This window comes from Leptosomus discolor, chromosome 2 (genome assembly GCF_034619465.1).
Source record: "Leptosomus discolor isolate bLepDis1 chromosome 2, bLepDis1.hap2, whole genome shotgun sequence".
Classification (NCBI taxonomy): domain Eukaryota; kingdom Metazoa; phylum Chordata; class Aves; order Leptosomiformes; family Leptosomidae; genus Leptosomus; species Leptosomus discolor.
In genome coordinates, this window is record NC_141392.1 from 105,468,949 (window position 1) to 105,613,127 (window position 144,179).

At 40.0% G+C, this 144,179-nt stretch overlaps 3 protein-coding genes across 4 annotated transcripts; 1 reads left to right on the plus strand and 2 right to left on the minus strand.

Annotated features, from left to right (window-relative positions):
* Positions 1-13,611: 13,611 nt before the first annotated feature.
* SH3YL1 (SH3 and SYLF domain containing 1) lies at positions 13,612-65,799 on the minus strand. The gene is made up of 10 exons (XM_086460472.1): positions 65,205-65,799; positions 51,906-52,016; positions 51,121-51,234; positions 50,555-50,619; positions 47,112-47,224; positions 44,394-44,522; positions 41,113-41,275; positions 40,362-40,434; positions 39,601-39,657; positions 13,612-13,811 (listed from the first exon to the last, which is right to left on the minus strand). The coding sequence occupies exons 1-10, from the start codon at positions 65,797-65,799 to the stop codon at positions 13,612-13,614; spliced, it is 1,620 nt and encodes a 539-aa protein (XP_086316598.1).
* Positions 65,800-65,953: 154 nt separating this feature from the next.
* On the plus strand, positions 65,954-85,115 carry ACP1 (acid phosphatase 1). 2 transcript variants are annotated; one of them, XM_086461536.1, is made up of 6 exons: positions 65,954-66,011; positions 75,156-75,229; positions 75,335-75,448; positions 80,171-80,232; positions 82,343-82,448; positions 83,346-85,115. In XM_086461536.1, the coding sequence occupies exons 1-6, from the start codon at positions 65,969-65,971 to the stop codon at positions 83,421-83,423; spliced, it is 477 nt and encodes a 158-aa protein (XP_086317662.1). In that variant the 5' UTR covers positions 65,954-65,968; the 3' UTR covers positions 83,424-85,115. The 2 variants fall into 2 exon arrangements, with proteins under 2 accessions (XP_086317662.1, XP_086317663.1); XM_086461537.1 differs by lacking the exon at positions 75,335-75,448 and adding an exon at positions 75,504-75,617.
* An 8,503-nt stretch (positions 85,116-93,618) lies between these two features.
* On the minus strand, positions 93,619-99,014 carry ALKAL2 (ALK and LTK ligand 2). Its single transcript, XM_009957271.2, has 4 exons — positions 98,756-99,014; positions 96,229-96,282; positions 96,047-96,127; positions 93,619-93,683 (listed from the first exon to the last, which is right to left on the minus strand). Exons 1-4 carry the CDS (start codon positions 99,012-99,014, stop codon positions 93,619-93,621), a joined length of 459 nt encoding a protein of 152 aa, XP_009955573.1.
* Positions 99,015-144,179: the final 45,165 nt, after the last annotated feature.

A 144,179-nucleotide genomic window follows, 5' to 3' on the forward strand; every position in this document is an offset into this window, starting at 1 on the left:
ATTTATTTTAAATAATTTTTAAAAATGGACAATTCTTGTGAAAGGGAAGATTTTGTGGAGAATTTTGTTCTGTTGAAAAAATGACTTTTGTCAAAACCAAAAAGCACAGCTGTGATTCAAAGAATCAGAGAGGACAACATACTAAGAAAAGCACTTTCCCCTTTCAGGACTCATAAACTGGGACACCGGCCTCCATACACTCCTCAATACTTATGCAAGGACAGTCCCTTGCTGTCACCATTTCAGTTTCGCAGGCCTGCACACAGTATGCAGATAGCTGTATGTCTGGGGTGGAGCTCCAGTAAATGCAGGGAAAAAAATCTGTGGATGGTTAGTGTAAGTGCGTGCTTACGGCATGCTGAATTAATAATTGTACCGCCTCTATTCTGAGGGAGCTGAAATTTACAGGCTGGAAACAAAAATTCCAATAAACATTAATTAACACATTTGCCTTTCCCACATAAATAGTAGAAATTCATCCTAACATATATTGATTTGTTTCACAAAGCATAGATACCATTGCCATCCTTGTGTGTGCAATACTTCACTTTAGGTTATCTTGTTCTAGTCCTAAGTCCTGCAACAGATTCGTCACAATCTTTTTATTTAAGTTTGGCCATCATTCGAGTGGTACTTGGACAGGTTTCATCTCGCTTCAGTACAGGCTAGTTGTTTTGTACCTCATGAAGCATGTATGGGACAAAGGCACTTACAGCACCCTTGCACTCAGCGTATCTGGTGGCCTCATCTGCTGAACTCAAGATCTGTTTAAAATATACTGTCATTTGTATTGAAGTTAATTTTGACGCAAAAAACCCCTATGCAATATACTCGTACTATTTTAGGCATATCTAAGTCATTGATCTTACGGGGAGTTGGCCATCAAATTCCTCTTAGCAGCAGAAAGTAATGGGATACCCACAGTATTATTTTACACAGTTATGAAAATTGAAAGGTTTTGTAGTGAGAAAAAGATAAAGACACTGTAGACAACTTAAGAACGTTAAGTACAAGTACTAGATTTAAAAGGGAAGATGCTGTTTCAGGATGCCAGCCATGTTATACAGCTGTTTTTCCAAGACAGGAACAGATGGGTCAAAGGGACCATATAAAATCCCTTGAAGAAAGAAAGGTGACATAAATACTTGGTGGCTGCCTGAGAGGAAATGAGGAGCACACTGAAAGAGGAAAAAGGGAAAATGTAGCTAGGCACTCTGACAAGCACAAAGGCAACACTACACAGACTTTGCAGAACGTACAAGCAAAGAATAAAGATTTAGGTAAGAGAGAAGAATAAAGATTTCTTGACTTTTTAACCTTTCCTGCATGTATCTCTGAATGAGCAAGAGACTGAAGAAAGCCAATTCCGCACTGCCGGTCACGGGTTCTTAGATGAAGGGACACTTTTTGCGGTGTCCAATACAGCTGAGTTTATCTTGTCATGCCATCTGGAAGCGAGGAAGGGCAATTGTGGGATTCACTTTAAGATTAAAACAACTGTGATGATATTCCTGGCTACAAAAGGATGAGAGTGCAGACCCACCGTGGAGCCCTGACAATTTTCAAAAGCTTTCCACCATTTTTATTTATTACATTAAAATGTACGTTGCTTCCTTAGAGTTTCAGATTTCAGGTGGCACTCCAGAAGACGAATTCCCTTTGCCTTCCTTATTCCAAAAATTACTAAGGGACATAATATATATTTGCGAGTCAAGGCATCAGAAGGGATTAACCACATTGTTAATACTTTCTGTTGACTTTACTTACCTTTCACTGCCCCATGTAAGTAAGTATAAATACAGGTTGCAAAGGATGACTCTATCATGGCAGGCAGACTCTATATTCAGTTCTTCAGGCACAAAGAAAATATCTGCATAGGAAGGAGACATCTTTGTGGTTCTGTAAAGTGTGAAGTTCTCTAGTTTTTAAGCAGCGCACGGGACAATTACAGAAAGGATGTATAGACCCCTGACGACCCATTTGCAGGAAGAAATGTGAAAAAGTTCTTGAGGAGAACCTGAAAATTTTATTTTCTTCTGGGAAATCAGTTGGAAAAGTCTTCCAACAATTTTTGAAATAAACTTTGATGTGTTCCACTGCCCAGAATCATTTCCACTGAAGCCAATGGCAGTGCCCCTGCAGATTTCATTGGCTATAAAATGAAGATGTGACTGGTGATACAGAAGATAGTGCTACATAATTCCTTTTGTGCTTAGAGATGCCACAGTAGATTTGTTAAAATGTTTTCATTGCTCAGCGGCCATTGAACTAAGTAGAGGCAGGCAGTGTAATAATACTCTTCTGTAATATCTGAATCAGATTAGAGGTTCTAAATCTTAAAGCCATGGTATAAATCCCTATGATCAACTAATACTTCAGATCACTTAAAGTGATCATGTTCATATTTTTAGTTCAAGCAGTAGCCTCAAACGTACAATGATTTTTTCATCCAAGGTTATATGTTTATAATCTTTTTTCTTGGTCTAGCTTTTGCTACCTACAGAAAACTTTGAAAAACAAACACAGTGAATCTACGGAAACTATGCATTTATTTAGACATGTTAGAATTTTAAGGTTTATTACTCTGCTAATTCCATTAACCTTTACTTATCTCCTACTCTACATTGTTCAGACACCTATTCTGGTTTTCATGGCAGCTTATAAAATACTGTCATTAAAATCCAGAAAGGAACTCTCCATCTATCATAGAGGTGCACAACTTTCTTTAAAAACAACAGCCTGGGCTTTGCTAGCGAAAAATGACTTTTTATCTTTGTGACAGAAATCCCAGCTGACAGCGCTGTTTACGCTACAGAAAATAATGACTGCTGACAGTCTCAAGGACCACCCGGTGGGTTATTTACATTTGAAACATTTGAAATCAAGTCTGTTTAGATAATGTTTCAGTTTTGCATCTGGCTTGCCTGCACATGTTGCTTGTACGCTGTATTAAAGTTAGTACATCTCATTGGAACTGTAATCAATAACGTCCAAGTTTCATACTGTCAGCCAGGATCTATTAACGTGGAACTGCTGAGTTTCATGTTAAACATTTTGTTCATTTGGATTTTGGAGCCCAGTTGTTAACAGAAAACTCCTCATGTTTAAGAAAACTGGTATTTTTAAAATGTAAGTGAATAACATTTAGACTTTTTATTCTGACATCACCCCCAGGAGAAGAATATAAATATAATTTTTTGATATTATAACACGTAAGATATTCCAGGCAACCTGAGTTCCTTAGGATTGGTATGTACACTGTTGTTAGATATCATCAACAATTAATATTGTTAAATTAAGAGCCCTAGATTAAGATAATCCATTTAGCAACATGATTTGAACAGTTTTAAGAAACAACTTTCCATGAGATCTGTATTTTCTGCAGTTCAGGAAGTTCTGTTTTCAGCTCACTATTTTCCATCTCTTTGTTTCGCCAAGAATATTTCTAAACTGATCAAAAGAAGAATAACTTGAAGGGTGTTCTATTAATCTAAAACACTTCCCTGAATATGAAGCTAGATAGATACATATTTTTATCCAGCATTTGTCTTGCCACCAAAAAAGGCAATGATGAAATTAGCAGATAGCTGAGTGTGTCAAAACTAGCAACTAAGATTAAAATCCCCTATTAATTCCTATTACTGAAGTAAATATGATAGAAGCAATACTTCTATTGCTGATAATTATATCTTTCCCTTTCTCAGATTTTCCGTTCTTCATTCACAGTGGCAATGATCCATAGTTTTTCATATTCCAGTTTGGAAACTTTTGTTAATAGGATTTGAAATTGTGTCTCCTTGCTTAATTTAGTAGGTCATGGAGAAAAAATCATACTTATTTCTGAAATGCAAGAATAAAGTATTTATATACAGAGATCATACTGAAGGATTGCCAACAAAATGACATTAGGATGACAGTTTCAAGGAACAAGTTAATCTCTAAAATAGACTCCAGAAGGCACTCTAGAACGCATTTCATGCAGCCTATCCACCTTGGGAGGACTCCTAAACCTACCTGAAAAGGTACCTGAAAGTAGATGGCACAAATCTAGGTGTATTTTCAAAAATAAAAATGCTCTTTGGATGATGTGTTAGTTGGTGCTGAATATTCTTCCCCTCTGCTTTCATTTTTGGTTTTTTGCTTTTTAATATTTATCATCCGCGCAGCAATGAGTACTGCTCTACAGAAGGGGAGCTCTGTGTGTCAGAAGAAATAGTCTTGAGACAAGAGGAGAATTCTTGACATTCATGAAATACTCCAACCTAAGTTAAGGTAATATTCCAAACCTTGAGAACACAAAACAAGGGTATAGCTATAGGATTTTACTTTTTATATAGCAAATTATTTTTAATGCCATCCAAAGAGCAATTTTGATTAGGAATCTTCAAAAAGAAAGTCTGTTTCCTTTGGCTGCCATATTCACGACTAGACTCCAAAGGATCTATAGGAAAAGATGCTGGCAACCTGCATAGGAATCTGCAAAGGTGGTCAGGGCTGCTTCAGAGCTTCAGTTGTAATTGGCTTCAAACACATGAGCTATATGGGATGGCTTTCTAAATGGCAGAGGTAACTGACCAGAAGATTACATAGATGGTAATACAGGAAAAAAAACACTTAGAATGGACTGATGCAATTCAGTATCCTTTCTGCTAGGACTGTAAGCTACTGGAAAGCTACATTAAGACTATGTATTGCTTGAGAGCGTGATGGCCATGGAGAAAATACTGATTGCATTGATTTCAGAGGCGTATAAATACATCAGTGATCTCTGTCTTACACTGTAATTTAGGCAGCAGCCTGGCTCCTAATAAAATCAGCAGAGTAATGTAGATTTTAAGTAAATGTAGCACCATTTAACATTTAAAGTCTACCTCAAAGCTACCAAAAGAATCCCACTGATGTGAAATCAGCTGGAACAGGCCCAAGTATTTTCAGCATTGCCAGAAGGAAACAAGGGGTTAGACTGAAAAGCATGAAATCAGATATGCAAAAGAAGTGATCCAAAACACATCAAATACAATCTTTGGCTGCAAAATCTTAAAGCAGCTTGTCCCGGTTCACATTTGTAAAAATCTGATGGCTGACAAGAAACCAATTAGAATAAGAGACTGATGTTTTGAATTTCTGGCTTAACTGTGGCCTTATTTTTGACATCAAATATGACAGAAGGAAATTGGGAACATTAAAATACAAGACATACTAAAGGGAATATCAGGCTGAGAGCAAGTAATAGCCTGAGACAGGTTTTAAAAGGTAATGGGGCAGATCTAGTTTCCACAAAAAATGACCACCACAGAATGTGTAACTCAAATTAAAATCAGTATTTTAACAGACATCACCTCTGCTTAATAAAGTTCATTTTGGCCCAAATTTCTGCAGATGACAAAATCTTACAGAATGGCACCTATTTAAGTGACTTGATACTTTAGTAATCAAAAATGTCTCCCAAGCACCTGGAACTGTCAATCTGTGACAATACGTCCGCATCCAGGTGCTTTATTTATTTCCCTCAACAGCATTATCTAAGTTTATTGTGAGGCATAACTCACATTTAATTGTGTGAAAATTAGAGTCTAAAATGATTTACAGCCCTTGGAGGAAAGGATTTTACTAGCATTTGCATTTAGAAAATAAAATTAAAATGTCTGAAAGCATAAAAGGCACTGCAAATATTGTGAAAATAGGATGTTCAGAAACTCAGAATTCTAATAATGTTTGTTGTGAGACTATATAACTGATTTGACAGAACAACAACTTTCATTTACAGGAATGATGTGAGAATTTAGGCTGTCAAAGCCAGTTAACTAGTCTCCTTTTTTTTTTTTCCCTCCAACTAACAATTTGGTACAGTTAGCACTACTCAGATGTTTAGAGGGAGGCCACAGGAAGGTTAGGTTTAACCGCCTTGGACACTGTCAAACATGTTCCTCGAGCATTCAGCAAGTCAGATAGATACTAAAAGACTGGAGAAGGATACACAGGTGGAAAAGGAGGGGAAATTCCTTGCTTCAAAATTTCTTAAACAATGAAATGACTTTAACTATGATTATTGCGTTTGTGAATGGAAGTAATTGTATTCAAGTAGTTTATGGAAACACTTCATTTACTTAAAATGACCTTCGAGGTCATATTATCAGTACAGACAATGTCCTCAGGTTCAACAAGCAAGCGGCTCCTGGTTCTTCAGCTAGGCAGATCTTCCATGTGGTAGACAGCTATGTTTACTTCCCCTAGGCACTGCCCAGCTTGCTTTCTCTGCCTCTCATACAGATTTTGTATAAAACAAATTCTCAAGCTGAAGACTAGAAACATGCTTAAGCATGCTAGGAGTATTTGCCTTTTCCCTAATGTTAAACGGAACATAAACTTTGCCAGGTGAAAGTTTCAAGAACTGTTGAAGAGAATTCCAAAGCTGGTACTACCTATAAGCTTTATAAAGGCAGATGCAAAGACTCATTGTAGCGATGCAGATAGCAGAATTCCTCTGCAGTCTACAATTCCTGGGATTTATATTTCTACTGTTAAAGAAGAGATGTAGGTAAAGAACTACAGGATGGATCACAGATAGATGACCCACTTAGTGGATGAGGGAAAGGCTGTGGATGTTGCCTATTTAGACTTCAGTAGGGCCTTTGACACTGTTTCCCGCAGCATTCTCCCAGAGAAACTGTCAGCTCGTGGATTGGCCAGGCGTGCTCTTCGCTGGGCAAAAAGCGGCTGGACGGCCAAGCTCAAGGAGTTGTGGTGAATGGAACTCAATCCAGTTGGCAGCCACACAAGTGGTGTCCCCCAGGGCTCAGTGTTGGGGCCAGCCTCTGTTTAACATCTTTATCAATGATCTGGATGAGCAGATCAAGTGCACCCTCAGTAAGTTTGCAAACGACACTAAATTGAGCAGGAGTGTTGATCTGCTTAAGGGAAGCAAGGCTCTACTGAGGGATCTGGACAGCCTGGATCGATGGTCCGAGGCCAGCTGTATGAGGTTCAACAAGGTCAAGCACCAGCTCCTGCACTTTTGTCACCACAACCCCATGCAGCGCTACAGGCTTGGGGATGAGTGGCTGGAAAGCTGCCCAGCAGAAAAGGACCTGGGAGTGTTGACTGACAGCCGGCTGAACATGATCCACCAGTGTGCCCAGGTGGCCAGGAAGGCCAACAGCATCCTGGCCTGTATCAGAAATAGTGTGGCCAGCAGGAGTGGGGAGGTGATTAAGTCACCATCCCTGAAGGTATTTCAAAGACATGTAGATGTGGTGCTTAGGGACATGGTTTAGCGGTGGGCTTGGCAGTGCTAGGTTAATGGTTGGACCCTATGATCTTAAAAGTCTTTTCCAACCTAAACAACTTTTTGATTCTACAGAAGAACACACGGATATCCATCTAGCAGTACGGTTAGCTCATCCATTAGCTCATACACTCCTGACATTAAGGAACAATTTGCACTTAATTTTAGGTGAAATTAACTAAAACTTTTTCCAAAGAATGGAGATAGATATTTCTTTTTATTTTTTTTTCTTACATTAGTTATGGCATGGGGAAAGCCCAAAAGGTTTTCTTTGCAGTATTTCTAATTCAATTAAGAGCAAGAATCAATTAAAAACTCACAAATGGTTTCCCATGAACTTCCAGACTGAAGTGTTGGATAAATTTAGATTCTCAATACAATCTAATTTGATTTCAAAATGTTCTGGCCAAGTTTTTTAGAAATAGATGCCTATAGGTAGGATGCTGTGTCTATATTTAGGTAACTCAGAAGGAAGGTCTCACATTTCAAAAGTTCTGTGCATCTAAGTACCCACAATAAATCAACATAAATAGCTGAAGTTCTGCTCCCTTTAGATTAGACAATTCTTTAGAAGATTTACTGCAAAGGCTATGCAAATGACTATTTTTGTCTCCCTTATGATCACATAGGCATAAGTTATGTATAGAATTGGTAGAAACATATGCAATATGGATTTAAAACTGTAGTTTGACACAATTTGTAAAAATCTGGTTTCAAAATTTGTGCAAGCATGATTAGAGCTACTGTAGAAATTTACTGAGCTTTTAAAGGAGAAACTCAGTCTTTTTTCAAGGAGATGCCAGTACTCAATCCTGAGGAATTTCCGCCTGCCATCCTACTCCCAATTTATTAAGGCAACCAGAACAGAACATCACTGAAGAAGACATTCAGTCAGACTGAGCTGGTCCTTATCCAAACATGGAGCCAAAATAACCACCCAGTGTGTTTGTGTGCACGTGTATGCACACATACAGAAAGAGTGAAACCGAGCAGTTAATCAGGAAAGACAAGCCTGAAATGTTTTTGTGGAAGGTTCAATAAACAGGAATGTTTGGCCCGATATGAGAAGGGAGAGTGGGGTTACGTGTTTACCTGTTGGTGAAGAACCAGAGATATTAGCCACGACAGAAATTTACACCTACACCTAACAGAAATATTTTTTGGTCAGGAATGTCATGCAAGGAAAAAAAGAATGGAAGACAATGTCAGATCAAAAGTTTTGCAGTTATACTTATTACCAAAGTTATTTTTAAAATTATGAATTAAATTACTAGTAAATTAGCAGATTTTTGCAAAACAGATATTACAAAGAATAGAATCTGAACACACTCAATTATGGTTTTGGTCATGTACTTAAAAGTATCACAAACAAACATAAATGGACAAAATTAAGTAAGCTGTCAAAGAGATGTTAGGAATAAACTGAATAAGGTTTACAAAGCTTTTTGAAATTTCTGAAAGCATAAATACCATTTCAAATAGTTAATTAAAGTGGATGCAGTAATCAAAATGGATGAAAGATCTGTTGATAAGTTGCACTCTGTTTCTGTCTAACCAACTAGCTGATGAAATGGCTGTAATAAAGAAAAAAACCCTTGTTTTCAGTTTTCCCCCTGCATTTTGGATCTTTGGCTGGTATTAGAATAAAATGAATACTTTGGTTTTTAAGCTAATCTTAATGGTTTAAAGATAATCTTTAAAATGTATCATCCTGTCCTATTACCAAAAGCTGAATACTTTTCTTATTTACATAATTTGTTGACAGATGATTGCTTAAATACTTTGAATATTGAAAATTTTGGAAGCATGGAACTGTCAGTTATTATCATTTCACCATTACAAACATTACGTAAAAGTTGGCATATTTAACAATTATGGGTTTTTTTTTTCCTCAGTTTTTTCAGTGGATTCTCCTTGCAAAACTAACAGACCCTTTAGTCACCTAATGTAATTTCGCTAAATACCGATATAAACCAGATCTGAAGTCTTCTGAAGTTTTATTCTCTGGAAAGGCTGGATTTAAAGAAACTAAACTGTCACACGACTTGAAATCACACAAAACACAGGAAGGAGACTGAGTCTTGATCCAAAAGCTGATTAGGAGATTGTATGCGCTAGGATCTTCCCGCGAGTTAAGTGCTTGCTGGATAGATTTGGTAGATAGTCTTGTTACCTTCAAGATATATTCTCTGGTGAACTTTTGTTGTGGAAAAATAGAATTTACTTGATGACAGTGGAGTGGACAATGATCAGCTTCATGAGGAAATACTTGCATGCGCTGAACAAACTCAGACTGGTGGAGAAGCTACATCATCTTAACATGTCTAAGGCTCCAGAACTGCCTTCCTATAGGTGATAGAGAGAACTTAGGAACTAATTCAAACTCAGGTTTGAAAATATGGGGGGGAGGTTGCACATAGAAATACAGCTTAGGGAGACTATGGAAACTGTTAAAAGAGGAACAAGACTAACTTCTTCCCTTTATCTTTCTCCAGCTGTAAGCAATGAAAGCTATCACAAATGGAAATAGTTGGTAAGGCTTTAATCATCTTGTATTTACCTCAAAAAAAAAATTGTTTAGTCCCCTAAACTGTTACGAGGAATACCTGAGTCTACTAGAAACCAAGCAAGACACAAACTCATGCTCATGGTGCGAAAAAAATAAGTTTTCATTCTTTTTGTCCTTTAACTGTGAAATTTATGCAAGCATCTCAGTTTCTGAAAGGATGAACAGACACATATAGCAGGGAAGATGCATTCAATTGCTTGTACCAGACAAATAATTTGGTATTTTATAAAAGGCCAGAGTTGGTGAAAACTTTCTTGCAAACCTGCCATCAGTATGTGTATCTGTGTTAGTGAATACACACCAGCTAGACATGTCAGAAGGAAGAGTCTTTGTAGCACACCTCACCTTGCAATACTGATCTGCCAGTCCAGTGACCCATTGGTAATCATATCCTGAGAAAAGTGCTTAGAGGTACGAAGGAAAAAGTTATTTCTGGGCACCATGAAATTCAAAATTTGAAGCCTATGACATGGCAAGCCGCAAGATTTCCTGCAAGAAAGAATTCTACTTTGATTATTTAGGATGGTGAAACATTTAAAGTTAAGATGAATTATGATTAAGCTACCTGATCATGTTGAACACTGAGCATACAGTCTGAACTACTACCCTTCAGGAATTACCTTGCTCAAAATAAAGCCTAGAAGACTGACAGGGAATTGGGCTACCATATATAAAATATAGTCCCAAAATAAATATGGAAAGTACCTGTATTATATAGAGAGAAATTAATATTGTCTGATTAACTACACTTCAACAATAAAAATGGTTGTTTTACATGCTGAAGGTAACTGCTTATAAGAGCAAGATGACGAATTGAACCTGCTCAACACTGCAGCAGAAGTACTTTGCCCATAATCTCTGTAGCTTTTATCAAATATCCCCTTGAGGGGATCCCATGGCTCTGTAACTCAATTTTTCTTTTCTAGTAAGGATTCTTACTGATTTGGTCCTACAGATATCTATCCTTCCAATCCCCCACTAAAAACCAGATGCCAGGCACCTCCTAACTGGTCTACAAACACATTTAATACTTTGTGCTAGAGGCACCATCTTCTTCAATATCTCTCTTTCTTCTGGATCTGGGTCAGGCATCCTGTAGCAAAGGAACAGATACACGGACTTTCATGGAAAACCTGTCTTACCAGAACTTAAGTGTCTGTTGAGTGACTCTATATCTCTAGGTTTTTATTCCTAGATCTACTGCAGAGAATGTGCTATATACTACCTGTTCCTTACAGATGTCTTAGTTTACTGGATTGCGCAGACTACCTTTTACTGTAAAAGTACTTTTGGAATTAGCCTAAGCTCACTGACATGGGTTGATCCAGACTGTGTCAACGGCATGTAGAATCAGGCAGTAGAGTTCTGCAGTACTTCAAGAAGGTTTGTTTTTTACAACCAATGGATTTTCTTGCATTAGCACAATCCACTGAATCTTCTCTTTCCTATATTATATCTAGATGAAGAAAGAAACATTCCAGGTATGAGATATGCTTCCCATTTAATATTTCCCCCTCAAAATGCAGCTTGGATTTAGTAACTAATCAGTGCTATCCTGCAGTATACAGACTATCATGAACACATTTTTCCCTGAACTCAGCTAAGGCAATCCAAGAAACTGAATTTACATAAACAATCAGAAGATTTTATTGTGCAAGTTCATAAATTCTGACAGATTCATGGAAGAAGACACTCGATATGAGTTAAGAAACTTTAACAATACTACACAAATGCAAGTGCACTGGCTGCAAAAGCAGCCAGCATTCTAGAAATGACTAATGAAGTACTACAGCAGAATTCTGCTAGTGGATGCTTCAGCTTGTACAGCACTACTAAAGCACAGCAACAGGGTATAATAAATGCAGGAGTGATTCTTTGTGAACATGTGGTATATCTAGCTTCTGAGTCTATGAAATTATTATTAATCCTGTTCACCGAGTCTTGATATTGAATGATTTAGTATTTTCCTGCTTAATAAGCAATAGATGCAGTCTATGAAAGAGAGGTAAACACAGACGCTGCTTTCTCATCTCAAATCGGCAGGTGCTACAGCAGTCCTTCTAAAGGCATATAGTAACACTTCCACTGCAGGTACGTACGGTTGTATAATTCTTTCCAACTCGTTGGAAAATGCTTTCTAAAAAAATACCTGCAAGCCATATGGATCCGTTTGGTGGTGGCATCTGTCTGAAGTCAGATCACATACATCTGTCTTGTCTACGGGGCAAGGAATATGAAAAATTTTCATTGAAAGGCAGTAAATGCATTTGACTATGTTTTCAGTCTCTTCTGTCTCATTTTGAGTTTGTTCATCAAAAAACTGTGGCCCAGTCTGAAAGAAACCCAGAAACTTTTGCCAATGAGTGGAATGGAATGATTTTCCAGTGATGGTAAGTTTTCCTCTATAGTAGGCTTAACCTTGCCATTCAGATGGGGTAACTTAAAGCTAAACAGCACCTGATAGATTAGTAGATCGTAATGGCAACTTGGTTGCTGAAAAGACCACACATACTAATTTTCCATCTGATACTCATGGCATGGCTAGAAGAAACAAGGACTTAACAAAATACACGTTCAAGTGGGAAAAAGCTGAAAAAGCATAAATATCATCTTGTCATTAACTCCCAGTTCAGAATATCCAGCAACAAGAAGGAAACTAAACTGGTTCTCAAAAACTCCAAGTCTCATTCTCACCTCTGCTCTGATTTGTCACATCAAGCCATATCTGCATCTGTAAAATGAAGGTGATTTACAAAAATACAAAAAATTAAGTTGAAATCTGAGAATGACAGTGCTATACATTACTACTACATATATCCTACAGAAATATCTTCCCTACCTTACCATTAATAATTTACTGTTATTTACTCTGTAATTTACTCTATGTTGCTCTTTCCTTAAAGATTAAACATTACAATATTTTAAATGGGAAGAAGCAGGAAGAGTTGTACAAGCTCACTTGCAAACCAGGCAGAAATTTCTCTGTCTTACTTTCCAACTGTGGACAAGTTCCTGCAGGAATCAAGGGACATCATAAGCCTATATATTTTCCTATATTATAGGGAGGGACTATTCATGCATTTTATTAAACAAACTTTCAGAAGTGCTGAAATTCTTCAAAGATGAGGGCATTAGAAGACAAGCTATCAGAGAAGCTGAACTGCTTAACTGTTACAGAGTTGTTTAAAAAAAGGTCTTTGCATGCCTAACAAGGACAAACATGGGGGAGTTGACTTAAAGTAGTTACTAAGAAAAACTGCAATGCCTAAAATGATTTGTAAAATCAAGTATAAAGGTAATTTCTTCTGCCATACCTGTGAAAAAATATCTGTGTTTAGTAAAAGAACTCCAACTCTGAGATGGTTTGAAGCAAATTCGAGACCATTTATTATAGAAAGAGACCATAAATTATAATTTAATAGAAATCAGTATTTTTTCAGCATGTCTAGTTTTAAGTTGTAATTTTTCCCTCATGTAAAAAATAAATCCATATAGCAACACAGAATTGAAACTAGACACAAACTGGAGTAGTTTTTATATGGCAACTTGCTCGAAAATAAAACTTCATCATAAACTGACTAACACCTACTGTTTATTTAAGAAACAAGTTCAGAAGAAAGTTAAGGTCATTTAATGCGTTTCAATTTTGTGTTAGAATAGTCTTGATCAAGAATCTCATTTTAATAAAATCTGAAAAGTTAAAATATATTTTTCAGTGTAAATATATTACTGCTTCAACATTTTCTTCTATACAAATTTAGCTGTTACTTATGGCAACGTAATTGGCTGGAAAGATGCCGGTCTGTCCTCCTATTCTTCCTTCCCACCAATCAAACTGGGAGTCTGTTTTGGTTGTGACTGTGATTTTGTCTCCAGCTTTGAAAGTCAAGTCACCTGGCTGTTGGCCTTCGAATGAATAAAGTGCTGTCACTTCTACTGGATTACTCCAAGAGTTACCTGAAGTGAAAGAAATTAAATAAAAAGGAAATTACCAAACTGCACATACAGTAGGTCCTTAAATACGATATTCTTAAATGACAGTAGAAAACAGTGACAAAGACACCAAAATAACTTATCTGAGCATAGAAACCACTGATGAAAAATCCCCTCCATTTCCACTACATTCCCAGGTAAGTGAAAATTGGATTCCAGCCTATCAGCACAGCCTGCTTAATAAAGTAGTACTCTACACAAAATGGAGATCAGCAATTTTTTCTATATGCTCACAGAGTCAAAAAAAGACAGCGGGAACAAAAGCTCTGTTTTGAAGAAAGTGTGAGTGCTTCCTGAAAGACTGCTGAACAGAAACACTTTTGGGTTTTAGTTTTGGTATATGTTCTCTGTGACGGCTTCTTCATAGAAACCGCAAAACTTAAAGCGGGGATTTGATTTTTTTATCAATATTCAGGATATAGGATGGTAAAATACAAAATATCTACAGCACTTCCCTTCTCTTTCCATAGAGTTTGCAGTATCTAGGATTTTGGTGTATCTCACATGTTAAACAAAAGACACAAAATGTGCCAGTGGAAGGAACTGACTATGGTTCGATGTACTGAAGTGACGTGGCTTGCATAGCGGTATTTTAGACCACGTATACAAATGTCTTTATTCACTTTCCACCAGTCTCTTACATAACTCTTTCAGTCCTTAGCTGGGTTGGAATCACGCCATGAGTCTTCGGATCTAGTTTTAAAATGATCTAAAGTCTTGGATACCATTATCCACCCTTCATTCCTGCTGACACTTTTTTAGCCAATATCTCAATGTTTATTACTATTGAACTTTTAATCTAAGTTAATATCTTCAATATACTAATAATTATATTTGCTCTCAATCCCCTTAACTGTCTGAACTATATGAGGTAGTTTCATTTGTTTAATGTTGCTTTAGAAAACAGTTAAATCTCTTGCATGAATGCATCTAAAAGTGAAAAAAGGAAGGTGTAATGGAAGACTAGTTAAGAGGAAATAATGAAGACGTTTACACAGTCAGGTGGAGAGATTTCAGGATGTATTGCTCATACAGACATGATGGCTGCATAAATGCTCAAGCATGCAAGATTAAAGGCTTTTAGCATTAGCTGCACTTGCTTGCTTCCAAAACTGTATTGCAAACGGGGAAACCCAAGCTCTTGGTCTACACATTGCAAGTACAGAGCTAGAGAGGATGGTGAGAGAAGCACTGGTACAACATTTTTTGTTGGCAGTCTGTCATCAAGAACTGATACCCACAGAACTTTTCTTCTAGTTCCTTTCATCTCTTCAAAAGAAAGAGGTGAAACCCTTTTCCCCCAAGCCTCCCAAATACAAACTGTAGCCAAAACAGGACAGACAGAGAAGAATAATGGACTACAAATGTATGCATAAACAGCACAGATTTTTTCCCCAGCGTCTGTCAATATATACATTCATTCCATAGGCCAGTTCTTTCCCTTCACGATCTGCATTTGTAGCAATCATCAAAGATGAATACAAAATTGTTCGGCCACGTGCTGGGAGAGTGTAAGTTGCAGAGAAGTCAAATGCTGTCTTCCTTGATCGCACAGTCTCTCTCGCTCCTGATACCTATATTCATGATCTAAAGTCACACATCACTGTTTCTTTTGATGTGAAAACAAAGGCAGATGAAAATACCCATGCTTATCAGGTCCTTATCTCCACCAGTTACACCTATGAAAAAAGGCAGCAATACAACTTTTCTATCTATCTTTTTTACTTTCACACTTGCAACCCTGTCAGACTGAGTACTCAGCAATTACATGATTTTCCTCCAAGAATTCAAGCACTTGATGCAATCAGGATGATATGATGTGTTCCCATGCAAAGTGTGCTTTGAAGCGAGATATTTTGATTGAGGAAATCACAGCAAAAACCACAAAAGTAAAAGATGGTTTGACTTTTTACTCCTAGTTTTAACTGAAGAACAGTAAGAAAACGCTGTGGCTCAGGACTCTTTAGGTGCTAAGGCATGAAAACAGTTATGACTCAGTTGCATATAAAAAGGAAGAGCGGGTGTTTTACCTGTGCCACATTCAGGCAGCATGCACGGGTAAAAGCGCATTTTGTAAGTTAAAATGAAGGCTAAAAATTCTTATACTTTGAGTTCATAACCATATGGGTTTCTATCACCTAAATGTTCAAATGGATAATCACTCAAGGAGAATTTGAACTGCTGTATATTTCTAACTGCCCAATATACTCGGAAAAATTACGTAATTGATAGCACAAAAGAAGAGACTGAAAGTGCTCAAAGTGATGGTGAGAACTTCTTTTCATTACATTCAACAGAAGAACTGTCACCACCACTTTAATATGCTGGACTTGTAGCAATGGCAGCAAGTAGTAGTTACCTCCTCCATGGCTGAACTTGCATTAAGTGTTAGACTATGATTCCTCTTACACAAACCATTTTTGAAATTTGCTCAGTAAAAGTAGAAATAAAAATGAAGGGAAACGAGACAAAAATATAGCATGAAAATGCAGAACAAAAGAAATGCGTGTGAGATACTGAAGTGTAGGAGTGCATTCAATGCACCACAATTATGCCTCCAACTATTGTTTGTTCTGTCATGTGAATGAGATTGTTTTACGCATTTCCCCTCCCACTTTTTGCCCATGTGCATGTGTATCTTTCCAAACATACAGAAACCTCAAAGCACTACAGCTGATTACGAACACCGAGTTCTGTGTCCTTGTCCCGTTTGCTACCCGCTATCATTTAAAAGCATTTTCCAGCTTTATTCCTGTCAGTTATCTCATAACAATTCCTACTTAATTTTCCCTAGCAGCTCTTTTCCATACTATAGTTTCATTTTATTTCTCACAGATTCTAATCTCTGTGCTATAATTCTGTATTTTTTTTGGCATAAAACAGATAAAATGATATTTATTGCCTCCAGATTGCAGCATCCCATGCCTCATATTTAGATGGATTTCTATAGATCACTCTAACAAATCGGTATCTTAAACGAATGCACTATTATGAAATCTACCACATATATTATAAGGGGGAGCTATTTCACGTTCTTGTTTCCTGATTTCCATTTCACATAAAAGAGTTTTAAATAAAATTGTTATAGTCAATATGAAAATTGCTGAATAAATACACTGAAACCACATTTGTAGCTCACACAAGATGGTGCTACAGTGCTACATACAGCATATGATTCTGAAATCATTGAGATCTATGAGTATGCACACTGGAATAAAAACAAATTACATTGTGGAAAATCCTTAATTAATGGTATCTGAATACATGCAGCACATCTCTATAAACACAGTGGTGAAAACAGAAATACAGAAATTTTGGCTGAAGATCAATTAGAGCAGCAGCCAGCACACATATTCAATGCTCTAGCATACATGGGTATGGCATATGCTTGATAACAAACTGCTCTGACCACAATATCCTTTAATTTTTATTCATCTTTACACACCATAATGATTGAACTTTTTGCTAAGAACTACTGCTATGGATTTGGGGACTGTCACTATAGAACAGATACAGTGGCTACATTTCTATTAATTGGTTGAAGAGTACCAGAGCCTTTTTTTGACTTTGAGGCCAACCGGCATAGACTGGCCACATACCTACTAGTAAACACTCACCATCCAGCGAGGAGAGCCACGTCCAAACTACCTACTGGTTTCTATACTGGAGTAACTCCTAAATCACATCTATGAATTATCTGGGAAAATGCTAGGTGAGAATAACACCAAGGCACTTTCTACCAACACAACCACATAGGTAACTGAGTTACAGTGCTTAGGCCCATACCTTCACACTGTTTAATTCACTAGTAGATGTAGCTAACAGTTTCACATTCTAATGTGAACCTAAAAAATATTAGTAAACCCACAGACTGATTCTAAGACTGTTTTTTTAAGAACAACAAACATTTTACATCATTTTGAGTTGAGCTTATTATGCTTTCAAAAACTAAATCTGAGTTGGAAGACAAAATAGTACAGTCCAGCTGTAGGTCTCTAATTTTACTGGCTTAGGTAGATACATTCTTCCTTGAAACTGAATAGTCTCTCTTACTCAATTTTTTTGTGAAACCTTTAGAATGCATGGCTATAGTTCTTGTTTTAAAAATCAATCTGAAATGAGGAACATGTTCAACATACTAACTTCTACTTTCTCTGTAAAGAAATAGAGAGAGAAGTGACTGGAACTGCACACAGAATGTTAAAAGTCAGATGAGACTCCAGCATCAGACATGACAGAGGTTGTATAGTGCTGGCATAAAAGCTCCACCAAAAAGTGTCAGCTTACAGAAAAGCTGTAATAGAATTCTCATTGGCTAAATGGAGACCTAGAAACTAAGCAACCACGTGAACCCTGTTTGCGCAGTAGAAGTAAAAGAAAACCAACAAACAGACCTAATGATGGAAAACAACTAATGGATCTAGGTAAATACAAACATCTATGCTTTTAAAAACAAATATATCAAGTATCAAAAAGGTTTACTATCACTAGTACAGTGTTCAGAGGCATTGAAAGCCTTGGGTATTGCTCATAGGTTTAGGATGAGAGCTGTAACTAACAGTGAACAGACAGAAATCTTGGTTCTTTACCCACTATGGGACACTGGGCTTTTGTTTGGAAAGGATTAGTATTGAGTTTATAATTAGAGGTCAGGACAGAATCCTAAGTAGGCTGCAGAACTAGGTTAATTACTGGGTCCTGTAAATGTCTGAGTGAAAAATGATAGTTTGTACCAGCATCAACGAAAAGTTATAAAAAAATTTTAATGGCCACCCTTCGCAAATGGTCTGGACAACACTACCTGCTAAGATACGACTGTGAGTGTAAATACTGTGTGAGTATGCATACATTGATCATACTAAACTGCCTGAAGGATGTTTGCCCCAAACTATCATATTAAAAAGGAAGGCTATTATCAGGCCCCAACTGGACGTTTTAAAGAGGAAGACGACCATTAGTATGATTCAACAGCTCTACATGAGCCATCAACACGCTGTTGCAGCAAAGGTGGCAAACAGTATCCTAAGCTGCATTAGGCAAAGTATTGCCAGTAGGTCAAGGCAGGTGATCCTTCCCCTTTACTCAGCACTGGCGAGGCCACACCTGGAGTGCTACGTCCAGTTCTGAGCTCCGCAGTACAAGAGAGACATAGACATGCTGGAGAGAGTCCAGCACTGGGCCATGGGGATGATGAAGGGACTGGAACATCTCTTCTATGAGAAAAGGATGAGAGAGCTGGGACTATTCAGCCTGGGGAAGAGAAGGCTCATCAATGTCTATAAATACCTGAAGGGATGGCAAAAAGAAGATGGAGCCACGCTCTTTTCAGTGGCGCCCAGTGACAGAAGCAGAGGCAAGGGGCACAAACTGAAGCACAGGAGGTGCTGTCTGAACATCAGGAAACACTTTTTTAATGTGAGGATTACTGACCACTGGCACAGGTTGCCCAGAGAGGGTGGTGGAGTTACCATCCTTGGAAGTATTCAAAAGCCATCTGGACACGGTCTTGGGCCACTGGCTCTCAGTGGCCCTGCCTGAGTATGCAGGTTGTACCAGATGACCTCCAGAGGTTCCTTCCAACCTCAACCATCCTGTGATTCAGTGAAAAACTACAGAAAGACTTTTGAAACAAAGTTATCTTGAAGTATAAAAGCAGCATGAAAATTTGTAATTGGGAGGGAGAGATTTTTGACTGGAACAGCAGCAATCAAACCCCAATTTGATACTAACAGAAGTCATGTTGCCAGCATCATCTCCATCTAGGCCAGACAGAGCAGCCTCTCTGCCAGACACCGTGACTATCCTGTGCCCAGCTAGGGGAGCGCCAGCATAGGGTGCACCTAGTAGGGACTCACATCTCTTTATGCATATGTGACCTTCGTGGTGGGGCTTTCTTGTCAACTTACGGATCAATGGCTTGTAGGGAGCTATATGAGCACACACAGAGCTGCAGTACCCGCATCTCCAACAAGAGGTTTATGTAAGTAGGAGAACGTGCACTGCCAGAATAGGTGGTTTGTGCTCATAACTCATACTACCTGTGAGAGAAGAAGCACATGAATGTAAAGCTTTGTACACATAACACTTGATACGCATGTATGCCTGGATGTGCAATTGAAACTTTGAAGGTTGCATTCAGAAGCCTCAGGTGTTTATTAACTTTTTGAGTTGTCTAATATTGCGATTTATTTGCTGTAATGCTGATATTGATCCTGAATGTATACTTCACAGATACTAGCTAGTTATCTGTCATTAGTGAGTTAATAAAGCACTTTGATCCTGATTTCGGTTTAAGCTACATGAGCTGAGCAGTATTTCCCTATGACAGTTCTTGCAAAAGCATCTTCTCCGACAGCAAAGATTAGGGTTCAGGCTGAATGGCTCATGGCCATTGCCGAGCTCTAACTGATAATTATAATGAAAGAACTTATTTAACTGCTGTTCTAGTAAGGAGGAGAAGTCTGTTTTGTGATGATAAAGCTAGGTCAAGAGCAGGAATTTAAATATGTAGTAAAAAGCTAAGCTCACTAGCAGTCCCACGAGAAGCTATGATGGCTGTTCTTCTTTGCAAAAAACAAATCAGTTTAGCCTAGGACTGACAGAGCAACTGGGCTACTGACTAGGATCAAGAGACTAGGATCAGAGTTCAATAAAGTAAGGAGCTGAAGAAAAAGATTCATCGGTAGACAAGAAATATCAGAAATAAGATGAGGCATCAAATGGCAAAAATAAGTATCTTAGATATCTTAATATCTAAGATATTTCTGGATTTGCTGTGCTCATCAACTGATAAAGCTAGACCTGGAAACTAAAAGATGACATTGGATCCTTGCAGGATGGGTGAAGGCTAGAATAAGAGCAACAAACGTTTTATGTTTCATTCTGAGGTGGATATGAGTTACTGCATTACAGCCAAAGTCAGCTTTAAGGGTGGAATTCGAATTTGAGTATGAAGTAGAGTCAGCAAGAGTTATTCAGCTTCTGCACCCACTGTTAATAGCGGTTTGAATCAGTCCGGTTCTTACAGCGATTACTGCCGGCTCTCCTCCTTCAAATTTTCAGACTTGCGGCTTATCGAGCTGTATTTTGGGTAGCATTTGGGTAGGAACTGCAATCAGCAAAGAGATGAATTTCTGCTGGATCCAGCACACTGCATTAGAATGTGGAAGACGAGGGGCGAGCAAAGGAAACCGCACATAGTAAATTCTGAAGGCATCAGGGTAGCTACTAATGACAGAGATAGCTTCTCAAATAGTGCTAGGGCTTATGATAGTAGGAACGAAAGCCCTAGAATTTTGACTTGAGGAATGAAGCAGAGATGGGCCACAATGATGCCTAAAGGCAGGCAGAGAAATGGCTTAAGTTTAACTTTGAAGTAGGTAGGTGAACCACTAAGTTCAATCTGTAATACTCACAAGAATGGGATGAAAGCTGGATCTGGCAGGGAGCGCTTTTGCTTCTGTTTGAGCACAAAGACATACTTAACCTGAGAGTCAGTGGAGGAATGTAAAGGATGGGCAAAGTGATAGGGCAGGAAATTAAACTTTGAAGCAAGAACTGAATCTAGACGAGAGTAAAGGATTATTGAATTTGCAAAGGTCAGAGAGAAAGACGTTGCAACAATTGAATCATAACAGGACAAAAGCCTAGACAAAAGTGAAGATGGAAAGAAAAGGCTGCATCTTTGAAATGGTATTCAGAGAACAATCTATAGGACTCATTATTCAGCAAGTAAGAACTTCTAAAGAAATTCAACTTGAAGATCACACATGCTCTTCAGTAGTCAGCAACAGGTAGTTTCAGATTCTATTTGAACATTTTTAGCTTGAACTCATAATTAGTTAACAAATGAATACTAGAGTAAGGCAGGAACAGACAGATCTGGAACAAAGGTAGTTAGGAGTTGTCTGCAGAAAATGTTATCTAGCAACATAGGGACGAAGGGTAGCTAGCTGGGAAATCCTACCAGAAAAATGGAAAGCCGAGAAGAATGCCTTCTCAGTGACACACTGGAAATATAGATGTAAAGGCAATTACAGACATAGCCCAGCAATGGAATTCAGGGAGCACAACTATTACTAAAGAAAACAGAGGATGACAATCTATCTACTAGGTTAAGGGAGGATGGAATACAATTTCTAATATGTAGTTATAAAGAGGTCACCAGAGACTCGGAAGCAACAGTAACATTTACATCAGTGAATGGAGCAGTACTCAGGCCAACTGCCAGTCTGGCTCTGTTCACGCTACTAAACTCCGTATCTCCCAATCAGAGTACCTTCATTCATATTGTTTACTGGTGACAGTCTCTGGCACGTGCTAACTTCCAAACTACTAAAGACAGCCCATTACCTTTCCCAGACCAAAATCATACCAGGAACCTGCTAACAATTTAATAAAATAAATGATAAAGTTTCAGTGCCCAAGCACATTCCCTGGCAATGTTCAATTTATCAGCATAGATAAAGCCAATGGCTTGAACTAGGTGCAAAAGAAAGTGCTTTAAAGAGGGTCCAGCGCAGTGCCGAAGAACTCCAAAACAACAAGATAAAAGAAGATAAGGTAACAGCAATATGATCAACTATGAGCTTTATAAGATGAAAGAGGATGAGATGCTAACACTGGGAAGAGATATTGCTGGACGAGATTGAGAGCTTAAGGGTCAAGAAGAAGTGACAACATAGGATGGACACCTGGGTCAAAAAGAGATAGAGGGGACAAAACAACAAGAATCATGTGCATCTGTGAAAGCTATAAAGTTTAGAGAAGGTATGAACTGAGGATGAGTAGAAGCATCATATCTGTATCAGTATCCTCCTGAATAATACCCAGTACGGACTGGTAAGAGGGGACAGACACTGGCTAGGACCTGAAGAACAGTCTAGTAATACAAGACCTCCATACAGGTGAGGCTGGGAGCATGTAACTAAATAAAGCACATTCTCTGAGACAGGTCAGAGTCTGGTGTGCTGCCAGACGTTAAACCACCTTTTTGGCCACTTCTCTTTTTGCGCCCATTAGTCACCTGGGGAGGCTATTTCAGAGACATACTCCCCCAGTTGGTAAGACAGCTTCCTTAATGTCCAGCTTCAAGTAATTCATTACTAGTTTACATGTATCTTTTTGTTTGTCGACATGGGCCTTTGACTGAAACCTTTCTTTCTTGGCATTTACCTTCCTTATGCTTTTATAACAAAACCCCATTTTTTTAAACCTTCAGACTGCTACACCAAAAATAATGGAGCTACCTCTTATCACTGACTCCTTGCTCCACTCATTGTACTTATTCTTTTCCACATCTATTCAATTTAACCTATTTTTTCTTGAAAATGAATAAATAGAGTATTATCATGAGTTAAGAGGCCTGCAGGTAATTGACTTCTCAAACAGCTCTGCACTTAGTGCAAGAGTGTAAGTAGAAGGGTGACAGAACTGAAGGAACAGAGAATTCATTTTATGGAGATCATGGATTTCTTTCTGTATGTGAAAAAAAAAAATATTGTGGATGAATCAGCACAGGAGACTGTCAGAACTGATTTTTTGATGAGGAGATAGCCATGAATGAACAAATCAGCAAAGAAAAAATGGAAGAGGAAGGAGAGCAGAGAACACTGGAGGAACTGGGAGCCACAGAAAGCTGAGGTACAAGAATGGGAGAGTTATTAGTGACATGGCAGAACTGCTCTTTTAGCTGACAGCTGAGCTGAACCAAAGCTGCAAACTAAGTGATAAAGCTAGACAACACACAACTAGGGGTCAAATGTATTTAGAATAATGATAATGAAGTTACAAAAACAAACAATAAAGATTGAGAGAAATTAAAATAAAAGGGATGTGCACATAATTTAAAGAAACTTCATTACAGAGAGATACAGATTTTGAATATGAATGGATGTATTCCAAATCCCAGAACTCTAATCCCAGAGCCATATTAGAATTCCACATAATACAATATTGAACACAGGTGCTACTCATTAATATGATGATCATTAATCCAACAAAAAGTCATCAGCTCTATAAACTGTTTTAATTTTTTTCAGTTTTGAAAGGAGAGAAGTCTCCGTGTGCAATAATGGAACCTGTTCCAAGGTTACCAAAGACGAAGGTCTAGCAAACAGAAGACTAGAGGGATGCAAAGTTAGGAGGGAGAATACAAATGTCTGTGATTAGTGCTTTTATCTGTTCCCTGACCATAAGAAGAAATACCAGCACATGAATTAAATCGTGCAGCTATTTCAAAGAGACTAAGGAAACAGGCCTAAACCTGACCTGTTGCTATCAAGAGATAGATAGAGAACAGTTAAGAACAGCATCAATCAGGCTGAAGTCAAAGCACTAATTGTGTGCTGGACTGCCAATACGGAGAGAGATATTGGATGGCGTGTTGTCTGATGTAATGCTAATTCTTCAGCTCTTTTTTTCTCCAACGAATTATGAAGCTGAAACTACTAGCAGTCTCAGTGATACAGCACCTTTTTCAAGAAGACCTTTTTCAAATTGTCTTGGTTATGTATGATCAGTCATAGTGTGGAGTATCTGCCTTTACTATATCTAAACTTACCCTCTTGGTTTCCATTATATTTTATGTCTATTTCTCAACTATTATGTAAAAAAGCCACTATGAAAATAACATATGAACATAAAGTTATGCCCTATAGAGATTTGATTTCTTTGGTGAACTGTGTCAGGGATAGTCAAAGAAGCATTGGAAAGGAAACTGAGAGGGAGGCTGTAGAAGAAGGATGTAAAGCTTATTGCTGGATTTCTGAGGAAACCACTAATTATTCTTACATGCCAGTTTCTTGCAAGCTGTCAGTCCTTTAGTTGTAAGGATCTCACGCCTTACATCACTATTACATTTTGTAATTGCTTTTAAGTAAGAGTTTTAAAAAAGAATGATACTAGTTTTAAATTCAAGATACATGAATTAACAGTGGTTTTGATCGTAATAATTCTAATGAGTCACACTAACGAGTTAGAACAAAGAAACAACTGAAGACACACTTTGTTGATATTCTAAAAGACAATCTTAGAAATAGTTCAGCTGTCTGAAAGCATGCATGTATGTGACCAAACTTGTCTCCTTAGAAACAAAACAATGGAAACCTTTTAATTTATGTTACGATAACAGTCAAAAACGCACAGAATGCCTCTGAAAACATAGAAGATACTCTAGGATGTAAAGAAATAAAGCTACAAAAGTACGTAATTGTATGTTTATTACTAACTACATGCATACACACAACAAAAAGACCTGTTGTTACAACTAATTTTTCCACTCAGAGTTTAGAAAGCAATCAAAATGGTTAAAACTGCAACAGAAGACAATATTCTGTTATTGAAACAGAAAATATATGGCTGGCAATGGATGTGACTGCCAGTTTGAGTACTTCCTCAAATTTAAAAACCTCTTGCCTCTATTACATAATTCCTTTATTAAAAAGGACTGGCTCATTTACTTGCTAGAATGTAAACAAAAAATATCTCCACAGTGATGTTATAAAATATTGAAACAACATTGCCTCAAAATCTACACTTTATGACTACATGCAATAATAAAAACACGACAGATACAGTATCTTATTCCATGTGACCTTTGGAAAACAACATCTTGGAGATTAAGACCTCATTAGGTATAGTTTACTGGATACCCATACTTTGTAATGTTTTATGGATGTAGAAGTTTAATGCAATTAATAGTCCATGCTTTGATGGTATTTGAATTCTGAGGCTTTACTATTTGTACGTAGTTTCTAAGAAATACCATTTAGGTAACGTGAACTTTGTCTCAAAGCTGGGGCTCAGACCCACAAAGCTGATGTTGAGTTCATGTTCACAGCCAGGTTGCACAGCAGTTAAGTCAGATTACTGAATTTCAATGTGATGAAAAGCCTGTTTGGCTGGAACAGGTTTCCCAGAGAGGTGGTAGAAGCCTCATCCCTGGAACCATTTCAGGTCAGGCTGGACGGGGCTCTGAACAACCTGATCCAGCTAAAGGTGTCCCTGATCACTGCAGGGGGGCTGGACTAGGTGGCCTTTAAAGGTCCCTTCCAGCCCAAACTATTCTATGATTCTGTCCCATAAACAAGATACCCAACAATGCTAAGATTCACTTACTGGGCACTGCGCTGCCTGTTATCATTCACTATTCCTGGCAATAGGCCTAAAGCAGCAGCATCACTGGAAAGGGACAACTGGTCTGTGTTTAAAGACTTAAGATGGAAGTGAAGTAAGGAAAGTCAGAGAAAGGATGAAAGCAAGTGCCATAGGAGTTATTACACAGAGAAAAAGGCAGTAAACTAAAAGATGTCACGAATTTCTTTTCTCAAGACAAGATGAAACATCAGCCAGTGAGGGGTGGGGAAAAAGGAGTAAAGCAGAAGCATATTGTAGTATGTTATACACTGGGACTCTCTGAAGAAATTAACTTTTCAGGTCCTGTATGGCAACAAAATGTGCTAACACCTACTTAGAAAAAAGTCTCCACACAACTCTCATTCAGAAAGAAAAATAGTAGCCCAATTGTATCCTAAAGACTAGAATTCATGAAAATGATTTCAGTTCTTGACTCACACCAGTATACATTCAGTTCTTTTTTCAACCTAATGTCCTTCATTTTCCATATTCTTCGATCACACCTCTCGGCCTTTAACCTAAGAGGAATGGGTTTTATCTCCGCTTCTAGAGGAGAACAGATATATACCCACTTACAAGTTTCATTATAGTTGTTTCTGGACAAATTACAAACCAAGTGTTTCTTCAGTCTTACAAGTGAAATCTCAAATGTCCTATCCACATTAAACTACTAATTTCCTTAATGGCCTTTTTTATTTTGTTTTTTAAATGTAGACTTACCTCAAAAAACCCTCAGCATACACAAAACAACAACCTCAGATCTCAATGAACAGATGTTTGGGAAGGCCTAAACATGCACAGTAGATTTGACATTTTGTATCTACAGGTACTAATCTCCTGTAATCAGATATAAGCACAAATCTTTCTGTACAGATACTTGAAGTATGTCATATGCCACCATTGATCCAATTAATCTCCAATAATGCTCATCTGATCAAAGGTCAGGAGACATGATATTCAGCAAATCATGCTCAGAACAAAAAATCTCCTGCCTTAGCTGTTGTTTTGCCTCTAATTATGGCTTGTTTCGGGTAAGTAAACAAAACTACTTGTCTTTTTCTACTTTCTGAAAAAAAGCTTCTTAATACTCTCAAAGTATTTAAATTCAACACTGAAATCTGAAAACAACTCCTTCTTCTTAACTAAGAAAATGAGGATGTACTTTTTTGGGGTTACTGAGCTTCACTGACACTGCAGTAAAGCCGTACCCTTTAAATGCCCACAGAAATGCCTATCTGTGCTATCAATTACAAACCTGCTCTGAAGAGGAAGGGCAGGGACCAGCTGCTTTGCAATTGCTTATGGGCAAAGAATGTCCTATATCCAGAAGACCTGATGTCTGTTTCGTTAAAGCAGCTGCAGATTTAAGACAGTATCAAAATGTTCAAGGTACCTTGCATAATATTGAGGAAGGCCTGTATAATTCCAGCAACTACACTCCTTAATACCTCTCGGTACTAAACGCACACCCCAGTCCTGGAAAGGAGTGCAAACCCAAATGTTAAGCCCTCTTCCACTTCCATGGGAACTGTCTCAGCAAACCCTATTTTCCGAATCAGTTGCAGAGCTACATGTTATGTATTGCTTCGACTAGGGACTTCGTCCAGGTTTCCAGTGTTACAAAGCCCTCCAGTTGATTTCTGGAATAACTTAACTGCGTTCTCATTAACAAAGAAATGGTGGCTGGAAAAACCTACTCCATGTTTAATACTTGCTGTTAAAGACAGTACAAAGCAAAGTTAGACACAGATGTTCCATACATGGTACGCTACCTTCAATTTTGCTCCAGAGCCTAAACAGATAAGAAATCAATCATCAGCTGCAAATCAGTATGCATGGAATGGAGGTATTATACATACTTTTATAATAAACTCAAAACCCCAGAAAAACGCTCAAGTATTTTTGACTTCTTCCACATCAGCTGGAAATGGACCATTTCAAAGCAGCTTCCATGTCACCAACTTGTGTCACTACCAGACAGTGTCACATCTAGCAAACAAAACCAGTGGTTTCATTGGTGGTTGAAACAGACCTGACTATATTTAAAGTTTAAGTTACTGTGCAAATTAAGCTCATTCAGTATGAAACATATTTCACTGTTTTTTGAGTTTCTGGCCTACCAGGGAACATGCTGGCTCATCATCTTCATCTGCTGATGGAATGCTTTCTATCTTTGTTTCAGCATACTCAGCTTTTGCATTAAAGAAGTGCCTTTTTTGTCAAGCATCTGTGGATGTATTTGATATTTAGGATATAAAAAACCCACCTCCTGCTTGCAGAAGTCAATTCTGTAACAGTACTTTTGCTGATTACTTTTTGGATTTTTCTGCCTTTTCAAAAAAAAAATTTACATTTTCATTCAAACCGAAAAGGTCAAATAAACTTTATCAATGTCAAGGGCTTTATTATGTTCAAGACTACATTAATGCAAATAATGCCTGTGCTGAAATCATACTGCAAAAGCTGAGATGCAATGCTAAGCATAACCTTCATATATTGAATAGTACAGCACATTAATGATAACTGAGCACTGTTTTATTCAGGTCAAACTGAAGATTTAGGAATGATTTGTGGATCTTTTATTATGTTTACAAGCTTCTTATGTTTCTTCTACACATACTGAGTTAACATCTCAACCTGAATTCACTGTCTCTGCATTTTCTTCTCAAATCTCTGTACTGTCAGATTCAAAACTTCTGCTAATGCGTTATTGGCACATGAGCTAGTTCTCTTGATATAAGTCTTGTTTTACCCCAGTCTGGGAAACAACCTATAACCTCAAAAAAAAAAAAAAGAAAAAAAAAAACCTCAAGCTGAAAAAAAAAAAGAAAAGTACTAATCTTAATTCTATACAGTTTCTGCCAGCTTCTTAGGGTCATGTTTTCTGAAACACTGATTGAAAATTTTTTTTCAGCCTTGCATAGAGAAAAACTTCTCTGCACTGGTTAGAAAAAATGGTTAAAAATAATAAAATTACATGAGACAAAGAGGTACCTTATATGGAAACATGCAAAATAATATTATTGTACAAGGCCTCATTTGAAGTGCTGTTGACAAACCTCATCACCAATGTTTAAAACTGGGTGAGGAACAGGATGACCAGGAATAGAAAGCCCGTTGTCAAGCGGAAATGAAGATGAGTTTCACAGAATAAAAGTCAGATGAAAGAGGCTACTACTACCAGACAGAGGAGTAAGACAGAAAAGTATTTTAGCTAAAGAACAGGAAAAGCATGAGACAAAACTGGTTTAATCATGCTGATTAAAGAATAAATTTAGATGAAAAGCAGAAAGAAGTTTTAAACCATTAAAAAAGATTCAGAAACTGCTTTCTGTAAAAAAAAAAAAAAGCTGGTGAGTATCTCCTAACTATGTTAATACCAAGTCTACCACTTTCAGATAACGTGTCTATATTATGTGAACACCTGCAAAATATAGAAAACTCTTGTTAACTTTAGCTGGGCTAAGGGGCTTAGGGGCTGTTGGAATCTATGCTAGGATTTATTCTTGCCACAATTACTTATTCTCATTGCTGTTATGTCACTCTACCACCAGTACAGCCATTATTAACTCTACCTATACCATGGGCTCTATCATCTTATAACTTCAAATAGTATTCAACAGATGTTCCCTTCCTTTGCCAAACGGTGATCCAAACCAACTGTGCTTCCACTTACAGTATCCCAGGGCACAATCCTGTATCATTTGATCACAGTGTAAACTGGTAGGAGAAAGGTAGATCCCCTTACTTCATCACAGGACAACTTCAGTAAGAGCTAGAAACAGCACAGACCCGTGAACTAGAGCCTGAACTAATTGGTGCAAACTCTGCCACTTGCAACATCCACACTGACGAGGATGAAGCATCTTGGACTGCCACCATCACCCAACCTGTGTTCACATTATGTTTCCCAGGCTAGCACAGCCAGCCTTTGCTGAATAATCATTACATCAGCCTGGCCCAAAAGTACACTGTTATGGTAAATTTCACGAAATGAAACAGCAAACTGTTCTGCAATTTGCAGTTAAAGTGTAAGAATGGTATAGACAGTATTCTTCATACTTTTATGAACATGATGCAATGCTACGTATGCGTTTAGGTCAAGTGAAAAACTGGATGTGTAGATGCTCCATCAAAAGAAAAAGCGTATGGTAACTACATTTGTGGAAAAAATATCCCTTAGTTCAAGTATGAGGGAATTCTGGCTTGTAGACGGGATTCAGCCACAAACTCCAATTCGTCCAAATTGCCACAAAGGCAGAGTTTTCCCCCAACTTTCTCTGCTGCCCTATATCCAGCTGTACCACTAATCTTGAATTCTTGCTCATCTTTCTGGAGTAGTTGGCAAACGGCAGAACTGCTGGAAAGAGCAGGGAAGAGACAGTTTGAACCTGATGGCAGGGACCAATATGTGAAATTGTGTACCAGAGCAAGTTTCTCCCTTCTGTCTTTCCTTACAGAAGAGTTTTCTATTTTCTTATCTTTTATCTTCTTTTAACCCCTTCTTGCTAAATAGAAAAGGATCTGCTAAGAGCACACACATGCCCCACTGAGAGGAAAGGGGGAAGAGGTGTGCAAGTCTCACAGTGTATGAACAAATTACTAATACCTCACTTCCTTTCCACAAAAGTAGAGGTCATTTCCAGATGAGCTTCTTAAAGAAACAAACAACTAGAAACAGAGTATTTGAGGGTTGCCTAATACGGCAATAAAATTATTAATGAGAAAGAAACCAAATGAAATATAACCAGGCAAACCTCAATGAAATCCTTGCCAGACCTTCCCACGAACAGATAAGAAGTTTCTTGAAACCACATGTTTTTGTAAAAGTGAAAAGCATTATTACACCATTTCTAGAACAATTATTTGTCACACTGATCTAGTTTATGCTAGTGTTTGCCTTATTGATTTATTTTTGCGAGGCCTCTTCCTATTTCTTTTTCAGGAACTGACAGTTTTTCCACAAAATGTGAATGACCTTTTTGGTTCAGTCAGCAACATCCAGCTGGCTGATCTGTACGATGTAACGCTTAACTGGCACAGCTACAGTAGACGCAGGATCCACGTCCCTCCACAACAGAGAACACATCACTTTTTGGGCAACCATGGCACTTAATTTTTCTGCCCATGAAAAAACGCATTTAAAGTGGTTGTTCCATCAAGGTAAAAACTGATGAATTCCCAAAGAAACGAATTATCAGAGTCTTCCCTTAGCACTGAGTATAAAGTGGATGTTCGGTACCCTTCCAGGAACAGACATGCAGTATTTTCTCCTATCTCCTTTCTGCCTCTCACCAGAGATAAGAGAATGTTGGCGACTATATGGAAGACAGGATGTTCTCAAACATGCAGCTTTCAGATGTTGTGAAGTTTCTTGTCCCTGCTATCAAGATGGATCTGTAAAGCGTCACCTTACCATCACTGCAAAATGATCTCAATTTCTTAATCAGTGTTAGCTTTCATCTCAAGTCAATCAAGCACAGGGCATTTTGCTGCAGTCTGGACAGAAATCCTGTACATCTATCACTTCTATGAGGTATTTAAAAGTTCTGTTTGGCTGCTATTAGTATTAATGAAGCAGAAGCTCCCATACTCCCAAAGGCTTTTCTAGATAAACAGATAGGAAAGCAATTTAAACTTGCCTTTGTCCTACTACTTGAACAGAAAGAAAATACTATCTAATGCAGTGCACAGCTTTGAAACAACTTTTTAAGCATATATTTCATAAATATGCTAAAACATTAAGCTGCATGCTTTACAAGGGCCTCAGATAAAAGACTTTAACCTATACCGTTTAACATTTGTATGTTCACATGAACAATTTCACATTTTAGCTGCTGTGAATCAGTTATCACCTTAATGGTCCTTTACACTTAGAAAAATCTCAGTGCAATCTACATTTATTTTTTACGATTTAGGTCTAATTTCCTGATTTTTATTCCAAGACATTAAAAAACACCAAGAAAAATTACTGTTCCCCATGCCAGTACATCTGGTTCGTGTTTAGCGTAACAGCTCTCTGCCACTGCATGCACACATCAGAAAGACCCCAAATACATCCTAGCACGTCTGACCTCAATCTCTCTGTCTTGTTGTATTTTGAGTTAGCTGATTATATGCAGCAAGTTATTTGTTTCAGTATGAACAGTGAAGTCCTGCATGCTACATATTTTCCTCTCAGCTTGCCACAACATAAGCCATAAGCACCTTGATTATCTTACTTATTACATTCACAATAGTAATAGTATGGTCCTAGTAAAAGTGAATCAGGGATAAAAATAGTCTCAAAAATAATTTCCTGGGATTTCCTGGGTTTGGTTAGTATTAAGAAAGAGCTCATAATAGCAAGAAAATTAATACTGTGGGGGACCACCAGATGGATGTTTTATTTTTCCGGTAACTAAATATAAACATGTCACAAGCCTTGCCACAAAACCCACAAAAATAGACCAAGCTTAGCTAAAACTCTTAAAAACAAACAAACAAAAAGGTACTTTATAGTTACTTTCCAGCGGGTTAACTTCATGTTTACTAAATTAGTAGAAGTCATGAAGGATTATGACAGATACATCATATAGCTCACTTTGTAAAAAAATTTCTAAACCAAATATTTAATTATCTATCAGTCACCCTGAGCTTTATTGCTTTTACGGTTTATAATCTGCTAGAGTTCCTTCTCCAATTATAGTATAGAAGGAACAGATTACTACACAGCTTGATGAGGGTTCCTGCTTACAATGTGAAATAGTTCTACATGATCCTACAGCAAATCTCTGCCTTTCTTGGAAAAGGAGTAATTCATGAACTGAAGAATGAAAATTGGCTTTCTTTCAGTTCCAAATACACTGCACACATCCACAGCACCTAAAGGAATATGCATGTATCTGACTTTATCCGAGTTTGTTATTTTAATTATTTTATCCAGTTTTCAGTTAGTTACTGAAATCAGTATCTTTTATTCACCATAAAAAATGTCTACTCCCCCATGAAGTCACACAATGGAGAACAATTTCACTAATGAGTTAACTTCCTCATCTATAAGGAGTGAGTAACGGCACAGAAATATCACAGGAAAAGATGGGAAATTCAACTGAAAGAATTGCTTCCTTTATCAGCACTCCATCAGATGAAGCAGATTATTCTATTTATCCCCAAGTTCTCACATCCCCATTAATGAACAGACTTTTAAAAGTGTACAGTCTAATGCCTATGAAAATGACTCAAGGATAACATTTCTGAAATATCAGCCAGTCTCGGTGACAGAAATAAATCATGTTTCCATGGATGATTTAATTTCCAGTTCAAAAGCTAAATGCATTTTTCCCCTCATTGTGAACCATGGACTCTTCCTCCATGCTTAAAACCAACAGGTTTTGGATTCCTTCTCCCTTCCAGGTCTATGCAGATAGCATGGTACAAAAACCATTTTATAATCTTAATTAAAAGTTAAAAGCTGTTAATTTTTACTACAATTCAAGTTGGCAAATGAATCTTCAGAATGATGACAACATTTTAAATTATCTTGATCCAGAACAGATAGAATGAAGCAAAAATTGCAATATTGACAATATTCTAGAAAGACTTTAAGCATATACTTCCTGACAACAAAGGAAAAGCAAAAATTCAGGAATTACACCAGGAAAAAGACCACAGAGATACGTGAATTTTATTGGCTCTAAAACTGATGAAATACTTTCAGTTTACTATTGTGGTGTTTAGCCTTAATTACAATAAAAACGTCCAAGTCAAAAGTCGCTCATCAAGAGGAGATTTGGGCACACTTACATTTCTCTTACAGTGTAGCTGTCAGACTTTTTTTTGTCAGTGGGCATTTCTAAATGTGGAACCGCATAGATGATACAAATAGCTGTATGTTAGATGTCCAGTTAAATTAAATTTGAGTTGATCCAAAACGGTACTAGTTTTGTTAAAACTAAGATAAGAGAACCATATCAGAAAAATAAAGCAATTGCTTCAATACGTATTTAGCAAAGCAAGACTATTTTTAAAGCTGCACGCACATACAGCAATGCTCTCTTTCAGCAGCTTTAACTAAAAATTCCATTGTTTCACTACACTGTGTTAAAACAAGCTCAGCAAAACATGTAATTAGAAGTACTAATTAATGCAGAGACAGCTAGAATGGTGTCCACATCCTAGGTCATATTTTGTCTTTTCCCTGAATTTGATCAATATTATCCTACAGGGCAGTAGCTCTAAAAATAACAAGATGGTAAGTCAGACAGAACCAAACTGCAGAATAGGCATGCAAGTAAAATGAGCGAAACGGGAGTTGAAGTCATAAGTAAAAATTATGCTATTTGCTCTCAGACCGCTTCAAAATAGATTATTTTTTTTTTTTAAAGCTTTTTACCTCAGAAGCAGTCTATGAATTCTTAGTCCATAAAATCACGTTGGCTTCGTTAACACATAACTGACCACAGAACCCCCCATAATGTACTAACAAAAAGAAATTCACATACAGACCCTCAAGTTTTCTTGACAAATGACATATCAGGTGGCATGAAAATCTGTCTTGGAATTCTCACTGCAAACAGATTTTCGTAGATCTACTGAACCATCTGGCATTCATAGATTACTGAAAGAAATTTTGCGATCATCTCTGAAATCATAGAGAATTGGGCCACACCTGATTCCTGGAGAACCATAACCATGAAAAGCAACATCTCTGAGATGGTCTTAGTTAAACTGCATTTACCACAACCTCATGGTACCACCTGATCAAAAAGGGTTGATAGTGCCTCAACTGTTTTAACGTAGAGTGGCAATATGTAAGAAGGATAAAATAAATAAATAATAAAGAAAGTAAGGACTGGAGTTTAGTCCAAATTAATTGCGGCTTTTAGAAGTCCAAATCTTACTGATCTCAGTGAGCTCACATCTCAGAATTTGCTATTTGTAGCCCTATTTAAAATTTGAGAGGAAAGAGAAAATTACTTATAACAAAGAGCTCATCAATCTGTTTAGCAACCAAAAGAAAGATCAAGGAAGATCAAAAGGTGATCTGATTACAGCACAAATGTCTCAAAGGGAACAAGAGGGGAACAGAAAAAACCCTCTGGGTAGGAAAGAGCTCTTTAATATAGTGATGAAAGCCACAATAAACATCATTGTCTAAAAGCTGCAGACGAATTCATATGGGAAAGCATGAATTTTTAATAATAAGGTTGATAAATCACTCAAACCATCATTGAAGGAAGGAAGATTTTTTTAGCTTCTTAAAAACGGTGACAAAATTCTCATCTGCCTCCCTGTCTTCATAAATAGGCTTGATACAGCCCTTCTTTCAGTACGTAGAATACAAATACATGCCTAATGGGACAGTAACAACCTGTTAATATTCTCATATTTTCAAAGTGAAAAGTTTCTGCTAAAAAAACTAGTTACAATTAAATTTTTTTTTTTTAAAGTTTTACTGTCAAAGTTTAAGTGTTATGATTTTATGCACAATAGTCTTAAGTGTTGAATGCCTGCAGATAGATCATTTATTCAGTTCAAAAATCAAAAGAGGAGGGCACATATGTTTCCCAAGATAAAATTAAATTTAAAAATATGTAGTTCAAGTACTTGTGGAAGGTAAGAAAGCCAGTGTTTCTCAGAGAAATCTAATAAAAAAAACCTTGAACACTTTGGCTTTACAAGCACAAATTCTCATGAGTTTCTTAAGCAAATTGTATGACTGCTTAAATGACGCAAACAGCATCATTACTTTCTCCAAATTATGACAAAATACTTACGCTGTTATAAAAAGAACTGCTTTTGTGTCTACAATGAGCATTTTGCCATACAGTATTGTAGCCATAGACCCACCCTCTTGTTCATAAATGTTCCTGAAAGGGAACACATTACTGAGCAGAGGCAAAACGAAACACTAAGCAGGTATCCATTTTCGAGGGCAGAGAACTCAAGCCTATGATGATTTTTGATAATTGTGAATGAATAGTCAAAGAACAGTATTTGGAAGGAAAAAGTTTTTTGCATTTTCATCCCCATTCCTGCTTTAAGTCTGTTTCCTGATTGCTTCGGCATCTTGGCGATTTTAAGTGATTCTTTTCCAACCACGTGAACCAATCCTTTTCTAACTAGCTGAGCTGAAGAAAAAGTGAAAAAATACCTGACTTCTAATTCTGAACAAATTGCGTGTTAACGATTCACTTCTCACCAACATTTGCTTTAACCTAGCTCCCTGCTTTTACAAGCAGATCACCACTCTTGCTGCTGCCAGTTCAGCTAGGAAACCACATCACTGAAACATTTTCAGAATTGTACATATTCAGCAAACTGTTAGGATAGACAGGTAAGTCAAGTAACCATTTATCTACATTTTTGGTTACCTGCTGCTCCATGGCAGAAGCCCAAGCAGAAATAACCAGTAATCACAATACTAATGAAAAACTAATCTCCAGGATTAGATATTCCAGTGTGACAAACTATCAACCTAATGTATCTAAAAAAATTGTCCTAATAAAATAAACTTATCCTGAGTCTAAAATGCCCAAGTTGTCCACTACAGAATCACAGATCATTTATGTTACAGATGTGGTACAGAACTCTGCAGAAACCTTCTATTCAGATAAAGTAAAGCTACATCATGGTAATAAAGCTTGGGAAGACCAGTCATCCCTTTTATTAGATTGTACAACACAGAGGGGGCAAGTAGAAAAATGAAGATGCAAAGACCTAATTCTAGTAAGGGAGGAGGCATGAACTTTCATACTAATAAGCAAATCTAATTTCTTTATCTGAACAGTCTCCAGAAAAATCTCTACTACTGTAAAAACTTCATAATTCACTGAATCACAATAACTGTATCAGCCATTAGGGTTTTTTTCCCCAGAATTGTAAAAGGTCTCTACATATTATTACCTTTTTAAAATAAAATCTGTGGTATTTCCAAGTTTCTGGAAACATTTTAAAACATTATTGAACCTTGTTTTACAACTAAATGCATTACCTTAAGTATTATTCAGTTACATGAAAACAATGTACTTGCATCTGAGTTCAAGTATCACATTATCAGTCTAGAAAAACATGTTTTTCATTTAATATTCTTCTTGCATTTGAAATAGGTTATATTACATTACCTATTTAGATAATTCAAGACCACACAAAATAATTAAAAACGTTTCATCCACAAGTTTAGCTCTTCTTCCATTTGATGAGAATTAATGTTTCAACCTTTCTGCTACTTTTTTAACTGTTACAAAACCAAAGCCTCGTAACACAATGCCAACTGCCCCCTCCCCACCCAAAAGCAAGTCCTTCCTACTGACAAGCCAGACAAGTTTGCTGCTCAACATCACAACCTATCCCTGCACCAGCCATTACACCTAACATGTAGCTTCCCAAAGATTAGTTTCATGCACTCTTCTATTAGTTATCTAAAAAAGTTTTATTTTCTTTTTATTTTAAACTAGAAAGACGCAAAAAATGTTGAACATTTTTTTCAGATCACTGTAGAACATCCATTCCAGCAACTAATCCTGCAATAAAGATTGGCTAGCGTGAGCTATAGCTGCTAGGCAGCTCTGTTGAAATCATCTGGACTTTAAAGAGGCAGGAAGAGATTATTGACAGGAGGTACGGCCTTAAGACTCCTTCTATTCCATCAACCAGCATTAATACTCCCTTTATTACTAATGTGAAAGGGACTGCAACTCTTTTCCAGTCTCCCACCAACATGCACATAGGCTAGGGTATTGAGACGCTCAGGGGAACTGACTTTAGCCTTCGTTTTCCCTGTGATTATATTCTTTAGGCTTTAGAAACATATAGTACTTCTGTGGATTCAGACAGCATTTGAACCGTAACCTATGGAAATACAATCTGCAATAGAAAGCAAAATATACCATGCTAAGCCTGTAAGGTAAACAAAAATTTACCATGAGACAACATTTCTTGCAGGAAGTGTCATTTACACAAGATCCTATTGCCTCTTGCACTCCTCAAAGATGAGCTTTGTATTGCTAGAAATCGTTAGGAATCCTCAGTAGCAGAGTGACTGAGTCTACATTTTGATTTCGAAGAATCTTGGAAGCCATCAACAGATGGCTCTGTAAGATTTGGACCTTGTCACTTGTAGCTGAATGGAAGAACACTCCCTTTAACATAGCAAACATATGTGCAAGTTTTTCCTGCTATTTTAGAAACCTCTGTTGGTCAGGGTTTTTTTTAAGACTGGAAAAGTTCAGTTTTAACGGCCAGAAGACCAATTTTTTTTTTCCTTTTTAGAGGACAGCTACTAAGTACAGACCACTAGAGTCACCATTCTTTTCTTGGTAAAAGTCCTTAAAAGTCCTACAGTACAACAGCAAATTTTGATTCTCAAGAAGTCTCTGATTTGCAGAAGTCACATCAACAACTCAGCTTAAGATCCTCCTATGTTGATCTCCTCAACAGACACAGATGTCGACAGCACATATGGAGAGAAGATATGAAGGCGAATGTAAAGACAGTGACATATATAATTTATCTTAATTTGTAGTGAAAATCTCTAATTACAAGAACGAAGAAATTAAAAACACAATCATGATCTTGGCCTTCAGACAATGGAGTTTAAATACCGTGATAAATCACAGTACTCTGCCTGAAATAGACTCTTCGCTGTGATCTATTACCAAGCTTGATTTTAGCACCATTTTAAAAAGTAAAAAAGAGATCTTTTGTTTTGTTTTAAGGTGGTGCATGCAATATGTGAAAACGTGTGTACATATTCACATATATATATATTTATAGACATATACACAGGCATTATGGAACACTTTGGTCTTAGTTTTGATCCTAGCAGAGACCACTAAAACATCTATTTATCAAATGGATGATATATTTCATGGGAGAAATAATTGACTTCACTGACTTTGAAACAGCTAACAGTCTTTTTACCCGTGAAAAATGAGACTCCTGGTGGCAGACAACACTGCAGAAGCCAAATGAACATAAACACTTTTATAATAAAATTTTTTCCTAACAGATCACAAGTTTCCAGATGATGGGTCCCACAGTTCAAGAGTTACATTGCAACTACTACATAGTAAGTAGTTCAGCTCCTATTAGAGCTGAAACTGCTTTAAACTTAAAAGAATCGGAACAGAACAAGGAACAAGTGATATCTTGTAGCATAACACAGAGTTACCTTAACTCAGTACAAAAACTTCAAGGAGTATAACTGCAATGAAAATCTGTGTTTATGCCAGCATAATCAGATATGACCCGTGGAAGCACTGTTTAATTAAAACAGGAGTTATAGTACCTTGCATAAGGATTCGGACAGAAAGTTGTCGGATCAGTTTTCTTTTTCACTTCATTTAGGTGGTAACGTAAAAGAGTTTTACTACTTTCAGTGCATTTTTCAATAATGCAAAAGAACTTTTGCTGTTCAGAAAAAGAACATCTTTCTTGGAATGTAAAGTCGGGGAATAAGATTCACATTTATGAAATATTTTCAGGAGAACATACGTGTCCTGAATCTCATTTGGTTTGCATCAAACACATGGACAATAAAGAAAAATGTGTATGGTCAGATATTGTTAGATGTCTTCCACAGTACTTTTAGGACTTCTCAGATTCCACACTGAGTATGTGTAAGCTTAGTACTTACCCACAGAGGCATAATCATTTGGAAGATCAGGATAAAGTTTGTTTGTATTCTTTTTAGCTGAAAGAGAAAATAAAGTAGCAAGTTATATGATATACTAACATATATTGTTATATTTCATATACTGCTTTTCTAATACTTGTTCAATAGTTATAAAATAATTGCAGTTATCTAAGATGTGGTACAGAAAAAAGTAGTAAGGGCTTCGCCTTACATCCTTGTCCAGAGAAATAAATCAAGTTAACAACAGGAGCTGCACAGTAAAGCCTCACTTTCAGTGAGAGCACTTTGGTAGACAAACTGTTATAGAGCCAAAACTCTGCCTCCTCTGCTCTACTGTAAGACCTCTACCTATTAAAAGATAGTGACAACCAAACTACGTTTTCTAGAAACCAGAAGTTTCTAGAAGTAGGACTACCAGTTTCTAGTACGACTGTTCTTTTTACTAAGAAGTTTCATTGTACCATGGGGCTTCTACAGATCCAATAAACATTAGATGCTTCTGTAACTATACAAACACTATTTCTATAGCAAATCTGTCAGAGAGAAAAAGGTTTGTTAACATAAAACAAACAAACAAAACCTTTACTATTTATTGCTCATGGCACTATCCCAACAGGCTTTCAGTGTTTGCCCAAGGAAGAGTATTAACAAAATATTTTTATAGACACAGCTACTACTACAATAATTGTATAATATTCATTAGCTTTAATGCTCTAATTTTACATAGAGAATAAATTAATCATTATCAAAATGTTCTTAACCTGGTGGTGTTGGTCTGACAGTGGGTTTAGGTGGCTCTGGTCTCAATGATGGTCTAGCAGGAGGATCGTTTACCTAAAATTGCAATTTTTTACAAAATGTTGCATCAAACCTTCAAGTAGATTGTAAATTCAGAGCCTAGAAGTATGTCAAGTTATACTGAAAAAAAATATAAATCACTCCCTTCTCCACTGAAATTGCATGAACTTGAGAAGCACACTAAAGAACTAGTGACATACACATGACTGTAAAGTAATTCACCATGCGTTTAACAAACAGGAAAGTAAATGATTGTCTATTAATAACATTAACATCTACAAGAAAACATCTTCTACGTTCTTAGTATTATGTTGTAAACGTGATTGTTTGAATAGAAGACAGAAAAAGTAGGAAAATGAAGAGTATCCATATCAAAGCTGGTATGCTCATTATTTGCAGATTAACTTGATTAGGAATATTGTTGAACAAACTTTTCCAATCATCACCTCAGATTTGATTATTCATTATTACAAAAACAAGGATATACTTTGTTATTCTGGAGAATGTAAAGCCTAACCTGCAACATTCTTGTCCAGAAGAGCCTACCAGGGCAATACGTGAATGAATGTATTACTAGCATGCAGTACCTACAATGTGTTACGCCTGTAAGTGTCCAATAGGGAAGTTAACAGCGCCACATGAACATCAATGTTACCACTGACGAGGAACAGTTCAGGATCAGAAAAAGCCTACATGAAAAACAGGTGCACAAACCCTTCTTTGATCTCTTACAGCTTTTCCTGGATTATTTTTTTGCTCTTCATTTTCATATCCTTCAGTGAAGGATGCTAGAGTTTCATAAAGATCTTCTGCTTGAGCAGGAAAAGGCACATCACCAAGCAAGATGGCACTAGCACGAATATCCTGCCCATAAAACCTGATAAAAAAGAAAAGATGACAGGTATTTCATCATCATTACATTTTAATGTCTAGATAAATTCATCTTGTGCAAATCTACTACCCCTGCCCCTGGTCCTGCATTTCTCCTACCGATCATCTATTGAGAAATCACAGAACTAGCTCAATGCTGTAAATTTGGAATGATAAGTAATTGTAGCAAACTTGAATGCCTACCTACCACCTTATTTCAAAATGTTCTTCACCAGTTGTATTTTGTTCCTGGTCACATGGTATGCATCAGCTAGACCATTTGAAAGCCAAACACACAGCAAACGGAAGAAACATGCAATGGTCTTGCAAAAAATTGTAATAAGATTCCTTAATGATATAGTAAAATTCCTTAATGGAAGCAGTGGAACCTCAATTTTATGAATGGAGATAGCTGAAAGTTACTGACTTGTCATTAAAATCAGTGTTAGTCTTTGCTGATATTAGCGGAATTAAAGTTTTCATAAACACAAAACAAAAGTGCAAGACACTCAGAGGTTCCTTGGATTTTACACTTAACAGGCTGCACAAAGGAAGCAGCATTCCATAAGCTGGGTATTTTCCTCAAACTCAGTGACACTTTAAACCAGATTTGTTTTGTTTGTTCCAAGTGGACTAAAAGAATATTTCTCATTATGCAGTAAATATCTCAATACCTATTTTCTACAATATTGTGCTGGGTTTAGATGGTAAGGTTTTGGTAAGGGGTGGGGCTGCAGGGGTGGATTCTGTGAGAAGTTGCCAGAAGCTTCCCCTACATCTGACACAGCCAATGCCAGCCAGCTCCAAGATGAACATGCCACTGGCCGAGGCCAAGCCCATCAGCAATGGTGCTAGTGCCTCTGGGGGAACAGATTTAATAAGTGGAAAAAACCTGCACAATTGCAGCTGAAAAGAGGAGTGAGAATGTGTGAGAGCAAAAACTCTGCAGATACCAAGGTCAGTGAAGAAGGAGGGGGAGCAGGTGCTCCAGGCACCAGAGCAGGCCCTGCAGCCTATGATGAAGACCAGGGTGAGGCAGGCTGCCCCCCTGCAGCTCATGGAGGTTAAATAGCGCAGATATCCACCTGCAGCCCATGTAGGACCCCACACCAGAGCAGGTGGCTTCACCTGAAGGAGGCTGTGACCCCCTGGGAAGCTTGGGCTGGAGAAGGCTCCTGGCAGGACCTGTGGACCCATGGAGAGAGAAGTCCACACAGCAACAGGTTTTCTGTCATGACTGTAATCCCACAGGGGACCCATGCTGGAGCACTCTGCTCCTGAAGGACTGCACCTCATGGAGAGGACCCAAGCTGGAGCAGTTAATGAAGAACTGCAGCCCATGGGAAGACCCACATTGGAGAAGTTCATGAAGGTCTCTCTCCTGTGGGAAGGACCCCATGCTGGAGCAGGGGAAGAGTATAAGAAGGAAGGAGCTGCAGAGACAACATGTGATGAACTGACCACAACCCCCATTATCCATCCCCCTGTGCCACTGAGGAGAGGAGGTAGAGAAGCTGGGAGTGAAGTTGAGCCTGTGAAGATGAGAGGGGTGGGGGGAAGGTGTTTTTTAAAGATTTGTTCTTATTTCTTATTATCCTACTGTGGTGGGTTTGACCTTGGTTGGATGCCAGATGCCCACCAAAGCCACTCTATCCCTCCCCCTCCTCAACAGGACAGGGGAGAGACAAAAAATACAACAACAGGCTCGTGGGTTGAGATAACGACAGGGAGATCACTCAGTATTTACCGTCACGGGCAAAAGATACTTGACTTGGGAAAAAATGTAATTTATTACCAATCAAATCACAGAGGAGTAATGAGAAATAAACCCCAAATCTTAAAACACCTTCCCCCACCCCTCCTTTCTTTCCTGGTCTTAACTTTACTGCCAGTTTCTCTCCCTCCTCCCCGCAAGCGGCACAGGGGAACAGGGAATGGGGGTTGCTGCTGTTTTCTGCCGCTCCTTCCTCCTCAGGGGGAGGACTCCTCACACGCTTCCCCTGCTCCAATGTGGGGTCCCTCTCACGGGAGACAGTCCTTCATGACTTCTTCAGTGCGAGTCCTTCCCATGTGCTACAGTTCTTCATGAACTGCTCCAGCGTGGGTCTCCTTCATTGTGTGCAGTCCTTCAGGAACCGACTGCTCCAGCGTGGGTCCCCCCATGGGGTCACCAGCAGCAAACCTGCTCCAGCGTGGGCTTCTCTCTCGCCACAGGTCCTGCCAGGAGCTTGCTCCGGTGCAGGCTTCTCAGAGGGTGACAGCTTCCTTCGGGCATCCACCTACTTCAGCGTGGGGCCCTCCACGGGGGGTAGGCAGTCATCTGCTCCACTGCCCATGGGTTGCAGGGGGACAGCCTGCCTCACCATGGTCTTCACCACAGGCCGCAGGGGAATCGCTGTTCCAGCGCCTGGAGCATCTCCTCCCCCTCCTTCTGCACTGACCTTGGTGCATACAGAAATGTTTCTCTCACATATTCTCACTCCTCTCACTCGCTGCAATTGCTGCTGTGCAACAACTTTTTTCCCTTTCTTAAACACGTTACCCCAGAGGCGCTACCACCATCGCTGATCAGCTCGGCCTTGGCCAGCGGCGGGTCCATCTTGGAGCCGGCTGGCATTGGCTGTATCGCACATAAGGGAAACTTCTGACAGCTTCTCACAGAAGCCACCCCTGTAACCCCCTCACTACCAAAACCTTGCCATGCAAACCCATTACACCTACTCTCATTAACTGGCAATAAATTAAATTAATTTCCCCAAGTAGAGGTTTTTTTTTTGCCTGAGGCAGTAATTGGTAAGTGATCTCCCTGCCTTCATCCCAACCCACTAGCTTTTCATCATACTACTTCTCCTCCCATCCCGTTGAAGAGGTAGTGACAGAGCAGCTTCGTTGTCATCTGGCGGCTAGTCAAGCTCAACCCTCCACAGATATATAATCTCTAAACATTCAGCATCATCTCAATACCCATTGCAAGATGTCTAAATTGAAGAAACACTTGCCACTCAAGAAACTCTAAACTCAGCACAACATGTCCTCACAACAAACTCTTTTCCCAAATTGAATTTGTCCTAGTTCATTCTGTCAAGATGCTTTCACTGAATCTTCTAGATTTTAAGAGAACTTACTTGCGATTTGTTTCTTTCCTTTCAATTAAACAGGTTCCTTCCAGAGACACACCTGCAAACAGCCCTCGAGATTTGCAGTATGTATAGACAGCAGCAGAGCTTCTCAGGGCAACATCCCCTTCCAAGTTTCTAGAAGGAAAAAAGTTTTAGTTGATATTCTTCAGTATGGCTTTACAACATGAACAACGATTGTCTTCTTATTTTAATCCTACCAAAAGGCAGCAAGAGTTTCACTTGCCCATGTTCTTACAAACTCTGTTGAATATATTCAAGCAGGTCAGACTTGAAATCCAGTTCTTATTTCAGACAGGACCCAGGACAAAGTAATTAAGTTGTTTGATAAGGTTTTCTCTGAAGCACAGAACAATGTTGCCTCATGTGAACGCTCCACATCAGACCTCCTCTTGCATTCATAAGTCTGAAAGTGATTAACCCATGCTTTAAAATGATCTGATTATGTTTGTGGTGACTTGGATCTCTATTCAATCTACCCAAATCCTCCTTGATTTTATGGTGCACAAAATATTTCAAGTAAGTCCTTATCAGACCTCAATAGAATTGGAAGATTGCAATTTTTGTCCTACACAGGATCACATAATACTGTAGGTTTGAAGATACTTCTGGCACTCAGCCAGTCCAGCCTCCTGCTTAAAATGGATGCCACATCAAATTGAGATCAGGTTGCTCTGGGCTTTGTCCAGACAGTTTTTGAAGACTTCCAAGGACACAGATTCTACAGACACTCTGAGCAACCTGTGGCAGTGCTCAATTATACTCATGTTGAAATTTTTTTTCTCATATACGTTCAGAACCTTCCTTGATTCAATTTATGACTACCATCTCTCACTGTCTTGCCATGCACCTCAGTAAAGAATTGGGGACTGTATTCTTGGTGATGTTCTGTTGGGAATGCAGCCTCTTAGAAGACCTCATGGTCTTCTCCCCTCCAGGTAAAATAAGCCAAGCACCCCCAGCCTCATCGTTCACATGTACCATGTCCCTGGCCATCTTGGTAGCTGTTCACTGCATGCACTCAAGTTTATAAACATCTTTCTTGTACTGCAGGGACAAAACTGGACACAATATTCTATGCACAGTTCATGAATTCCCAAGTAAAGGGGAACAATCACTTCCCTTATATATTCATTACAGCTCTGTTGATGCAGCCCCCTACACTGTTTGCTGCCTTTTCTGTCAGGGTGCCCTGCTGGCTCAGCTTACCAGGACTCCAGCACCTTCTCAATAGGGCAGCTACGCAGCCTGGCAGGCTCTGCCTACATAACTGCAGGGGGTTCATCCAACCAAGGGTGCAGAACTCAGCTTTTGTCCTTGTTTAATTTAATGAGGTTTCCTGTTAGATCTTTCCTCTATGCTCTCTTGGACCATTGTTCTGAATGGCAGCCCTACCTTGAAGGGTATTGGCTGTATCCCCTTGATTTGGTGTCATCCACAAACTTGAAGAGCATATTTTGCATCTGCTCTCCCAGGTCACTGATAAAAACATCAAGCAGGAGAGGTCCCAGAACAGTCTCCTGGAGAAATCCATAGATATCTGGCTTCTGAGTACAACGTGAATCATTTACCACTATTCTTCAAGCCTGATGATCTGGTTTTTCACCTATTTGCTAGTCTGCCCTGCCCTGACACCCAGGCCACAATGTCCCAGCTTGGACACAAAGATGTTGCAGGACAGGATACCAAATGATTTTGCAAGGCAGATGACATTGACTGCTCTCCCCATATCCACAGTTCTCTCATCTGTGGAACGGGTATATTTTGTTTTGTCAGAAAAGATGAAAAATCATCAGTAAACCCCTCATCTTAAAAAAGAAAAAAAGGCATAAGGGGGCACATGTACCATAAGCAGAGTCTGAGGCAACTGCACTTTGTAAGCCTGGAGAAGAGAAGACTTAGGGAGAATCTAGCGGCAGCCTTCAAGTAACTATGAAGAGGCAATGAAGAATACAAAGCCAGGCTCTTTATAGCAGTGTATGATGGAAGGATAAAAAGTAATGGACATAAATTGAAAAAACAAAAGTTTTGACTGGATATAACGTAAAACTTTTCACCATGAGGATCGTGGAACAGTAAAGCAGGCTAGCCCGAGAGCCTAAGCAGTCTCATCTTTGGAGGTTTTCAAGACCCAACTGGAATAAAGGCCTAACCAACATGATCTGAATTCACAACAGACTTTGATTTGAGCAGGAGGTTGGAGTAGAGAACTCATAAGGTCCCTTCCAAGTTAAACTATTCTGTGACTACAATATCTCATCCTTCAAAGTAAGCTGGCTGAACCACTTCAGGTTTAAAAGTAATTATTTGGTGTATTTTTTATTTACTGTTAGGCAGATCTGTGGTGATAGAAAACACAGACTCATAGTTTAACGAAAATAATCGTTCAGTCAGACACAGTAGCACCTGTGCTCTTTGTTGAGCCTACCCAAGTAGTCTCCTGCAAAAAGAGAATAAATCTCAGAACACTTTCCTTCTACCAATAAATGAAGGGAAAAAAAAGAAAAAAATAAGCAACAAGTGACTGAAAAGGTGTAACACTACAAGAGCAATATGGTCCAGTCGACATACAGGTTGCCCAGGCTGTTTTGTAACGTATCAAAAAAAGACAGGTCAATGTTTATACATAGCTTTAAAAACTATCTTCCATATTTAATTCTACCTCATATTTAAATATACCCCATATTAGGGAATTATTTTACTCACCTCCCTAGAGGTCCAATTGCCACAGTAAGATTTCCTCCAAGTGTAAGATTCCCTCCTTTGGCAAAAGCTTCTACTGCTCTTTCATGATTCAAGATTATCACTAAGTCTGAAACCTATAAAATATCAGATAAAAGTACTATGCTTTTTAAGAAAAAGTTAGAACAGCACGAGAGAAGTATCTTCCATTTTTCAGGAAATCAGATGGGAGTATCAAAGATATTCCCTTCCGTAAATGAAAACTAGCTCTAGATTTATCAAGGTTTTAATTCAAGTGAGAATCTCTCATTCTCTCAGAGAATTACTTCCTTTCTTGTAAAGGATTATTTTGAAACGGTTTTCATAACAAAGTCGATTCTTTTTCTGCAAGGTATTTTGAAACTAAAAATCCTTTCACCTACTTTTTTAATCAAATTTGACTGATTTTTTTCCAAGTGCTGATATAGTCAGTATGTGATAAACAACAGCTGTAACAGAAACATCTATGGCTCTGTCCAAAGAATAAACAGCAAAAAGGATATAGGTTTTTCCGTTACTGACAAAATTTTATTTTCTTGACAGAAAAATCTGGGGTTTAATACATATAAGAGGTGTGTATATATATATATGAATTAATATTTCATTTTATAAAACTTGAATATATCAGATGTAGCCAGTTTCTTTAAGAAACTACTAAACCAAGTAACTGTAGACCTGACAAAGTATTTTTGAAAGATTCAAATTGAAAATGGAAAAAAAGAATATCAATAAAAGATTTTATTTGCCTGATTGTGACAAAAAAATGCACATATCAAAAAACTTCTACTACTGTTTAAGTTGACGCCTATTACCATCAGTACCGTAAAACTCTCTTCGATGTAACAAATTTCAGTAAAAGTCTCCTAACAACTCTTCACAAACTAGGAAGCATTTTAAAGACAGCAAAGTCTTTCAAACACGAGTAAGATCCTAAAAAGATCACTCTATCTTACCTGAAAGGACAGTAAACACACTATATGTATTTAAAAAATATTGCAGGAGAACCAGCCTGTTCAACAGAGTAGATTACACTTTTGTAGCTTACTGTGATGGATTATCTTTTCAACAGATATCTTGACTACCCAAGGACTACTGTGCCTGATCTTTCATTTGATGCACTTCATTGAAAGCCAGGTCTGGAAAAAACTTTAAACTTACCCCAAATTCCAAACAGTGACAGCAGGGAATACAAGAGGAAATACCAGATTATTTGCAAAACAAGGCTGGCCCAGAAGTATTACACACAGTGTAAGAGAGGCCTTTGTTATTAGCCCCCTGATTACCTCCACCCTATCCCAAACAACAACAGCTGGCTGACATGAGTAGTTTCTCAATCATCCAGGGACAGAGAGAGAATGCCATTCAGGATGCTGCTACCTTCTCTGATCCTTTAAGAGGATGAATCCACAGCTAAAACTGAATGAATTCATAGTGAGAAAACCTTCAAGGAAACCATTTAGATGAATTTAAAAATTGGTCTTTAATTTGAGGCACCAAGTTGTTTACTGTGACTTCTGAAGTCCTGTGATTTTCTTCCTCTTGTTGAAAACCACCCATAAGTACCACTACAATTATGCCAACCATAACCTCTCCTACAGGAATGAAATTCAACCAATTTCTACAAGGTTTAAGTTTATATATGACTAAAAGAATGCTGAAATTGGACTCTGGGCTCCTAAGCCACTTAGGTATTTCTGAACAGCATCTCTTCTCTAGAAGTAAGATTGTGTTATAATAATGCCAGTAAGGAAACAGTATTTTGCAAGCTGACTAAAATTTCAAATGAAGGGCATGATATTGCTTAGACAAAAACACCCTCTCAGAAATAGCTTCTGTATTGAAATTATTTGAGTAAGTATCAATAGTAAATGGTTACATTATCTAAAATATCAGTTGGAGATGATTAAAGGAAAAGTTTCATAGATTAATAAAAGCATGTGAAGAGTCTGTTCCATTATCACAAAAAAAGCCCCAAACCAACCAAACCCAAACTCTGGGGCTCAAACTCAATGTTTTATAATGCATTCAGATCCTGTAGTCATGAAAGACAAAGAAAAACCCTTACAAAAACTAGTAATTTTGTATTCACATCATTCTTTAAAAAGTGCACAGCAATAATGCCTGAGATCACACAGTGAACAATGAGAATACAATAAAATATCGATCCATTGCTCATTATGTGAGTGCTGGCTGACTGGCTGTCAGGACAGGGATAGCTGGTTCGCTGTAGGAGACACACTGCGGGGTGGCATGGACCACCCAGATCAGCTACGCATGGATTCTTCTGAAAAGAACACCCGTAGTAAGAGATCTTGTTGGCAGCATAATGTTACTTGTATTTCTTTTGGGAATCAGCAGAACAGAAGCTAAACAGAAAGAAAAGAGAAGGACAGGACTGGAGGCTAAGGTGGGAAAGAGGAGGAAAGACGGAAACAAACAAGGGTGAAGGAGCTGTGAGGAAGAAGAGACGGGAAACAGAGGCAGATTGCTGTCAGGGCTCAGATCAAAAGATTTCTCTGAACATGTTAGGAGTCACTTACTTAACCATTTCTGCTGGCTAGAAGCTGGCTTGCTTTCTGTAGTATTCCTTCAGAGGAGGCACCATCAGTTTTGGTGCTCCCAAACTGAAGGGTGAAGTCAGTAATCACAAGTGAGTGGGAAATGCATGAAGTACAGTAACATTAGCCAGGCTCCATTTTACTCCACATTCAACTCCTTTCACTGTTTCTTGCCAGATGGAGTCCTTGTGCTCTTTATCAAAGCATTTGACACCGTATTAAGTATATCATAGAATCATAGAATGGTTTGGGTTGGAAAGGACCTTAAAGATCACCTAGTCAACCCCCTGCCATGGGCAGGGACACCTTCCACTAGACCAGGTTGCTCAAAGCCCCATCCAGCCTGCCCTTGAACACTGCTGGGGAGGGGGCAGCCACAGCTTCTCTGGGCAACCTGTTCCAGTGCCTCACCACCCTCACAGGAAAGAATTTCTTTCTAATATCTAAACTAAATCCACCCTCTTTCAGTTTTAAACTGTTGCGCCTCACCCTATCACTACTCTCCCTGTTAAAGAGTTCCTCCCCATCTTTCCTGTAGGCCCCCTTTAAGTTCTGGAAGGCTGCTAGGAGGTCTCTTTTAATTAACTCCAATTGGCTTATATGTGAACACCAACAGGAAGCTTTCCATAAGGGAAAAATTCAGTCTGCTAGAAGTGAGTAATTGAGGAAATAGCTGTTATGTCACTTCTTTTCATTTAAATCTCTCCAAGCACCTAGACTGATAGGATCAAGATACCTATTTTGTTTGTCTCGTATAAATTAATTTTATAATAGCTTTTTTACACAGAAAAATAGATTCTACTATCTCACTATCATTTAGATCTTGCAAAAAAAAAGTTACCAACAAGTATTTCAAATGCAAAATTATACCTCAATTCCAATTTCAAATCCACCACCAAGGCCAGCAATTCCTATTGCAGAAGGAGCAGACCAGGCTGTCATGCAAAACAAGACAAATTTACAGAATTTTTACCACATGTAACAAGAAATACTCACTAAAGTTAAGAAACGCTAACAAATTGTCTATTTAAAACTATGTTCAAAACCACTACAGTAGAATCAGATAACTATACTGGTTTACCCCACAGGAAGGAATTTAAGAAACGCCAACCCCTGTGATCTAAAAAATCTTTGTTACAAATTATTTACCATACAGTTGTCCATAATCACATATAAATAATTTTTCCAATGATTTCTAAACTACATGCTTTTATATTTCATCCTTTTCTACAAAGATATTAAAAACATTCACATCTGGTCAGAAGGAGGTAAAAAATTTTGAAAACAGCTTTCAAATCAAACATTGTCACCTACTGGCTTGACTCCTCAGACATCTCCTGTTTTATGCTATGAAAAGAAATAATGAAGAAAAAAAACTTTTTTTTTTTTTTTTTTTAAATTCTCCCGTGAAGTACAAGAGGAAAATATCCACTTACTTCCATTAGGAAGACGAGCTAATACAATTCCACTTCCACCTCGAGCGGTCACCAAAAATCCAGCTTTGATAACAGACAAAACTGCAAGGCCTTTGGCTTTAGCTATTACATGAGCTGAAACGGCAAAATAATTTATTCAAGATCTTGTAAGAGAAGTTCTAAGAGAAAGGGAAAATAAAACTCTACGTTTAACAATTTTGAACACATAAACAGTCATCATCCTGCAAGCCTTATTTCAGACCTTCTGGAACACAACAGTTACAAATTCAAAGCTGCAACCAGCAACAACAGATGAAGACAGACACGAGAAACACAGAATAACAACTGCAAAAATAAAGAGGACAGCAGCGAGTAAGAGTGCTTAATCAGTATCAAAGGAGAAATGTACCCTGATCTCTTTCCTTCAACTTATTTTCATGTAGCCAAGTCTAACATATGCAGATATTCAGCAACTAGAGCTACTATTCCAGGTTCTCCCTTAAAAAAGCCATTCACAAAATGAGCATGAGACAGTCCATCCACCCCAGATGGAAGCCTTCCTGTGCAGATACTCTGTGGTTGTAAACATGCAAAAGATCTCTCCCACTAAGTAACCTCTGCCTGGAATACAGCAAACCAAACCCCTTTACTTCCAAAATGTTTCCACAAAAGTTACGGCACCCCAGATCTTCATTCCTCTCTAAGTTATGGTCACTGAAAAAACATGGAATTGGTAAAGACAGCATGATTGCAACACAGGGGAGTGCTGGAGGTTTTAGCTGAATCAAAACATTTTCTTTACTCACGAGGTATGATTTTATCAGGTCCATTTCTAGAAGTTATTTCTGTAAATTCTCGTAGTATTTTAGCTGCCTTTTTAGCTTCTGACTTCAGGTTGGAAGGTATAGGGTTATTCACTGTAAAACATGAAAGAAATAAGAAATGATACCTATGGTCAGTTCAGGATAGCTCATACGAAAATAAAACGGTGTAATTTGTATGGGAAGAGTGATTCTTTACAAATAAAAGAGCAAACTAAACAAATGGGGAAACAGCAAATATAAGAAATTATGTTCTGCATCAGAACTATATTTTGTCTCTCATGATTTTAACAGAAGACACCACTTAGGAGAGCACACAAGCCTGGTTCTTTTCCACAATCTGTTTCTCTTGTACTTCCCCAGAATTCACACTGGTAACAGCAAGGATGTTGGAGATATATCCTCAGCTGTTCCTGTCACTATTTATTTATGGACTTGTTACATATGCATTTGTCTAATACCTTTTCAAACCTGCTGATACTCCTTGCCTCCAGAATTCCTGTAGCAGTGGTTCCTTACCTGCTACTTGAAGAAATACTTGATCTATTTTAAATTAATCTACTAGTTACAGTGAATGCCTGCTAATTTAAGTCTTATGACTTCTGGTGAACAACTACTGCATTCAACTTATCCACTACCTTTATGCTTTTATAAATAGCCATAGCCCCCCAGCCTTCTCCACTTCCTCAGGAGTCCCAGCCTTCTTAGTCTCTCCTCAAGGTAGTTGCTCCATCACTCTGATCACTCCAATTGCTCTGTACCACCAACTCTGCCGTCCTTCAAATAGGCAACTGTTGACCAATGAACACTGAAAGGTTAATGTCTGTTCAGGAGATTTCTCTTACAGAGATAAACTTGCAGCATGTTCTGAAAGTGAACAAAATTTTGCTTCAGACCAAGAAAGCTCCTTTAGAAATCTACTTCCTGTTGAAGGTCTTATCAATATGTTCTCTCCCAACACGATCCAACATAAGCACCTCTATAGATTCCAACTGAGGAAAGAGCAGGGATTAGGGATAGATTATGTTTGCTTTATAAAGCTGTAGACTACAGTAGCAAACACAAAATGTCTTAAAATTTACTCCCCAAATCCATGATATCATAAATTCTACAGAAAAATGTTGATTCCACTTAGATCTACCAGATCTGTAGTCATTAATCAACTACTGAATAGCACAAAGTATTACAAGATACTAATATTCTGCAACAGTATAAATACCACATTATGTATGAACAGTAATGTTTCACCTGTAGATCTGCAAAAAGAGGCCTCAGGGTAGGTAAAAAGATATGAGTTAGTCTTGATTTTTACATCTACTAAAACCTCTCAAAGCTATCATTTAAATAATTCTTGTTTTCCTGTCTGGACATATCAACACCCACGATTTCCAAGTTTATCAGGAACAAATTGTCCCAGTAATACACTAATATATTGTCAGACCAAAGATGCATCTAGCCTCATGTCATGTCTCTGAAAAGAACTAGCGACAGCATTTCCATAAAACTCCACCGTTCTTAAATTCACAAAAGCATAGAAAAGACCGTGCATAGAGAAACAACTTTCAGTCTAAAATGGCCTAGTTTTTTAATCGGTGTTCCCTGAACATTCATTTACCTCTTCACTCCGGGCAACATTCCCACCAAAACCATGAAGGTGAGAATCAAAGAAATTTTGATATTAAATCAGTGAAGCTTGGAGAACAATTCAGCTCAGATTAAGTGAAATGCTTATCAGCAAGTCAGCTAACTTTCTGTCTAGGCTCCATGGACTACAATAGGAATTACATCTCTGCTTTTCAAAGTGAAGTATATTCCTCTCTTAGTTTCTCCAAGCAAGAAGGAAGATTCCCAGAACGAGAGATTTTGACAGCCGAGTCTCTGAACTAGCTTTCCCTGAGAAAGCTTGTAGCAACATTTGGCTTTGGTGAAAAGGCAGCAAGTGTAGCACTGGAGAGTTTGAAGGGACAGCAGACATCGCAAGGCTGTGCAGAAATACCAGCGTCTCTGGGAACAGAAGGAAATAGATACATAGAATGCAACAGACTCGAAACTGCATTGCGGTAACAGGGAGAAGACATATTCATTCTACCTCCTAATCATCCCTTCTGTTTTCAGAAAGTTAAGATGATGGCCAGTTCCCTGTGCATAAAAGGATAGGGGAAAGTGAATCTCTAAGCTCCAAGAGCTCAGGACCTTCAGAATAACCCATCAGCATGTGCAATTTTCTCTGACTGTTATGGCACTACAATTGTAAGCCAGCTTGCAGGAGTTTCGAATGTGCATTTCTTCCCTGGTTCACCAGGCTGGAAGCTGGCTGCATGGTCACAGCAAGAAGAGAGGCCAGCGTAGCCCAAACAAAACACGAACAGACAATTGCTTCTGATAGATTAACAAACTGGGCTGGAGCAAATGTCTCCATTACTTCTGTTGTTTGTACTTGACATCGCTTTTTCTGGGTTAGAGGGGAAACATGACCAGCATGTTGTAAGAAAAAAATAGGAGGATTCTTGCTTTTGTATGGAGACGCACTGAGGCAGTCACAAAAAAGCATGTTGCAACAACATTCTTCTCAATGTCCTGGCTTAAGCCCACACAGCTGGCAACAAAGTACCTACACAGTGGCTTGCTCATCCCTACCACCCCCCTCAGTGGGAAGGGGAGGAGAATATATAACCAAAAGACTTGAGACAAAGGTCAGGGAGGGCTCACTCACCAGTTATGGTGATGGACAAAAGACAGACTCAACTTGGGGAAAACATCAATTTAATTTAAACAACCACCATCACCAAAGACATTGAGAAATACAACCAGGTCTTAAAAACACCTTCCCCCCACCCTTCCTGGGCTCCGCTCTGCTCCCTCTTCCCCCCCCAGCAGCGCAGGGGCAGGGAATGGGGGTTACAGACCATCTGGCACAAGGGGTCTCTGCTGCTCCTTCCCCCTCAGGGAGAGGGGCCCTCGCAGCCCTCCCCTGCCCCACCGCGGGGTCCCTCCCGGGGCTGCTGCCCTCCCAGCGATGAGCTGCTCCAGCGCGGGCTGCCTCGGAGCCACAGCCTGCTTTGGGTCCAGGCCCCTGCTCCAGCCTGGGGTCCTTCACAGCTGCAGGTGGGCATCTGCTCCACTGCTGATCTCCAGGGGCTGCAGGGGCTCAGCCGCCATCCCACCACAGGCTGTGGGGGAGTCCCTGCTCCAGCACACCTCCCCCTCTCCTGCCTCACTGACCTGGGTGTCCGCAGAGCTGTTTCTCTCACATCCCCCTCCTCTCTTCCTCTTCCAAACACTCACCAACAAAAACTTGCCCAATAGGTTTTTTCCCCTCTTCAATGTGTTTATCTGCAGAAGCGCCAATTGGCCTGGTCTTGGCCAGAGGTGGGTCCAAAATTGAAGCCAGGGGAGCTTCTAGAAGCCTCTTACAGGAGCCACCTCTGTAGCCACACTCCCCTGCTGCCACAAACCTGCCAGACACAAACCTGACACACTCAAGAAGGCATGAATAATACACTTCTAGCATAGTGTAACTTATAATTAATAATTAGTACTGTAACACACAGTGCATGTCCATTTGCATAATAGGTGTACACTTTTGTATGTAGGTTTTCACTTAAGATTTTTATAAGTCTAGAGGTCTTGCTTTTAGGGAGGGTCACCTATCCAGTCTACTAATTTCATGCTACATAATTATTCTTATGGTTCAGTAAGATTGAAGTAGAATATATGCTTAATTTTAACTGTGGTAAAACGGACACTTACATGCCTGACCATGCAGAAGTCCTAGCAAAGAGATCAAGACAAGGAAAACAAGATGTGCAGGCTGGAGATAAACACTGCAGAGATGAAAAATGTTATGGAGCAAAAGCAAACACTATCCAGCTTCTAGATTACAGAGAAATAAAATAAACTTCTGTGTTCCTCTCACTCTTCTCTTCATTATCTTTGCATGCACTCCTTCCTCCCCTTTGCTTCTCTTTGGCCAGTCTCAGAATTTGGAGGAACATCTCCAATCCATTCTTTTTAGTACTAACAAGGGAAAAAAACCAACCGAAAGCTCATATTTCAGATTAGAAGAGAAATCCCTTAGCTATGTCCATTGAGAAAACATGAGATGTTTTCAGTCCTAAAAGCATGCAAACAAGAAGAAATGAGTTTAAAAAGAAAAAAATCACTTTACAGATTCAGAACTGCTTCAGAAAGATTTGATGGTTACGAGAAAACAGTGTGTGCATGTTTATGTGCACGTAGGAGTTACTACTTAATTGAAGACAATTCAAAGCAGAACTTCATAAGCCAGCAAAAGTAATGCTGTTACTACCACACTGCCCCTTCAACTTTCAATACATAATTTCAAATTCAGGTTTTGGCCACACCTTGGGGCAGGAGGCAGGATGTCAATGGAACCCATTTCAGTGCTTACTTTGAAAGTTTCACAAGATACCTAGGATGACTCCATGATTTTCCTGCCTGGCTTATTTCTATCCTGGTGTTGCTATTTAGGAAGAAATTATGAAGAAATTATTTACGATGAGAATAGTATTTTTACAAACAGGTGCCCAGAGAGGTGGTAGAAACCCCATCCCTGGAAACATTCCAGGTCTGGTTGGACGGGGCTCTGAGCAACCTGATCCACTGTGTCCCTGCTCACTGCAGGGGGGTTGGACTAGATGACCTCTAAAGGTCCTTCCGACCCAAAATATTCTATGATTTATCAGCAGTATTATTCTAAACATTATATTCCCAAATGCAAACTTTGCGGAGAAAAAATAGGATTACTTGAGCAAACTGAAAATTAAGTATTCCCACTCTAAAAGGGTATTTTTTGTGCCACATGGTATGGGGTTCCTCTGTTACCAGGGGACAGGGCAGATGGAAAGAGCTTCCTCATCGAGCTGTACACTGCAACAGCACGCATGAGAATAACCTAACTCCCCATCCTCAAAATAACAGCAGAAACGTCACTTTCTCCCTGTATTATTTGTTTGCTACAACAATATTGCTCCTGCATCCCTGGGTATTACAGGAATTCACACTTCCATTGTCCCTTGCTTTTTCCCTTCCTGCCACAGACTGAAGTAATGAAGGATTATTTTTCTGGACCAAGAAACAGGAGGAGGATTTGACAACAACATTCTGCCAGTTACTTTGCATGGAGGCAGATCTGTGCACTTTCAGAAGCAGGCTAAGAAATGGGTGATATCTCTAAAGCACGGTAGAGATACAGAGGGGTGGGGAAGATGGAAGGAAAAAAGGAAGAGGTTGGATGCACTGCCAGTTGAAGAGCTCAAAGTATATACACCTTATAGAGAAGGGTCGCAAATAAGATGACTTACATCCAGATTTTAATTATATACCAGCAGGTATGAAAATTAAAGTGACTTTAATTGGCAAGCAAACATGGCACAGAAAGGTTTTAAAAACAGTGGACACGATCAACAAGCCAACTGATGAAACACTTTCACTGCTGAAAACCAATGCAGTTACTCAAAGTGGCTACTACACAATTCTTTCCATAGTGGCTCATTTCGAGTTCCTTTATTTACTTCTGTAACGTTATGTAGATACTAAGGAACTGGTGGGATGTCTACAGGGGTCTTGAGGAACTGATGACTTGTTTAAAAAAAAAAAAAAACAAAACCAAAAGACAACAAGCCCACACCCTGACCTTAATTATGTATAATATGATTCTTGATAAAGCCTGGCTGGACTCCCATTTTGCTAAGATTGCTAGAGCCATAGCAAAAGAAACCTAATATTTTTATCACTGAGGAAAGGGAGTGGTTCGGCTCTCCCTCTCAGGCTACACCAAACTCAAGATCTTGTTGACAGAATTCAAGACTAAATAAGGACACAAACAATCAACATTAAAAAGGCAAAGTTTAATAGTTAGCTATATAGCATGGGTGAGGCCTCACTATTAAATTTTAGATCAATTAGTTTCGTAAAACTTTGTCCAAAGGCAAAGAACATCATGCTTTTTCAGTAAAACACACTAATAAGTGGAAAATCACATAAATATGTCAGACAATTCAAAACCAGTTATTTACTTTTTTAAAAAAAGTAGTACATGGAGGTTTGTACGATGAAATGGTGGTGTCTGTCTCAAAATACAACAGAAATAAAATGACTAAAAATTATAGTGAAGGTTAGGGACAAAATCTTGTTTCTACTTACTTAATCACTGTATAAACAGACAAAATCATAAGCGGGATTTCTGTGACATCAAAAATGGCTTAAACTTATGTTCACCTACCAAATTGTCCTCCTCTCCCTCAAGCTTACCTTAGGATTTGAACTGTAAAATTCTTTCTTTAAAAAAAAGACTTCATATTGCAAGTCTATTGAATAGGTGTTATAGAAATACCTGCTTTTTAATAAAAGCACTGTATGAAATTTTTAGAAATAAGCAGAAGTTCTGTGTTCAGTTTACCCCTTCAATAACATAATGAATAATCCTGTAGCACTGTCTTCACTATTAGCTTTTAAGTATGCATACATAATTGTCTGTTTTGTATTCAAGTAATGCTTGGGAAAGAGGTAACCAGGAGCAATAAGACAATAATACCTATCAGGAGGATATACTGACTGATGGATTTGGAATACCATGACCAGCGAATGCTCAGCTGGGAGCAAGCTTCATTTGCACTCCTGCTTGTTGTTGAAAGGAGAAGATATTGAGCATATGTGAGTCAGCAACACAAACCCCATGGGGGAATATCACACCAAAATTGATTAACTGCTTAATTTGTAAGCTGATGAGGCAAGTGCGTCAGCCTCTAATTTACATTCTGACTAACAGTAATAATGTGTTGGCTGAACATTTGGTGAAATTATCTGAGCAAGGTGTAATAAAGAATAAATAAAGCCTTTTTACTTAAAAGCTATAACTAATTCTGATATAATAAACATTCTGCTGAATATGAACAGATGAAATAAAGCACAGTGGCATTATGAGAACCTGAATATTAAAAGTGCAGCTTCAAAGATGATGAAGTGGAGACAAAGCCTCACATGCAGGTTTCATACATATGTTGCCCATGTACGTATGAGCTTTGAAATCTTTGGTGGAAGGCAGTTTTGGTTTCTTTTTGGTTAAAAAAAGAAGAAAAAATGATGGCAAATACATTCTACGAGCCTCCGACAATAACTTGGTCTTTACTTTCACTTTACTAAAAAGTTCAGAAACAACAACAGTACACACTAACGTAGAGCTGATTTGCAAATACCCATGGTTATAGCAGCAACGTCAATGCCAAAAAGCTTTTAGGAACAAAGAACATTCAAAATTATGGTTAAGAACATTCATAAACACGAGAACTAGCATAATCAAGAAAGTTAAAGAACATTTAATGGGAAAGAGAAACCTGAAAAGCAAGACAGTGCAGTGTTGGAAAAGAGTCTAAACAAGAGATTTTAATTCAGCATTACAATTAAGAAGATAAATGTAATTTTGGTTTCACAAATGTGTAACATTGTGGTACTGTGGTAGCCAGCCCCAGCCTCAGGATTCATCTGGTACTTTGAATTCCTAGAACAACGTGCAAGACGTGCATCGTAAGCATTTTGCCTAACCCAAGAAAACCTGAAGTGATATAGAGCAGTGGATGACAGCAGCAGAGTATGTTAAATGTCTCCATCAGTCTCCCTTCATTTACTACTTCCAACACTTGAAGTCAGTGGTAGACAGCAAAGCAGCCAGGTCAATCAAATGTCAAGAAAAGACCAGTGGAGTCAAAGGAAATAGCGGCAGAAGTTGAAAAGGATACTTGTGGAAAAGGATGGAATAAAATAAAGGCAATAACCACCCCGTTTAGTTGAAACCCAGCAGACTTCTGTTGTCAGAGCCTGAGCTCCTTACTTCTGGTTTTGGAGCCAACAGCAACAAGCAGATATTGTTTCTTTGAGACTCCAAGCAGCAGGAAAGCCGAAAGCCTCAGAACACGCATGTTCATCGCCCTGCTGGAAAGCACAAATGGTACAGTAAAAAGGAGTCTAGGAAAGCAGCAGCAGGGAATGAGAAAGTAGTGATTGATGACACAGAGGTTCATGCCAATTGTCTATGTTGTACAATTCTGCCACAGGCACCTGGAGAACAGCAAAGGAGACAGCAGACGACAGAAACTATATTGGTGCAAGGCAACGGAAGCAAAGCTGAAAAGGAGAAAACGGGGTCTCTCTGTACAGTGAAGCCTTACACTAACCTCATGTACTTGTACCATGCTCCTCATCACTTGGATTCCTGAAATTTTACCAACTTTCATGCAGTACTGTCCCTCAACAAGCTTGGCGTGAGTACACAGTGTTATGTCAGAGATGGTAAGAGTTATGGCAGGGTACAAATACTATAGCAGGAACTACATGGCGTTGCAGAGCAGCAGCTTAGCTGTACTGAAAGGCTCTAATGTGTGCTTTCACAACCCTAAAGGTTTTTGTACTGTGAATTAACGTACCTACCCTTTCCTCCTTCCCCACCCTGGATAACAGTAAGTTTACTGGATGGTACTGCATTAAGCTGGTGCTGGTAGTGGTGGGGGAAAAAGAACAGAGCAGAAAGGTCCGCAGAACCTGCATCCTCAAGCATACAGAAAACAGTTTTCTGAAGTATTTTAAGGTTTACCTACGACGGATGGTAATATATAAACAATCAAGACTTTTCTTCCCAAACACTGCATTGGAAGGAAGCGAAATGTGCTTAAAAATAAAGCTGAAAATTAAAAAGCCCCCACTCTTATCCATGTTAAAACCAGCCTATTTTATCTTGTTGCACCTGTAATAACCTGTTAAAGTTAGCTGTTGAGGACAGCCTGTGCACAGGAAAAACCTCATGAACATACTAAAGTTACAACTACATTCCGCCTTCAAGAACTCAAATATGAAAAAGGTATGTCACATAACAGAAGACCTTCTCTAGAAGGAAAATAGCCCATCAATTATATTTCTCAAAGAAGTGATTCTCATGGACATTTCTATCACTACATAAAGCTAAGATATTTACAGTATTTTGAAGATTTTTTTTAACTGAATTGGGGAGAAGGCTGTAAGAAGAAACAATTCTTGAATTTATGAATCTTACATTTCCAAAATTATACATATATATTTTTATATATTTAAATCACAGTAATTAGAGGGGCAAAAAATGTCAAATGCCTTTTTAAAGATTAATACTTCTGAAAACCTGTATGGAATCTTGCACTCCATCTGTATGCTTATTCCAAGACAGTTAAGAAGTCAGACAGCAACGGCAAGAAACAGTCATCTACATTAGGATTTTGGTATGCAAATACACAGTATGAAGTCAATCCAATACCTACAGAATCACAAGTCTTTATTCAAAGAAGAACAACTTCAAACACAGAAGCCTTTCCACTGACAGAAATGAAGTAGTGGAGATAGAGAGCAGATTTCTTCCTTTGTCGTCGCCTCTGTAAGCCCCTGGGTTTGTTTTGTTTTGTTTTCTGGTTGTTTGGGGTTTTTTGGGGTGGGGGGTGGTGGTGATGTGTGTTTGTTTGTTTTTAAAATATATTACTGTGAGTTACAAAAATCAAAATACCTCTGAAGGTAACTCAAAGGAAGCCAGCACTATTGGAAGCATGTAACCGTGGTACCTCCAAACCTGGAAAGGTAAACTGTCTCACCCCCAACCTGCACTTGTACTACTTCTACTATTAGCCAGTATTCCAAGGCAAATTGCTCTTTGCAACCTTTATAAGTACCTAACTCTGGTTTAGGCTTTCTGCTATGACTTTTTTAAAGAAGAAAACTTCTCCTTCCTGATCACGTTTTCAGGCTGTTGCCCTCTAAGCACAGGGATTTTGTAAACTGAAGCTTACAGAGATACAAACTGAGATGATGTTAGTCAATGACCTTTCTGAAAGCAAAGTACAATTTATTTGAAATGCAGTAATTAGATAAAATAACACATCCAAAAATAAGTTTAGCCTCTGCACTGGCTATCTGAATAAATTAAATTGTATGAAATGTGATAAAAGTATTTATGGCTGTTAGCTATGTCAGGGTGAATATTGTGATGTATCGCGTCCAAAAGCATACAAGGTTTTTGGTCAGCTGCTAGTGTTGACAAGCTACCTTTTCAGATTTTGCTACCAATTACGTATGCACTTCTAGGCCATGGGAGCTCAGCATTTTTCATATGGAATATGCATTTTGTTAATGCTAAAAAAACCCCACAACATACAAAAAACCCCATGCCCACCGTTTAATTGTGTGCGTATTTTGTATTACTTTTCTCAACAAAGAGGGAAGGACTTAACTAATCCAAGCACAAAGTCTATCACTTAGTAACTTAGACTTATGAGTCCTCAATCCCATTTTGACTTAACTACTTCCTTGAGAAAAGTCAAGGAATTTGAAAAAAAAAAAAAAACAGTAACACACAGAGCTACCCATATTATCAAAAGCATTTGATGAGCTGGGTTCCCTGTAGTTTTTGTACTTGAAGTCAGCTTGCAGGAAATTCTAATTAGAGACGCTGAATTTCCTCTCATCTCCTAGAAGGATGAACTTTCTGATGAGAGCTGGAATACACAAGGGTAAAATGATACTGACATAGCTGAACAACCTATTTTAAAGAAAAGTGTGTTCCCTTTGTATATGCAAGATGTTTCAACAAGGTGATGCCGGAACTGTGGCATGTGAAGACAGTCGCTAACTGCCTGAGGCACAGCTGAATCAGAGGATTTGTTGCAAAAAGCACATCAGACATCTGTTCAACTGCACAGGACGCAGAGCTGTGGAACACCTGCAGATAAAATTCTTCAAAAATCCTTGTAACTTTTAGCAATTACAAGAACGCTAAAATCCCGAGTCCACAGTTCTACAACTGAGTTGTAACCTTTGCACTAGGAGAGAGGATAAACACAAGGGGCATGGGGAAGAAATCACTCACTTTGTACGAAGATAGTCAGAAAACAGCATTTTTAAGAACACAGAGACAGTAGCATACTCTACAACAAGCACCAAAGGCAGAGTTACCCTGGGGGTGGTCTGAGTCTAACTCTTTCATGAGTTTGTACTATGAGAATTGTAGGCTTTTTGCTCAAAACATGCCACCACACCTATCCAACCTGCCACCCAAGCCCTGGGAAACTGTCTACCTTCAACCCTTTTAGCAAGTCTTTCATATACACTTATTGTAATATGTTTGATGTGTAAACAGCTGGTACCAAAGGGGTTGGGTGCTGCCCACCAAGCAAGATAAGTAGCACTACCGAAGCTAAGTCAGAGCTAGGAATTCAGTTCTGCCTGTCTCTCATGTTAATACAAGAGTTGGTATGGTATGTGAAATTTAGACATAGGGTTAAGGGGAAAGTCCTAAAGGGGATCCCACCACTGGCTTAATCATGAAGAATATAAATATACTTCAAGGCAATTCAAGCAGGTAAACAAGTACATGAACTTTTGCACAAGAAAAGCTTTAACAAAAAAAAAAAAAGCTGTGCTTTTCAGAAGAAAATCCTAAAACCCATCTTGTTTATCTTCTCACTGATGAGAGAAGCATAGACAGACCAAAAATGTAACAGACTACAATCCCAATCTGCACTACACAAAAGCCCCATATGCTACAATAATAACACACATGAAAAAATATTTGTGTGCCTTAACAAAATACAGACTCCAGCTATTTCCTGCAGAAGATATTTAACATCTCAATCAGTAAAGCTGTCACTTATCATCCTGACCCTTTCATTTCTTCATTTCATAGATGTGCCAGTTCCCTATGTGCATGCATCAAATCTAAGTTACTAATTCGCACAATGAATTAATTTCTACAGTTAATCACATGAGAAACATTTCTTCAAACTGAAAGGAATGAACATTTTAAAAAAAAAAGAAGTGCTTGATATTTATTAATCAAAAGTTTGAAGAGCCCTAGTTCTACCTCAGCTTTCAGATTGTCTTATCCACAACAGCATTTCTCTTCTGCTAAGTCATATAGCCTATTCTTCATCACAGCCTTACATTACAGGCTCTTTTACAATGAAATAATGGATGTTTTAAAAGAATCCCAAAATATACATAAATTATCACATGAGAAATGATAAGTCTTTATGTTGAGAAAGCATGATACAAGACACAGAACAACAGTGAATTCTGTTACAGTGCATTTCAGAGGTATGAAGTTGACATTAACTGAAGAAGGAAGAGACTATGACTCTCTTCCACTACTGAGGGCTGAGAATGTAGAACAACACTTAAGATAACGATCCTCCCCCCCCCCCCCGCTCTGCTCCCAAAGACACAGAAATGAGAAATACTTCGTCTCTCTCGAAGTTAGTCCTAGGCATGTACCCACATGTAACATACCCACGTACCAACACCAGATTTATACGAACTCCAATGGTCTTTCAAGGCACTCGTTTCTATGTACAGCCTCACTTTCCCCTGACCTAAGAACACATAGAAAGGTGGTGGTGGGGAATCTGCTTCCTATATTGACACCTCAAGGCACTCGATAGAAGGCAGGAATAAAGGCACTTGACGCTGCTCAGGTTATATAACATGGCAGAGCTACAAGAATGACACAACCGACTCATCTCGCCTTTCTCTCCTCTGCCGAGGCCACATCTGATAACAGAGCAGTGCCATGGCCCCTTCTGGCCCCACCACCTTGCGCTCCTGACACCTGCGAGCAGACCTGTGAGACAGCAGAGTGCCGCAGTGCGCGAGGGGAATGCTGCATAGAGAATCAATGTTTCTCATTACCAATCATTTCCACTGCAAAGTAAAATAAATAAATATATTAAAATGCAGTTGCACAACTGCATTTGCAAAAAACAAGTGATGTATGCCTGTCAGCATATGAAGTTGCATAAAAGGAAGTGTGCTATTTGTTCCATTCCACAGAAAGTATGCTATATCAGGTTTTCAGGTTATGATGGTCAATTAGTCATCACTTTCATTTGAAAGTCACAGATCTGGCACAAAATTTAGGATCTGGCATTTTTATTTAGCGTCCAAACGGCTGCATTTTCACTGAAAAACAAGGCAAACAAGTTTTAAAAGCAGCAAAGGAATCCAGGCCTGGCCACACCCTGCCATCGCGGCCAGCACAACAGAACCCAGCCAGGTACACGGGATGGCCCAACAGATGAAGCCAGATTAAAAAAAAATGCTCCAGCTTTTCTGGAAAATGAAGAGCAAGTGTGCTTAACTTCATCGCCAGCCTACGAGGCCATCACCGTATTCGACGCTTCTTAAATTTCTACTTGGAGGATGCGCCACATGCTGCAACACCGGGCAAGAAGGAAAATTAATGGGAAAACTGCGCGTTACTGGCCGTGTGAGAGCCCGTCTGCTCAACTTGCGCCTGACCAGCCCCCCGCAGCCGGGACCCACGGGGCAGCAACCCCCGCGGCCCGCCAAGGGCCGACCGACCTGCACCCTCCTGGGCGCCTTCTGCAGCCCCACGGAAGGCGGGCGCCTTCTTCTCCCCCCCCCCCCCCCCCCCCCCCCCCCGCGCCATGCCCGCCCCAGCGGCTCGGCGGACAGACGGCCGGCCGCCCACCCGGGAGAAGCAGGCGGCGGCGGCGGGCAGGACGGCGCAGGCCACCGCCTCAGCGGGGGAAGCCCCGGCGGCAGTCGAGGAGGGCGGGAGCCCTCCGCCGCGGTTCCCCCGCTGAGGAGCCCGGCTACCCCCCGCGGGAATACTCACTCCTGCCGGGGTGCCCTCGCCTCGCCTCGCCTCACTACGCTTCTCACCGCCGCCGCCGCACTGGGCCGCGCCGGGGCGGCCCCGCCAAGCCGCGCACCTGCCGCAGGTGAGGCGGGCGGGGCCGAGGTGGCCACCAACCGCCTGCCGCCCCGCGCGCGCGTGCGGCGCCGCCCCGGCCCGTCTCCTACCCCCGCACCCCCCCCCCCCCCAGTGCATACACTTGTGCTTGGCAGAGTTTCACAGTTCGCCCCCTTTTTTTTTTTTTTTAATTCAAACAGGCAAAAAATGTAGCCGGCTGTAACGGCCGGTGCCGTAAAGCGAGGCGCAGGCGGCGCGACAGCCGGGAAGGTCCCCTATCCGGGTGGCTGGCTGGGCCCTAGCGAAGATGGCGGCGGGGGAGGCGAAGTCGGTGCTCTTCGTGTGCCTGGGTGAGCGGGGCGAGGGGAGAGGCGGGTCTCCCCCTGTCCTGTTCCCGCAGCTCCTCGGTCAGGGGCTCCGGGCGGAGGTGTAGGCAGCGCCGTGGAGCGGGGGCCGCGGCTGGGGGAGCCGCAGGCGTCCGCCCGCGAGAGTCTTGCGGGTGCGTGCCTTCTCGGGGAGGGCCGGCGGAGCAGCCGAGCAGGGGGGCAGAGAGCGGTGTCCGTCTCCTTCCCGGCTGACTCTGTGACAGGCCGGAGGAGGCAGCGAGAAATACCGTGGAGCCTAGTCCTGAGAGAGGCGGAGGTTGTGCGTGGGGAAGAGCGGCGCCCGGGCACGCCTAAACCGGGTGGGCGCTGCGTTAGCTCCTGCTGCTGGGGAGCCCCTCTGAGCGGCGGGTGCGAACGGCTTCGTGAGGGGCCGCTCGGCTCGTGGGGCGGCAAGGAGCCGCCAGGCACTGACTGTGTCCCCGCGCCCCTGCCTGCAGCCGTGCCTCGGGGGGGCGGTTTGCAGTTCTGAGCACCTGGCGTTAGCGAGGGAGAGAAAGCGGTGACTGAATCTGATGGAGCAGTCTCTAAAAAGAGGGAAAGCGTGTTAGGACTTGAGTAAGAAAAAGAACTTGGTGGAGGTGATGTTGATCTATGAAATTATGGCTATCATGAAAAGGAGTGAAAAGAATGAGACTTTTTTTGAAGGGCTGCCTAAATGAAGAACTAGGAAACTTTGGGGTTTTAAGATATTTTATGTTTTTAAGTTGTGAATCTCATGTCCCAAGAAATCGTAGAAAACGTGTAAGAAAGGGTTTGGATGCTGTCCTGAAGCTTAAGATAATGGATAACTGCTAAGATGATCTTCGTGTGTTCACAACCAACAAACTGCTAACCTGACCACGTGGATTACCGAGACATGCCCCGTTTCGTACGTGCTTTCTCTAGACTTCTGCTTCTGCTCCCTTTTGGGTCTGACAAGCTAGATGGGTCTTGGCTCTGATCTAGGAGGGCTTTTAACGTTATCTGCTTCCTAGCCCTTATAATCTTACCTATGCGCTGAGAGTTGATCGCTGTGAATCCGTGGCATCTTGCCAGTTTTGTTACAAAACCGTTGGTTAACAGGGTGGATTTTTTTTGCTATCTGCTTTTCTGTTGTAATAGGAGAAATTCAGATTAATTGAATAGCAGATTAAGAGTTTAGTTTTGTGAAATATGTTTTGATGTTTACCTTAGAGTAAAATCAGCCCCTAATAATAATGGGAAAACATTCTTTAGTAAGGAATTATCAGTTGCTGTATGTTTGAAGCCAGTGGCTTAGATAAACATTTTTTTATAAAAACATGCAGTTAATATGCATCCTTCTTTCCAAGCACTATGTTCCAAAGGCAGTAGTAATCTTCATGAAATGATTCATACGTATGGGCCTGTAAGCCCACGATGGTGACTTGCACTGTAACAAGTTCCTAATTCAGTTGAGTCTCTGAGGAACTGTTATTAGTGGAAAATAATACAGTAATTTAGGTGTGGTGTGAAATTAATATTAAGCTTGAGGAAAGAGCAAGTCAGGACTGATGTTAATGGGACATATTTTTTCAAACAAATTTTGTAAAAGTTTCCTCTGCTATGTTACAGGGTTATAAAAAAATAACCATAACAGTATGTGGTGTGTGACATAAAATCTAATAGAGATAAGCGCTTCTTTTTTCCAGTCAAATATGTACTCTTTTACGTTAAGTTTTGATGGCAACTTGTTTCTTCATTTAATTTTGCTTACTCTTTTTTTTGTTAGGCTTGAAGAGTAAGACTTAAGCCTTAATAGATTTTATTTTTTTTTCCCCTCTAAATTTTTTTAGAAGTAATACCTGTGGGTATTGCTGAAAAGAGTACTAAACAGATTTTTTTGAGCTGCATTTATCTGTAGTATTCTGTGCTGGTTAATGAAGCACATGAATTCTGAAGTTTGCCACATTCAGTGAGAGCTCATCCCAGGAAGTACAAGCTTTCATAAAAAACTACATTTTCTTTCTACATTATTTTGAAAGAAACATATTACTGAAATATCTGTTGGCTGTGTTCTTTGTAACGAGATAAGCAGATATTCATTACACAACAAAATACAATCTAGTTAATGTGCATAACTACGTTAATGATAAAGGTTCCTCATCACTGATAAACAGATGAAGCACCCAGCAACATAAGTAATTACAGTACATGAAAAGGCAACAGGAAAGATTTTTTTTTTTTTTTTTTTTAGTTTCAGGCAAAGAAATAATTAAAAGTGGAGGTGAAACAAAATGCAGTTTCTTCTTTTCGTACTTATGTAGCTCATCTAATTAATGGTTGAGCTCTAGAAATGAGCTTAATATGATGCTGTGTTACGTAAGTCAGGCTTTTCTCTCTGATGACTTGTCCACTGTAACATAACAAGCTGCATGGGCATCATGGACCAGGCGGTGGCTCACTGTTCTCCATGTGTGGAGGAACAGTTGTAAGACAGGTGAACAGTAAGCAAAGTGGTTTTGGCTGGATCCTCAGAAAGTTGATGCTTGTTGTGAACCACTGAGTTGTGAGTATTGACATCAGAGATCTAGATGGCATAAAATAATTTCTAAAATGACAGTTAATTTATTGGGTATGAGGAGATTAGGTTATAGTTACAGAAAGATTTGAGTTTCCTAGGTCAGTTGTCAGAGTCCATTTTGTGTCTTTAGATAAATCCAATTGGAGTTGTGGTGAATAGAGTTAAATCCGGTTTGCAACTGGTCACAAATGGTGTTCCCCAGGGCTCAGTGTTGGGGCTGGTTTTGTTTAATATATTTATCAGTCATCTAGATGAGGGGATTAAATTCTCCCTCAGTAAGTTTGCAGATGTTACTGAAAGACCACCAAAGCTGGGTGGGAGTGTTGGTCTGCTCGAGGGTAGGGAGGCTCTACAGGGGGACCTGGACAGGCTGGATCAATGGGCTGAGGCCAATGCTATGAGGTTTAACAAGACCAAGTGCTGGGTCCTGCACTTGGGTCACAACAACCCCATGCAGCGCTACAGGCTTGGGGAGGAGTGGCTGGAAAGCTGCCCGGCAGAAAAGGACCTGGGGGTGCTGGTTGACAGCCGGCTGAACATGAGCCAGCAGTGTGGCCAGGTGGCCAAGAAGGCCAACAGCATCCCGGCCTGTATCAGAAATGGTGTGGCCAGCAGGAGCAGGGACGTGATCGTGCCCCTGTACTCGGCACTGGTGAGGCCGCACCTCGAATACTGTGTGCAGTTTTGGGTGCCTCACATCCAGAAAGACATTGAGGTGCTGGAGCATGTCCAGAGAAGGGCAACAAAACTGGTGAAGGGTCTGGAGAACAGGTCTTATGAGGAGCAGCTGAGGGAACTGGGGTTGTTTGGTCTGGAGAAGAGGAGGCTGAGGGGAGACCTTATCTCTCTCTACAACTACCTGAGAGGAGGTTGTAGTGAGGTGGGTGTTGGTCTCTTCTGCCAAGTAACAAGTGATAGAACAAGAGGAAATGGCCTCAAGTTGCGCCAGGGGAGATTTAGACTGGTTGTTAGGAAAAATTTCGTTACTGAAAGAGCAGTCAAACATTGGAACAGGCTGCCCAGGGAGGTAGTGGAGTCATCGTCCCTGGAGGTGTTCAAAAGATGTGTTGATGTGGTGCTTAGGGACATGGTTTAGTGATGGGCTTGGCAGTGCTAGGTTAACGGTTGGACTTGATGATCTTAAAGGTCTTTTCCAACCAAAATGATTCTATGATATAGCCAAATATAAGGTTTCATGGGACAAAATGCCATTTACAGCTGCAGAATGGGAAAGCAATAGGTTGGATAAGACATTAAAGAAGTCATGGAAATCAGCTGCTGTAATGAGGGTGCTTAGCAAGCTGATAAAAAGAAATAATGCCATTTTTTTGGGTTGAGAAGAGAATGTTAGAGAAATGTAAGGAAAATACCTTTCTTCTGTGCAGCATTGGTAAGACAGCAGGGAGAATACAATGCCTTCCTTGGTCTATGTTTCAGAATGATGCAGAAGTACTAGAGAGTTGAAAGCATGGGTGTCAAAGCAATCTTGGAATTGGAAAATAAGATTAAGATGTATGCTTAAAAAATTTAAGAGTCTGATTGTTGTGAGTAGGTGCTTATATGTTGAAAACTTATTTTTAGTGGGGAGCATTTAGGTTGCTGAGAAAAGCATAATACTCCAGTATTTGATAACTCAGTATAATTAATCTTGCTGCAGGAAAAGATTTTTAAAATGTGGATACTTGGCGAATTAGCTGATGGTTTGACTACCATGAATCCTGGCAAGCCATATTGCTATTGACCTTGATTAGGTTGACTAAGCCTTGATTGGTTAGGGACTTTGAAACCTAGTGCTCTTGTAAACATCCACATTTAGCGTTCTTGAGCCAAAAATTGAGTTCTGCTTAGAGATATATACACAGACACACACATATGCTAATATTCAACTTCTGTGAGAAATCCCATTGTGTGTTGGTATTTGGGGGGTTGTGTGGAAGTTGGATGATGTCATTTGGGTAGCTGTGTACTTAGGTGTTTCAGATGAAGAGTGCAAGTATTTAATAAAATTGACTGTGAGTGGGAAAGGCAGGGAATCTGGACTAAAATCAGAGCCTTCAGTGGTTCCTTACAAAGCTACCTGAATGCCAAGTGTGACAACACAGGCTTAACTGGAAAGAACTAGGACTTATGATGACATTCAGACAGGAATTTGAGTACAGAATGGAGTAGAGCAAGTAGTAAGTTTTAAACACTTGCTTATGAAGGGGACCTGATGGATGATGCCAGTGATACTGGGAAGCATTATTACAGTCACTCAGATGAACTGACCGTGTGTGGAAAGGGGAGTTAAAAGCAGGTTTTTAAATGTGAGAGGATGAAAGGTAGTAAAACTTTGGTTACAAACAACAGACAGAAGAACTAAAGAAGAAGAGAAAAGCATTTGTTTGCATTTGGGGTAAGTCTGAAAGACTTAGAGAGGTGAATAAGGAACAATGAAGCTACAAAACAATTGAGAGAATAGATTATTAGATTAACAGAACCATTTATGCTATGGACCTGAGCATAAAATGGATTAAAGTTGTCTTTTCTGTCAGTAGAAGCAATGCTTCCATTTGAGTATGAGAACGGGTTGAAGATTAATGCAGAGACTGCAGTAAGAACAAAAAATTAGGCATTGGCTTGGATAACTGTCAGTGGAATCCTTATTCCGAGAAAATGAGTGAGAAAGTATGACTTTATAAAAGTGATCAACAGATGTTTCCAGTACTGATCCTGTGGTTGGCATTTCAGTCTCTTATCCTTGAATCATCATATTTGGAGATGATGTAGAATTTATTTCAATGGGCAGATTGTCTGGATACCATGGGTACTAGTTTTCTATGATTTAAAATGTCACTAAAACTTAGAGATTGAAGTTTTAAAAATGGAGAAGGAGAAGATTCAGAGAACTTTAATACTGTTATCTTTTACATAAAAAAGAGCATGATCAGATCAGTCAGAAATACAACAAAGGAGAAAGGAACTCCAGAGGAGGATAGGTAGTAAAGATAAGGTGTAGATAACATTTAAGGAAAATGTGGTTCAAATGCAAGGAGGAAGTTAATCTTCCTATGAATCTTCATGAGATTTCCCCCTTCATTCCCCAATTATGGCTGTCAATCCCCAGCTTAGGAAGTACTGTGCATCTGTGAGGGACCTCAACAAAGCCTGGAAAGACAGATGAGATGTAAAACTGGATATGAAATGAATAGAAGTTATAGCGGGAAAGGGATGATGACTGGAAAACAAGGATTGAAGTTTGCATGTGTCAGTGAGATAAGATAGGGTTTTATGTTAATGATGAATGAATGATAGCAGTTGCAAGGAGTAGCGTTGGTGAGGATGGAAATAATATTGCAGAGTATGTGGAGAAAAGAGCTGCTATTAAGTCAGTTCTGGGATTCTGTCCATAGTCCCCAAGAATAGATTAGAGTGGTGACTGCAGTTCTGTAATAGTGTTAGTACCTCCGGTAGTATCTGGAATGTGTCATCACGGAAGACAGTAATTTTTAAGTCACAAACTAGGTTATGTGTTTGTTTCAAAAACAATGTTAAGTTCAGTTTCTAGTTACTGTTAGGACTGGTAATTAATATATTTAATCAATCAGTGATCATGGTGTCATTCACGATTATATTGTGTGATATCATCAAAGATGATATTTATGGCATTTAAGTAGTGAGCAGGTTTTACGAGAGTGAAAATTTGGAACAAGTCATTCAATCCAGGTAAAGCAGAAGGTTAAACAAATAGAAAAAGCCATTCATGATTTATTTCAGAAGTTCCACTTTGAAATACTGGGAACTAGTTAATGAATTAGTAGGACCAATCATTGTTTATTACTGAAATTTTGAGTGTAGTAATGAAGCTTACTGTTCATGCAGAGTTGCATGGGATCATTGATTACAGAGGAAAAATATTGCACAGAAAGAAGTGGACGGCTGGTGTAATGGAAACAGAATTTAATAGTTTAGAAAGAAGACTTAAAGGTCACCTGGTTGAAGCAACAGAGAAAGAGAGGGACTGGACAACTTAGAAGTAGGTGATTATGATTGCAGATGTGATACTCTTGAAGGAGTCAAATGTGATTGTAGAAGTGTTCTCAAGTTCTTTTCAAATGAACTGAGTAAATATTTCAGACAGACTTTTTTTTTTTTTCTTTCTGAAAGAAACTGGTAAAGACTTTTCCTGCAGTGTTGTCTGTGGTTTTATTTGTTAGTATTCAAGAAAAATAAATTCAAATTAGAACAAGTGCAGAGTTGACTTGTTTGGAGTGATTAGATAAAGGTCAGTTAATTTCATGAGGAGACTGAGAGCTTGGTTTGTTTAGTTTAGCACAGCTATGCGTGACAAGGGTGCTGTATCTGTTGAAGAAAAGAAAGGTTATTAAGATACAGAGTGATGTTAACCAAGATCAGATGAGCATAAACATCCAAGGAAGAAATAGTAAGTGGGAATTGGAAGATTTTGGACTACCACAGGCAGTGAGTATCTGGAATACCCTTTTAAGATAGGTGGTGCTTTTTAAGAGAGAGCTTGATGCTCTCTTAATAGAGAAGTGATCCTGTATATGCCTGCAATGTCAAAGGATTTGGCTTGTTGATTAGGAAGGTTCTGTTCTGACGTATGCTAAATATTACTTTGTTCTCTTTGTTTCCTATTAAACTTATATTGTTTAATGCTTAACACTCAATTAAAGAAGTGAGTTTTTTTGAATTTATTATCATATTCTTTAACATTTCTGTAATTAGTAAGTACTAACTTGTTTTCTCATTTACTTGCTAAATAAACCCAACTTTTTCCTGCTTTATTTTCCTTCCAAGACCAATTTAGTTTCTCTGCTTGGAATAAACTAGTTTGAACAAAGGAAATAGTGTGCTTTCTCCTGGAAGAAGATCTAGTGCCATCAAAATTCTCACTTAATGTTTCAGCAAGATCAGTTTCTCAATGGTTAGCCTGTTCTTTTTGCCCAGTTAGTGATTTGATGTTCTCTTCAATTTTGACAGCAAATTTGTATTGCTTCAGTGGATCACTTGCTGCTTTGTGTTTTTTTTTATAGTTGGCATGACTGCTAGCAAGTTATTAAATGCCCAGGTCATAGCAACTTCTTTCTCTTTAGTGGTGAAGTATCTACCTGCATACTTTGTTTGAAGATACAGGCATGAAAATGAGGCTAAATGCCCGATTTGAAAATTTCTTTTTGCTGCTGGAACTCTAGCTTTGTTCATGGGTATTTCATTTTTTTTTTTTTTTTTTCTGTTTGGAATTTAGAAAGAATTTAATCAGCAGTAGAACAGTGGTTTATTTAAAGGTATAGAAATGAGTGTTGCCATCAGTGATATTTTATATTTACCTGCTCAAAAGTCAGAGATGAGCAAAGTCATACATTCTCTTTTGACAGAAAGTGAAGATTTGTTTGTATGATTTATTGTGCATCTGTGTGACATATCAAATTATGAATATCCATCTAGTTACTGAGAATTTCTGAATTAGAAAGGGTTAAACTGGTAGTAGAATAGACTTTTTATTGTTGAGGTATTTAGTTCTTTTTCAAAGAATACGTATTTTTGCATGCATGTTTAAAAGCTCTGCCTTAGATGGTTAACTTGATTACAGCTTCAGCAGTGGAGTAAAAATGCTGTTGTAGGTCCATTATTTCTGGTATTTACCAGGGCACTATTTTGTTGTTGAAATAAGTTCTTATTGAAAATAAGGTCAGATCAAGGGGCTAGTGCAATTGGAGGCTGTTGGAAGGGAAGGCTGGTTACGTATTTATATAATTGAGTACCTTCACTGTTTGTGGCTGGTAGATAGCACTTCAGCTCTGCCATCAGATACGTTTTATTCCTAGTCCTGCATATTTTGGACAAAAAAAAAATTGTTAAATTTATTTTTCTGAAGTAGTTTCAGAGCTTCGGTAATTGATTTCTTTTGGGGGATTTTGGAATGGGTATCTGGAAGCTGCTCTTGATGAGGTCCAGTTTCACCTGCAGTGACTTCAGTTCAGTGGTCAGGAGCATTTCTACTGCAGGTTGTTTGGCCATTTCACTGTGTTGGTTCTGCAGTGGTGGAGGCTGTGTTTTGGAATTAGCCAAAAGCTTTCGTTAACAGGTAGGTAGTAGTGTAAATACTTCAGGCAAATATTAATGATTCTCCAGTAAAGCATCAGTTGAAATTTGCCAGTGTGTGGGGAGATTTGAAGATAAAGATGATTTGCTGCCATTTAAATTCCATAATTTTGCCTGGTCTTCTGTGATCACTCTTCTTTTTATGCAGCCCAGGATGCGATTGGCTTTCCGGTCTGCAAGTGCACGCTGCCAGCTCATGTCCAATTTTTCACCCACCAGTACCCCCAAGTCCTTCTCGGCAGGGGTGCTCTCAATCCCTTCGTCCCACGGTCTGTATTGATACTGGATGTTGCCTGAACCCAGATGCAGGACTCTGGGTTTCCACCCTTGCAGAATCTCATGGGTTATAATAACACAAGCAATCTGCATTCAACCTAAGTAAATAAAAATCTTTAAACTCGTCTGTGCTGATAAATCCACACAATTATTGATTTTTTGGTTTTAATCATCTGAAATTTCACTTTAATCTCCTCTTTCTATAGGAAACATTTGTCGCTCTCCGATAGCTGAAGCAGTTTTTAGAAAACTTGTAGCTGATGAAAAAGTTGAAAATAAGGTAAGTTATTTCTGTTCCTGCAGAAGACATAAGTCTCGTAGCCAGTTAGTGGAAATATAAGCAGTGAGAAAGGAAACATAAAAATATAAATTTGTTTTTCTGTAGTGGAGGATAGACAGTGCAGCGACATCTACGTATGAAATAGGAAGCCCTCCTGACTATCGAGGACAGTCTTGCATGAAGAAGCATGGCATTACCATGAATCATATTGCCAGGCAGGTACTGTACTTTAATTTTCTTTAAATGTGTGTATGTATTTGTTTTGTTGTTACAGTGGATGACAGACAGCGCTGCTGTTTCAGACTGGAACGTGGGGCGCTCCCCAGATGCAAGGGCTTTAAGCTGTCTAAGAAATCATGGCATTGAGACAGCACATAAAGCACGGCAGGTAGAAGAGAGTATATTTTCTTTCTCGTTTATACCCATGCTTTGTTTAGCCCTAACCATTACAGTCGCAGAAGTCATTTGTCCAATGCATGGTTAAGCATCAAGTAATAAGTACTTACGTGCAGTTTTTGAAAGGACTCCAAAATGGCCTGACTCTTCTAGTTGAGGTTAGTGAGCTTCTTGTTGTTAAGCGTCATTGGAAGTATAACTAGGAAGCATTGGAGCAGTTTCTGCATTATTAAAAACAATCCTGCCTTCAAATGTTTAGTATTTGGGGCATTTTTCTGAAACATTTTCTAATACTTTTAAAAAATGGACTTACACTAGTAATCTGTGATGCTTCTTTCAGCAAGAATTGTATTTTTATTTGGTGGGTCCAGAAAGAAGTAAATACTTGTTCACCCATCACAAAAAGCTTCTGGTCTTGCACGAAGATCTTTTACAAAAATTTAGTGCTAAATTAGAACAAAGGCACTCAAACCCAAGATTGGTGGTAACTTCAGAGGAAGACTTACCCTTGAAGCATTCTTAAGTCAAAGATGGGTTTGTCACTTAGTAAAACCTTCTAAGTGTTACCAGAACTCATCTCAGTTTTCGTTAACAAAAGGGACGCGTATTTTCATGCTGCATTCCAGAGAGATCGGAAGTAAATGTGTTTGCTTCTATTTAAATCATTCAGACAAATAAATGCACATAACTTACTTCAGTTAACTATTCTCTGGATATAAGATACTCCTTTAGGGCTTGACCTTTACTTAGCTTGAGTTCATGCCGCTAGTTCTTGTACTGACAAAAAGATCAAGTAGTCTTGTTATTATCTTCCATTTATGTTCCCTTCAGAATTTTACTAGACCTTCCTGAGGTCATATTTACTGTCTTCACTTTCAAAGACTACATGTTTAGTTTTTTAACTTTTAAAAATAAATTCCCTCAATTAGTCAGTTGCCCTCTGCTGACCTCTCCTGATGCTAATCTCCGTTATATAATAAGACAAACCGGATTGAGCACAACATCATTGCAGATTCTCAATGTTTTACTATTAGAATAATTACTAGAAAAAGTCTGTTGTGATCTTTTCCTGTTACAAGTTGTGGATTTACTATTTGTCAGTGCTTACAAACAGCAGTATTTATCACTATACAAGCTAAATGGTACTGAAACTAATCAGTCAGTGTTTCAGTCACAGTAATGTAACATGTTTGTATTCTTAAAAAAAAAGCCTTGGAAACTTGAGAACTGTTCTTGGGTATTAGTAGAGTGGTTTATGAGCTGTTAAATTAAAGCAAAGCATCCAAAACCAGTTGATCCTCTGCCTTGAAACCAATCTATATATCCTCCTTTGGCAGAGAGGGAGTGAAAACACTTCAATGAAGACATTTGCTTATACGTTCTGGCAAATGAAGAGATTTTTAAAGCAGAAGAGCCTAAAATGTTACATATGCAGGGAGAGAAAACTAAGAAGAATGAGACAATAAAATGAAAGACAATTCATGAATGAACAGGATGAAAATTTGTCTAAAACATCCCAGTACAAGCAGTTTCTTTTATAAAGAAAATTTTCAAACAGCTGAACTACAGGTAACTGCTGATTTTGCACTATGCTAAGTGTGTACCTCCAACGTATTTTGTTTCAAACTTCTGTCAAATGGTCTTTGCCGATTCTCTAAACTGTGGACCTGATATGGTCCTGTAGTAGTTCTAGAAAGAGAGGGACTCAACAGTATAGAATGGGACTTTTCAGAGCAGTCAGGTTGGTACAAATGGAATTATATTTGTTTCACTATTAGAGACAAACCCAAGGATAGAATTTTGTGTGTGACTTGTTTCAGAACAGATTAAGAAAGATTTAATACAGAAGCTGCAGAAATAGAGGAGGGATTTATCTTCTGTTGCCTTCAAAATACTGTCATAAGATGACTACCTCATGCAATTATCCTCTTCACTCCTGTGGAAAACTGCTACCCAGCCAGTGAAAGGCACTTTCTTTCATGTAATTTTGTGCATAATTATGATAATCATGGATTGTATCTTTTTTTAATTCCAAACTGACCTAAATGCTACAAGAATGATTTATGTAAGAGAACGTTAAATTGGTAACATCCTACCATCGTATACAGTGATCATTTAAGTGAATTTGAAGTAAAAAGTGAAGTATAAAAATAAATGTATGTATTTATATATCAAATAAAGAGTTTGTTAACATTGTACTTGATGGTAGGTTGCTGTATGTTTATGCACCCGTTGAAATTCTCGAAGCTCTTAGTTTTCATGCACAAAACAGATAGGTATTAATCAGTTTCACTTCTATTTGTGCTGAGGCCAAAATTGATTTCTGTATGACTCATACCATGCATTTGCTTTAAATATGAAATTGAGATTAGAGGAAGGTTGTGTTAAACACTGTTTCACAATTTGATAAATTTGAGGACTACTGCCTCTCTTCGGTTTTTAGACAGAGAACAGGAGCTTTCTCTTCTGTAAACGAAGGGAAATGTTTAACAAATAAATTGGAATGATGATGTCTTTCTCCAGTGATGGTCTTTAATAATGGTTATAAAGATTTTTTTTTAAGGTAAAGTTATTGTTGTCTGTGTAGTTCCATCCAAAGTGGACTACTTGAGCTCGCCACTACTTTTCTCAAAATGTACATAAACTTTTATGTCCTCGTTTTCTTCGCCCAAAATATTAGTTTTCATAGTTTTGAGGAATATCGTCAGTTCACTGGAGTTTGCTCAATTAAGCTTTTTGTATCTGATGTTACTGTAAGGATTAAGAGCACAAGCCAAACTTTAATCCTGGTTTTAGGGCTGCATTTGCAACTGTGTTAGTGCTGGTTCATAGGGTAGTAACTGCCAAGTTGTCAAGTATACAGAGAGTGTGGGAAGTGTGGCAGGTGTGGTTTTCCTTTTCACTATTTTTTATTTTATTCTTACTTCTGTCTGTACTACAAAGAAATCTATGTCCACGTATTTTCATAGCAGCCCGCGTTTAGCTGTGTAGAGCAATCGGAACCAGCTTGTAGAGGTACTGCTTAGAGTTGCCAGGAAAACAGAGCTATTTCCACTGCAAAAATATTTTCATAGGTCAAAGGCACTACATGAACACTGCAAATATTTTTACAGTGAAAATAAACAAGTCTGCATTAGTTTTCACCATTAACCCTTTCTTTTCAAATGCTACACGTGCCCCACCCCCCTTCTGTTCTTCTTGTGTGGAGTGTTTAATTTGTGACTTTAGTCTGGCAATAATTTCTGTAGGTCTTTTCTTACTCCATGTTATGGGAGCTTAATCAGTATCTATTTGCTCTTTGCACAAAAAATAAGTGGGTTTTTTTTCTCATCTAAAACTTTTTTTAATATGTAAATAATTTTTACAAGTTAAAACTCTTACAGGATCATGTGTTTTGCCTTTTTGTCTGTTCACGTGCTTACTCACTTCTCTATCCCATCCTTCCCAGAGACACCTGCCAGAAGAACCTGTACCTAACAAACTTTCCAAGTTTCTTGGTTATGATACTTCACATAGGACTATGTGTGAAATGCAGTCTTAATGTGAACTTATTATAGCTTTTATTCCATTTATTCATCCTCATTTACGGGCACTTGGTTCAGATATCTTATACTAGCATACTGTGCATTGTGGGCTTGGTCTGGGAAAATTTTACCCTAAGCTAAGGCTTAAATGTAAACTAAAATCCAGTTATACTGGTAAAAATCTATTATTCCAATACAGATAACATTAGTACTGAAGTTAGTGGTTTATCTGCAGTGTTTGTATCTGACTCTGAACTCAGTAGTTAATATCATGTTTAGGAGTCAGTCAGCTACAGGGAAGAAAAAGACCAGATGGTAAGATGGTAGGAAGATGTACAAGAGATCCTAGAGTTTTTCACATCATACCATAAATTTTGTGAACTTACATGGCCTAAAATACTGTGAATTCATTTGTTTTGAAGAGATTGTAACTCATACCATCATACTTCAGCTTCGAATTTCACTTGGTATCTTTTTCTGTGTAGTGACCAATTTCTAGAGTGGAAGTATTGTAACCAGTTCCAGGTTACTTACATTTTTGTTTTCCTATCAAGAAAGTAGCTTGTCTACATTTTTATTGCATGGTTTCCACGACTGGAAACCCGCTTTAGTTTTAGTAATTGGAAAGCGTTAGAAATGTCACTTGTAATGATGTTCTAAGTTGATGCATGAGATGTTTAAAAAAAAGAAAAGAAAAAAAAAAAGCAAAAAAAAATCCGCAACAGTATTAGTAAAATAGCTAACTTGTTTTGTTGGGGTTTTTTGGGTTAGTTTTTTGGGTTTTGTTTTTTGTTTTTTTTTTTTTTTTTTGTGGAAAACTTGCAGAAATGGATAAATAATCATGGCAGAGTATATCTAAAATGCCTTTAGTTATTGTAAAAGTTGATGAAGGGTACACAGTTTTATTCCTTCCACCTGTGTCTCTTAATAAATCAGAACTGCAAAATTCTAAAATACTTTTTTCCCCCTTTTTATAAATCAAACACTGTTTGTAGGCTAAAGCACATATTTTTAATTCTAGGTTACTAAAGATGATTTCCAGACCTTTGATTATATACTTTGTATGGATGAGAGCAATCTAAGGTAACGTATGAAGAAATGGAACAAATTCATATGGATTACTTGGAGTGATGTCTCATAAGTCACTTTGAAGACCCGTCACGTTTTACTGCTCAGCTTGTCTAGGGGTTTGGGGGGGTTTTTTGTATGTTTGTGTGAATAATATCCAAATAGGTGGATTCTTCACTTCTAATAAGTTTAGTGAGCTACGACTCAGTGGTTTATTTGTGTGATACTGCCACTTGAGGATTAAGGACATGGAAATTTGGTATATTTTGTGCTATAGATGTGCAGCTGGTGCCTGTATAGTTAAAAAAGAGGACGTACTGTCTTGATAGAAGTGATCTGGTTTTCTAATTGCTTGAGATCTAAAAGACAGTGTGGAAGCTTGGAAGGGATTGAATATGGTGTGGGTAGTTTTTATTTTTGAACAGAAATAGTGTGAGCTCTGAAATAAGTAAGGTTGTTAGCTGGGGGAAATGTTGTTTGTTACTGTTAGCCATGTTCTAATTTAGTGCGTCTTTGAGACAATTTATGCTTTAGAAAGATTTAGTGGAGTAGGTGCCTAGTGTGAAAATTTGGATGTTGTTAGCAAAATTTCTACTTAATTATGTACTTATTGGTGATTGGGGTTAAGAGGCTGAGCTTCAATAAACTACAAGTGTCAAAGTGCTTGTAAGGACTATTACTTGTAAAGTTAGTTTATTAAAAAAAAAAAAGTCCAAGCCAACACAACCATCAACAAAACACAAATAAAACCCTGTTAGTAGCATGTAAAGGCTTTTAGAAGTAGCATCACTTAACTGAAATAAGTTTAATTTTGTTGAATTTTCTAGAATGTGTTGAATGACCTTTCTTGAGCAGCCTGCATGAATGAAGGGTGTATGACACTTGGCTCAATTGCAGCATGTCAGGCAAAGACATGACTAGGCTTACTTCTGTTTTCACTTGAATTCTTCAATGGAAACGTACTTCTGTATTAACAATTTGTATGATACGACCTGTAGAGCAGAAGAAACATCACAACTGAAATAGGTATATTGCTACTGCTACACTTAAGTTCACCTTAAAGTTGCACCTAGTTCAACCATTTTCCTGTGGGAACGCCTATTTGTCGCACTAGGAGGGCAAGCTGGTTCCGGGTGTTGGAGTGCCTGTTGTATCAGAAAAGGAAGATTTGGGACATCCCTTTTCCTTAGTACCAGAGCCACCTGGCCTTCTGTTTGTTAAGTGGTATGCCAAAAGCCTTAAAGGAAATGGTTAAACAATTCTTTAATAATAAAAGGCTAGAGAATTTATTGAAAATCTGTAAATTCAAGCAATAACTTCTTAGTTGATAGAGGAGTCCTCATTTTTCTTTAAGGAAAAACAGTATCCTCATCTCGCTGCTATTTCTAAACGATCTGAAATTAATTTCTTAATAAGAATTAATAAGTGAAATTTAATTTTTTAAAACTGATTATGCTTATGACTGTAGGTAGTTACAGGGGGTTTTGCCTTTTTTTTTTTTTAATGCTGGGTAAGTAAAATGATTAAGAATTTAATATGTTCTGCTGTTTAGTGCTGTTCAGCATTGTGAAAACCATGGTGCTGAGCAGCTTTTAATCTGAAGAAGATGAGAGGTAGATTTTAACTGCATTTGGGATAATGGACGGCCGTTTGTAAGCAGATGGGTGAGATACCATCCCAAACCCAGTATTTTTTATCAGTGGGAGGCAAGGTAGAAGAAAGGTTGTGACAACTGATAAAATGTTACAGTATGTCAGAGGGAAGACAGGTCTTGCTCCCCAGTCTACCGTTTTCTGTTAGAACCGAGTGTGGTAGGACTTCACATGAGCTAAGGGCACTATGGAGAGAACTTGCAGCATACCGAAGTTCTGTTAAGCCGTACACTGAGTGCCTGACTGCACGTTTATGCTCTGAGTTAAGCCTCTGTATGTGTCCTCCATACTCAGTTAAAAAAAATAAAACCTACATAACAAGAAACAAGCGAAAACAAGCAGCAGCATGGGGAGTCCACAGAATTCACTGAGTCCAATCCTGTGTTCTCTAGAAATGGTCATGAGCGTCTTGTGCTGATGCCGAAAAAGTTCTGAAGAAAAACTCATGGGAAAATGTTTATTTTCTTTTTTAGAGATCTAAAAAGGAAAAGTAACCAAGTTAAAGACTGCAAGGCCAAAATTGAACTACTTGGAAGTTATGATCCACAGAAACAACTTATCATTGAAGATCCGTACTATGTATGTGTAAGAAATTCTTTGGGTGGCTTGATTAAACATTGTGTATATCTAGTACATAGTCTTTCCAGATCCCACAGTTGACATGTGACATATAATCTGATGTTATACAAAGCCAAGTGTAAACTTTTTTTTTTTAATGACTTAACAAAACAATATAAATCGCTGGAATAGGAAAGGAAAACATGTCTTTATGCTTATAAAAATTATTTAAATAATGCAGTGCACCTATGTTTTCAATATTGGGTGAAACCCTGGTTGGTCAGCCTCCTTGCAAAGAGGATGTAATCAGGAAGGATAGAGACAGACATGCACAGAGGTGGTCGAAGAAGTTGAATACCAGCTGAGAGCAACCAATTAGATTAAGATCCTTCCATTTAGGAAGGAGAAGTGGATGAAGATGCAGTAGAGTTCTGTAGAATCTTAATACCATGGAAAAAGGTGAATAAGGAATTGCTGTTCATTACTCAAGAAGTAGAGAATATCAAATGGCATTAGTGGGAAGTGGGTTCAAAACAAAAAGAGCCTGTGTTCTTTTTTCTCCACACGGTGCTTCGTTAAACTGTGAAACTCAACATGACAGGTTACTGTGAATGTACAGAAAAAAAAAAGAAAAGGCTTGTAAGGGCTTAAAAAATGAATGGAAAAATATGTGAAGGAAAGTCCATCCGGGACTGTTGAGTACAAAGTCACAGTGTTTGGCTGTGGAAATTCCTGAGCTGCAGGTAGTTCAAATTAGGGAGAAATATGCAAAACCGATCACCAAGTATTTGTACTGTTCGTATTCTTCCCTAATGTCAGTTATTTACCATTACTGACAGTGGGAAACTAGTTTGCAAAATTTTTTTGTGTGAGCCAGTATTCCTGTTCTTACATTCTTTCTCCTGTGTTCTTTTCTAGGGGAATGAAAAGGACTTCGAAACTGTTTACGAGCAGTGTGTTAGATGCTGTAAAGCATTTTTGGAGAAGTCTCATTAATGCTTCATCATTTTATTTCTAAAAGAAAATAATTAGCTTCTCCTGAAATATGTACGATTTACTTAATTGATGTATTTAGATTGTAAAACTATGCCTCAGTAAGTTCGAAACTTTTTCAGTTTAATTTTATATTTTAGCTTTCCTGTCATCTAATTAAGAAAATAAAGAAAAGTGTTAATTGTATTAGATGATCAACCATTTGGTCACATATCAATGTAACAATAAAGTATATAATTCAGAATAAATTTATCTGTAAACTCTTCCAGTGCTTTCTCACAAGCACTGCAAAAGTAACGTCTGTCATCTTTATATGCTACACAAACTAAACTGAGGTCTTCTCATGTGCCCCTAGTGAGTTAATTTAAATCAGCTTTCAGTGGGAGCCTGTGAGATAATAGTTTGTGTGATAACTTCGGCATGTTGTCCCAGTATCATTCGACAGCCTTTGGGCTGAAGCTGTTTCATATTGAGCTAGAAGAACTGCCTGCCTCGACAGACGATGCTCTGTTTGACATTTGCACTACTCAGAGCTTAAGCAGTCAAAACTTCTGTGTGTCATTGAGATCTGGTGAAAATGGGGTTTCGTTTCAGTTTAAATGCTCAGTGGTTCAAAGAAGAAACAATTTTTTGTTCTAGTACACTTTTATACTAAGATTAACTCAGTTCAGAAATAGATTGATGTTAATAGGACTTCTCTGGGTAGTCTTTCTTTGGTCTTGTGGTCAGTTTCCTAGCGTGCTGATACAAGTACATGTAACATAGCATTTACTTTGAGGACAAAACAGGTCATCTTAAAAGCCTAAATGTGAAAGTACATTTTGTATCTCATCGTAGTGAATTACTCAAATCCGTGCAATGTAATCAATGAGAACGTTGCTATAATCCCAGTTCCTATGTGGGTGTTGGACAGTATTTTCAGATTTACTCAAGAGAATGGATAGCCTGTCAGAAGTGTTCTCTGAGAATATAGTTGAACCTGAAGACAGTCCATCTGTAATGTAATACAAAGTTAACAGAAGGCCCGTAATTGGAAAGTTCTGCTCGTGGACAAAAATTTAATGCTTTGTAAAAATCTATACCTTTTTGTCCAAACATTTACCTTTCATTTCAGCCTTGGAAGCGTAAATGTACTGAGATCGGTGATGTAACTGATACTGTGATAATTTTCCTATTTTGAATAATACCAACATTAGTATGAACTAGCATTACCACATTATCTGTAAAACTGGATCTGTAAAACTTGTTTTCTTATTTATTTAGCCTCTGTCTGCCTTACAAAACTAGCAGAGTATGTCACCCACTCTAATGCCTGTATTTGTCACCCACTCCCCTCTCTGGGAGAGGGATGCATTTCGACAAAGGACCCTGTTATTCTTGGGGAGGGAGGAATCCTGTTTTCACTCTGTGTGTACTACAGCCCGCACAATGGGGATTAATTTTCCTGCGACTCTTGCTGTAGAACAGCTGTGTTTGTGTTAGTGAGGTTTCTGTTTTATGCTAAAATTTCAATTGGACATAAAACTTAAGAACCTGCTTACAGAAAGGCAAGTGGTAGGTGAAACGCTTCAGTACAGAAATCGGGATCTTTGTGGGTTACTGCATTATCAATAGTTTTGACTTTTAAAGAACAAGCTAGAAATTTGCAAGTTAATAGCTGTCTCAGGGACAAAGAGCAATATATATATATATATATATATATATAATATTTCAGGTCAGGTCAAGCAGACTCTAGAAAAAAATATTTTCCATTTCTTTTATGAATGCTTTGAGAAAATAAATGAGGGAAAATGATGGGCAGTTAGGGACAAAGCATCTTAAATGTGGTTTTATGCACTAACCTCAGAAGTGGAAGTATTTAGGCATAATCTAATGTTATTCTTTGCCAGAATGACCATTTAAAATATTCCAGTGAAAGTAAAGTAACTCAGAAGATTGAGAATGTGATGGTTTGTGCTTTCGCATTCAGGGCTGAGTAAGAATTGAAGCTATAGTTTCCTATGTATTAAAGTTAAGATTTAAAAATCTTAAGTCTTTCTCTTTGCTGGAGTGACAGAAGTGAGATGAAAGGGCGTGGTTATTTACCTTCACTAGGTTTAGGAATCTTCCTGTAAAGTGATACTGAGTCAAAACTATTTCTGTTAAATTCATTTCAGATTTGAAAAGTTTCAGCCTTGAGGTCCATTTTCAGCAAGTAATCTATTGACTAAACAATTCACTAGCTCTGCTAGGAGGGAAAAGCTGATTGATTGATTTTTATCGTTAGTGGGTTTCTTTCAGAGGAGGGGAAGGAGAGCACCGTGGTATTTTAAAGGAATTTGTGGAATACAAGAACACAGGACAGGCATTGCCTTCAGGAAGGACAGTTGCACAGTACGGTTACTTGGCTTTCAAGAGCAGCAGTGACCAGGTTAGCACACAGATTGTGTATCATACAGATGACCAAGCTCTTACAGGTTTAAAATGTAACTCGTTAAAAATGTGATGTTGGATGAAGAAATGTGGAACTGACTCTCCCTTCCCCCGCTCCCTCACTATGACTTGTTTCAGTTTATGTGGTAAGCTAATACCACAGACTAAATAAAAAAAAATCTGCTGTATTATAGTTGCATCTTCTGTCAAAGCATGCTGACTGCTGCTAAATCTGAAGGAAACTTCCATGGGATTAATTTATTTATATTAATTTATTAAGTTATTAAATAAATTACTATTTTTCTTTTTCAAGGAAATTTTTTAGCAAGTTTTTATTTAACCAGATTTCAGGTGTCCTACTACAAAAAGAAAGCTTCATACTCTTAAATATTTAAACTCTCATGTTAAGTAATATGCTGTGATCTGATTTCAGTCAGTGGAACCACGGAGAAGCACAGAGTTCCACCCACGTTTGTTGCAGATGAGCAGCTAAGTGAATCTTGCAGCCGCAGATTCCTTTAATGACCATTTTTTCAATATGCATGCGTTACTTGAACTTTAGCATTTAGTGATCAGTGAAAGCAAATTCAAAATACACACTTCTACCTTAGTAAATACAGCCATGTTCTAGGAAGGGGTTTTGTACTTCTGCCATTTGTTTTACAGTTTTTCTAAAGAGCTAGATGCTGAAGGCTCTCAAGGGTGAATTTCAAGAATCCCAGCTGCTAGCTGTTTCTCAGGGCAGGGAGGGGTGTGTTTGGTTTTGGTTTTACATCTTATGGTTTGAATTGAGGATCAAAATAGAAGCTAAATGCCAATATTAAGACAAAGGTACCTGAGGTTCATCTATAGATCACACATAAAAATTTTCTCCCCGTTTGAGCCATTTTATTATGACAACTGGATTTAATATCTGATTTAAGGAAGAAAGGGAAATGTGTATCAAGGCTTCTCAAGTAAGTAGTCAGTGACTCCTTAAAAATTTTACAATACTAAAATGATTTATTGGACATTTACCGATTATACTGCCTTGCAGTATCCTGAGTAGACAGATTTAAAAACAAACAAACAAACAAAAACCCCAAAACAACTGTTTGTCATAAAAAAGATTCAAATTTATAGAGAATTGGAGCAGCCTTGTGGTCTGGGCATTTTGCAGGATTGGAACACACAGGTCTGCCTGTCCTCACAAACCCATGGAGCGTGCCCAAGCTGCTGGACTTCTTTCAGGTGGGTGTACCTTCTTACTTTAGTGAGCTCTTACTGGAAAGATGTTTAAGTGTGGATAAATGATAGTAGCCACTGGAAGATAGCTTGTTTATCTGGATTCAGTGAACAGAAAGGAAACTGAGAACAACTTCATACCAAACACTTTATTACTTATGCTTGTTATTTACAGTAAGTATTTACATATTGCACGTTCGCTGGAATGTTTTTATACATTTATATATAAAGTAAATTAATGGCAGTTTGTGTTTGTGTACAAAATCCATGCTCCACTGTCCCAAAAAATATGTCTACTTGAAATTGCGTTCCTGTTTGTCATGCAATTTGTACTCCTAGGGTACAATGTGACCCCAATGCAAGTCTGTTTTAACCAAACTTTTAAAAAATTGCATAAGCATGAAGGATATCAAGTGACCACAATTACTGTGGAGCAGATCTTTAGTAGTTCTAGATATACAAACAAACATTCCTTAAAATTGTAGAATTAAGCAACAGAACATCAATTTTCTTGGTGAAATATTTGTGTTTACATAATTTTTGGCAGCATTACACATCAATTGTAGAGTGTATTTTTAAGTATGGAGCATTAAGTACTAGCAGTTATGCTACTGTAAAGAATGTCAATCTGCAAACTTGATGACATACAAAATGCATGTTAAAAGAATTATGGGAAGTAGTCTGTCAATCTGCAAAAATAAATCTCTTGTTCACAATGGAATATGTTATAAAGGTAATAAGTTCTATTTCCCTGTTGGTTTCCAAGGCACTTCTCTTGGTTCTTGGTGTTTCTTTTCATCGTAGTAACATCTGGTGGATTAAAAGAAAGAAGAAAATTGCCTTTCATAATTTTTATACTCACATACATGTGTTTAAGAATGTATTTATCATATTGAAATCAGTAAATAAAACTGGAGAATTCAGTAGTAACTTTGGAAATACCCAATAGTCCATTTCTGATTTAGCTCAGTTTAGTTCGTATCAGCCTGACTGCTAAATTGCTCTTTTGTTTGCTAACCAAGGCTGAAATTTTGGAAAGTGTCCCTTTTTGTGCTGGTTCATTTCAGGTAGACAGATTTGAAGAAAATACAGTTCTACCTATCCAAAATGTGCTTACAGTTGTATTTAGCCTGTTCCTGTAAGTGCAGCTGTGAAGTCAAAAAGTGGATAAACCTTAAGGATAGTACTAACGGATTGCAAATTTGTCTTGGTGTCAGGAAACTGTTGACACGACGTCCAGTAACATAAATCTGTCAAGTTAAGGTTTGAAGGACCTGGGAAGGAATTGATGTTTCACTGGGCCTACTAGTGAAGAAATCTGGACTCATACAAACAAGAAACAAATAGAAGTAACTTTCTGAGATTCGGTCATACAAATACAGTCCCTGGGACCTGCCAGCACTGAGGCAACACAAACGGCGTAGGAGCTGCAGGGGTTCAATTTGCTGCCCGTTCTATTAACTCTTCCCAGAATTGTTTCTTAGGATGAGATCACGACCATTTCTGACACTGGTATCAAAATCACTGATACAAAATTACAGGTTTCCACATCGCTTATATACATATATTGTCTAGACTCTGAAAATGTTAATTCGAAGGTTGAGCAGTGAAGGTTTCCACGACCCTTTCCTCCACACTTAAGCCTTCTGAGAAAATGTAATCTAACCATCTCTGTGACTACATATCTAGAAATCCAGCCTCTCTCTCCAGTAGCTTGAGTTATTCTGCAACCACATTTTCTAGGCATTGAACACTGCAAGTCTGTCTGCCCAGTTTCAAGTGTTTCTAAGACAACCTGTTAATGCCCTCATTTTGAAGTAAAAAATGCACTATGTCTTATTAGTCAACAGGAACTGCATGGGTGTAAGACACTGCTCTTACATGCAAACAGACTCGGCTGAAGCTTTTGTGTCTAATAGACATCAAAAGTCCATGTAGGAGATAAACTATTTCCCTGATACTAGAGTTCTGCTGATGTCATTTTTCACAGTTGAAACTCTCATACTGTCTGTCTGAACATACGTAACTGTCTTCCCCATGATCAGTGTGAATTCTCCGGTATTTTAACTCTCTACATTTTCTACTGCTTAAATCTAATTAGTAATAGAATCATTTGAATGCAAAGTCAGTCAGACTTGACATAATCCATTGGAAATCAGGCTATTGGTGCATACAGAAATACTTGTTAGTAGTATTTAAACATACTTAGTTTTGCAATTCTTTAAAGCTGTTAGGAAATGTAATAATGTTACAGAAAAATTTAATGTAATTTAGGTTTTTTTCTGGCTTTACAGATAGGACAAATACTTTTTTTTTTTTTTAAATATCCTTCCTTAGAGGGGAGACTGACGTAAATTTTCCTTGTCTGCATTTTCATTTATTATTTTCTGTATGTATGCCCCTACTGTACCCTGTTTAAGCTGTGATGTTTAAAAACAAATCAACATGCTTTTGGCTTGATCAGTGTGTGGTACAACTGACAAGTTAAACATTGAGAATTTAATAAATTGTTTTTTCATTACTAATACAAATGGCAATATGCAGCTCACTGAGGCTGAAAAACTGGAAGTGGATAGGATGCTCGTTTGTCATCTCATCTATACCTGCGGCAGATATGGACAACAAAATGTTGTTGGATGTATCTGCATGGGGGGGATCAAAGCAAGCATGGAGTATGGGAACTATTGGGCAACTGGGAGAAAAATGAGGCCGCAGAACAGAACAAAAGAACATCAAGGACTGGCCTATAGCATAGCTGTGCTGAACACAAGGACAAGGTGTTACAGAATAAACTAGTCAGAGATGGCACTGGGGGCAACCCGGGAACACGGCCTGGGTTGCTGATTGGAGAAAAAAAAACCGTTCTGCTGAGTGATGTGGTGATACAAGTATGCTGCTCTGGCTTCACTCGTGCAATCCCAACCAGTAAAAGGGCCCCTGCATTGCTTATATTTGTGGGACAGGCAAAATGTGAACATATGCTCTAAAAAAAGAGAGAGGGGATGGAGCCCAGTGACGTGTGTGTAGGATGAAGGAGGAAAAGTGAAGGCTCCATGAGACACCTTGTATCGCACCCCCCTTAGGTACGTACTGCGGCAGTAACAGATCACACCTTATTTTCTTGCTTGATCTTAGCACCTGGTTTCAGTATCTTGTGTGCTTTAAAGCTATGATGGTCCAAAACGCATTCTAAGTACAAATGAAAAAACAAATTACCCTTTTTTTTTTTTCTTTCCCCCAAATGGATCTCTAAACATGGACAGATGTTCCTGGATCTGAAAAATGCTCCAAAACTACTAGTTTTCCAAAGTATCAAAAAGCAATAACCCATCTATAGCCCAGCCCACTCATAAGCCTCCAATAAAATGAAGATCAGCTACTGAGCAAAACAGGAAATCTAATTTCTTGGGGGGAAAAAAAATCGGTGTGGATAATTAAGCATATGTTGTTTTAATAGTTTATAATATAGGAGTTTTAAAAGATTTTTTTTAATGTATTTATGATTACAATTAATATAAACGATCAAATTCTACTTCTGAATTTAGGCCTTTTTTGGAGTAGTATCACATAAGAGAATTTTGTTATCTACTATTCAGGTGTTAGTCTGAGCTTTAGAACTGATACTATCTAGTAGCCTTATGGCAGAACCCAGAAGTGTTTACCTGTTGCCAGACTAAACAAACTCTTCTCACTGTAGAGAGCCATCTGAAATAAAAAAAAGCTTTGAAATCTTGTCTTGCTCTGTATAAGCAGACCTACGTTCAAAACTCTGAAACTTGAAAACACCTTGGACTAATGACAAATACACACTTTGTGGAGAAAAAGGATGGTTTGATAAGTGGAAAAATACAAAAAGAACCCATTTTTCTACAGCGCAGTCCATGAAAACAAATAAAGCCTGCCTTATACTTTTCTGTGAGCAGGGGTGTCTTACCTACACAAATTGAACTGATGCAGTGGAAAAGCTTTGAGGAGGAAGGATGCTTAATTTTATGGAGACACCTGTGGATCTCAAGGCATGCGTGGTAGGGAGTATCCTTTCTTTCTACTAAGAGAGGTTGCTTAAGAGTGCTGATACTATTAATGATTGGTGTCTGTGAGGAGAATAACAGAAGTGGAGGCTTGTTACCCACCTGAAACATGCCTGCTAGTTGAGCAAAGGAGTTGTTTAGCAAAATGAGTTGGACTTTTTTTAAAATAGACTCCCAGCTTGAGATGTGAACTGATTTAGTTATTGTTCCTTCATATTATGAGTTTGTATTTACATGATAGGATGTAAAGATACAGATAAAACTTTCTAAGGAAAGGGAGAAAATAATTCCCTACTCTGATGTATCTGTTTATTAGTATTGGTAATATTATTCACTTGCCTTCCACACATGGTATCATTATAGAACAGCTAATTTGTTCCTTGCTTTCTGGATTTTACAACTGAAAGGCTGAATCCCTGGAATTTCTCCTAATTAGATCAAAGGGTTTACCTAATTGCTAACTTTTATTTGTCTAATACTATTGTATTAATTGTACTATTAATTAATGGTTTCCATGATTCCATCCCTGAACACATGACATCTGGATAAGAGGTTCCTCTCCATGGCTGCGTGTTTCAAATTAAGACAACAAGTAATGTAACAGTTATTGGACATTAGAAACATTCTGCATTGAAGCTGGGCTAGTTTAGGTTTATTTTAGGAAGTCAGAGAGAAAATAACTTAAACGTTGAGGAGTTTAGCATAAAGTCAAGGATGCTGAATTACATCTAATGATTTAACGTATCGCCCTTGCCATTAGAAAATTCTTTTCTAATGTCTAACTGGAATCCTCTCTTGTTGCAAAGTTAAACAAATTATGTCTTTATCCACTCTGGACAGAGGGAATGGCTTGTAGCCACTTTTTATGAAACTGAATAGCTCCATCATGTTCTCCTGCAGGCACCTCTTCTTCAGATTAAATAATCCCAATTCCTTTCAGCTGTTCTTATAGATAGAGTTTTCTACGTCTTTGGTCATCCATGTTGCTCTTCTTTTGGACAAGAAGCACCCATGTGTCTTCGTGGTGACCTTAATTAAATCACTATTGCTGGAATACCGTATTATTTCAGGTGGTTTATAAACAATGCTTCTATTTATACATTCCGGTATGTTGTTTGTCTTTTTTAAAGTGTGACGTGGCTAACAGGCTTAGTTTCTGATCCACTACAACCCCTACATTTTCTACAGAACTATCTGTCTGGCTATTCACAACTTGCCGTGCATTTCTGCAGTTGCTTACTCCTGCATGACTTCAGAATTCTGCTCTTTCCTTTAAATTTTATCCTGTTTTTAGACTATTCAGCTAATTTTCCAAGATTATTTTCAAATTCAAGATTGTACTATCATGATTGCTTCTCCTACACTACTGTCATCCATAAATATACTGTCTTCTGTCACTGAAGTTATTAATGAAAATATTGAACAATACCATACCCATAATGAAGCTGTGTGACTCTGCTCAATACTTTTTTCCAGTTTGACAGTGAAGCATTAGTAACTTATTTGTATTTTTTCCAGCCATTCTTACATTTATCTTGATCGCATTTCCATAGCTTGCTTGTGAAAATGTCATGCAAAACAGTGTCAGTGCTTTAAAAAATAAACTTAAGATGCTTAACATGTCTTGCTTTTTCTCACTGACTCTCTCCACAAGATGTGTGTTTTGTCAGGGAGTTAAAATATCTTGGTTTGACAGCATTTGTCACTGACAAATCCATATGGGTTATTACATATCCCTTTGTCAGAGGTCACATTTTTGCCTCAGGTAAACATTGAGAACAGAATGTAAATTAGTGTGAATTAGTCCTTTTGTATTCTTACATGTCAGTTTTCTAGAAATACAGATAAGTTTGGAAGTGCTTTTTTGTTTGCTTGTTGGCTTTTGTTTTTATTTTGGTGCATGGTGAAACTCCCCCAGTATCTGTAGGAATCAGAGGTACATCCGGGCAAAAAGGGAGGGAATAAACCCATAGACAGGTGAGGTGAACAGGATGAAAATCCCAATAAATCAGAGTAGCTTAAAGTTAATCAATGCTACTAATAATACATTTTAATTGAATTACTATAAAAGCACCTGCAACCTCTCTGCATTTATGAAGCTTTCATGTGTAGAGCTACGTCTATATTAACTCCTACTGAAATGTACACCACAGATCTACAGCTGCACCCATAAAAGGGCTGCTGCTGCTGCCAGTACAGGCAATTGTGTACTGAGTCAACTCTTGAAAAATACGCTACAGCTGTTGTGTTTTCTTCTATAACAACAAATTCACTATCTAACTGTATGCTGCTATGAATAATTCACAGCTGATGCACGTGGACTTTTATATAATGACTTCCAGTAGCACGTACCCTTTGTTTATCGCCAATATTGGCCAGATTAAGCCAGTTACTTCAGGTACTCTGGAAGGGGAATACTTCAGCCAAAGGACAATTGTTATTATACTCCCATGAATGTTCAGGTACGAAACACGAAATCCACTGCTTTGCTATGCAGTAGAATGTCACTGCTGTTACAAAAAAGCTTACCTTTATCCTTCCATGCACATTGGGCTCACTGCCAACCGAGTGAGAAGCCTGGCACATCTTTTATAGTCTGTCGTGAGAAAAGAGCACAAACAGATTACTAAAGTAACCAATTTTGCCTTTAAAAATAAAAATTGGTAACGGTGTGCAACTTATTGTTGAAATAAAGTTCAGTGAACACCTTACTTTGCAACAATATAGAAACCAGCTCCTTAAACTCAGAAATGGAGTGTGTAAAAATTGCGTAACTGAAAGCCATGTCTAGTGGCACATGTAACCATGGAACTGACTTCTGCACAGTAATCCATAAACAAATAGCATGAATGTGCTTGGAGGCTGTCCAAGTGTATGTATATATGAAAATTTATACATCTGTGTCTGTGCTTAAATGTGGGATCTAAACATGTGACTGTACTATTTCCATACTAGATGAAGAACTACTGCTCATCTGTTTTTAAAATCCAGCCCTCAGTGAGCAAGCCTATCAACTTAGTATTACGTAATGCAACTCTCCAATAAATCTTCTTGGAAAAACTGTGAAATTAGACAAGTAACATCTCCTATCAGAGTGTTAAGTCCAGCCCGAGCAGGTGACCACATCATACAAAGTCATTCATCACTGTATCAAGTTTCTTCTTAAAACTACTAAAATTGTTTTTTCCACAGTAGTCCTATTGTTAGTTGTTCTTATTTTAGGTACCTTCTGCTTTTTGTTGCATTCATAGTAAGGGGTAGAACCAATCCAAAACTAAACAATTAATCAAGAGGGTTTTTTTTTTCTTTAACATGGCAAACTGAAAGCAAATATTGTGAAAATTGGTTATGGACAGACAGCAGAGTAAATTACCTTTTAGGTGCCAATGCTACTATGCTGTACAAAGTACCAGAAGGTATGCCGACGAATGCTTTTGTACTGGCTACCACTGAGCCGCAGCATCATAGAAGCTTTTAATTTCTTTGTTGTTTGGCCTTTGAAGTTCAACATAGAATGAACAGTATTACCCGAAATCAGCGTGTTATCATAAAGTAGCATTGTACTGTGCATGAAGACCTAAAGCAGGTTACCTCATTTTCCTAGAAGAGAGTTACTTTAAGGAGACGCTAGTCGGTCCAGTCTGGTGACTGATGTTGATTTTCGTTAAGCATTATTTCATTAATGAGTAACTACATCTAATGTTTCCTAGAGATGCAATGTTAACAATCCCTAACTCACAGCACAGATATGCTGTAATTGCCATTCATACAAATTATCCTCCATTATCCGCACATTATGTTGGTGGGTATGTTACCTGTCAGGAGGAAAAGGCTAATTCACACTTTAAGACCAACTAGTTTTTAGCTTCACAGCTTGAAGCACTCATTAGTGCTGAATCAAATGATGTTTGTGTTGTGATCCTTACGAAAAAGGTAATATGACTGCTTGTTTGTTCAAAACAGACTGGTTACTTCCATCTCCACCCACGTAAACAACGTGATTTGGTTAGCCATTATCTATAAATCCTTATCTTTCCAAGGTATTCCTAATCTGAAGCCTTATAAATAGGGAAAAAGTCTGCAATTCTTACCAGATATGCCTTTAAAATATATTAGGCTGAAATATTTATTAATACTTGAAACTTGGAATCAGTAACTCTCGTTTCTATTCCCAGCTCTGCTACTGCCCCAACTGGTTGACCTCAGACAAGTAAAATAAAGTGTCCTTCCATTCTGAAAAGGCTGTACTAAAATAGCATCTGCTTAGTCAACAGGTCCACCTCAGTATGAATCTGGAGCCACATCTACTGACTGATAAATGTCAATGTTTGATTGGTTTTTTTGTATTTTCTGTGCTGCCAACGCTGATGAGATATCATAAGCTGCATTTGCTTACTTGTGTCCATCAGCTCTTTTTTTTTTCTTTTCTTACTAAGACTTAGGAAATTATACTTTTGTAATTCACAGAAGACAAGAGTTGCAAAGATTCACTGTCAACATCACTGGTAGATTGGTAGCTGAGCCAATATAAAATGTCTATAAAACATGTTCTACATAAATAATCAATGAAAAGAAATAACCCCACCTGGATTTCTGATCCTATCTTGTATTTGCAGCACTAGAAATTAAACATGAGAGGTTTGCAGGAGGAGTCACATGTTCCTAAGAAAAGCAAACACCTTTGGTTTGGAACCAGAGAGGCACATACATCGGTACCTAAGGAAGCCGTGTTTACAGCCATTCTACACTGGATTTGCTGTGAAAAAGTTGTGTTTCCATTTTCCTCACTGTAACGCTGATGCTGTTCTAGCAACGCTGTACAGCGACTATGTTTTAGAGTGCTCCAAATTCTTCACTGCAAGCAATGCATTCTAACATTGCATCACTACTGGCACTTCATAGAGCTACTAAATTTTAGACTTTTCTGTTGTTTTATGAAAGTCTGGTTTTGGCACTTACATGCTGGGATGGTGCAGTCCCTCGTATTGTGATAAAGCCGATGAAAGTGTTTACTACATTTTGGGCTAAAGTACAGTGGACCTGAAATATAAAGAAAAAGTAAGTTATGAATCAGCACAGCTCACAGGAACAGTAGTGCAGCTTATGGTATGTGCGTGAAATGATGCAAAATTAAAACATACCTGTAAGATGCTTTAAGAACTTGTCTTTCATTCTCAGATCTCTGGGAACTATTTCTGTTGGACAGAAAAAGGAATAGTCACTCTGCTGCACTGGAACGAGGCTTGCCAAGCATCATATGAGGGCAGGGAATAAACTGTCCAGCAAATGTCACCACTATGTCTTGACAGATGCACAGAGGTCAAAAGGCCTTTGCATACAGTAGGCCAAATTGCAAGTATTTGTTTTACATAAGAAGCCACTGTAAAATCCACTGTGAAACTGTGATGATGAAACAAGTAACATCTGTTAGATGTGCAGTAGTTAACAATGATGACGATTAACTAAGAGTCGGAGTTTAGCTCTCTATGAATTACATTATCAAGTTTACCCAGATTTAAGTTTTTCCAGAAATTTTAGTTCATGGTTGCTCAGAAACAGCATATTCTGCTACTGGTAAAGACCCAAAGATACATTCAAGTTTGGTTTTGTGTCTTCTAATTCTCTTATGCAAATGTATCTACTCTTTTGTCACATGTCCTGCTGCAATCACGAAACTGGATTAATCTACTTACGGGAATCTTTTTTTTTCCCTCCTCTATCAGTAAATAAAATTCACAGGAAATGATCCCAAGCAAATTGCTCTCTTCTGGCTCCCTGCGTTTGTGGTTTACCACCTTGCGTTTTGTGTTCAGCAGATGGCAAAATGAAACTGGTTTACTGAAATCCATTTTAGCCCTAACCCTTGCGTCTTCCTGATTTACAGCTATCTTTGATTGCTTTCCGTTACAAACCCTATGCTGATAGCTTAGTGCTGATTGTGTGTGATACACTACATGGTGCTTTATTTATTTGACCATAAATGCCTGAGCAGCCTTTTTCATTCCCCTGGCACCCCTTATCAGATACAAAGCAGAGAGCATTTCCATCCAGATCTGATTCACTTGTGAGGTTAGACACTTCTCGAAAGTCATTCTTCATTTACTTCTAACTTCAGCCGGTGTAAGTAAAATTGACCTTATCGTATTTGACCTAATTATGTCATGAAGAGCATTAAAAACACACATGCTTCACTCAGAAATCTCCCCTGGGACAGGCTCACTGGGAAAGTGATGCTAAAACTGAAATTAAAGACTCTGAGCAGTAGTTCCTTTTCAGAGTTGCTGGGAATTAACTCCATTATAATAACAGAATGAAAAATCCTGCTTAGGAGTCAGTAACACCACTACCAACCAATCTGCTCTAAGTAGGTTTATTATTTGCATAGATAACTTCAGCACAAACTAGGTGTTTTGCACCTATACGCTGAGGTAGGGTGGCCAAAAACTACGCCTACATTCCCTGTTGAGATTGAGAGTTGTGCAGATCAGGATTCCCTGCTTTGTCTGGCCTCTTTAACTTCTCAACATTTATAAAAGCAGTGTTCTCACTGTACTGATCTTAAGTGGAACAAAATTGTCTTCCTTTGTATATTCATTAATCATCCAGATGGAGCAGTAACATTTTCATGACAACTACCAACAAATGCAGATCGTGAGGATATTTGAATATGAATGAGAATGAAGAAAAGGTACAACGAAGCTTTATGAGATCAACAAAGGCAAAATAAATAGCATACCAGCAAAATGGAAGCCAGTTTGGAAAAAAGGTGAGTAGCCATCTGCTGGAAAATACTAGAAAGTCACTTTTAGTAGGAGGGGTAAGATAAGCAGCAGTAATGCTGTGGGGGTTTGGGAGTGACGGTGAACAGTAAATGAGACATGGCAGCAGCAGCCAAATCAACTTTCAACTGGATGCAGAGAAGCAGCACATCACAGAACTGAGGTGTAACTATCCATCACTACGTGGCTCGCTACGACTACTTCCGGACTGCTCTATACAACCCTGAACGCCTCACAAACCAACATGGGCTTTCACTGGAGGTCAGAGAAGAGCCATTCAAATGAGCAGAAGGATGACTGCAGGAGTGTCCCAAAGCGGTCACAGCTTGTGCAGTGACAGAGGAGTACTCTGTTCCAGTTCCCTAGTATTTCAAAGGTGCTACCTCTGGAGTACAAAAGGGACTAAAAAGTGGGGTGAAAAGTTTCATGAAGCTGAGCTGCAGGAAAGGCTTCTAGATGTGAGATCTGTAAGGACATACTACAGTCCTGCAGGGGAATCCTTGCTAGGGTTATTTCCAAGAAACACTTAAACCAAGCAGAATTTAAAAAGTGGTAAACTTCCAGGAAAAAGAGCGTTTTCATCCCTTATTTCTTTGATCTCAGCCCATTTCAGTCTTTTCCTTTCTTACTAAGTTTCATTCAAAGCCAACACACAGGAAGCCAGACTTTCAGTTGAGTACATTATCCAGAGAGTAAGAGACTGAGATGTGAATGGAGTTTTTCTATTCCAAATTTGCCGTCTGTGTTTCTGATACCAAAGGGCATCTGCAGGTATTTTGAGCGGTGAATTCTTGATACAAAATTAGCAACCTGATGTGATGTCTCATTCACCAAGACTCCCTAGAGAAAAAAAAAAAAATACCCTCCTAAGTCATGGACTGTGACTTACCAACTCTCTGCTCGTCCTGGTATCCTCCGTAGTCAGCGACTTCCCTTCGATCTAAGTTATAGTCATGCTTAGAGAAGTACTGCACTCCACTGTCCTTCTCCAGGTGGTACCTTTTCAGTTCCTGAATGATCTCCATGATCAGATTCAAGAGACTTTGCCTGTCTTTCAAATCTGCGGAGTCAGTTTTCTCTTTGCAATATCCTGCCGAGAGCATTAAGAGCACCAGCCCCAGCAGCCTAGGAGACCTCAGTCCACTCATTGCAGTCTGACCTGACGGGTGGGCGAGCAGATGAAAAGGAAGAGTCCGCTGCTGTGGGAGGTCCTCCTTGTTCCACTGGAAGAGAAAAACGGGGGTGGGTCGGAGGTGGGGAGACTCACGGGGGTGAAATCGTTACAGGACAGCGCGGAGACCCCTTTCGCAGGTGGCACAAGGCGGGACCCCAGCCTCCCCACTCTGGGGGAGCCCCGCCGCGCCCCGCGCCGCGGGGCGCAGCGAGGGGCGACAACTTTCCCCGAAGTTGTTTTTTTTTTTTTTTTCGCCGGAGAGCCGCGGCAGCTGCGCACCGAGCGTGTGTGTGTGTGTGTGTGTGTGTGTGTGTGTGCGCCGTCCGTCTGCCCCCCGCCTTTCCGCCCTCCGCCGCGGGGCTGAGGGCAGCAGCGGCGGGAGCGGGCGGCGCGCCGCTGGCGGGCAGCCGTCCGGGGGCCGGGCCGGGCAGGGCAGGGCAGGGCAGGGCCAGCCTCCCCCTGCTTGGGGAAGGGGCGCGGGCGGCCGCGGGCACCTCCGCGGGGAGCGGCAGCCAGCCGCGGCGGGGAGCGGGGGGGACGCTGCCTCTCACCGCCGGAGCCGCTCGCCTTCGGACGGCTGGGTGCCGTGGGGCGGCTCTCCCCTGCCAACTTTGGCGGGCGGCCGGTGGCTCCCGCCCCCCGCCCGGGGGCTGTCAGCGGCGCGGCTCCGCGGTGCCGCCGCACGCAGCGCTCCGGTTCGGCGGGGCGGGAGGGGTGGGAGACGGGGAGGAAGGGGGGGTTGCTGGCCCTTCCCGGCCGCTTTACCTGTCCCAGAAGCCGAGGTGTCTTCCCCCCGGGAGCCGCTGCCCCGACTCTCCCCAGACGGCAGCAGCCCGCGAGCGGCGGGGAGTCCAAGTTTTCCGCGGCTGGCCCGCCCGCCCCCCTCCCGTCCCTGCGCTCCCGCCGTATCCACAAACTACTCCATCGCCGCCAGCCCCAGCGCAGCCGCTTATATAGGCTATAGGATGGACATGAGACGGCAGATAGTATCGACTTGGAAGTGGGTGGAAAACAATAAAAGTCCACTTGGCAACCTCGGGAGCGTCGCTGCTTGCACAAGCCCCCCCCTTCCCGCCCTCCCTTCCCTCCCGCCCCGGTCCCCCCCGTCCCTCCCCCTCGCTCGGCTCTCCCGGGCAGGGCTCAGTCACTCCTTCGCCTCTCTCCGACGTAAGGAGACGGTCCCAAGTGTGTGTGTGTGGAGTGGGAGGGGGCGGCGGCGGGAAGATGGGGACGCGGGGAGGGGGGGGCCGCGCCTCGCCCGAGCCTTTAATTAGAAACGCGCTGAGGAGCCTCTGAAATATTCATGGCCCTGGCGCGGTTCCCCGTCAGGCGGGTCCCCGGCCCCGCGGCCGCCGCGCTCTCCGCCGTCCCCCTGCGTGGCGGGGGCGGGCGGGGAAGCCGCCTGTTTACCGGGAACTCCGGGCCTGGCTGCGGCGGGGAAGGGGAGGTGTTGGGGCGGGGGCGAGCTGCCGGGGAAGAGGAAGGCTATTTTCTGCTCCCGCCGACCGGGAAGCCCGCGGAGAGGTGGCTGGAGTGGGGTCTGGGTGGAAGAGGCGGGCGTGTCGCCTTTCTCGCCGATTCTTGGCAAGGGCAGTCCCGGGTGGCGAGGCGGCTTCCTGGGCTCTCGGAGCGGCGCTGCCTGGAAGCGCTCCCAGCGGGGCCGGGTGCGGTGAGAAGGAGGAGGAGGGGGGTGAAGGCAGTGCCACCGGCGGGAGAGCCCCGCCGACTCCCTCAGCCGCCGGCTCCCGCTGCAGAGGGTGACATCCCGAGCGCAGGGCAGGCGGTGGCGCGAAGAGGGGCAGCCGCTCGGGAGCCTCGTGCTTCTCTGTAAAAGCGAGACCCCTCCTGCGAGAGCCACCTCCCCAAAACAAGCAAACTCGGCCCAGGCCCCGCGCTGCCCTCCCCGCCGAGCCCCTCGGAACGCGTGGAGCGGAGGGGGTGAAACACGATCCGGCGGAACTTTGCTGTTTACTTTGATTGTGTGGATAAACCTCTCCCTCGGCAGCTGGAACGGGCGCACACGGAGCCGGATCGCGCGGCGGCCGCGCTTCCCGAACCCCGACAGACGACGGGGTGGGAGCGGGAGGCGCTCGGGGCGCCTGGGAGGCGGCGGCGGCGACACCCGCCCCCCCCCCCCGGCGGGCGGCCCCGCTACCGGCGCGGCCGGTAACGGCGGGCAGGGCCGCGCCGCCCCGCTGGCCGCCGCGGACAGGTAGCGCGCGCTGCCGCCCCCTCCTCAGGCAACAGCGACCCCCAGCGGCCGCCGCCGAGCCTGAGCCCGGCGCTGCTGCCGCCGCCCGCGGCCAGGCGGCGCTGAGGGGCGCGGCCGCCACGCGGGGCCCGGGCCCGCGGGCGAGGGGCGGCGGGCGGCTGGGAGCGGGGCGGGCGGGCCCCCGCGGGCGGGCGGGCGGGCGGGCAGCGGAGAGAAAGGCGGATTCCCTTTCGCAGCGCTCCCTGCGCGGCTCGTGCTTCGTCGGCTGTATTCACTGTCGGCCGCTTTTGTTCGTTATTTACCTGCGTTGGCCAATTTATCGTTCCTTTAGAAACAACGTGTAAATGGCCTGTGTGTCTGTCGCTACAAAAATCTTAGTCTGTGCTGTCACAATGAAGTTACTTAAAAAAAAAAAAAAAAAAAAAAAAAAAAAGGGAAAAAAATGCAAAACGTGATGAAGAAAGACACCCAGAGGCAAGACTGAGCAAGAGCGCTTTGTCAGGAGTCCAGAGCCATTCCTCCAGAGCCCTTCCTCCGCCTTGGCTTCACGCTTTGTTTCCAGTCACCTTAAGACCCGGGGGAAAAAAATAAATTGAACGAGCAGTTCAACAGTGAGAGAGCACGGGCCTTTGCATGACATAACTCGGTATGGCTGTGTTCACAAGTTAGTCATACCAAATATTGACACATTAGGGTCACCTAATGGAGACAGGGAAGGTGGAAAACGAGCCAAGTAGTGTACCGCCTGGCGTTGTACGGCTGCATTTCAAGTTGCCCTTCATGCAAAGTGATCTGGTTGGGAAAAGGTAGATACAGCTGCAGAAGGGGTGTTGGGGAAGTCAGCTGAACACCTGGATGGATACTCCCCTAGCCTACAACTACAATTTCTGTGTCATTTTTGGTCCTCATCCCATGAGGAAGGAGCAGCCCGTGTTTGAGCACACACTGGTTCAACTCAGGAATGTTGGGCTGCGCGTTTCCTAGTAAGTGAGATGTACCCAGACGTGTCTGTCGTGTCTGGCACAGAGACCAGCTGGCATGGAAGAACTGTTGAACGCTATGGCTACTGTGGTCTTCTTCCTTTAGAAGAGACAGTGGACGTTACCAGAAACTGCGTTAATCCTCTTAGGAGGTAATTCCACCACAAGTCTGGGAATGGGATAGTTGGCATGGGCCAAAGTTGCACCAAGGGTAAATTAACATTATAGACAATTTTGTTCCAATGCTCAGGAATATTCCCTTTAAATTTACTAACACAGACATAGACTGAAAGTACAACGGTGATATTATCTGAGATATGAGGTAGATAAGCAGTCTGTTGCCTTTTTGTGCATGCAGAAGCTGAGGCAAGGGTCTACTCTGATGTGTTTACACTGAATTATACAAAGATGTGTAATAGCTTCTGTGACTTCAGTGGAGTTAACTGAAATTCACACTGATTGATTTAGGATGATAATATTCCGACAGGTCACATTTTCTTTGGTATGTTTTCTTGGGGGTTCTTGGACTTCTTCCCTGGATACCAGGAAGCACTACTGTCAACACTATGCATCCAGGATGGTGAAGAAAGCATTTTTCTGGGATCTACAAGATGTATGTTTTAATCCCTTCAGGCAGAGATGAAAGATAAACACACCTTCCCAGCCAGGACAAAAACCTGCTTGCTTTCCTTGAAAGAAGGCTGAGAGGGAGATATGAAACCCGGTCTCAAAAAGCAACGTGAACCTGGGAGAGCAGATCACCGAGGTGGTGCTATACAGCGAGTGTTTTGGCTTGTCCTGGAGGGGTAGGTTTAATTTTTTAAAACACCTGGTGCAATTTTTTGGCTTACTTTTACAGGAAGTCAAGTTAGTGAACTCTTCTGCAATCAAAATCTATGAGCAGATCAATCTACTACGTTACTAAAAATGCCCTGTCTTTAAAGTAAACATTGTGATCCTCAGAATAGGTACCTTGTGAAGTAAGCACACCCGAATGAGAAGATCAAATGCTGTATTTGGTGGGTAGTTTTAACCGGCGTACTGTTCCATGTTCCCTTGGTGGTTATGAAACAGAGGCACTACATTTGGGATTCGGAACAAATGCCAGGCAGAATTTCTAGCTTTGTTAAATAACATACATTAGCCACTGTTTTCACCGATTCCATTCTATTATGCCATGCTAAAGGAAACATATCTTGACTTCTTTTACTTATATGGTGTACGTGAAAACAAGAAAATGCGTTCTCTTCGGTTCTGTCTTCTAAGACTGGTGAAATTTTCATGCTAAGAGCCCTACAGTTTCAAGCATGCTCTTGTTTCTGCTGATTATAACAGACATAAGGGTTCCTATCTATATTTAATAAAAGCAAGTGCAACATTTTCTGAAGTGATTGCAGAGCAGAGCTGATTGTCTAAATCAGGCTCATAACCAATACATGAACTGGGTGTACGCTTGGGAGAAAATTCCAATGGACATTCATAAGACTACACTATAAAAATGCTTTGTGCCTTGCTCCTTATTGCCCTCAGAACCTCAAAACAGTGTTCTGAAATACGTTTTTTCCTTAAACATCACATCAACTTATGAAAATCTTAAAAAGTTCAGTTGCACTGTAGGTTTAAAACCCAGACTTTTCACCCCTCACAAAAGAAAAGTGGTATTTAGTCTTCAGGTTACACGTCAGTCCTGCTAGAGATAAATATGATAGATCTGGTAATTATGTAAGGTTAATTGAGAGACTATCAGTTGGTTGACATGGAGGCTGGACTTCCAAAGTATTGACCACACACGTGGAATCTACATGGGTGATAGTTACTTTTTACATCTATATAGAAAAATACACACACAGCATTCAACAGATGATACTTTCCAAAATCTCTGCTTCAGGTTATGAAAATGCAGAATATGTTTTCAATATAATGTATTGTACATAAGTATAAAATAATATTTATGCACCTGGCTCAGGCATCTCTGTGAGCCTCCAACTCTCAGAGGCAATGCCCAGTGACAGCTGCTGGGGAGACTAAAGATGAGGCATTAAGAATTCCTGTAGCACTAAAATCAGCCAGAGAACATATATAACTAGAACAAAAACTTCAACAGATGTTAGGGGTATTAAAGCCAATTGAGCATTTTAAGGGCTTTCCCCACTTCCTACCTGATGCGAATGCCAATGGGATTAAAATCCCATCAATCATTGCTGCAACCAAACCTGAAGAACTTTGATACAGTTCCCAAATGTTTTATCAGTATCACAGGCAGGGCCAGCTTGATGTTTGATAGAAAGTTTAAAAAAATCCACAACAAAAAACCCAAACCAGATTTCTGGCTATAACTTTTCCCTGCATGTAAATTCAAGGCTAAAGACAGCTCAGAGTTGGCTGACGCCTCAGTTATTGAGCCAGTTTCAAAATTATCTTCAATTGCTTTTGCAGTGCTGCACCAATGCAACAGTGCTGCACCAGTGCAAAGCTACTGTGGAAATGCTACAGACCCAGCAGGAGGAAATTTAAGTCCTATGACAATAGTCTCAGTTGCCTTTCATGGTCTTCAAAGTATCCCCTAGAATCTCCAGAGCCCACCCCTCTGAATTATTGCGTATTTAGGTTTTCAGAGATACTTTATTTGGCACAGTAAAGATAAATGCCCCAGAGAAGCAAGTCAAACCTCTCTTGACTATAGACTATTGCCTACTGGAGGACACTAACACAGACCAGACCCCTAACTTTTAGGCAGCTAAGGGAGGGTGAGGGGTTAATCCCATTCTAAGAAAGTCTTTCAGGCCCTAAGCAGCTCTGTAGCTACTGTGCAGCAGTGAGCCTGCTGTACGTGTGTTCGCTGTTGACTCCTGTCTGTTCACTTAGAGTTCTATAGCTGCAGCTGCAGAAACTGCCTTTCCATGTCAAATTAAGGCTAGTAGTAAAAGCCCTAGGTCATGTCTCATTAGCTGATAGAGTGCATTATATTTTCTGGCCTGCTGTGATCTCTCTGTGCCAAAAGAAGGAGGATGGCTCCAGTGTACATAAGAACTCAGCAGTTTAGAGGCAGAGTAGCTTCCTTTTTCATTCCCAACCATGGTTCTTAGCTCGAGGAGACAAGTGGATCGCACACGTTTTTTAGAGCCATTGCTGATAAATGATAACATGTTTTGATAGTATAGCCTAAATTTGAGAATGTTATGTCACACTATGTTTGCACCACTTCTTAAAAAATTTATGCTGAAAACCAAACGCCGTCTCAGGCAACATAAGGATATCCCATATGACTCGCGATCGGCATCTGAATGCTAAGAACAACCGTTGAGAACTTTAAAACGCAGAGGTACGTTTTTCCTTCTGTAGGCCGTCAGTAGGCAGGCATGCTGCTCAGTGAGTGAGCAGCCCCCGTGACTGTCTGGCGGATAGCTGGATGACTTTTTACAGATCAGATGTAGAGCAGGCCTGTTGGCAGATCGTGGTCTAGAGACTGCTTGTAGGCAAGCGTACTCTTTGGAGGATCACGTGCCTACAGAAGCAGCTAAGGGAGGATAGGGGGTTAATCCCATTCTAAGAAACTCTCTTTCAGGCCATAAGCAGCTCTATAGCTATGTGCAGCAGTGAGCCTTCTGTACGTGTGTTCACTGTCGACCAGTGGGGCTCTGCTTCCAGAAACCAGCCTTGCAGTCCCAACTGTACCCAGGCAGCCTCCTCATGACCAGCTTCATAGTAAAATAAGCTGTCTTCCAGGGTAGAGGCAGAAAGTTTATTCAGCAGCAGCAGAAGACTACAAAGAGCAGTCTGTAGACTTCAGATTTCTACTCCTAGCCTTTCTTGATTCTGCACATGAAGTGATATTAATATATGAAAATGCAGAATGTGTTTTCAATATAATGTATGGTACATCCACTAGCCCAGGTCTGTGAATGTTGTCTGTTCTTGTCTGCTGTCCTGTAGAGGAGAGGAAACGTCCTGAGGGAGCCAAACTGCAGGATGTCCAGGACCTGGCATACACACGCTGCATCTGCAGGAGTAAATAGAATCTGCTCAAGAGCATTGATAAAGTCTGCGGCACTTAAGCCAGCTGGCACAGGATAGGCCACCTCCATTCCGTCCTTCTTACTGCCCGTGAGAGGACAGCTTTGCGCAACTACTCATTAGGAACACTTCCTGGGCTGCCCAGCTTCCCAACAGTACCCAGGAATCGATCCGGAGAGTTGTCACAGACTAACCACATGCCAGGGACTGCTCTAATGGTTTAACAGTGTCGATGGCTGTGTTTCAGTGCCAGGAAGCCTCCCTGGCAGCATTCAGTTTTGTCTTCTGGTGCAGGCACAACCTGTGGGTCCTGTATGTGCTGCAAGGGCTAGAGGCAGCTGCAAACTGTCCATCCGTTTGGGGACTCTTACCAGTTGGTGGAACTGAGAGGAGCTTTTTTGCATCATGGCCTAAATTGGAATAACATAAGCATCAGAATCTGGGAACTGCAGCAGCTTCAAAAAGCAGCTTCAAAACTTGAAATCAGCATAGAAAAATGGTTCCATGTCTTTATGGTCAGGCAGCTGTACGCAGCTTCCACTGGAGTCAGCAAAGAATCAATGTCAATTGGGCAGAATCACAGTGAATCAGCTTAGTTACAGAACAGAATAGAACTATTTTCTTTTTTCCCCTCATGTGCATTGTCTGTATAGATGCAAGATCTTTTAGATCTTGTATGGCAATGGACCAAAATTGTCAGTATCTTTCATTTTAGCCCAAAGGAAAAGAAAAGGTTAAAAAATAATTTTGTATCACCTTTAAAAGCTGGTCTTTCTCCTAAGACAGAAAATGACTTGGTCTCACATTACAGTATTTTTAACAAGCTATAACATACTCACTGAGTATTTTGCTACTGCAGTTGCTGTCTTCAGCCTCTTTCGTGATCTGGTTTTCCCTCCAAAATTACTCGTTATTTTTTAAAGGAGAAATTTTGACACATAACAGAAGAATATGATTTTGAGGCTAGTGAAAACATTCTATTCATTTGAGGTGTTGTTTTATTTTTATTATTATTATTATTATTAACTTTTTTTTCTTCTTCTAAGCTAAAGTATCAGGTTTATCTAAGTTTGTCTCACAGAACATTAATGCCAAATGGTTCTGAAACTGAAAACTGACTTGGATTTGACGTTCATCACAGAGTGGGACCAGTCTTCAATTTCCATGGGTTGTTTTATTATTGGTGTTGAAGTCTCATATTGAAAAAATCACATTGTAAAAGTAATTTCTACAATTTTCACTCTTGTTTCTATTTAGGAAACAGCTAAATGAAAAAAAATGCAACAGGTACAGCTGTAAGGAGACCTTATGTTGCTGAATTGTACTATTATCATAAAAGATAAAAATCTAAACTTCACTATCTATATTATTCATTTAGATTTTACATTGAGCTCGGCCTGAATAACAGCAGCAGTGCAATTGTTTTCACCTTTTCGAGTTGACATAGTCATCTGGGGGAGTCTTCATGCATTTTTATGATGATTTAGTGACAAATACCACAAGGGAAGAGTTTCTGTCTGAAAATGTTAATTTCCAATTAAAATATTCAACAGAGAGGTTATTTCCTTTGTATGCAAATTCTGTAAAATGTTGTTCTGATACACTAAAGAATCTGCCTCTGTAATTACAGGAATGCAGATGGACTTCTATTACTGCCATCAGGTACTGCATATAGATATGGCTCTTTATACCCATCTTACTTATTTTGCAGTGCTTGTTTAGTGGAAAAATCACTTTGGTAATTTCAGTTAAGTCAGGAATTGCAGTCAGATGTTTCTGTTAGAGGCTGTCACAGAGTGAGAATGTTCCATGATAAGTGTTGCCCAATGCAGTTGTGACCTTTGCAATTACTCTGTTTGAAAACCAAAGATTCAGAGTAAAAAACCCCATTGTTTCAGATGGAGTTATTTGTCTCTTTTCTTTGTCCATTGCTCACTTGTTAGAGGAGCAAGAGGACAATACTCAAGGGAAAAGGATTTTGACTGTAGTGATAGTGATTGGGAGCTAGATGAAACCTGGAACTTCCATTGTCTGAAGAAGTCCAACATTTGAGAACATCTTTCTTTTGATTTGAGACAATCTCACCAACAGATGAAAAACCTTCAAAAATATTGGCAGTGGAAAATAAATAGTAAAAGAATTTCAGGAAATCAGAATATCCCATGTTTCTCCAAAATTAAATGGTGCCCCCAGCTAGTTCAGAAGTAGGAGCACTCTTGGGCTTTCCCCAGAATTAGGACTATCACAGGGAACTTGTGGAACAGGATATCTAACAAATCAAGTCTTGAAGGGCCTCCCAGGGTCTTTAAATCTTGAATCTAACTAGATTTCCCAAGGCAGCAGCAGTGTTCTTGGCTCCATGATGTCCTGTGCGTCCTGACTGTGCCAAGAAACTTGATCTTGAGATTGGCTGTTCAGCCTGTTAAGGCCCCCGTTGCCTGACTCTGAAGCAATCTGTTTGGTGCAACCTACTAGGGAGCTGCATTTGTGATTCATCAGAGTTTGAAAGATAGTAAAATATTTGTGCAGAACTTCCTTTTTAACAAAGGAATTCATCTAATGAAATATTGCCATGTCTGAAAACATCTTACTGGCTCTTTCCATGTGGTAGGAAGTTCTCAGTCTCAGAAACTGGGTGAAGGAATAGAAATTACAGGAGTGTACATTTAGGGTATGTCTTAGTAGCAAAATGCTAAATATTACTGCTTTTTTTTTTCTAAGGTAAAACACACTGTGTTAAATATGCAAGTCCTTATATAGGCAAGCAGTTACCTACCGAACACTGAAGCACAAACAAACATCAGAAAAAGTTCTAGTTTTTATGTTCATGGCAAAAATAAGTATTTTCATCTTACTCATCTTAATCCATATTCAAGGTGAGGTGGCCCTGGCAGCAGAACAGTTATGTGTCGACAGTGTATCCCATAAGAATGGCAAATGGATCTGGCAGTTTTCTGTAGCATACTTTGAAAAAGAATTGTTATTCCAATATTGATCATATATGTGTCCAGAGTAAATGGATGCTCTGATTAGTTTGTCCAGATAATGTGGAAAACAGGTACATTTTTGTTGCCACAAAAGGGAAATTGCACGATTCTTTCTTATCTTACCCAAAGGAATACATACAGAAGATCAAACTCAGGTGATGCTTAACTCAGTAGAACCACATTAACCTTGGTCCTAGTTCTCTCAGTTGATGAAATATCCATATGCTTTATGTCTCTAGGAAAGGTCTTAATGAAGCCAGCCCCAATTAACTCATCAGACCTGAGTGGATTAATCATAGATTAATGAAAGACAACAGAAATAAGTTATTGTGTTTACTTGCCCATTTTAACAGATTTTAATGTTACTCAAGGCAAGAACAATTGACTCTTGTTCAGTTTGTATTGGAATGTTTCTCTTGACACTTTCTACAGCACTTAAATTAGTTTTTTTATTTTTTGTGGCCCTTCCACTTTTTTTCCCTACATCCTTTTGTGAAAGGAAACATCAAAAGAGTTCATAGCATGCCAGTAACAGTCTCACCACTGCTGTATCTGGATTTACAGTTGTATATCTCTTTTTAGTAAACTCAAGTGCCAGTTCATTCTGTCATTTTGCTGCAGGATGGCATTGGGGTTTTATATTAGTAGCAGATATTTAACTCCTTAGCAATGTGATATCTGTGCCATTTCTTTTGTCAACAAAAATCTCTTGTCTAGAAAAAAATCCATCCTGTCTTGTTTGACAAAACCTATTTTTTTGTAAAATCTGTGTTGACTGGGATTAACTAGAATCCCATCTTTTAATTCTTTATTTATTGATTTTTAAATAATTTTCTATTAATTTACCTCTGACTGGAATCAGACTAATCAATTATCATCCATACCACTCCATTTCCTCATCCTGAATGATGACCAAAAAAAATGATCGGTGTTTTCAGTCTTCTACAGTTTCATTGTTGCTGTAATAAATAAATAAAATTAAAATCAGGAGGCCAGATATTTCCTCAGCAAACAATTAAGTGTTACGGGAAACATGCGCCTGTAAGATGCTTATCTGTTTTTGATGTTGTCTAATACCTTTCTCAGTTACTAGTGAATTAAGGATCTTTCCTTTATTCCTATGTGATCCATGTATCTTATCTGGCTTTCTTCTAAAGACAGAACAAAAGTATTAATTGAATAAATGTTCCTTTTCTGCTCTATTAATAATTTAACAACTCATGTCTAGTTAAAAGGCCTGTTTCATTGCTATGATTCATTTCTTTTTCAGTGCATTAGAATTCTTCACTCTGTGCTGCAAATGGATTTTTTTTTCCATTTTTGTTACCTTTCCTATAGTTCAGGTGGTTTTAGCTACCTGTCATTGTGTTTCAATATTATTAACACAAGTTTTGTAAAAGAAAGTCATGTCTTACAAATCTACTATGCTTTTTTGGAGGAATCAGCATGCATTAGGGAAGTCTGGCTAATACTGTCAACAAACTTTCTCAAAAGGCTCCTACATAAATAAAGCATCTGCTGAATAAGAACTAAAGTTGTTACATAGGTAAATAGTTGCCTAAAATACAGAAAATGGAGATTGGAGTAAGGGGTTAATCCACACTGCAAGAAGGTTATCAATAGAGCCCTTCAGGGCTCTGTGCTAAGACTGATAATTCCCAGCATATTCATAAATGAGGCATTCCTTGGAAAACATGATGGTGTTTACTGATACTAAGTTATTCAGGAAAGCCTGACCATGAAAAATCAGAAAAGAGCCTTATAAGACTGAATGGTCACTGTAACGGCAGATGAATCTCACTATAGATATATCCAATGTTAAGCAAAATATGTGGGAAAATAATTAAATTTTACACAAAAAGTAGTTTGATCTCTGAGCTGATTACTGTTCTTCTGGCATGATGTCTTGGAATTAGAATAGACAGCTCTGTTAAAAATGTCATCCTGGTGCACAAAATCAAGTCAATATTAAGAAATATTTGAAAAATAACAGAGAACACAGTAGAGACCTCTCCTTCCTTCTTCACAGAGCGGGGTGACCTGTCTGCAGCTGTGTTCCCTCCTCCCTCCCCACTGCAGAAATATATACTGGTCCTGCAAGAGGTTCTGAAAAGTTTAACAGAGGTGATCAGGTACGTGAGACAGCTTCTGTAGAGGGAACAGCTAAATGGGTTGGGACTTTCAACATGGAAGTTATATGAGTGAAGGGGTATGTAGTAGAGGTCTATGGAATCAAGAGTGCTGTGGGTAGACTAGTAAGTAGGGAATGATTGTGTCTTCCAATGCAAGGTTTGGGACCCTTAGATTCAAAACAGATGATAGGAAATGGTTCTTAACAAAACACGTGGTTGATATGCAAAACACCCTGACACAGGATGCCCCAAATGGTGAGAGTTTAAGTGTAGTCAGAGGTACTGGAAAAAATTATGGAAGAAAAAACTAAAATAAAAGGCTACTAAATTTAAAAAACTGACGCCTCTGTCCTCTGAAGTTTGTGAATGAGCTTCTGGGGATTCCAAGAGTAATCTTTTCTGATAAACATATCATTAAATGCATGCACTTCTATGCTATTTCCTATGCGTCTTCTTGTCAGAGTCTGGATGCTGGTCTACATGGAATCTTGGTTTCAACAGGTATGGCCACTTTTCAGGAATGTTATGGGTGAGAGCAAATAATTCAGCATAGGGCATTAAGAAATTTAAAACACTTTGCAGTCCAGATCTGTCAGAATTAAAATTTGCAGTTGTGATTGTAGTTTGGTGCTACATTTCAAGCCTATCCAGAGCCTGTTTGCTTCAAAGTCAACTACAAACTGTCTTTAACTTTTCTTCTAGCCTTGAGGACATCATGAAACATAGCAATTAATTAGCATCTTCAGTCCTTATTTTTATAACTATAATGTTATTTCAAACCTAATCATGATTTTTAACCAGTTTGGTTTATATCAACAGCAGAATTTAGTCAATTCACCCTTACTGGTGTCCAACATCCTTGCTCTGCAAATTTCATAGAATCTAATAATAAATCTACTTTCTGTCATCATTTATAAGATGGCGTTAGTCATAATATCATGCCCAGTGTTAGATTTAATAAAAGTCAGTGAACCAGCTTCTCCCCATAGTTTTTGATAAATCAGTTGCGCATGTTGGATGCAGTCCTTATTTTAACCCTGCAGGTTTTGCAGGGTCCTGACATAACCTGAAATCCCTGTGCAACCAAGCTGTAACACAATGGCTTGGGAACCTGCAGCCAGAAACGTTTTGGTCCTACAGCACCAGCCCACTTCCTGGCTCTTGGTGTTTAGCTTCTCACTAGTGCTGCCCTAGCCTGTAATCCTAATCTCACCTCAGTTACAAGCCTACAAAGCAATAGACTGACAAAGTGATAGACCTGAGTAGAGGACAGCTGAGCAGTCAGCAACTAAAGTTAGATAGTTTGCTTTCCAACACATGAGTCTTAATGGATATATCTGCTGCAAAAGTCCGGGCAGTAGTACATGTAGCCTCTGTTAATAAGATCTGTTCGTGATCTATGGGACAGATGTTTTGGGAAACCCTCTGGTACTTGAAGAAGAGATACTTCAGGGCTCTGTGCATATCCAGTTCCTTTAAGTTTGAAGCGTTCACCAGGGGATCACAGAATCACAGACTGTTAGGGGTTGGAAGGGACCTCAAACGATCATCTAGTCCAACCCCCCTGCCAAAGCAGGACCACCTGGAGTAGATCACACAGGAACACGTCCAGGTGGGTTTTGAATGTCTCCAGAAAAGGATACTCCACAACCTCTCCAGTTCAAAACATTTACGTATTTTTTGTTCTTATCACCTTTTAAAATTTTTTTCCATTTCTTTGACTGAGGCTGATAATGTCTTCACTCTTCATGGCTGCACTGACTGTAATATTCTTTTATTTCTCTTTCCAAGGACACTTCCTGAGATTTTCCATATCTTATTCTGTTGTTGTGTGTCAGGAAGATTAAACTACATAATGGCAGCTACTCTACTCATTTATCGGGGGAGGGGGAGAAATGCAGTCACAGTTTGTTTATGCTGTTACTCATGACAGCAACAAGTTACTTTATATTTAGAAGTCAATTCAGAAAAATGTTAACCATAAACCAACGTTGTGAACTCCAGCCTTCACCCTACTCAACTGAAGATTTGAATTGTATAGCACTTGTCCCAGTTCTTTTCTGTCTGAACCCTAATCCATCTCCGGACCAAACTCTTTGCTTAATAGTAGCCCAGGATCACATCATGTGCACTATAATCTCTTTTAAGTTGCTGAAAACCAGCTATATTTCTTATATGATATGATGATCATACTTGCTTCAGAGAGAAACATTGGTTTGATGGCTTCAGAAAAGAATAGCTCCAGCTATTCCTGAAGATCTTACATGATCTGTATTAAAAAAAAATAAAAATTAATCAGTTTCTGTTGAGAACCCTTAATTGGAAGTAGAATTAACTCTATTGTAGGCCAAAGACCCATGACAATTGTGATCTCTGACCCTCATTATAATCCTGTAGATGACTATGCTTTGCTCTTCAGCTCTGTTATCCTTATAAAACACCTATCAATAGTTGCTAGAAAACAAAATCAAAGCATATAATTATGCCTGCTGGTTCCTGGTTTTATCCTGTCGTAGCCTAGTGTGAGCCCAGTGTGAGCTTTGCAGGGTTCAAGTTTAAAGCTAATTAATCTGTTCTTCCTGTTCTGAATACTTTCAGTTTACCAGCAATGCAGTGATGACTCACAGGAACTAATTTTGTTAGTTCCCTCAAATAGAGTTCATGTGTCTTTTTTTGAATCTAGCAAATGGACTGTTTGTGTTCCGTAATAAAATGATACACACATGCTTGCAGTGAGCCCAGGAGGTTAATTCTTACCCCTCCGAGGTGTATGACCACCTGTGGCCAAGGCCAGCTCTGATATAATGCAGCCGTGTAAACTGGGATCAGACTGCCATGAAAGGAGTTGTGAAAGAGCTGTGAGAAGCTGTGTTGGAGGCCTCAGCTGGTTCAGGAGCTTCATTTCAGTTCAGCCCCTTATCCCTGGTCCTTATCGAACACTTACATTCACCCCAAACCCATCTTTACATGCCAACGGATACCTGTAGTAGCTAGAGGAACATTTACCATTTATTTGCACATCCAGCACTAGTCTCATTTTTAATTTAAGTATATTATGCTCCTAAATGGATTCTTTACTAAAACAGTAAACTTACAATTTTCAATAAATCAATGATCCTGAGAATTCAGTAGGTGGGAATTGTAGACTGGAAATAACAACATTGAACCCGTCCATCTCTATCAGTTCAAGTTTTGCTTTTGCTGGCCTTTGAGAACTCAGGAGGAGTTAAGTTTTTACTGTGTCTTATGTAAGAGCCTCACGCCTTTTCCAAAAGCCTAGGTGCTTAACTGCGACCAGGAGATTTCATTCCTCCCTAAATCCTTAGGTAAGGTAATGGCGCCCACCAGTTTCATAACATCACATAATGTTATAAAGTGAGACCAAATATCTGATAATACAATATTGGAATAAAGGCTCATGCTATTGGAATAAAAGCTGGTGCCAACAGGAGTGGGGGAGTCATGGTTCATTCTGTGGCAGTTATGACTAATAGATGCAAATTGAGAGCAAAGATTAGGAACAGTGATGCAGTTAATGCTGGCAGGATAGATACTGAAGAACTTGATCTTGCAGACATCTTGCAAACCATACAGAGCTAAGATGAGTGTTGAAACAACTGCCGCGAACACTTTATTTTTGTTTTTGGCTAAAGGTAAATGTATGCTTTCATACCATGTTCAAGTTAAGCAGTAAAAGGATGCAGGCATTCCAGACCCAGCCTTCATCCAATTTCTGCATGTTTTGCAGGATCCAGCAATAACCTTAAGAAATCAATCACTCCTATTCTTACATTTAATCTCAAAATGGGAGGCGGGGGGGGGGGGAGTGCACAAGGGGTGAGAGGAGGGGAGGTAAAAGTGCCATGCATAATATGGCTCCATCCCCAAATTCTTCTGGTCTCCTCTCCCCAATAGTGCTACCAGCACCGAACTCAAATCTTATTTTCAGGTTAATTATCAGGTTACAATAACCTCAGAATGAACTGTAAGACACTAGACCATGCCAGGTCCAGCCCAAGTCCCAGTTTGCCAAGCAGCGTGCCTTAACAATATAATGCAGTAAGCTTTTCATTTTACCATAACCCTAACATTTTCCTTTGTCTTAACTGCACACAGGCTGGAATAGCCACAGAGCTATCTCCTAGACGACACTCTAATATTAGAGACTGCTTCCTATGGATCAGACTGCTGTTAATAGATGAACTAGATGATCTTTAAGGTCCCTTCTTTACGGTCCCTTCCAACCCAAACCAGGCTGAACAGGCCCAACTCTGTCAGCCTGTCCTCATAGGGGAGGTACTCCAGCCCCATGATCATCTTCATGGCCCTCCTCTGGACCCACTCAAGCAGGTCCATGTCTTTCTTATTCTCGGGGCCCCAGAGCTGGACGCAGTACTGCAGGTGGGGTCTCACCAGAGCAGAGTGGATGGGGAGAATCCCCTCCTTCAACCTGCTGGCCACGCTGCAGCAGGGGATGCGATTGACTTTCTGGGCTGTGAGTGCACATTGTCAGCTCATGTTGAGTTTCTCGTCAACCAGCATGCCCAAGTCCTTCTCCCCAGGGTTGCTCTCAATCCACTCATCGCCCAGCCTATGTCTGTGCTTGAGATTGCCCCAACCCACATGCAGGACCTTGCACTTGGCATTGTTGAACTTCTTGAGGTTTGCATGGGCCCACCTCTCCAGCCTGTCAAGGTCCTTCTGGATGGCTTCCCTTCCCTCTAGTGTGTCAATTGCACCACTCAGTTTGGTGTCGTTGGCAAACTTGCTGAGGGTGCACTCAGTCCCACTGACAAAGATGTTAAACATTGTTAATGTTGTTTAATGATGTTAATGTCCTAATTCTATAAAGATGAACTTCCAAAGTGAATGGACACTTGGTAGTTTTCACTGCAATGCCTCTAAACTTCACAACTTCATATTTGGAAATATTACCATTGTAAAATAATGAATAGAATCTGAATCATTCAGGTACAGGCATCTTAAAATGGTCCGTCTGAAATTTTATTTTTTCAAGAAAGGATCTTGTGAAGTGTGCATTACATGAAACCTGAAACATTAAATTTCCTGAGGACCTAAAAAATAAATGTTGAAAAATAATGTGAACATACATGTTTATTTCTGCCCCTCACTAATATTTCACACCTCTGTAGTTGAGGCACTGTTTCTTACAGATTATCTTTGACGACTGCTGAAGTTACTCAAGCTCATCTGTTTTCTTCAGCACTGAAATGCTCAGTCACAGCCTCAGTTGTTGAGATGCCTTCAGATTGCTATGGGTGGCAGCTCTCACTAGATTTTCAGTGGTCTGTATGACCAACCTCCCCCTCTCCCGCCCCCAGCCCCTGCTCTTCACTAAACAGAGAATTTCCTATAGCTGTGGATGCTTCCTAGCAGAGAAGCATAGAAAGAAGCTGAACTACAGTTTCTAAAACAGCACCAGTTTTAGCATTTTCTAATTTTGGAGTGCTTGACCTGAGGGTTTGAGGTTCTTTTAACTTTTTCTTTTTTTATGTAATAACGTATTTATGCCACAAGGATCAAAACATTATAAATTATCCATCAGAGTTTTGTAATGATTTGCATTATATTACACAGCATATGATAAACACGACACTGTAATTCGCTTACATGTATCTTGATACTATAGCTTTTCAAGAAACCATTAACAAAGAAGTGAACCTAAATGTGAAGCTGTCACATTTAGCTAAGTAAACTATTTAAAAATACATTTGTGACACACAAATGAGAACACTTGTAATAGTTTTGGACACATTGCAATCATTAATATTATTTTTTTTTTACTAAAATAACAATTTTATTCACCATAAATTATGTACTTATCACACAGTATCTGAAATAATCCTCCTGTTTGGATGCTAATGCAGTAGCATGAAGATTGGTACTCTTAACTGCAATGTAAAAAATTCTGCTTTGGTCTCTCCCACGTAACTTCTGAGTCTTTAGGCATGATGGTTGCGTTGGAGGATTTACTGTTTTAATGAGGTTTCAGAATAGAAATAAGTGTACGTTGAGAGAATCAGATGAAGAAATTACGTTTATTGTAAGACTGAGCAGAGCATACAGGGCCAAGAAGTTCTGTTAAGGAGGTTATGGGCCCTTAAAGCATAGCTGAGGGAAGGGCTAGAATTGAGGCTAGGGAAGGGTTAAGTGGGGCTTCTGTACAAGAGGTAATGTAAAGTTTTGAGAATTTAGTGTTTTCTAATGCCTACAGAATTAGGATGTTCCCACAGATGTCCAGGGTAAATCATTTTATTTCTGATTCAAATATGCTTCACGTAAATCTAGGATGGGTGCTGTAATGATTGTAAGGGAGTATAACAGTTCATCAGTGACTGGAATAAGTTAATTGTTGCAGCCTGTGTAGACTAAAACAAAGACTGGTGTTTAAAGGAAAACTGCGGTTAAAACTAGAGTAAGGGCTGATGTCTCGGTTAGAGACCAGTACGGAAGATACCACAAATCTATGTTTGTACTGGAAGTGGAGCTACAAGTCTCACAGACCTGGGATAAGGGTTAAGCAATAGAGGCAAGTGGGTTTTCCGTAGATTTGAGGCAGCTTTAGATTGTATATCTTATTTAAAGCTATTTTTATGTTTGTTTTAAAGATTAGGTGCTATAAAGTGAGGCCACTAGAGCTAAGCTGGTTACAATATAGTTCAGGATCTTGTGAGCCAAGATGAGGGATGGTCTTGGAAAGCCTAATGTCTAATATTGATGTGGACATCGATTGTTAGTAAAAGGAGGTTATTTATTACAGTTAAGTTTTTTTAAAGACAGGAGATCAGCTATAAGAGATTTGTTTCTACAATTTCAAGATCTTGTTTTCGGCTTTTTTACAGCTTCCCAAAATAGTCCTAGCAGTTTAACACTTTCTGTCCCTGACTCTGTGAGTCTTAGGGGTGACATGTAGCCCACACCTTCACTACTTCTTAATCTTAATCTTAATCTTCAAACTGAAATGAAATATAAACCAAACATTAACAATAGACTTGCTGGCCAGGTCCATCTCATTCTGAGCTATTTGACCCTGCTAATAGCACCATCTTAGGCCTGTAATTCACACATAATGAACTGAAAAATTCAGTTCCTGCTTTGCAAAGTTAAACTGCCACTCAAAATAGAAGTTTTATTTGTACCGTACAGTTGTGGACTATACCATGCTGTGTATGTGACCTACTTCAAGCCTCTGACCTTATCGTTCTCTACAACTACCTGAAAGGAGGTTGCAGTAAGGTGAGTGTCGGTCTCATCTCCCAAGTAACAAGTGATAGGACAAGAGGAGATGGCCTCAAGCTGTGCCAGGGGAGGTTTAGATTGGACATTAGGAAAAATTTCTTTACCGAAAGGGTTATCAAGCATTGGAACAGGCTGCCCAGGGCAGTGATGGAGTCGCACACTGGAGGTGTTCAAAAAACATGCTGATGTAGCACTTGCAGACATGGTTTAGTGGGCATGGTAGTATTAGGTCAATGGTTGGACTTGATGATCTTAGAGGTCTGTTCCAACCTAATGATTCTGTGATTCTATGATTCTGGTACTGTGTGTTCTAGAGTGCAGGGCTACAGGAGCCTGAAAAGAAATCTTGTTCATCACTTATTCATATTGTCAAAGTTGAATCAAAGCTTTCTTCAGGTATACTCTAATCCATACTTGTTGTAGGTAGCATTGGGGGTAAACCCTTCAGATGCTGGAGAATCCTGTTTATAGTCTCAGGACTGAACTTTATCCCTATTAATAACTATACCCAGAACCCCATAACGTCTGGAAAACTAATCAGAACCAACTTACTCCTCCAGTGCCAGGTCTTTCACAAGCCTTTGTGCTTTTCAAGTGCTGTCAATAACACTATGCTCCTTCATCCCTCCAGGTCCTGATTTTATGCCTTTTCTTAAACAGGCAGATTACATCTGCCTTCAAACTAAGCAGAAGCCACTGTCCCTGCCACTTATATGCCCCCATATTAGCTCTCTAGGCACTGAAGGATCCAGAAATTAACCTAGATCCTCAGCCTTCTTGTCTCAGACACTGAATTTATTTCTAATCCAGCCTTAGCCTTACCAAGGGCCTGAATTCCCTTCCCTAACTCATTTAATGCCCTTTTCTCATGTTCTCGTGTACTTAAGTGCATTCTGAATCCAAAAATAAAACTATATCTTCAGTCTAACTGTAATTGTAACCCTAAATTTAGGCAAATAGCTCAAAAAGATAAGGAACTAGCTAGGATTATTATTGACTTCTGCTGTACCAACTCTACAGGCCTTGCAAATGCAAACAAGTTAACTTTTCAGATTCCTCTCTCTAGGACTTTGAAATGTGTGATAGTGAATCTTTTTCATATCTAGTCAGAAATTTGTTTTAAATGTGTTTTAGATTTTCATTATTGGTGCTAGCATAAATCTCTGCTGGTGCCACACCTGGCAGCAGTGTCAGGAATTTGCCAGTACTACTGCAGTGCTGGACTAAGCCTTGTTTCTGTTCTCAGCCACAGGATTTGCTTGATATGTGACTTGTGGTAAGTATACTTCTGAAGTGCATCGTGAGGGGCCCTCCCACTTGGTGGTGATTTAAGAAAAAGCTGTATGAAGCAGAGGTTAACTTATATGCACATCTTTACTATATATGTACATATATCTTCATTACAAAATATATGAATCTCTTTTTCTTAATAATATGATTAAGTTTTAAAATACTCCATGATCTGAAAGAAACTTTGTCAAAACTTCTCACATGTATTAAACAGACTTTGCATGCACAAGGCTGCTGCCCACCTTCAGAATAAAAATTCAGTAATCAGTTGCCAACCTTAATTAAAATTGTGTTATGTTTTCTGTATCAGAGTTAAGTTTTTATCTCTTCACAGACACTTCCTTGTGTTTTCTATTAATAAGTAAGTTCTTAAATGACATAACATGCCCAGGAGACTTTGCAATCCAGAACTTATGCTTACTAAAAATACTTACGTTCTTTTGCTTGATCATAAAAAAAAAAAACTTACACAAATCTCAGAATTCATGGACAAAATCAAGGTGTGGGGTTTTTTTGTTTTGGTTTGTTGTTTTTTTTTTTTTTTTTCTATGGGAACTCCATCAAAATTGTTACTGGAAAAAATGTCAACATAAAGGACAACCTTTCATTTCCCTATGATAAAGTATATGCAAATATATATTATGTGCTATAAAATACCAGTTTTAAAATATTTCCTTCATTTCCCTACATTGTGTAATTAAAAAAAATTTGGATTTATTATCTGACTGTTCAAAAAAACCAGTGATTTTTGAATAATTGAGAGCTGGAGCTTTAGATTCTGAGATGTTGATTTATGTTACCAATATATGTTACATTTAAAACGATGACTGACTTACTAGTGGGTTGAATTAACTACAAGGTTACTTGTAGACCTTATAAAATTTACAATGCTTTATTAGCATTTATTTTTTTTACTTTTTTGGTTTACAATTACTTTAGTCATAGTGTTTGTCTACCTCCTTTCCCTAAAAGTAATCCCAAACCACAAACATAGTTGTAAGAATGATCTATTCAATATATAAACTCAGTCCTAGAAATGGATGAAGCATACTAACAGATGCTGAAAAGAAAGTAATTCCAAGATCGATACTTTACCAACAATTTCAGTGTCAATAAATAAGCAAAACAAACTTACGACAAATATCCATTGATTCTGTACCAATAATAATTGAATGTATCGTTGCGTCCTTTGCTCACAACTGAATAAATTTAGGGAAAACACAAATGATAATTTAATAAACATAAAGAACTCAAACTGAGTTAACACAGGATACCTTATTGTAGATATTTCCAAATTTTTGATTACATGACTTTGAAACCAAAATAAGGTTATTTTTCTCTAGCTCTTTTTAAGTGCCTGAAAGTAAATTACCCATTTTTATTAGATCTCCTTGAATCTTTAAGTAGATTCAGGTTTTTATACAACAGGAGGATACATCTTGGGGAGATCTGAGTGCAGTTTTTATGTTTACCCTAGGTCCACTAAGACACAGCGGGTGCTTCTTCATGTCTTTTAGCCTCTTTTAGCATGATGAAGTTCAGTTGTAATTGGGGTCTCTGTCACTGTGACTTAACTACAGTCTCTGGTCTTGAGAGCATTTAGTAAAATATATAGCCCTCTTAAGCTTAAGCAAAATAATCCTTTTCTTATCAAAGCCTATTAAAAATTTTCTTCTGACCTTCAAAAACCCTTTAGACTTGAGAATTCTTTAACAGCAAAAGCATAGAAATGCGTCTTTTTAATATTCAGACCACACTTAGTACAGACTTGTGGTTTTTCAGTTGTATTCAAATGAGATGAAGTTATTACCACTATTAGAGTCTAAATGTGCGAAGTCCTCTACCAAGAACAGTAACAACTATCATAGTTAGTCCTCAGTTGTAAAATAACTCTATTAGCCGTACTAACTGCCCTACCTCTATATAGCAAATTTTGCCCCCCACATTGACCCTGTCAACTTTTTTGTATTTAAATTCACAGTTGCCCCCCGTTTTGCAGTCAGTGTGGTGCCAAATCTGCTTTTTCATATAAGCTTTTTCCACATTATTGTATTTCTTCATTTAGGAAAGACAGAATGCTAAACTAACATCCAGTTTCCCTTTTCCTACATTTTGCCCATTTTGTTCATGCTTAAAGCATTTAGATGAATTGCGGAGAACTCTAAGCACAAGTCTTTTCCTTCTGTTCCACCATATGGCTGGGGTTGGTGCTGAGCTGGCACAAGATGCCCTGTATAAACGGAAGACTTTGCAAATACGAGCACAATTTTGTGACAAGCTCAACCAAGCTCAGTCCAATCCTTCTTCCCCTCTATATAGTAGCATGTAGTTACAGCCTCCATCAAGGAAGCAGAGAACCTGAATTCTGTGCCATATGCAGCCCAAGTGGGATCATACATTACAGGAGAATACATCTCCATGAGAATATTATTTTAAGGCTGCTTTGGGTGGTGTTGACCAGGCATTTTGCATCTCTTCAGAATTTGTGTTGCCATTTTAGAATGAGTTCAAGATTAAGAGAGTAAAAGAGAGATAGAAAGAGAGAGCCCAGAAGGAAGATGGACTGTGACTTCATAGCCTGCTGAGAAGGCAGCTCCATTTTAATCCTGTTCCTTCTTCACAGAATCACAGAATGTTAGGGGTTGGAAGGACCTCGAAAGATCGTCTAGTCCAACCCCCCTGCCAGAGCAGGACCACCTAGAGTAGGTCACATAGGAAGGCGTCCAGGTGGGTTTTGAATGTCTCCAGAGAAGGAGACTCCACAACCTCTCTGGGCAGCCTGTTCCAGTGCTCTGTCACCTGCACAGTGAAAAAGTTTTTCCTTATGTTAATGTGGAACCTCCTGTGCTCCAGCTTGCACCTGTTGCCCCTTGTCCTGTCATTGGCCATCACTGAGAAGAGCCCAGCTCCATCCTCCTGACACCCTTTACGTATTTATAAACACTAATGAGGTCACCCCTCAGTCTGCTCTTCTCCAAGCTAAAGAGACCCAGCTCCTTCAGCCTTTCATCAGAAGGGAGATGTTCCACCCCCTTATCATCTTTGTGGCTCTGCGCTGGACTCTTTCAAGCAGTTCCCTGTTCTTCTTGAACTGAGGGGCCCAGAACTGGACACAACATTCCAGATGGGGTCTCACCAGGGCAGAGTAGAGGTGGAGGAGAACCTCTCTCAACCTACTGACCACACCCCTTCTAATACACTCCAGGATGCCATTGGCCTTCTTGGCCATGAGGGCACATTGCTGCTCATGGTCATCCCATGGTCCACCAGGACCCCCAGCTCTCTTTCCCCTACACTACTCTCTAACAGCTCAGTCCCCAACCTCTACTGGTACATGGGGTTGTTCTTTCCCAGATGCAAGACTCTACACTTGCCTTTGTTGTATTTCATTAAATTTCTCCCCGCCCAGCTCTGCAGCCTGTCCAGGCCTCACTGAATGGCAGCACAGTCTTCTGGTGTGTCAGCCACTCCTCCCAGTTTTGTGTCATCAGCAAACTTGCTGACAGTGCACTCTGTTCCCTCATCCAGGTCGTTGATGAATATATTGAATAGTACTGGTCCCAGTACTGACCCCTGAGGGACTCCACTAGATACAGGCCTCCAACTAGACTCTGTGCCATTGATGGCAACTCTCTGACATCTTTCCTTCAACAAGTTCATAATCCACCTCACTACCCAATCATCCAGACCACACTTTCTCAGTTTAGCTGTGAGGATGCTGTGGGAGACGGTGTCCAATGCTTTACTGAAATCAAGATAAACCACATCCACTGCGCTACCATCATCTACCCACCTGGTTATGTCTTTATAAAAGGCTATCGGGTTGGTCAAACATGACTTCCCCTTGGTGAAGCCATGTTCACTGCTCCTAATGACCCTCTTATCCTTGATATGCCTAGAGACAGTGCCGAGGATAAGTTGTTCCATCACCTTTCCAGGGATGGAGGTGAGGCTGACCACTCTGTAGTTACTCGGGTCCTCCTTCTTGCCCTTTTTGAAGACTGGAGTGACATTGGCTTTTCTCCAGTCCTCAAGCACCTCTCCTGTTCCCCATGACTTACCAAAGATGATGGAGAGTGGTCTAGCAATGACTTCTGCCAGCTCCCTCAGCATCCATGGGTGCATCCCACCAGGGCCCATGGATTTATGCATGTCCAGATTCCTTAATTGATCCCTAACCCAGTCCTCATCAACCAAGTCAAACTCCTCCTTTACCCTGACTTCCTCTGGGGCCTCAGGGGTCTGGGGCTCCTGAAGACAGTCTCCAGCAGTATAGACAGAGGCAAAGAAGACATTCAGTAACTCTGCCTTCTCTGTATCCTCTGTCACCAGGGCACCCCCCTAATTCACCAGTGAGCCTACATTGCCTCTAGTGTTAGTTTTGTCTGCAATGTATTTGAAGAAGCCCTTTCTGCTGTCCTTGACCTCCCTTGCAAGGCTTAACTCCAAGGAGGCCTTAGCTTTCCTAGTTGCCTCCCTACATCCTCTGACAACAGTCTTATAGTCTTCCCAAGTGGCCATCCCCTTCTTGCAAGATCTATAGACTCTCTTCTTCCACTTGAGTTTGCCCATTAGTTCTCTGTTTAACCATGCAGTTCTCCTGACTCCCTTTCTTGATTTCCAGCCTGCTGGGATGCTCCAATCTTGAGCTTGGAAAAAGTGGCCCTTGAATATAAACCAACTCTCTTGGGCCCCTTTACCTTCTCACACTCTGTCCCATGGTATTTCCCATAGCAATTGCTGGAGAAGGCCAAAGTTGGCCCTGCTGAAGTCCAAGGTTGTGAACTCCAGCATCTCATGGTCACTGCTGCCACAGCTGCCCTCAACCTTCACTGCTTCAACCAGACCCTGCTTGTTAGTGAGTATAAGATCCAGCAGTGCTCCTCTCCTAGTTGTCTCATCCACCATTTGCATCAAGAAGTTATCATCGATGCACTGGAGGAACCTCCTGGACTGTGAGTGGCTAGCTGTATAGGCCTTCCAGCAAATATCTGGGCAGTTAAAATCCCCCACGAGTACCAGAGCCTGTGATTGCGTGGTTGCTGTCAGCTGCCTGTAGAAGGCTTCATCAGCTTCCTCATCCTGATCAGGTGGCCTGTAATAGACACGCACAACAGTATCTCCCCTGCTAGCCTGCACCTTGATTCTCACCCACAAACTCTCAATGCTCCTATCCGTGCCTAGACAGAACTCCATACATTCTAGTTGCTCTCTCACCTAAAGAGCTACTTCACCTCCTCACCTTGTTCACATTCTACATTTTATACTAAACAGTTACTAGTTTGATAAACAATCCTCCTCTTTTCCAGAAGATTGTCCTAGCCACGTGATAACAATATTATATCTTTACTTCTTTGATGAAATCTTTATTTTTTCATAAATTGAAAATCATGGATGATTCTTAAATCCTTCAATGTAGAAAAAGTCTACAGGATGTATGAAGAGTGTCCTTTCTTCTTGCAAAGTGACAACTCTCAGAGAACTACCTGAGTCGTTCTAAGGTGTGTGTGTCTGTGTCTGCATGTGAGGCCCCTTCAGACTGAAGAACAATGTGAATCCTTCCCACATTTCACAAGGGGTATTTGAGTGTGCGTGCACATGTGCGCACTAATCAGGAAAAGATGGAAGTATCACATTCCTAGTATTTCTCTGGAATAAAACATGGAATCCCTCTTTGCTCTTTGATAGCACAGAAATAAGCATGTCAGGGACAATTCAGCCGATAGAGATGATCAAAGATACATTTTCCTTCTCATAGTTTTTCTGATAGCTGCTTTGAGCTGGCTTCTTCTGTGTTGTTTGGTTTGGATCATATTCTGAGGTGCACAGCACCCACAAATACTATTGATAGACTAGATCTGAGTTTGTGTTTCAGGAGTCTAAAAGTTAGCTGCAACATGTAACTGTATTGGACCTAACCTAAGCTTGACTGTAAAAATATGCTTTGGTTTATCTAAATGTAAATAATCAAGCAAAAGTTGTGTTTTCAGATTAATGTATTTTTTCAAGTTACTTTGTTGCTATCACAAAGGGAACCTTACTAACTAATATATTTACTTCCCTCAAGGTTTTATGTCTTCTGAAAGAATTTTTTTTTTGCAGGTTTGTTGCCCTCATTCCTGTATATATTCTCACTGAAGTTCCATCACAAAAAAAGAAAGAGATAATCCTGGCAAAGTATCTGCATCCCTTATATGTCCATGTTTAAAGAAGTCTGACTAGACAGGACTTACACCCTACAGGCATTCTCTTCCTAATAGAAGACATCTGCTGAATGTGTTAGGGGAGCAGGACTTCATAAGGCTAACAGGAGTTTTTCTTTATTTAGTGTGAAAAAGAATGGCAGAAGCCCCTTGGCAATTCAAAACGCAAGAATATATTTGGCCTGTTTTCTCCAAATCCCTCACAGTGTGTGATCTAAATTTCTTTGTGCAGTAATGGGTTTTAGCTGCCTTTTATTTAAATAAATTATTTGTCTTTACACTTTTTAATGGGAGAAAAGAGACAAAATGCAGGTGTGAGAACCATACTTTAACACCTCAAGATTTCTCTATCTGTAATTTGGTTATCCGTGCTCCCAAAATATTCCAGCCACCTCTACTCTTCTGGGTTACATGGTAGTAATAGTAGGGTAACCCTGTACTGCCAGGTGACTGATCTCTTGCAAAACTCTTTTGTTTCCACCCTCTCACATAATTGGCTTTATTTTGGGTCATGCAGGGTGAAAAATAATCTCTGCAGTTTTATTTAAATACATTCAGAATGAAACAGGAATTCATTACACTAGGGCTATCAAAGAAGGTAACAGAGAAATCCTGCACCATAACTTACAACTCAGGGACCAAGGGGAGGTGAGAACTCTCTAATACCGCTTTTCCTTCTCTGTCTGTTGAACTCTGATTGCACAGGGGATGGGTGTCTACTGCATTCTTTGTGAACTGGTGAAGCTACAAAGTTCTGGAAAATCACTCTTTTGAAAGCAATTTTCACTATAAAAAGATCATCAGTCTGTTATTAAGGGCTAGAGATATAGCTGATCTATACCGACTTTGTAAATAACCTATTCTGTTATATCTAATGTGAACTAATTTGACCAAGCTTAGCCCTTGTGGAAGAAGTTTCTCAAATTATCTTACTAACAATATGTACTTACCTGACTTAGAAAAAATTATTTAGTAAGGCTACTTAAACATGTTTTGAAGTACTCAGACTTGAGTCAATCGCTCATAAACAGGGATTTTGACTACTGCTTTCAGAAAACTCAGCATGGGTGGAGAAGGGAGAGATCTGTATTACAGCCATATACAAGAAGTATTTGATGTTGTAGTTTCATTAGGACTGTTAACAATTAATGTCACTGTCTTGCAATTAATGGAAAGTGACTGGTATAAACTGTGTGGTGACTAGGTAGACCTACTCTGCTTTGGAATATGGCCAGCTGCAAACACAGATGAAAAAAATGTTTCACCTCTTACCTTGTTGGAAGAGGTTTCACTGTACTGGTTTGAAACTGCCTACTCATGAAAATATTTGAATTTTTTTTCACAATGGTACATCATTATATAATTCTTTGACCCTTTATTGAATATTAATTTTAGCTTATTTTGTATGACACATGAAGATACATAACTATTATTGCTGTATCTCTTTCTAGAATATACTCGTATTTGCTCAAACTTTTAATTAGTTTTTATTGTTGTAAGAGTCAGTCCGAAACCAGCATTGTCTCAACCTTATCATCAGGGATATGGACAGTAAGGTACTCCAAAAGTTAGGCTAACATCTTGACATGAGTCTGCAGCGGCCTGCCTGAGACACAGTTGCTGATCCTGAGAATGGAATGCCAGGCTTGTAAAGTCGTTATGCCCTGGACAGAACAAGGATGAGAGCTGAGCAACTTGTTCATCTGGCAGGCAACAGCAAAAGGATAAGAGATGCTATCTGCTTCTCCCTTCTAGAAAACCTTGAGAGGGGAGATAACAGCTGAAGGAGGGAGACTTGTGGAGGCAAGACAGCTCTGTTTTGGCTAAAGAGTGCCGTGCTGTCCTCCGGTACCAGGGACGAGCCTGAGAAGAATCGATCAGTATCGATGGAGCCAAGAAGAGGCAGAGATACAGAGAAGGAGCAAGGTGTGCTACTTGGCATAAAAGATGGCTCCTCAGCAACTGAACTTTGGAGGCTTTCCCCACCAAGAATCACGATGATTGTTAGGACCAGCAGGACGCTACCTGGACCTGGGACCATAGGAACGCCTTGGACCCATGGTGGTAGCTATCAATCTCTTTCCTCTTTTCACTTTACTTTTCCTTTTCCTTTCACCCTCTTTACCTATCACACACCAGTTTCTGGGCAAACAATAAAGTTTCACGGTTTGATTGAAGCAAATCCCTTTCACATGGTTCGCCTTAATTTTGCACTTTGAGATCACAGCAAACGAACCATCACGAGTCCACTGAGTGGACCGTGACAATTGTTAAGTGAAATATTCAGAGTAATCAATGAAAAACCTCAGTTGTCAAAGATAACAATACCTGTATGAAATACATAGAAGTATTGAAGGTATACGAGAACCTTCTTATACGAGAGAAAGGACAGCTTTTAAAATTTCTGCCTTGTTTTAGTTTTCCAGAGTGTTCCATCAGGCTATGTTTTGGAAACCAAATATGAGAGTGAGGTACTGGGGTTTATACCTTTGTGTGCAATATTGGATTAAAGTGTGGAAGGCAAAGCTGTAAGCGTGCAAAATCATAGAATGGAAGTCTAGGAGCTATCTGATTGTGGTGGGTTGAACTTGGCTGGATGCCAGGTGCTCACCAAGCTGCTCTATTACTCACCACCTCAGCAGAATGGGGCTGGGGGGAAAATAAGATGGAGAAAAGTCCTGGGTCAAGATAAAAGCAGTTTAATAAAAGCAAAACCAAAGGCCATTCATGGAAGCAAAGGAAAACAAAAGATTTATTCACTACTTCCCATCAGCAGGTGATGTTCAGCCACTTCCTGGGAAGTAGGGCTTCAGGACGTGTAATGGTTGCTTCAGAAGACAAATGTCATAATAACGAGTGCCCTCCCTTCCTCCTCCTTTCTCTTAGCTTTTATTACTGAGCAGATGTCCTATGGTATGGAATATCCCTTTGGTCAGTTTGGGTCAGCTGTCCTGGCTGTGTCCCCTCCCAAGATCTTGCCCATCCCCAGCCTACTGGTGATGTGGGGGTAATGTTGGAGAGGCAGCCTTGATGCTGTGCAAGCCCTGCTCAGCAGTAGCCAAGCCACTAGGGTGTTATCAATGCCTTTCTAGCTACCACACAAAGTGCAGCACGATGTGTGCTGCTATGGGGAAAATTAACTTCATCTCAACCCGATAAACTGATAAAGAGTGAACCTCATTATAAAAGTGCTGCCTCAAAATCTAGATCTCATCTGTGAAAATCCTGGGTTTTTATAGACGTGTTTTCTGTCTTTAAAACCGAACTTTGTGTATCTTTAGATGTATTTGACAGTGTAAATGGGATGAGGTTGTTTTACTTAAGGATCCTAGTTTAAATCTGAAGAAAGGTACTTCTGCCTTAAACTTTTTAAAATTATATCAATTATAGTCCTCTTAATTTTGAAAGGATCTGTTCTTTTCCACTGTCTCTTTTTTCTGCCCAACTTAACAACACTCATACAGCTCATCCTTAGCAGTAGCCACAGAGAAGTAATTCAGAAAATCAGAGAACAAAAGAAGCTAGATCACAGTGTAAGAAGTTTCAACTGTTCAGTTTAGCACCACTTCATCATTGATGTATCTTCAAAGCAACAGCATCATGGATGAGACAAAGTTATAAAGTACATCTGAGTCATCAGAATGAGTGTTTTCTTTTAATGGGTGGTGCAGAGGCCAAGATATAATGGTCTTGAAAAGAAGACGTGCTGAACTTATATAAGTAGAGGCAAATAATGAGATTTAATCAGAATTAAGATTTGTTAGTTTGCCTTTCTCAAGACTGCTGCTTGAATGCTGTCTTCTGAGTAAAAGATTTCAATACTTGTCTGGGTTAACACTTTGTTAAGATCACACACATTTGCCATTTATGAATTTGTTACAGTTTTCTTGATATCCTAGGCAAGCTTCATCAAGTCTTAATTGACATGATTTGCCCATAGCAATCACAGCAGGCTTTATTTTTTATTGGTGTGATACAGAAAAAACCTTGTAACAACTGGAGGTAGAAGCATAAATCCTTGCAGCAGATCAGAGGAAGGTACCTTGTTCTGCATATGTCCTTTACTAATATTGTCTTGAAAGCTCTCATGAATAGCTTATATCATAAGTTATGAACATGTTAGGGTTATAGAATTGATAAAATTTATGAAACCTGAAACTTTCTTATGATGCATGATTTGTGGAAGACTGTAATTCAGTGTCAGGAATTTTCAGTGCTCGGATAAGTGTGCCAACAGTCAGGATGGCTGATATACAAAGGACTACTGATGCAGTTAAAATTAGAAGGCACGTGCTAATGGAAAAGCACAACAGAGCTGTAAATTTAATGGTAAAATTTGTTAACCATAGTCATAAAAGTAGATATAAGAAAGAAAAGGACTAGAGAAGCCAGGGAAAGGTCATCAAGCTGAATTTGCATTGGAATATCACCAATTAGGGAAGTGTAAGGCAATAGAGAGAAAGAGGGTTTTGATTGTTTTTACGGAAGGCCACTTGTAGCAGTAACATTCCCTGGAAATGAATACCCAGTATGTCCATGCCTCTCTTGCACTCAGGAGCCCAGAACTGGACACAGCACTCCAGATGTTGTTTCACCAGTAGATGGGAAGGATCATCTCCCTCAACCTGCTGGCAACACTTTCTAATGCAACGCAGGATGCTGTTGGCCTTCTTTGCTGCGAGTGCACAGTGCTGGCTTGTGAACAACTTGGTGCAGCCACAACCCCCAGGATGTTCTCTGCAAAGCTACTTTCCATCTGGTTGGCCCCCAGTCTGTACTGCTGCCTTCAGCCATAGCTACAGGATTCTTAATTTCCCTTTATAGAAATTCATGACATTCCACTACATCCATTTCTCCAACCTGTCAAAGTCCCTCTGAAGGGCAGCACAGCCACCTGCTGAACCAACCTCTCTTCCCAGTTTTGAACTGTCTGCAGACTTGCAGAGGGTGATGCCTGCTACATCATTTACATCATTAATAAAGATGTTAAACAGTAGTGGACCCGGTATCAACCCGTGGGGCAAATCACTAGTGACTGGCCTCCAAATGGACTTGATACTTCTCATCACAAGACCTTGAGCCCAGCAGTTCAGCAGATTTTCAGTTCACTTCACTGTCCATTTATCTAGCCCACCTCTCATCAGTTTGTCTATGAGGATGTGATGGAGACTGCCAATAGCCTCATTAAAGTCAAGATAAGCAACAGTCACTGCCCTCCCCTTATCTACTGAGCCAGTAGATTGTAGCCTTCTCATTGTGGAAGGCTATGAGGTTGGTTATGCCTGATTTCCCCTTGCAAATCCATGTTGACTACTCTCAAATCACCTTTCTGTCCTTCCTATGTTTGGAAATGCTTTACAGGAAGGTTTTTCTCCATCACCTTCTGAGGTATTGAAATGAGACTGTCCGATAGTTCTGTGGATCCTCCCTCTTGCCCTTCTTGAAGACAGGAGTGACATTTACTCTCCTTCATTACTCAGGAGCCTACCCCAGTCACTGTGGCCTTTTAAAGATAATTGAAAGTGACCTCACAATAACATTGGCCAGGTTTAACTCCAGGTGGGCTTCAGCTTTCCTACGCCCATCACTGCACACTCTAGCAGTACACACTCTAGCAGTATCTCTGTATTCCTACTGGGTGATCTGCCCCTACTTCCAAGTCCTGTATGCCTCCTTTTGATGTTAGAGTTTAGTGAGGAGCTCCCTGTTCGTCCGTGAAGGCCTCCTCTGCATTTGCTTCTTTTCCCACTTGTTGGGATTGAGCATTCTCGTGAGAGTGACTCTCCACTTCCTGCCTTATTGGCCTATCCTTCCTAAAGCATCTGTATCCATCCATGCCAGTGTGAACTATTCTACCACATCTCCTTGATCCCAATGAGAATGCATACAGAACTCTAATTCCTCCTGTTTATTCCCCATCCTACCTTCATTAGTGTACAGCCCATAGTCGTGATGATTTCCCAGAAATGTAAGGACTTCTCCCATAGTGCTGCCTTCTCGTCACTCCCTTATTTATGTCATATGCTTCAGTCCCTCTTCAACCTTGTTTTGATGATTACCACATCTGTCCTCTCCACAGCACTCTGCATCCTTTGCTTGCCACTTCAGTCTACCACTTCCTCATCTGATTTTTGATCATCACCTCCCTCCTCCATCTTTCCTATCTGAAAGCTCTCCTCAGCAGGTTGGCCAGCCAGAATCATAATGGCAAAGATGATTTTGCCCCACTTGCTCAGGCAGTCCTGTATCTTTGTAGAAGTCCTCAAATCCTCCAAAACAGTTGTAAAAGCTTAATCCCTGTTGTCGATACCAGCTGTGCAACCAGTTGTTTATCCACAGCATCCATCCACTTTATCTTGAGTTCTTCCTTCTCATCAGCAGAGAAAGAACCCTGGGCCACCATGCCCTTGATCTTAGCCCCAAGACCTTTGTAGCCATGCTTGATACACTCCAGGTCTTCCCTGATAATGTCATTACTGACCACCATAGCCATATCATTGGGGCAATTGGAGTAACTGTCTGAGGGCTGGACAAACTGTGACAGTCTCTTGACAACATCCTGGACCCTAGGCCACATCAAACAGCGGTGCAGTTAAAAAAAATCATCCTAGTTTTTATTGCAAAGACTTACTTCTTTGGGCACCGGTGAGTGGTAGGCACACTGTATCCATAGTGACGGAAAATCACTGAGATGCCTGAAAGAAATGTAACCCTCGAAGGTGTACTTGAAAGAAGCTCTACTAGCCAGGAAGGTGGCTTTTGCCAGTCCAAAGAGGGTGTCTGTGTTACCAACCGTAGACAGAGTTCTCCAGAGATACTGTATGGGGTGCCAGTGCCCAAGGGCTGGCGGGGGGGCTGCAGGGTGCCGTCTGTGAGGGGCGGCCAGGGCTGCCCCGTGCTGGACACAGACTGTTCCAGCTGACTCCAACCCACCCCTGCAGGGCACTGCTGGGCCCCACAGCCACCATGGTGGGGCCTCTGGGGTGACATGTTTGTGAAATGCAAAATGCTGCACAGGCATAGGAGGAGGGAAAGAGACTGAGAAACAGTCCTGCAGACACTGAAGTCAGTGAAGAAGGAAGGGCAGGAGGTGTTCTGGGCACCGGAGCAGAGATTCCCCTGCAGCACCTGGAGGAGACCACAGTGACAGAGATTGTTCCCCTGCTGCCCATGGAGACACCGTGCTGGAGAAGGCTCCTGGCAGGAACTGCAGCCTTTGGAGGACCCATGCTGGAGCAGGTTTACCCTGAAAGACTGGGAGAGGGGAAAAGTGTGAGAGGGAAGGAGGAGCAGAGGGAAGCTGTTATGAACTCTCCACAACCCCTATTCCCCATCCCCTTGTGCCACTTGGGGTTGAGGGAAGGACATAGAGGAGTTGGGAAGGAAGGAGTGAAATTGAGCCTGGGAAAAAGGCGGGGGGGGGGGGGGGGGGGGGGCAGGGGGGGGAAGATGCTTTAGTTTTTGTCTTTGTTTCTCACCTTCCTACTGTATTTTTAATTGGCAATATTTTTTTTTTTTTTCCCAAGCTGAGTCTGTTTTGCCTGTGATGGTGATTGGTAAGTGATCCACCTGTCTTTATTTTGACCCACGAGCTTTCCATCTTAATTTTCCCCTCATCCTGTTGAGGAGGGGGAGTGGGAGAGCAGCTGGGTGGGGGTCTGTCTGCCAGCCAAAGTCAACCCCACCACAGTCCTTTGTCTTCCTGCAAGATGCAGATGGAAACAAGGTTGCCCACATAGCAGTCACAGCAGGGAGGAGCTTGCAGGCAAATTACTTATACTCGACTTCCTATAAAATTCCCAAATAACTATATGTGCAAGAAGAGCAGAACAGCGTATTTACTTTACAGTTGCATTGATTGGACATGCGTTGCTGCTATATCCAATTTTTAAGAGGAAGGTCCTTCCTAAGAAAGAATTCTCATCTTGAATTATGACAGGGTTTCATGTCATGTTTTGCTGTCTATCATAGGGAGATGAATAGAAAGTTTGTGGCATAAAGAAGAGACAGTCTATGAGAGAGACTGTCATTGCTCAAAGTAGTTTTGGTTACTTATCTTCCAAATTCATGGCTAAAGAAAGTATAGATTAACTTAGCTATCACCCACGGACAGATGACCAACAGGTTGCACCATTTGGGTGTTAAAGTAGATTTGACATCTAGTATACCATTTTGCTCTTCCTGTTCTGAATGGAATATGTAAACAAATGACCACTGGAAACTGATTAGGTGTGTAAAAAAAGCATTCAAAACAGATGTTTGACTGAGTATTGATAATGTAAAGGACAATTTATTTTGACACTTAGGACGAAATTTTCAAGGTCACTAGAAGAGCAAGAGAAAATTATGTGGTTTTAGCCTGATTTCATTTGGAATGATGGCAAAAACCTTGAATTTAAGTCACAAAATGAGACACATTAAAACACAGAGATAAAAGATTGAATGAAACATCTGAGATTGTTATCAAGCAGTTATGTTGGTAATTATGGTCATAAGAATGTTAAGGTGGGCAATAAATTATTCTGGGGAAAAATATTTTATGTTTCTAGACATGAAACATAAACTAGACACAGAGAAATCCATGGGCCCCAATAGGATGCACCTGCAAGTGCTGAGGGAGCTGGCAGATCTGTTGCTAAGCTACTCTCCATCATCTTTGAAAGGTCATGGAGGACAGGAAGGTGCCTGAGGACTGGAAGGAAGCCAATGTCACTCCAATCTTCAAAAAGAACAAGAAGGAGGACCCAGAAAACTGCAAGCCAGTCAGCCTCACCTCCATCCTTGGAAAGGTGATGGAACAGCTCATTCTGGCTGTTATCTCTAAGCATGTGGAGGAGAAGAAGATTATCAGGAGTAGTCAACATGGATTCACCCCGGGGAAATCATACTTGTCCAACCTGATAGTCTTCTATGGTGGCCTGACTGGCTGGGTGGATGAGGGGAGAGCAGCGGATGTTGTCTACCTTGACTTCAGCAAGGCTTTTGACACTGTTTCCCACTACATCCTCATAGGTAAGCTTAGGAAGTGCGGGTTAGATGAGTGGCCAGTGAGGTGAATTGAGAACTGGCTGAAGGACACAGCTCAGAGAGTTGTGATGAGTGGTGCAGCGTCTAGTTGGAGGCCTGTGACTATTGGTGCTCCCCAGGGATCAGTACTGGGTCCAGTCTTATTCAATATATTAATCAATGACCTGGATGAAGGGACAGAGTGTACCCTCAGCAAGTTTGCTGACGATACTAAACTGGGAGGAGTGGCTGGCACACCAGAAGGCTGTGCTGCCATTCAGGGAGACCTGGACAGGCTGGAGAGCTGGGCAGAGAGGAACCTAATGAGGTTCAATAAGGGCAAGTGTAGGGTCCTGCACCTGGGGAGGAATAACCCCACGCACCAGTACAAGTTGGGGGTTGACCTGCTGGAGAGCAGCTCTGCGGAGAAGGACCTGGGAGTCCTGGTGGACAGAAAGTTACCCATGAGCCAGCAACGTGCCCTTGTGACCAAGAAAGCCAGTGGTACGCTGGGGTGCGCTAAGAGAGTGTGGCCAGCAGGTCGAGGGAGGTTCTCCTCCCTCTCTGCCCTGGTGAAGTGTTTCCCATTCTGGGGCCCCAGTTCAAGAGAGACAGGGAACTACTGGAGAGATTCTGGTGCAGGGCTACTAAGACAATGAGGGGACTGGAGCATCTCCCTTATGAGGAAAGGCTGAGAGACCTGGGGCTCTTTAGCCTGGAGAAGAGAAGACTGAGAGGGGACCTTATCAACACTTACAAGTATCTAAAGGGTGGGTGTTAAGAGGATGGGGCCAGGCTCTTTTCAGTGGTGCCCAGTGACAGGACAAGGGACAATGGGCACAAACTGCAGCACGAGGAAGTTCCACCTGTAGATGAGGAAAAACTTCTTTACTTTGAGGCTGACAGAGCACTGGAACAGGCTGCCCAGGGAGGTTATGGAGTCTCCTTCGCTGGAGATATTCTAAACCTGCCTGGACTCAGTCCTGTGCAATGTGCTGTAGACGAACCTGCTTTAGCAGGGGGATTGGACTAGATGATCTCCAGAGGCCACTTCCAACCCCTAACATTCTGTGATTCTGTGATTTCTTAATTAAATGTCATTCAAAGATGGGTATTTCAGTGCTGATAGTAACCAGGGACTTCTGAAGGTATTTTACTTATGAGCTCGTAATGTGAGAATTGCCCTAAAAGATGCAACTGATTTTGCAAACTGTTAACCAAAATATTAGAGGGCACAGGGGGAAAAAATTAGAAATATGACTATTTTATGAATAAGGAAATACACATACAATTGCACAACAAAATGCAGCAGATACAGTGCAATTCTGGCTGCATTGAAGTAAGCAATAGTTTTCCCTTTAGTAGGAATTTCATTTCCTGGTAGTTGTCAAGGAATTAAGGGACTAGTTGGAACTAAAACAGGGCTCTTAAATTCCTCATTAGCTTTATTGATTTTAAATAGGGTATGTCAGACTCTATAAGTTTAAATTTCCAAATTACTTTTCAAGTGTGGAATCTATCATATTCCGAGTAAACCTGAAGTTTTAAATTCAAACAGTTAATAATTTTTATAGCAAAAAAGAATTATAGACTTAATCCAGTCTGATATTGAGTATAATAATATCAGAATTTCATCCAGTCATTCTTGTGTTAAATTAAGATTTCTTGATTATATCTTGCTCAAAAAAGTAATGTATGATTTCACTTTCTCAAAATTTTGACAAAGGTTGTTCCAATTGCTTATTGTTTTTATAATATGCTGTAAAATACACAATGTATTGGAAAAAAATTCTGTTTGAGAGTCTACAGATAAACAAACATGAAAGATTTTGATATCAACAATACTTCATGTTGTAATAATTTGAAGGTTTTTATATTTTCTCAAGGGGCTTTTCTTTTTATGTTAGGAAAAGATTTAAGGGTTCAAAAAGTTAATAGGTGTCATGGCATTTTTCTATTTTTACTCAGAAAGTTTCAACATGAGAACAGTGAGAAACTTCTTCCATCCAGGCTTTCCTGCTGGGAGGAGGGACATGGCAGTTTGAGATTTTTCCAAGATATAAACAATATATATATATTCCAAGACATATGATCTTGGCAAATGACAGCATAGTGATCAAAACCTTACCAAATCTAGACATATGGGACTATTTACCTTCAACCTAATGTTAATTCTAGTTAAATTTTATTACTTTCAGTAGGCTGTTTTTTTCTATCTTTGCATATTTTTTTTCTTTTTTGCAACTAACATGTACTATGTATGTCTGCGAGATACCTCCATCTAATGCACAACTGATCAGTTTATGAGTTTTTATATGTGTTAGTTCTATCTTCCTTGTTTTCTGTCTCTCCACCTGACAATCACAACCTTTAAAATGTGCTGTTTGGCCTTGTACCGGACAGCTTTCGGTTCACACTGAAAACCAAGACATCTAGCTTATCTAAGCCGCTATCTATGACAGAGGCCAAAAGTGGGTGCTTAGGAAATAGTATTCCTAAGTATGTCCTACCACAAATATTATTCATAGAAACTTCCCAAGGCTAAGTGCTATCCACACCATTATTTTTAATAGTGCTGCATGAACATTTCTTCCAAAAATATGCCTAATTACTTTTGAACCTGTTTTTATACCTTTATTATCCAGAATTTGCTGTGGCAATGAGTTAGCGTTGTGAGAAAATAGGGGGTTTTTAGACTTTAAAGTGATCAGCTATGATCACTTTAGCTACTTTTAAGTATTAATTGGTGGTTTTCCATTTAAGGAGTGGCACTGAAATGCTTAAAAGCCTATAGGCATGGTCCTGACAGACAGGAAAGAAGTTTCTGTAAATGTATATCAACCTCAATCATTATCTCCCTTCTAATTCCTCTTATGGATTTATCCTTAAGAGGAATTATTAGGGAGCCAGTAGAAACTTACCATCTAAATCCCTCTGGATTTTTTAAAAGTATAATGAGCATTTTCATTAGACATTCATTGAGACACTGTGTGGCATCTCTTTACTTTCCTTCATTGTGGCCTTTCACCTTTTTCAGAAATGGATGGATGAAACAGTATCTTCTGTCTTTTTAGCTTCTAAGGGCATTTATCAACTCATTAACATTTGTACAGTGGCAGATCAGAACTAGTACAGAAACTTGAAGTACTAATGCAAAGATCACTGAAGTTAATGAAAAGATTTCCATTGACTCCACTGGGTGCCACGTGGCTCTCAGGCTCCAGAAGGTCAAGACCTGACAGCCGCCTTAAGAACATTTCCTTTTATATGTTTATCATATGCTAGAGGCTTTTGTTACAAGGCTAGAATGTCTGACATCTGCTCTTGGAGATATTGCTACCCTTGAAGATATTGCATGAGTGTAAGTAATAATATACTGTAAAGGCTGCTTAGTTAATGGTAATACTGAAAATATAAAAGTGTCTTGAGACATCAGTGCAGAACATAGTGTGTTGCTTATCTAAGGTATCATTTTATTGCAGAAGCCAGACTGTTAAGGGCACAATATCTTTCCAATCTGTTCAATTGTATTATCTGTCAGCTAGGCTGTTACAAACACAGAATCAGTGATCACAGTCACAACACAGCTGATATTGTGGTATATACATGTAAATGATGTAGCTGATGACAGAGCCATAAATTTACCTTGATGTTTATCTGGAAGAAGAAGAAACAACTCACCCTGAAATTCATCATGCCTCTAAATGAGGAAGTAGCAAGGAGGTAAAAGGTATAAGGAAGAACAATTTCACAGTAATTTTCTTGCTTGTCCTATCTTGACTCAACTGAACCATCTGCTAGGGCTGGCTGTCTTTGTGCCCTTGTAGCCAAGAAGGCCAATGGTATCCTGGGGTGCATTAAGAAGAGTGTGGCCAGCAGGTCGAGGGAGGTTCTTCTCCCCCTCTTCTCTGCTCTAGTGAGGCTGCATCTGGAGTACTGTGTCCAGTTCTGGGCCCCCCAATTGAAGAGAGACAGGGAACTGCTGGAGAGAGTCCAGCAGAGGGCCACGACGATGATTAGGGGACTCCAGCATCTCTCTTAGGAGGAAAGGGTGAGACACTTGCATTTGTTTAGCCTGGAGAAGACTGAGAGGGGACCTTATCAACACTTATAAATATCTAAAGGGTGAGTGTCAAGAGGATGGAGTGTGGTGGGTGACTTTGAGGGTGACAGAGCACTGGAACAGGCTGCCCGGAGAGGTTGTGGAGTTCCCTTCTGTAAAGAGGGTGAAAAGTTAATCACAAAGTCCAAGTCACGTACACCATGTAGCTGCATGCCTGGAAAGATGAAATTCAGCATTGGGGGAAGTGGCAAGCACTGGGCAGGGGGGGCAACCATCACTAGATCGATATCTGGTGTTATGTGGATTGCCTGGAGGAGTATGATACAGGGCTGAGGCCTCGTGGTCCCAGTCCCCCATTCTCTTTGCCCTAAACAAGAGGAGCCACTACCTCCACCCATGCAGGTGTAAATTAACAGACTTTGTGGCATTAACATAAGTGATAAGATTGTCTATAGTCATCCCCACCTGCAGGTATACCCTGGTGATGTAGTGTAAAAATTAGAGTATAAATATCACCACAATTTTGGCCCGAAAATTTGGGACAGGATCAACTTGGAACCATATCGACTACTGGATGGATTGACGAATTTGCTCCTTCTCCATCCCTCCCACTTGGGATGCTGTGTGGGTAATATTGTTTACCTCGGCTAACACTGAGAGATATACTTTTCCTCCTCAGGTGTATTTCACATTTTCTCCTCAGGTGCATTTCTGTGCTTCCTTGAGTGTATCCTTGATTCTTGTTTGTTGCGACTTTACTGTCTCTTGTTCCGCTGTACCCCTGTTATACCGGCTTGTCTATTTGCCAAGCAGCCGGGCCTGCAGCAGGCAAGTTGTTATTGTTGTTAGTGTGTATGTTTGCGTATGGTGTGTGTTATTGTTGTTATATTAGTGATAAGCCTTGTGTTATACCTATAGCTTTTAATTTATCGCCGGCAATCCAAAAAAACCTGTAAATGTTGCTGTAAATAAACAATTCCTATTTGTCTCCTGATTTTCATCTGTTGCATATTCGATGCCAGCTGGCTGCACAAGACTGGATTGACTTCCCCATTTTCGCAACATCTTCTCTGGAGTTATTCAAAACCCACCTGGACGCAGTCCTGTGTAACCTACTGTAAGTGAACCTGCTTTGGCAGGAGGATTGGACTAGATGATCTCTAGAGGTCCCTTCTAACCCCTGCCATTCTGTGAATCTGTGATTCTGTGATTTAGCTCCACAATAGGAAAAATCCACATTTAGCATGTAATGCCAGTCCAGAGTCCAACACAGAACTCACAATGCTAGTGTTTGTCTTTCAGTAAGATGCTACATGAGGAGGGGAAAAGTTCCAGCCATGTGTTACATAGGAGTCTGGCACGAGAGTGCCCAGGCTAAGGGTTATAACTAGGTTTAGAGGTATGTGCTCACCTTTAAAATACGAGTAACTGGTTTTCTGTCCTTCCCAGCATTTCGAACATCCTACTTCAACTTCCTAGTAGAATATCTTCATTGCCAGACCATAAGTAAGACTGAGAAGGTGTGAGGATAGAACCGTAACCATTCTTCCTGAAGAAGTTGTACTACTGGTTGGAAAGAAATTATAGTGTGAGACAGTGAGGATATATGAGCTTACATTATCTTCTGCCTCATGGTAAGGTCCCTCTGCTTGGAGAAGGGAGTCTTGATATCTTCCTCTTTTGCCAACTAAGATGCTGGTTTGAAGCCTTAAACGAAAAATTTGGTTTTGACCTTTGTTGGTAAATTGATTAAAAGAGGAACCCAAAGCTATTTAAAACTGCAGATGGAGAGAAACCTCCCCAGGGAAAAAGTGTTCTGCCAGCATCTGCTGGCAAGTAAAGGTAGCTGCTAGGGTAGGCTAATCCTCATTTGCAATCAAGTTATGTAAGGATCTGAGGCATTGTTAGCATTCCAGTATGTTTTGATGCTCGATTTTTTATTCAGAATTGAAAACCTGTGGCGAGAGATCTCAGTTCAGTGTACCTGGATGAACATGTAATCATGCTGCAGCCTGTGACAGGATCAAGTTTAAAAAGAGTAAAATTGAGAAATTGGAAGGAGACATCAATTTCTTTTCCCTGTCATGTTAAGAATTTAGTCAGGATCCTTGGGTTCCTCTGCAAGAGATGAAACTGTGCTGGATTTGCTGGAAAAGGTGGGCAGAGAAGAAGAGTGATAAGTGCAGGAGTAAAGAGAAGTGATGATGATGGGGGCAAAAGATAAACCTTTCCAGCAGTTGGACTTCTCTATCGTAGACTACAAAATAGAATAGGAGAATAGTCTAACAGAGATACATAGTGACTAGTTATTTTGCCCATTCAAACACAAGGAAGCCTCTTTTATTTTCTTTTTTTTTTCTTTTTTTTTTTTTTTTTTTTTTGCAACTGGGAAAATATTGTTTAGTACTGAGTAACCAGACTGTTTTGTTTACTTTTTCAAGTTTTTTTAGGGTGCTTGAGACATATTATTCATATCTTTTGGGGGAAGAAATTCTACTCCCGACAGGTCAAAGGACAACATGCGTAACTGCAATAACGCAAAGGACAGAAGTCTGGGGTTTCAGCAGCAGGTGGCATCTAGTATGTGGATATTGAACTCTATTGCTGATAACAGCGTGCTAGGCAATATATAAATGGCAGGGAATAAGACTGGGAAAAGTTTATTGAACAGTTGTAGCAGAAAGAGAAGACATCAACTTGGTTTGAGAGGAGGTGGCAGGAGACCTTCATGGATGCTTAAGGAGCTTCTCACTAAAATCCAACATAAAAAGGAGGCGTACAGGAAGTGGAAGCAAGGACAGATCACTCAAAAATAATACAGGGGTATACGAGGGTAGGAAGGCTGAAGCCCACCTGAATCTGTTAGGGAATGTAAAGGACAACAAGAAGGGCTTCTGCAGGTGTACCAGCAGCAAAAGGATGACTAGAGAAAACATGGGCCCACTGCTGATGGGGCAGGGGCCCTGGTGGCAAAGAACAATGTTGAGGACAATAAGCCAAGGTACACAATGATTCTATTGCTTTGTTTTTTAATATTAAGACTGGACTTCAGCAATTCCAGGCCCTTGAGATGCAGGAGAAAGACTGGAGCAAGAAAGACTCACCTCTGATACAGAAGGATCAGGTTAGGGAACATTTAAAAAACTGGAGATGCAGAAGTCCACAGGATCTGATGGCATGTGCTTATAAGTGCCAGGTGAGCTGGCCAATGCCCTTATATGCCACTTTCATTTAGCTTTAAAAAAGGCCACGGTGACTGGGGTAGGCTCCTGAGTAATGAAGGAGAGCAAATGCCACTCCTGTCTTCAAGAAGGGCAAGAGGGAGGATCCACAGAACTATCGGACAGTCTCATTTCAATACCTCAGAAGGTGATGGAGAAAAACCTTCCTGTAAAGCATTTCCAAACATAGGAAGGACAGAAAGGTGATTGAGAGTAGTCAACATGGATTTTCAAGGGGAAATCAGGCATAACCAACCTCATAGCTTTCCACAGTGAGATGACTGGCTCAGTAGATAAGGGGAGGGCAGTGACTGTTGCTTTTCTTGACTTTAGTGAGGCTATTGACAGTCTCCATCACATCCTCATAGACAAACTGATGAGAGGTGGGCTAGATAAATGGACAGTGAAGTGAACTGAAAATCTGCTGAACTGCTGGGCTCAAGGTCTTGTGATGAGAAGTATCAAGTCCATTTGGAGGCCAGTCACTAGTGATTTGCCCCACGGGTTGATACCGGGTCCACTACTGTTTAACATCTTTATTAATGATGTAAATGATGTAGCAGGCATCACCCTCTGCAAGTCTGCAGACAGTTCAAAACTGGGAAGAGAGGTTGGTTCAGCAGGTGGCTGTGCTGCCCTTCAGAGGGACTTTGACAGGTTGGAGAAGTGGGCCTATCAGAATGTCGTGACTGAGTGTCCTGATGGACAAGAAGCTGATCATAAACCGTTAATGAAAGGTTGTGACAAAGGCCAACAGCATCCAACCGTTGGCAGGTTGAGAGTGGCATTTGTTCCCCTCTACTCAGTACTAATGAGGCCACACCTGGAGCAGTGTGTCCTGTTCTGCGGTCCCTAGTACAAGAGAGACATGGACTTAACTGGAGCAAGTCCAGTGAAGGGTCACAAAGATGATTAAGGCCTTGGAGCATCTGTCAGATGGAGAGGAGAGTCTGAGAGAGCTGGGATTCCTCAGCCTGGAGAAAAGAAAGCTCAGGGGGATCTTATCAATGGAAGGGAATGAATAAGAGGGAAATAGACTGTCCTCACTGGTTCCCGCTGACAGGACAAGAGGCAATGGGCACAAATCGAAACACAGAAAAAGGCATCTAAACATAAGAAAAAAACTTTTTGTAGTGAGAGTCGTCAAAAACTGGAACAGGTTGCTCAGAGAGGTGATGGAGGCTTCATCCTTAGAGATGTTCAAAGCCAAACTGGACATAGTCACAAGTTTCCTGCACTAGTTGACCCTACTTTGAGCTGGATGATGGACTAGACATTCTCCACAGGTCCCTTCTCCACAGGTCACTTTCGTTGTCATCCATTCTGTAATTCAGTGCTTCTAATTCTACCCTGAGTATTTTTATCTTCTTTGGCGCATGATTAAAAAAGAAAATTACAGTGTTAAAAGAAAATGGTATGCCCTGCTGATTGACAGAACGTCATTATTCTTGAGATGATGATTCTCTGGAAACAATGATTCTCTATCCCTTCCTCAGTCTATCAAACTGATGATATGCATAAGGGTTTTATAGGTTTATGAGGTTTGGAGAAAAGGTTGTATAAAATGCAGAATGTTATTGTACATGTTAACACATAAGAAGGTCTGCTGCTGTTCGTAGATCTTTGTAGATTACTACTGAAATTTGAGATGTAACTACAGAATTAATTATGTAATGCTGCCCACATATTTCTATTTTCATATGGATAAACTGGTGCAGATGTGTTGTAGGTGTATACAGTCTCTTTTGGCAGTGCACCTGTTTTTATTGGG

Bases quoted from the DNA above. Each gene is read 5' to 3' on its own strand.
- SH3YL1 (XM_086460472.1), bottom strand. From the start codon at position 65,799: ATGCACTGGGGGGGGGGGGGGTGCGGGGGTAGGAGACGGGCCGGGGCG. The intron at 41,276-44,393 runs GTAAGTTCTCTT...CTTTTTTATCAG, and splicing joins AGGAAAGAAACAAATCGCAA to GTTTTATGGGCAGGATATTC. The intron at 40,435-41,112 runs GTTTGTGCACCT...TTGCAATTTTAG, and splicing joins CTGTAAGAGATCAAAGAAGG to GTAAACGATCCTCCTGCTAG.
- ACP1 (XM_086461536.1), top strand. From the start codon at position 65,969: ATGGCGGCGGGGGAGGCGAAGTCGGTGCTCTTCGTGTGCCTGG. The intron at 66,012-75,155 runs GTGAGCGGGGCG...CTCTTTCTATAG, and splicing joins GGTGCTCTTCGTGTGCCTGG to GAAACATTTGTCGCTCTCCG. The intron at 80,233-82,342 runs GTAACGTATGAA...TTTCTTTTTTAG, and splicing joins ATGGATGAGAGCAATCTAAG to AGATCTAAAAAGGAAAAGTA.
- ALKAL2 (XM_009957271.2), bottom strand. From the start codon at position 99,014: ATGAGTGGACTGAGGTCTCCTAGGCTGCTGGGGCTGGTGCTCTTAATG. The intron at 96,283-98,755 runs GTAAGTCACAGT...TCTGTCCAACAG, and splicing joins CCAGGACGAGCAGAGAGTTG to AAATAGTTCCCAGAGATCTG. The intron at 93,684-96,046 runs GTAAGTGCCAAA...TTCTCACGACAG, and splicing joins GGACTGCACCATCCCAGCAT to ACTATAAAAGATGTGCCAGG.